Source organism: Schistocerca cancellata, chromosome 4 (genome assembly GCF_023864275.1).
Source record: "Schistocerca cancellata isolate TAMUIC-IGC-003103 chromosome 4, iqSchCanc2.1, whole genome shotgun sequence".
In the NCBI taxonomy this organism is placed as follows: Eukaryota; Metazoa; Arthropoda; class Insecta; order Orthoptera; family Acrididae; genus Schistocerca; species Schistocerca cancellata.
This window is the reverse complement of record NC_064629.1, coordinates 310,889,821-311,033,999: the sequence shown is the minus strand read 5'-3', so window position 1 is coordinate 311,033,999 and position 144,179 is coordinate 310,889,821. Positions and strand designations below refer to the sequence as shown.

At 42.0% G+C, this 144,179-nt stretch overlaps 1 protein-coding gene across 1 annotated transcript; it reads left to right on the top strand.

Moving 5' to 3' along the window:
* The first annotated feature begins 26,671 nt into the window (after positions 1-26,671).
* Positions 26,672-136,280, top strand: LOC126184183 (leucine-rich repeat neuronal protein 1-like). Its single transcript, XM_049926551.1, has 3 exons — positions 26,672-27,367; positions 130,981-131,559; positions 135,903-136,280. The coding sequence occupies exons 1-3, from the start codon at positions 26,672-26,674 to the stop codon at positions 136,278-136,280; spliced, it is 1,653 nt and encodes a 550-aa protein (XP_049782508.1).
* Positions 136,281-144,179: the final 7,899 nt, after the last annotated feature.

Genomic DNA, 144,179 nt, shown 5'->3' with positions numbered 1-144,179 from the left:
TAGTGATACATGCTTCTACATCCTTACAATAGTCCTCTAGCCATTCCTGCTTAGCCATTTTGCACATTTTTCGATCTCATTTTTTAGACGTTTGTGCTTCCTTTCGCCTACTTCATTTACTGCATTTATATATTTTCCCCTTTCGTCAGTTAAATTAAGCATCTCTCGTGTTAACCCTTCGTCTTTTTACCAACTTGATCCTTTGCTGCCTTCACTATTTCATCTCTCAAAGCTACCCTTTCTTCTCCTAGTGTATTCCTTTCTCCTGTGCTTGTCCATCCTCTCCCTAATGCTCCATCTGAAATTCTCTGCAACCTCTGGTTCTTTCATCTTATCCGGGTCCAACCTCCTTAAACTACTACCTTTTTTCGGTGTCTTCAGTTTTAATCTATATTTCATAACCAATAAATTGTGGTCAGAGTCCACATTTGCCCATGGAAATGTCTTACAATTTAGACCCTTGTTCCGAAATCTCTGTCTTACCATTATATAATCAGCCTGAAACCTTCCCGTGACTCCATGTCTCCTCCACGTATACAACCTTCTTTCATGATTCTTAAACCAAGTGTTAGCCATGATTAAATTATGCTCTGTGCAGAATTCTACCAGGCAGCTTCCACTTTCATTCCCTTTCCCCAGTCCATATGTATTTACTACTTTTCCTTCTCCTACTGCCGGCCGCTGTGGACAAGCGGTTCTAGGCGCTTCAGTCGGGAACCGCGCTGCTGCTGCGGTCGCAGGTTCGAATCCTGCGTCGGGCATGGATGTTTGTGATGTCTTTAGGTTAGTTACGTTTATGACGATCTAAATCTAAGGGACTGATGACCTCAGACGTTAAGCTCCATAGTGCTTAGAGCCATTTGAACTTCTCTTACTTTTCCTACTGTCGAATTAAAATCCCCAATGACTATTATACACTCCTGGAAATGGAAAAAAGAACACATTGACACCGGTGTGTCAGACCCACCATACTTGCTCCGGACACTGCGAGAGGGCTGTACAAGCAATGATCACACGCACGGCATAGCGGACACACCAGGAACCGCGGTGTTGGCCGTCGAATGGCGCTAGCTGCGCAGCATTTGTGCACCGCCGCCGTCAGTGTCAGCCAGTTTGCCGTGGCATACGGAGCTCCATCGCAGTCTTTAACACTGGTAGCATGCCGCGACAGCGTGGACGTGAACCGTATGTGCAGTTGACGGACTTTGAGCGAGGGCGTATAGTGGGCATGCGGGAGGCCGGGTGGACGTACCACCGAATTGCTCAATACGTGGGGCGTGAGGTCTCCACAGTACATCGATGTTGTCGCCAGTGGTCGGCGGAAGGTGCACGTGCCCGTCGACCTGGGACCGGACCGCAGCGACGCACGGATGCACGCCAAGACCGTAGGATCCTACGCAGTGCCGTAGGGGACCGCACCGCCACTTCCCAGCAAATTAGGGACACTGTTGCTCCTGGGGTATCGGCGAGGACCATTCGCAACCGTCTCCATGAAGCTGTGCTACGGTCCCGCACACCGTTAGGCCGTCTTCCGCTCACGCCCCAACATCGTGCAGCCCGCCTCCAGTGGTGTCGCGACAGGCGTGAATGGAGGGACGAATGGAGACGTGTCGTCTTCAGCGATGAGAGTCGCTTCTGCCTTGGTGCCAATGATGGTCGTATGCGTGTTTGGCGCCGTGCAGGTGAGCGCCACAATCAGTACTGCATACGACCAAGGCACACAGGGCCAACACCCGGCATCATGGTGTGGGGAGCGATCTCCTACACTGGCCGTACACCACTGGTGATCGTCGAGGGGACACTGACTAGTGCACGGTACATCCAAACCGTCATCGAACCCATCGTTCTACCATTCCTAGACCGGCAAGGGAACTTGCTGTTCCAACAGGATAATGCACGTCCGCATGTATCCCGTGCCACCCAACGTGCTCTAGAAGGTGTAAGTCAACTACCCTGGCCAGCAAGATCTCCGGATCTGTCGCCCATTGAGCATGTTTGGGACTGGATGAAGCGTCGTCTCACGCGGTCTGCACGTCCAGCACGAACGCTGGTCCAACTGAGGCGCCAGGTGGAAATGGCATGGCAAGCCGTTCCACAGGACTACATCCAGCATCTCTACGATCGTCTCCATGGGAGAATAGCAGCCTGCATTGCTGCGAAAGGTGGATATACACTGTACTAGTGCCGACATTGTGCATGCTCTGTTGCCTGTGTCTATGTGCCTGTGGTTCTGTCAGTGTGATCATGTGATGTATCTGACCCCAGGAATGTGTCAATAAAGTTTCCCCTTCCTGGGACAATGAATTCACGGTGTTCTTATTTCAATTTCCAGGAGTGTATATTCGTCTCCCTTAACTATCTGAATAACTTCTTTTATCTCATCATAAATTTCTTCAACCATTTCCTCATCTGCGGAGCCAGGTGGCATATAAACCTGTACTACTGGGTGGCTGAAGACTTCGTTTCTATCTTGGCAACAATAGAGTGTTCACTATGCTGTTCGTAGTAGCTTATTTGCGTTCCAACTTTTTTATTCATTCTTAAACCTACTCCTGCATTACCCCTATTTGATCTGTGTTTATAACCCTGTATTCATCTGACCAGAAGTCCTGTTTCTCGGGCCACCGAAATTCGCTAATTCCCACTATATCTAACTTTAACCTATCCATTTCTCTTTTTAAATTTTCTATCCTCCCTGCCCAATTAAGGGACCTGATATTCCACGCTCCGATCCATAGAACGCCAGTTTTGTTTCTCGTGATAACGATGTCCTCCTGAGTAGTCCACGCCGGGAGATCCGAATGAGAGTAAAATTTACGTTCGGAATCTTCTACCCAAGATGATGCTACCACCATTCAACAGTACTGTATAGCTGCATGCCATCGGGAAAAATTACGGCTATAGTATCCCCTTGCTATCACCTGTTCGCAGTGCCAGCACAGCAAGATCGTTTTGGTTGATATTACAAGGTCAGATCAGTCATTCATCCAGACTGTTCAGACCTCAAGCCTCCCCACCAACGTAAAGGTCCAGGGTTTATTGTGACGAGGGGGGGGGGGGAGAGATGTAAGTTATATAAAAAAGTAGGTACATACAAATTTACGAGCGATCTCAGCCTTTGGATTCAGCGTGGTGGTCATATTATTTAGAGTTATGTGTTTTCGATTTGTACGCCACTGGGTATTCAGTTCGAGTATGCTCTGTGTTAATTAAGTTGATATCTAAGGCATGTAGGAATGCGTATTTAGCAAATGCTAACGGTTATCTGGATAGCATGTGGCTAGGTATAGCTACGGAATGAGGTTTTTTAAAGCCGAGTCTGCTGGTTTTCTGTCGACTTTTAAACAGTACGAGGGTTGTTCGAAAAGTAAGGCCCGATCGACCGCGAAATGGAAACAATAGTAAAAATCCGATGAAGCTTTGCACAGATTTGTCTCTAGCACTCCCTTCGATCGAATCACTTCACTTTTTTTCAGTTCTGAGCCCATAGTGAGCATGTAAAAGTGCCTAGAAAATAGCAACTCCTGCTAAGTATGGATGCCTTCTGACAGATTTCGCCTTATTTCATGCCATCCCTCATAAACTAACTGCCATGTGTTTGCGTCATGACAATTCTCGGCCGCACACTGCAGATGCAATGAAGACGCTCCTGTAGTGTTTTCTATGGGAAGTGTTTAATCCCCAACCACACACCACAGACTTGGCTCCCTTTGATTTTCAACTCTGTTCACATGAACTGCTGCCGATGAACATAACATTTTGGCACAGACAATGAGCTGCAGACCTCCGCAAAGAATTGAAAAGCACAGGCGGCTGCCTTCTTAGAAGACGATATTGGAAAGTTGGTACAACGCTACGTCACATGTCTAAGCCGGAGCGGTGACTATGAGAGAAGTAGCTGGACGGTGTAGCTAACTGTTGCAAATAAAACATTCTTGATTTTCACTGTGGTTTCCATTTCGCGACCGACCGTACTTTACTTTCCGAATAACTCTTGAATATTCCTAGCTTGCGGGATTCTGGACATGAGCAGAAAAGTTAAAAAATATTCCAGTTTAAATTTTCATTTTACAGGTGGAAATGGCGTCGATATAAGCTACCAAAATAGCAGTTTTCACCACTACAGGAAGCCGCAGAATAATTTTGACCTCTTAGGGGATAATCCAGATGATATAGTAGTCGGTAGTTGGGCGAGAAAGATTCTGGGTTACGTAATGGTGACTTTGTCTATGAATTAAATTCACATTTAGGTAATCGATTTTACAGTGGCTGTAATGCGCCGCTAGTGAGTAATACGCACATTACCTTAAAGTGATAGGACCTAGTACCTAACAATTCATGCCTGATGTTAAGAGTTCGCTTCAGATCACGTAGATAGATATGCATTTCAGAAATTGTTAGGAGTGGGTATGCGATAAAACCTGTAGGGCAGCGGCTGTCTGGAAGTATGAGTTACTCGCAAACGACATCAGTTTTTCGAGGCATTATCAGCTTAGATATCCGGTCCTTGCATAAAGTAAGTCTGATGCCACTAAAGAAACTGCAGATGCCCAAAGCGAGATCCAATACCATATGAAATGACCAAAGAGTAATGCGAAAAAAATTAAATGACAGTATCGTCATAATTTTACTCTCCGTAGACAATTCTCATATTAAGTAGTTTGGCACTACCCTTCGTATTTGGAGGATTGCTGTTTATGTTTACGAATGTTGAATACTGTTTCGCTTGCATTTCAAACATATATACTGTTCCTGTCATACAAAGAGCTGTTCTGTTTGCAGAATGACATGGACGTCATGCATGCAGAATCAGAAACACTGAATTGTAAATTTGCATACATATGCGCTGGTCGTTTATGCACATTTACCACAACAGATACGAAGGAATGTAAGCAATGTATACGTCCCCTGTATCGCAATATTGGCATCCCCGGCCTGTACACGTTACGTGGTTTAATGAGTCGTCCACAGCTCGTGGTCGTGCCGTAGCGTTCTCGCTTCCCGCGCCCGGATTTCCGGGTTCGATTCCCGGCGGGGTCAGGCATTTTCTCTGCCTCGTAATGATTGGGTGTTGTGTGATGTCCTTAGTTTAGTTAGGTTTAAGTAGTTCTAAGTTCTAGGGGACTGATGACCATAGATGTTAAGTCCCATAGTGCTCAGAGCCATTTGAACCATTTTTTTTAATGAGTCGAGCAAAGGTTTTTCGTTATTTCATTTCATATTTCCAACGTTTCCGTCATCTAGTTGGGATCCATCAAAGGCAGGAAATTGGCCGTATATGATTTTTCCAATTATTTAATTTTTTTCTATGGTCTTGGTACCGCAACCATCAATTAACAGTCGTTAAATACTCCTCACATAATTCTCGGAAGACCTCTGTTTCCATTGCTCAATAGACCACTCTGAAGTAACGATACTTCAGATGAAATCCTGGGAAAATTAATTCCTGCATTCCGACTGTGATGCTAACTCACAAATTTTCTTCGACGTGATTCACTTGACAGTGATAACGTGTCACAGTTTCCAGAGCGTCCCTCCCTCATTTTAGAGATCAATAATAATTTGTTACCCGGCTTCCATCATTTGATAATTAAGTTCAATTTAGTCCTGTGACGGGTGGCCCTTTCTGTATCAATAATTGTTACTTACTCTAGGTTAAGAAAGCAATTTTCACCGTCAACCAATGACTCATGTGCACTGCTCTGTAAGTACTTATAATTTAAGTGATTTCGTACAGGGTCTACTGAACTGCCTATATGAAACCAGTTAAAATCACTCAGAGATTGAACACTGTATCAAACAAAGCCTCGTTAAACAAATGCGCTGATTTGAAACTAATGTAGCTCAAATTCTGTCTTCTAAAGTAGCACTTCGCATGCCGTTCTATAGGAATATGTCGACCTGATATCTTCTCGTGCGAGATGTAATTCGAGGTATGACTTAACAAGGTGAGATTTTTCCATCGTTCCATTAGCCATCCAGGGTCCCCTTCTGCCTTCTAGATTTGTAATTTTCGATGCCGTTCGGTAAACAGTGACACCTATACACTCAACTCCTGCGGAACTCTATCTATACTAAACAGTCTCAACCCATTCTAAATACGAAAACTATAGTAATTAGCATCACGAATTTTGAACATTGTAAACGTTGTTTGTGTAATTAAACGTTCATAAATATATGTCCTTGTACAGCTGAAGACTGATTCCTATTGTGATAGTTAATCTACAGATTATTTATTTCAGTGATAAGTTTGTAATTTGAATACATAACATGCCAAACACAGCATAACATACTCGAAGTCTTCACTTTTAACATTCAGTCATGTTAAGACATATGATCAGTGGTTGACACACAATCAACAATTTCAAATTTTCTCAGTATAATACATATGCTGTCATTTAAATACAATTCAGCAAATCGTAAAAGTGTATTCACAATAAACAGTTGCAGCATAACGTAAAGTTTAACTTTCGGTGTGAGAGTAGCGGCTCATCAGAATCACGATACCCTTTGAAAAGTGTCAGTTAACTGTACAAACTGGTCTACACATTTAATATGTGTGTACTACAAAGATTTTCCGCAGAAAGAAAACACCATGCAATAACAGCAGCTGTGTCAGAAGAGACGGCACACTGGATGGGAAACGTTGTAACGGCATAAATATTTACAGACTAATTTCACAGTGGTCAGTAATTTGTCACTCGTCATTAATGTATGGATATTTAGATGATGTTTACTAAAGTAAAAAACGTGTATAATGTAATTGGTATGACAGCAGCTTTAATTTTTACTAAACAGTCTCATACTTTCTATTGCCTAATAAAGGGCCAAATTTTTGTGACTTTCATACACTCTCTGATTTTCCAATATGTCGATTAACTATGCATGTCAATCCGTTATTTAACAGAGTCTTAAAGCATTCTAGAGAGCTTCAGAACTACTCTTGAGCATCCTTTCAGAACATTTATGTAGTTCTTAACTGTTTTCTTATCTTACAGTTGTTCTGTAATTAAAATCAGTGTCAGAGCCGTAGCTCGACACCAGCCTATCTTATTTATTTAAAATTTTCTTCCATTTTCATTTGTAGATATAAAATATGAAAGAGATTGTGCGACGTACCTTACAAGTACCCATTCGTCTTCTGCTGAGAAATTTGCCTCTAAAACTAACTTGAAAATTTAATTCTAAATCTGAATGACTGATTTGAATTGTGATTCGTCGATATTGTAGACGAAGTGTACCACTTCTTTGCGTCTTTTAAGTGCAAAATTTTCATGCGTAAATAATTAAAGCAAATTAACAATCTTTGCACCACTTTGTAAATCCTGTCGATATCTAACTGAACATTTATGTAGCTTTTTTTTATGTACCTCATTATAAGTAATTGCATCACCTGCAAAAGTCTTTGGCTAGTATTAACGTTGCCTAACAGGTCATTAACATATAACATGAACAGCAAGGGTCCAAAATCCCTTCCCTGAGGCACACCTGAAGTTAATTCTACATCTGCAGATGACTCTCCGCAAATGCTGCGTCCTCCCTACCAAGATATCTTCAGTCCAGTCACAAGTTTCGTTTGAGGCCCATACGACCGTATTTTCAGAAGTCAATTTTGCCTTAATTGATTAGTTTTAAGAGCGCAGTTTAACCATTGTGGTTGGCACAGAACGGAGATTCTGCACTACCTACGTCATTATGTTGCTCAGAGTATATTCTAAGATTTTACAACAGGAAGATCTTAGCCGTAGTTTAGTGCATCATTCTTCTGCTTCTTGTAGACGAGTAGTACGTTTTCTTTCACCAACCACTGGAACAGGTTTTTCTTCTAGCAGTCTACAATGTACTATGGTTAAAAGAGGATCTAACGCAGCCACAATTTCTATTCAGAATCTGATAGGGTTTCTGTCGGCACGTGGAACTTGGTTCATTATTTCAGCTGTTTCTCAATGCTGCTGGCATTAAAACAATATCAGTCATCCTCACAGTGGTGAAAGAATTAAAATATGCTAGAACTGGATTTACGCTGCCACTATTTGGTAAATCTACTTCCAAACTTCAGGTACAGTTCTTCTGCATGCTCCTGCCCAAATCCAAACGTTTCAAGTTTCTCCTTGATATATGACACTACTATCTCATTATCTAGTTCACTGAATAAGTAAACTTGTTTTTGTTTCCCTTAAACTTGTATAATAATTGTTGCTGCAACTTCCTCGTCTTCACGGACAACAATTTCAATGGAGACATCCTCGAAGAAGTTAGGTCTCTTTGTTCCATTGCATTTAATACACTACTCTCCAAGCTTAAGGACTGAACACATAAAGTAACACAACATAATAAGTACTTGTTTGAAATTAGTGAAAGCGTGGCAGCATGTTCCCAGAGACCTCCCAGTCGTCCACAGAAAGCTGACGTCACACGGCATGATGCTAAGTTGACTAAGGCGACAAATGGGCCTGACCCCACAGCACGAGGCAGTAGAAGGAATGGAAAAGGACAGTGTGTGTTAATCAACGAGCAGTTACAGTGCACAGTGGTCTACATCTACAACTATATAGATCTTCCGCAAGCCACCGCAAGGTGCGTGGTGGAGGGTACCCTCTAGCACTATTTGTCATTTCTCCTCCTGTTCCAAACGAGGAAAAAGCAGCTGTCCGTACGCCTCCGCATGAGCTCTAATTTCTCGTATATTATCTTCGTGATCTTTACGCGCGATGTATGTTGGCGGGAGCAGAATCGTTCGGCAGTCAGCTTCAAATGCTGGTTCTCTAAATTTTCTTAATATTATTTCCCGAAAGGAACTCCGCCTTCCTTCTAGGGATTGCCATTTGTCCGCAGCTCGTGGTAGTGCGGTAGCGTTCTCGCTTCCCGCGCCCGGATTCCTGGGTTCGATTCCCGGCGGGGTCAGGGATTTTCTCTGCCTCGTGATGTCCTTAGGTCAGTTAGGTTTAAGTAGTTCTAAGTTCTAGGGTACTGATGACCATAGATGTTAAGTCCCATAGTGCTCAGAGCCATTTGAACCATTTTGATTGCCATTTTATTTCCCGATGCATCTCTGTAGCACTTACGTTTTGTTCGAACCTCCCAGTAACAAATGTAGCAGCCCTCCTCTGAAATGTTGCGATGTCTTCCTTCGATCCGACCTGGTATGGATCCCAAACACTCGAGCAGTACTCAGGAATAGGTCGCACCAGAGTCCTATATGCGGTCTCCATTACAGGTGAACCACTTTTTTCTAAAATTCTCCCAATAAACCGAAATCGACCATTTGCCTTCCTGCCACAATTCTCACATGCTTGTTCCAACTCATATCGCTTTCCAACGTTACGCCCAGATATTTCAACGACTTGACTGTGTCGAGCTGGACACTAGTAATACTTTATCCGAAAATTACAGGTTTGTTCTTCTTACTAATCCTCATTAACCTACATTTTTCCATATTTAGGGCTAGCTGCCATTCATCACACCAACCGGAAATTTTGTCTAAGTCATCTTGTATCTCCCTACGGTCATTCAACTTCGACACCTTACCGTGCTCTTCATTTCAAAATGGCCCCGATAAGCATTTGTATGACTACACATGGGGAAGAATCATAGGGAATCTGCAAGAAGAACGAAGTGTGACGTCGCAAATTGGGTGACTTCAGTGTAATTGTTGTTTTTGAATAACCGGTCATTTCTAGTCGTCTCATTGTATTTACCTTTCATTTACCTTCTGTAATATTCATTCTGTGTGTGGTCCAAGTCCCATCGACATATGTTACTTGGCAGTGGCAAATCATGTGAAAGTTACTTTCGTCCTTGCGTTCTGCACACCAGTGTATATTCCAGTTGGTTTCCGTACTTTATGTTGTAAGCGCTTTACAGAGGAGACATCTGGTGTTGATTCGCAGGTTGTTTTGTTACAATCACATTTTAAAAATCTGTAATCACCCTTGTCGAATTCTGCGTGGATTTCTTCTCCTTCAGTGATTGCACAATTAGGGGGGGGGGGGGGGAGGAGGGAACATACAATTATGAACCAAAAATATTATGACTGCTTCCAACTGCTTGGTGGTATTGAGGGAACATGACACAATAAGGAAAGTACACTGTGTGATCAAACGTATCCGGACACCTGGCTGAGAATGATTTACAACTTCGTGGCACCCTCAATCGGTAATGCTCGAATTCAGTATTGTGTTGGCCCACCCGTAGCCTTGATGACAGCTTCCACTCTCACAGGCATACGTTCAATAACGTGCTGGAAGGTTTCTTGGGCAATGGCAGCCCATTCTTCACGGAGTGCTGCACTGAGGAGAGGTATCGATGTCGGCCGGTGAGCCCTGGCAGGAAGTCGGCCTTCAAAAACATCCCTAAGGTGTTCTGTATGATTCAGATCATGACTCTGTGCACGTCAGTCCATTACAGGGAAGTTACTGTCGTATAACCACTCGGCCAGAGACCGTGCATTATGAACAGGTGCTCGATCGTGTCGAAAGACGCAGTCGCCATCCCCGAATTGCTCTTCAACAGTTCGAAGCAAGAAGCTGCTTAAAACATCAATGTAGGCCTGTGCTGTGATAGTACCACGCAAAACAACGAGGGGTGCAAGTCCCCTCCATGAAATACACGACCACACCATAACACCACCGTCTCCAAATTTTACTTTTGGCACTACAAACGCTGGCAGATGACGTTCACCAGGCACTCGGCCTTCCTACACCCGGCCATCGGATCGCCACATTGTGTACCGTGATTCGTCACTCCACACAACGTTTCTCCACTGTTCAATCGTGCAATGCTTACGCTCCTTACAGGAAGCGAGGCGTTGTTTGGCATTTACAGGCGTGATGTGTGGCTTATGAGCAGCCACTCGACCATGAAATCCAAGTTTTCTCATCTGCCGCCTAACTGTCATAGTACTTGCAGTGGATCCTGATGCAGTCTGGAATTCCTGTGTGATGGTATGGATAGATGTCTGCCTATTACACATTACGACCCTCTTCAACTGTCGGCGGTGTCTGTCATTTGGCATTTGGCATTTGGCATTTGGCATTTGGCATTTACCAGCGTGATGTGTGGCTTATGAGCAGCCGCTCGATCATGAAATCTAAGTTTTCTCACCTCCCGCCTAACTGTCATAGTACTTGCAGTGGATCCTGATGCAGTTTGGAATTCCTGTGTGATGGTCTGAATAGATGTGCCTATTACACATTACGACCCTCTTCAACTGTCGGCGGTCTCTGTCAGTCAACAGACGTGGTCTGCCTGTACGCTTTTGTGCTGCACGTGTCCCTCTACGTTTCGACTTCACTATCACATCAGAAACAGTGGACCTATGGATATTTATGCGTGTGGAAATCTCGCGTACAGATGTATGACACAAGTGACATCCAATCACCTGACCACGTTCGAAGTCCGTGAGTTTGGCGCAGCGCCCCGTTCTGTACTCTCATGATGTCCAATGACTACTGAGGTCGCTGATATCGAGTACCTGGCAGCAGGTGGCAGTACAATGCACATAATATGAAAACGTATGTTTTTGTGGGTGTCCTGATACTTTTGATCACGTAGTGTATTTAATCGCAGGAAAGGCAAAGAGGGAACCAATCTAGTGGGAATACAGTCTTCAAATGTGGTAATCCCCTGACATAGGCGACTTTGACAAAGTGAAGAATGGTTGTGACGCATGAAAACGAGCATGTCAAAAACAACGAATCCGTTCGGCTAATCACGCACAACTCTGGTGAAGATCTATGGAAAGCCGTTAAAGGACGGTGAAGCCAAGAGCACGCGACGGGTGTTAGACGTCCACGCTTCATTACTGAAGATCGAGATCGCATGCATACCTGCTCAGTAGAGGAGTATACGTCGCGATTTGTTTGAGTTCAGACGACGGAATACAATACTGGTTCCGACAGAAGTGCTTCGTAGTACACTGTTCAAGCACGTTGTTGAACATGGGTGTGAGCAGCGGATGACCCCACCACTTTCCCATGTTCACCCAGTGACATCGTCAATTACAATTGCTCTGAGCAGTCAATTATCAAGACTGCACGAGAGGTGAACAGATATGTGTCGTCTCACCGGATGAAACACATTTCGTATCACACCACGGCGACTGTAGTGTCCGGAAACGCCGTCATTCAGGCGAACGGCTGATGGAGACATCCAACACATTACCGACGATGGTCGGTTGGAGCAGCATTATGCTATGAAGGACGTTCGCCAGTGCTTTCATGTTATTAGTAATCGAAGGCATCACTTCAGCTGTCAGCTGTGGACTACGAGAACACTAATGTAGGCCATCAGCATCGTTTCATGCTTGATGTCTTCCCGAACGGCGATGACATCTTCCAGCAGGATAACTGTCCATGACACAAGGCCAGAAACGTACTACAGTGGTTTGAGAAGTATGATAGCGGTATCACTTGATGTCTTGGCCATCACATTCGGCTGATCTAAACCAGGTGGAACACGTCTGCGACGCTATCGGGCGCCAACTTCGCGCCACTCACCACCAGCCAATAGTTTACGGCACCTACGGGACCTGTGCGTAGATATCTATCTGATGCCACATACCTCGTACTAAACAAGTACTTACTGATTATATGTCACGCAGAATCCCTGCTGTATCGCTCTCTAAAGGTGGATCAAAATGCTATTAACATGAAATTGCAATGAAATGAACACCCTTAGCTGCTTACAGGCATTTACATACGTCAACGGGGACAGATGAAAATGCGTGTCCCGGCCGGGACTCGAACCTGGGATCTCCTACTTACATGGCAGACGCTCTATCCATCTGAGCCACCGAGGACACAGAGGACAGCGCGACTGCAGGGATTTATCTCTGGCACGCCTCCCGCGAAACCCACATTCTCAACGTATTGTCCCGCACTACATTCGTAGTGCCCCCGCCCATTACCGCCCATTATACTCATTACTCGGGGCGCGTTGCCGATTCCCGTAAGAGTTCGGGCTCTGTTTGTGCATTCGCACAGAAGAAGAAGATGGTCATGTGGCCGGTGAGCCTTAGCTATATATATATATATATATATATATATATATATATATATATATATATATATATATATATATAAGATGGTATCTGTTCTTTCTGACATGTCCGAAAGAACAGATGCCATCTTAGAATGCTATTATCAGTTGGCCATAAAGTTTTGGCTCATTAGTGTTTTCATTAGTGGATTTTTTTCCTCCAAACTTTTCACCTACATCTGGGGTAAATCGGGTGGTTGATAGACGCACCCTACTATACGTTTACGCCCATTCTTGACTCTGATTCTTGTCCAAACAATGTAGTTCTGCAGCTTCAGTTTCTACCTCAGTAGATTTGAGTTTCTTGTCTACTATGACGAATACCACACCTCCATTTCGCATTAGCCTATTCTTTCGACGAATGCTTAGATTGACACCCAAAACGTCACTGCTGTTAATTTAGGTTTATATCCAGCTTTGTGTTCATAGTATTACGTCAGCTCCCCTGCTTTTGTGAGTGCTACAAACTTTCTTGCAAATGCTTCGGCGTAGGGTCACTAAGATTGTAGAAGCTTCATATATAAGAGGCACCTCTAAGAATCTTTCGCTAATCCTTCGGTGGTTGCTACAGCTTTCAATATCTGGTGGACTGGATAAAGAGTTGCCTAATCTAATAAAAGCTTCTGTGCAGTCTAAACTCAGTTAACTACCTGGGTAGCAGCCTGTGATGTGTAGTGTACACATGACCCATTTGAGAAGAGTTTATAGTTCTCAACCAATGTCGCTAGTCTAAAAATCAGAGCCTAGTTTGTTACAGAACCTTCTAAGTCTCTTGTTCCAACTTTCCATCCATTCAAACCCAGGAGCCACGATAATTTCTGGGGACAGATTCTGAGATTCAATGATATTCTGGCAGCAAGGCCGGTCTTCATCCTCTTCTCTACCACTCGCTGGAATGATCAAGTATGACCTCGGAGCCCAGATGACGGGAAACGTTCGTTCCAACGTGGACCAAAAGCTGCGGTTATTTCCGATCTGTTCCGTTAATGATTGCCGGGAAAGCCTTTCCTGCATCTCGATGAGACCTCTAGCCATACACACAGAGTGTACTAATTAAGTCTTCTTGTCTTTTGTAGCCATTTCCCTATGAGGTAGTACGTCTTAACTACCTAACAGTAACACTGAGTTTGATGGCATTTGCATTTGATTCCCATTGACACATTAAACAGCGGGACTCTCAACATGTGAAGCATATTGCATTGTATCAATTTCAGTGTCAGTAGGGTTTAGTACCTCAGACTAGTTCGTCAGACGGATCTTTGTGGTGCCCCAAATCCTCCCTGGTCCCTGCCTCCGCTGTAAAGAACGCCTAGACTTATCATTGATCTTTTAGGTTACTTTATTCTGTGTTAAATATTTAATGTTTATTTATTATTCTCCGTATAAATGATTCATTTTTAAAACTAGAAGCAGAATTTAAGTCAACGTAGTTCTTCAAATAACACGTGTAGTTTTCTTGATACCATATCCTGGTGATGTTAATGAAATTCTGATCATTCTACAAGTATTCAGTACATCACTGATATGAAATAGTGTTTACATTTAGCTTGTTTTTTAGGCGAGAAATTGATTTATAAAATATACCATGTATTTATCTCATGTTTTTTTGATAATTAGAATGACATTTTTACCTTTTCTACGAATAACTAGTGACAAGATTTTCCTCTGTTACTAGTTGAAATACGGCCTAAAAATGTCATGATGGTGACCACGTTAAGTGTAATTGGATATTCTGACGAAATTTTCTTTTAATACACGTATTAGTGCACATTATTGGTGAATGAACTAATAATTAGATATTTTTCGGTAAATTCTGAGTTGGAGATCCAACACTGCATGTAATCAAGTCCTAATTTTAACAAATTTTATTCCCTGAAAACTTAAAATGATTTATAAGTGTAAATCCACGATTCAAGGTAATTAATTTTTTTTCATTTGAGAGGGGAGCAGAAATAATATACCCTCTTGCAGTCGGATTTTGAAATTCATTTGACAAAGTGAAGAGCAATTAACACAGTCGGACCTCACCACAAAAATCATTTCAAGCTAACAATGCAAATGTATATGTAACTAACTGCCTATTTTTAATAGAGAATTTACAACAATGATTGCGACTTGATCTAAAACAGCGCTGCCTGGTGAGTACTGTGTGTACTGTATGGTTAAAATATGACAAATATCTGGTTTGACAGCCCCAGGTGCAGGCTAGGAAGTTTGTATTTAAAATTATTTCTGCAATAAATATTCCAATATACACTCTGTCACCGATAATATGTGTCCTACGTATACACATCTCTTAATTTTTAACAGTGAATATAACAATTGTTGGTCAGACATGTTGGAAATAGTCATGAAGGGTAATATTAAACTCAACAATTATTTAACATGATAATGAATGGCATACTGTCACAAGAGATGCCGCTACTGTTTAAATTTTTAAAAATTTTGTTTTAACAATCTCATTGTTTTTATCACCATTGTAACTAATGGTTAAAAGGTTGAAGAAGTCACTAAAATGTTTATAAAAATTGAAACAGAGAACACATGGAGAACAGATACTGTTTCGTTAAAACAGGAACATGTAACGCCAAAATCTGTTTACGTGCCAATAGAATACACAGGAAGAGTGTCAGATACGAAAGAGTTTATAGTTTAAAACAGGATTAATAATAGAGTTTCCCAAAAATGAAACTCTTTGGTTTAAACTAAAACATCATACAAGTAAACCAAGTTTTAAATTTAGCGCATCAGATTTATAAAATTAAAAGCAATGACTGACATAAACAGTGTACTGGACAAATTGGTAAAACTTTTGGGGGGTGATTTGAAGAACCCATTTGACCACCAAATAACAAGAGCATTTGGAGATCATCTACGAGGGCGTTCTGAAAATTAATGCTTCCGAATTTTTTATGTGAAAACTCTTAACGTCTTTTAAATGAAACAAACGTTATGAAGTTATACATCTTTGTTCTTTATGTTAATATATACATTTCTCAGCATAGTCATCCTGCCAACGAACACATTTCGCCCAACGAGAGACCAAATTGTTGATATCGTTACTGTAGAATATTTGACTTTGTTGACGGAGCCACAGCCTTACCTATGCTAAGTCGAGACTGTTTGGAGGATGATGGATGACAGGGAACTCAAGGCGTTGGATTGTTACAGATGTCGCAGTACCCATGTGTACTCTGGCACTGGCATACAGGAGGAGAGGATTTTCCATGCGTGGAACAACTCTTGGAATTCGAAACTCGAATACTGCACGCTGTTTCTCACCCACCGAAATAGTTACGTCCCACACCATCATGTTACAGGCTACAGTTCGGAGCCGTGTAGCAGCAATGGGCTGCAAATATGAAGAATTGAAGGGTAAAGATGTAAAACGTTTATAACGTTTGTTTCATTTAAAAAGCTTTAAGAGTTTTCACATAAAAATTCGGAGTCATTACTTTTCAGCTCGTATTTTCAATCTACTGAGGTAGCTGTTTATTACGATATTATTTTTAGATCTGAAGATGGTCATCAAATGTGATCGAAACTAATTATTAATTCATGGAGGTGTGTTAACATCATTGCAACTAAATGAAAGACAATTTATTTTTGCCATACGCGTTTCGCTTCTTTTATTTGTGAAGTATCTTCAGTGGCGGTTTCCATTGTTGCTAGACCTTCCACACATTTATTATAACACATCACTCGCACTGTTTTCACACACATGTTCACCACAACATGGAAAGTGTGAGTGATATGTTATAATAAATGTGAGTGAAAAAACGCTGGAAATCGGCCAGCTGAATCATGAGGACCGAGTGAACGCATCTCCAGGACCACACACATGAAATAACAATTCTGTAAATCCCCACTAAAGATGCTTAACAAATAAATGAAGCGAAACGCGTATGGCAAAAACAAAACGCCTTTCATTTAATTGCATAGACGGAACACACTTCCATGAATTTTGAAGCAACAGACAGAAATGACAGAAAAATGACCAATAGTTATCAAATTTGACTAAATAAAACTGATTTTGTTTCAATAAGTATTTTAGAAATATTTACCTTGGCGTTCTGGATATGTTTATATTTGAACAATTCGAAACATATTAAACTTCTGGCTATTAAAATTGCAGCACCATGACCAAAGCATGCAACAAATGACAAATTGGTTCAAAATGGCTCTGAGTACTATGGGACTTAACATCCGTGGCCATCAGTTCCCTAGAACTTAGAACTACTTAAACCTAACTAACCTAAGGACATCACACACATCCATGCCCGAGGCAGGATTCGAACCTGCGACCGTAGTAGTCGCGCGGGACAAATTGGCTTGAAGTGGGTTTGCATATGTAATTGTGCAGCGTTTCAGCACAGCAGCATAATGGCATATAGGATCTAATTGGCCCCGTGTGACTGACGCCTGAGAGGACTCGCATATTGGTTACTCGGCGATGCAGTATTACTTGACACAACAGTGGTACCATGTCTTTTCAGACAAGCCCCGATCTTGCGTACAGAATCACAACAGGCTTATCCGTACGTCGAGACTCCATGGAAAACAAATGCCCTATTGAACTGGCCATCGTTATACAAGCCCAGTACCTGGCATTATCGTATGGGATACCACTGCGTGCAGAACACGATTATTTCTTGATCGCATAGTCGGTTACCTGAACAGTAGTTGTTACATTTCAGATGTGTGACGGTAGATGACTGTTCCCTATATTCGAAAAAAAGGAGGAAGAACAGGTCTCTGTATGTAGATCTTTTCAGGTATGGTAGCGGGACTCTGCTGTTCAGTACAGAATGTCAAGTAAAACACCGTTCAAGTGTCTCATTTCCAAGTTGTTATTTTATGTGGCTACCAGTTTCGGCGACTTATTACGCCATCTGCAGGACCCCTTACCTACGTTAGGAAGACTTCAACCTCGCTTTCGGTGAAAATAGGGGCCAGTATGATGGTTGAAGTGATCTATGTATCAAGCAGAAATCTACACATACCCGTTTTCGATTGTTGACCCCATTTTGACCGGAACCGAGGTTCCTCCTACACGTCGGTCGGGGGGATTGAAGATGGCGTAGTAAATCGCCCAAACTGGAAGCCAAATAAATTAACAGTTTGGATATTAGACAGCTGAAAGGTGTTTCATTTTACATTCTATTACAGTTTAACGCCTCTTCGCCTGTCTTAGAGGTTTCCTTGACGTTATCGTTCAACATGATCGATAATAAAAGACCATAAGATGGCCGTGCTTTTGTGATCCATCTTCATCAGAAGATGTTCGGCTGTTGGCCTGGCCAGCAAGCTCACCAGACATCTCACCAACTGAAAACATGTAGCAACGGGTGGCCGAAAGGCTTTCTTACATTGTACAACCTCTTAGCTACGACGACTGCTGAACTCTGGCGCAGGGTTGAAACAGCATGGAATAACGTACCCTTATCTGTCACATAAGCTCAGTTAGACACAGCTGCAATAACTACTCATTCTAAAATGTTCTGTTACAGTATAACATGCATTACAGCCAACATGACCTCTGTCTTCCAATGTAAACTTTAAAGTTTAATGCTTTTTTCTTAATGTTTACATAACACGACAAAGGACATATTGATGACAAGATCCCGGGTTCGATTCCCGGCGGGGTCAGGGATTTTCTCTGTCTCGTGATGGCTGGGTGTTGTGTGCTGTCCTTAGGTTAGTTAGGTTTAAGTAGTTCTAAGTTCTAGGGGACTTATGACCACAGCAGTTGAGTCCCATAGTGCTCAGAGCCATTTGAACAATTTTGGATGACAGGATATGTTACACTATAATAGAACATTTCATATTGATTAGTCATTTTTGATCCGTGGATAGTCTGAAACTGAGCGAAATCTACAGTCAAAAATAAAATAAGTGGTATAGCTGTGTATTGTATAAAGCAGTGCCAAACAAATTCAAATCTACAAGTCATACAAATTACACTCAGTAAGATGGCCGAGATGTAGCTACAGTATCACAGATACCAGCACGTCTTTCACCAAACGAATGTTACTATCAGGGCTGACGTTCAAAGCAACTTTGCTTGAACTCTAAACATATGAGACCACTAAAATTGTTACGCGTCAAGAGCCAACGAAAACCATTTCGACGTATTCAGAATTTGTGTATGCCTTATGACTGCCACCCTGCTTCATGGAAAATACATGTTCATGTTATGTGGATTACTGTATAGTGTGTTGTTATGAATGTGACAGACAAGCCACCGAGCCGGTCCCATGCACGGAGAAAGACAAGAAACGGGGAATTATTGAATGAGGCAGACAAGATGTCTTTTGCCTCAGGGTGCAGTGGACCATAACAGTTGGGATGTTCAAACTAGATTTCGACCATGAAATCTGCTATAGAGGGCTATCAGGTGCTATTGTCTGACAGTACGGGAAGCAGATGCACTCATATCGTGTTTGGCCCGTCTGTAGGGATGATGATAACTTTCATATTGAAGATGCTTTTCGAAAGCGCAGCTCAAAAATTGAGGCGTCTACCAGCCACAGAGCTTGTAGGTACCGCAGAGCACATTTCCATAAGAAACAAATGCTCTCAGAGTAAAACTTCCTTGGTGTCGGAAAACACGGAATCATGCTACAGCTATTAAAGTTACTGTTAAATACTTTCATTGGAGAGAATAATTTTTATGAGCTGACCAACCACGTATATGCGTACAACTATAGGAAACTTTTCAGAACGTTACGGGAGACGTCTACCTTGTGTGGAATTTTATGTCAACATTTCGATGCAAGTCCTAACGAGTGACACTGTAATACATGTCGGAGCCTATTTAGTACTTCGATGTTGAGCGCAGTGATCGTCTGTGAGTCGTAGTCAGTAGAAACCCGCTATGGCAACAGCCAACCGAAATGAAAAAGTACTCGTTTAATAAGAAAATTTCCTGATTATTTCTCGATGGGTTCTCTGTAATCTTCAGATCCACACATTATGACTTGCCCTCTACTCTCCTGTGTGAAGTCCTTTTGTAACCCTGAATCACTCCTAACTCTTCTTAGCTCCGTATATCTTGAACAACAAGCTCGTCATTCACCAACTATAACACCTACAAACAGAGAGGTAGTCACGGGAAAACAGTTCACAACAGTTTTCTAAATTGCTCCACGTCTAAAATCACTTTGCCTCATGTACTTCAGCAGTATATTTTGTGTCATTGCATCATATACAAGGCCTGATGCTTTTCTAGCATTACAGCTCTCAACCCCCAAGCACCCACTCTTAGAACTGACTAACCAACAGCAGTCATTTAACGTAAAACTGCACGTATCCACTATGTATATGCATAAATCCAACAAGTGGCTTCGAAACATACCAGCCTTAATCCCAAATTAATATTTCGAAAGAGCCCCGCTCACCATATTCATCTGCCGGCCGCGGTGGTCGTGCGGTTCTAGGCGCTCCAGTCCGGAGCCGCGCTGCTGCTACGGTCGCAGGTTCGAATCCTGCCTCGGGCGTGGATGTGTGCGATGTCCTTAGGTTAGTTAGGTTTAATTAGTTCTAAGTTCTAGGGGACTGATGACCACAGCAGTTGAGTCCCATAGTGCTCAGAGCCATTTGAACCATTTGAACCATATTCATCAAAACCTGAGATTATTGTAACCATCAGTCACATTGACGAACTTATCTGTGCCAACAGCTCCTTACCTTCTTCTCTGACTAGGCAAAATATACACTTTGTTACTACAATACTGCAAAACGTTCAGCCATCTGAACGACCCAAAATCTCCGTGTATTCACATAATCATACGATCTATACTGTGTTGCCAAATCCAAACACATAACTTATTCGACTGCCTTGACGCTCCTATTTAACTCCTCCATTAACAAACACACGTGCATAAATAACTCCACGATGGTAACAGAAAATCAAATATTATTTTTCAAACAAGCCATCACCCATATCCTTTCTTAATACCAAACTCACGTACCATAACTACAGTTCAAATCTGCTACATTTTCTTCATACTATCCACACTCTGTTACACAAATCAAATCCCTCCTAATCATATATCACTTTCTCCCCTCACTGCATCCACAAACAACAGCTGCTCCTGTACTTGTATCAAAAACGCCTCTGTGTCAAACTGTGCCATGCAACTGGAGCAAACGACTACAAAAGAATGAGGGTGTACTTCAAGTAGTTACTTTAGTCAGCATTATTCTTGAGCTTTTTACGGAATGAACGGTTCTAGGCGCTACAGTCTGGAGCCGCGCGACCGCTACGGTCGCAGGTTAGAATCCTCTCTCGGGCATGGATGTGTGTGATGTCCTTAGGTTAGTTAGGTTTAAGTAGTTCTAAGGTCTAAGGGACTGATGACCTCAGAAGTTAAGTCCCATAGTGCTCAGAGCCATTTGAACCAGATAGTTGTGCTAACATCAGTAATAGATATGTTGCTGGAATTGTTGCTGTTGTTAGAGACCATGTTTTATGTCGCTGCGGTCCTTGTTCCAATTGAGTTTTGTTGCTGATATGATATATGACACTCTTATAGGACACATTGATCAAGACATTTATGGACGCCTATTAAGAGCCCACAAACCTTGGTATGGCAATACCGACGGAGGACAGTAACGGTTATATGACAGTGATAGTAGGAGGATTCATAATCGCGGTGATGACACAGGCTTAATGGACGACATAGGCTGCAGCCAACGAAACGGCTGAGGATTGATGATAGACAGTGATGGACGACACTGGCAGCGACTGACGAGAGACGGCAGCAATTGATGACACAGCGATACTGATGTAACACATGACGCAGGATATGATACTGTCGGAGCAAAACCTTTGTCGGTCCATCATAATATCTGTCGGTGTAGCCCAGACAAGTTACGTGAGCTAAAATGAATGGTTTTAACTTTTGCGGGCACATAAGTACCCTGTCAATACCATTATAGAACTGTTTCGGCAGTGTGAATAACGAGAAATACGTCATGAGCTAATCGTTGTAGACGTACAGTGGGTAGAAAGTCGTCATAATAATATGACTAGACTATGTAATTATCAGATTCCGACTCTTCTAGAGACGGAGCTATGAACTTTGGTTTCTCGATTCCGCGCATACATTGCTTCAGCTAAGCGCTCCTCCTTTACTTCCGTACATTGCTTCATTTGTCATGAAAATTTCAGTGTTTCCCTCTATTAACTGCAGTACTAGGTATTTCATATGTGGTATGTTTCTCTTTCTGTTTCTTGTTATGCGTAACTAATGAATACGTCTTTGTACAAATGTATTTGAGTTGCTGTTCGAAAGTTCTTGGTTTGTAAGTGCTTAAAAGCGGACTGTATTCCGAAATCGATTTTGGAATAAAATTAGACAATATATCCCTACTATTCTCTGGCAAACATCTAGTCATTTCACAGTTACTTAGTGATTTCATTGCTGACGAAAAATTTTTTCTTGGTTTTTTAACCTAAAACCGATGATGTGAACAATTTGTGAGTAATAGTGTTGATCTCAAATCGTGATTCTCGGCAGTTTTTGTACTGCACATAGTGGGCTTTATTGGGATTAGCTTAGACCTTCTGCAGAAAGTAATGAATCAGCTGCTTTCATGTGTCTGTATTCCCTCTTAAAAACTGAATGCTCTATTTCATTGAATGATAGGCTCTTTCGTCTACGAGTGTGTAGTATGAATTCCAGTGAATGAAAGTATTGTATCGGTCGCAAGCTCAAACGGTTGTGACATAAACAGTGCATAATAATGTGACAAGTGGGTAGGTATAAGTGCTAAGCATAATAAGAACTGTAAAATGTTGGGATGCCAACTAATTTGCTTTACCATTAATCACAAAATTAATAAAACTATTTCTAGAGCGAGTCTATCGTTAATATTCATAACAAGAGTCCTGCTCATGAGTCATTAGTTCCCGAGAACCGTAAAAATCACAAAACTACTTCACACGATCTTAGAATCAGCATGAAATCGCACAAATACGTTTTCCGAGGCAACTTTAACAATTACTTCCGTCTTCATGCGGAGATACACTTCACACACCAGTTCGTCTGTTGTCACCTTGAAAACCGGACATAGACTGCCTTTGATTAAAACAACATCGTCAAGTACATCAGCCGAAACAATTTGTCAGCAAACTTTTCCGTCTTTACATTAGATCAGATTTTATACACGTATTCATGTATTACCTCCTCGGTAACCGATCGTAGGCTAGCAGTGAGCTATCTTTAGTAGTTTGACGTCTGCCCTCTCAGGTCCATCCTTTCCACCAGCAAGCACTGGCAGTACCTAAAATTGGTAATTATCATTTCCTGATGAACTGAGTGATATTAAAATTATTGTTAACAAGCTCTCAGTGCAAGTAACGTTTTCAGCAAGGTTGGTGCTGTATATTCATATCCAAACAGTTAACAGAGCGTATTCGGTGATTCCCCTCTGTCTCTCTCTCTCTCTCTCTCTCTCTCTCTCTCTCTCTCTATCCCTCTGCTCTAGTACGATACAGCTCTTGCTCGCCCCGGCCGTTCTCACGCTATGCGACCAAATGGCGTAGTTCGGTGAGTCTGTCTTTTGAGCCTACCTACTCGCTGGCTTCCCATAACAATATCTACCTATACGGTGAATTAAAAGTAGCAATAGAATATAATAAACTGATGCATTGATATGATATAAACACCATAATTTGCATACGACTTGTAAAAGTCACTTCTGGCGGTCACTACGCATTTGAGGGAGCTGTTGTTAAACAATAAGATTTTACTGACTTCCAGCCTTGAGTGAAATTTCGACCTAACGTAATGGCAATTGTTTATTGTGCCCTTAATTATCAGAAGTTTATGATCTTATAGATCAAATTAAAAAGAGTATACATTTATTCTGCGCTAGGTGAACGTTATTGTTGCTTACCGCTCTTATAATTTCAGAGGGATCTCAAGCAACTAGAACAAGAAACGCAACAGGTTCTCATATTACTCAGTGATGCATACTTGCTCTGATGGAACTGTTATTCAAATTTTATTTTGTGTAAGTACAGGGTATGGTATTATGTGTGAATTTGTGTTATAAAACGAAATAAAAGTTTTGATCCTAACTGACACGTCCAGTAATTTCGTACATAACACTGCCATTTACTCAAAACATTTTTAGGGTGAAAAGCATGAAAATTACTTTTGATTCGATTATTCTTCCTTTATTACTAACCAATTTTTAATTATTACGCTATCATCAAGAAATTGACTAGCGTCACCACAAGTGTGTTTCTAGACACAAGTCAAATATTACCTGACGATGACGCAGTTATCCTAAGAACGGTTAGTAATCAGAAAAAATTATTGAACAAATTTAATTTGTTCCCTTTTCACTTTTAAATATGGAGCAGTCCTATCAAGATACGACTCTATAATTCGTTAAATGAAAATATTTCATGTGTGTATTTACTTTTACACTACTGGCCATTCAAATTGCTACACCAAGAAGAATTGCAGATGATAAACGGGTATTGACTGGACAAATATATTATACTAGAACTGACATGTGATTACATTTTCACGCAATTTGGGTGCATAGATCCTGAGAAATCAGTACCCAGAACAACCACCTCTGGCCGTAATAACGGCCTTGATACGCCTGGGCATTGAGGCAAACAGAGCTTGGATGGCGTGTACAGGTACAGCTACCCATGCAGCTTCAACACGATATCATAGTTCATCAAGAGTAGTGGCTGGCGTATTGTGACGAGCCAGTTGCTTGGCCACCATTCACCAGACGTTATCAATTGGTGAGAGATCTGGAAAATGCGCTGACCAGGGCTGCAGGCGAACATTTTCTTTATCCACAAAGGCCTCTACATGACCTGCAACATGCGGCCGTGCATTATCCTGCTGAAATGTAGGGTTTCGCACGGATCGAATGAAGGGTAGAGCCACGGGTCGTAACACATCTGAAATGTAACGTCCACTGTTCAAAGTGCCGTCAATGCGAACAAGAGGTGACCGAGACGTGTAACCAATGGCACCCTATACCATCACGCCGGGTATACGCCAGTATGGCGATGACGAATACCGGCTTCCAATGTGCGTTCACCGCGATGTCGCCAAATACGGATGCGACCATCATGATGCTGTAAACAGAACCTGGATTCATCCGAAAAAATGGTGTTTTGCCATTCGAGCACCCAGGTTCGTCGTTGAGTACACCATCGCAGGCGTTCCTGTCTGTGATGCAGCGTCAAGGGTAACCGCAGCCATGGTCTCCGAGCTGATAGACCATGCTGCTGCAAACGTCGTCGAACTGTTCGTGCAGATGGTTGTTGTCTTGCAAACGTCCCCATCTGTTGACTCAGGGATCGAGACGTGGCTGAACGATCCGTTACAGCCATGTGGACAAGATGCCTGTCTTCTCGACTGCTACTGATACGAGGCCGTTGGGATCCAGCACGGCGTTCCGTATTACCCTCCAGAACCCACCGATTCCATATTCTGCTATCAGTCATTGGATCTCGACCAACGCGAGTAGCAATGTCACCATACGATAAATCGCTATCGCGATTGGCTACAATCCGACCTTTATCAAAGTCGAAAACATGATGGTACGCGTTTCTACTCCTTACACGAGGCATCACAACAACGTTTCACCAGGCAACGCCGATCAACTGCTGTTTGTGTATGAGAAATCGGTTGGAAACTTTCCTCATGTCAGCACGTTGTAGGTGTCGCCACCGGCGCCAACCTTGCGCGAATGCTCTGTAAAGTTAATCATTTGCATATCACAGCATCTTCTTCCTGTCGGTTAAATTTCGCGTCTGTAGCACGTCATCATCGTGGTGTAGCAATTTTAACCGTCAGTACTGTATACACCCTTGACCATTTCTAATATACTGCAGATACTCTTATGCCAATATGAAACTATTCTGAAGAGACTGACGAAATATCCAGCTCCGCAAAAAGCATAGCTACGAAAATACGTAAAAAACCCAGAGGATACAATGAAGAAGTAATGGTGAAAATATAAAATTAGAGCAAATACCAGGGAAGAGTTTTGATGTATGGAAGCTCGGGCAAAAAGAACTTCCGAAAGAGATGACATCACATACATCTGAAAAAAATTGCCATTTGTAGTCTTTAAAAGGCGATATGGATACTGTACAGACTCAGTACTGCATCTTCTATCTTTACTGCATATTGAATTCAGTTAAGATCTGTGATTTGTTGTGATGTCATTCGTACGTGTACCGAGTAGCTTCTGGAGATTTAAACAACAGTTGCTCTCAACAATGTGCTGAGTACCCGAGCAGGCGCCATCCCTTCATCCAGTTACTAACTCAGATTCGTTTTGACCTTTTCCCTTTGTTGCTATTGGAAGCAGATGACCATGAAATCCATCACTACTAGTTTAACTACCCAAGTTCAATGCTACAGACGACAGTGGGTTCTGGCACTCAAAAAACTTCGATACTGAAATGTACACTGATGTCGCCAAGTAGTAGGCAATTTATGAAACTAGTTTCGCACCGCTGGTTTCAGGAAAAGAGTTTCGCAACTTAGTCTATCCATGTAAACCAGGCTTAAGTCGAATGTATACTGAGAGCGTTTATTATGCTGTTTTTCAGATTCGCGGTTCCGGTCGCACTTCTGCTATGTGCCTGCGCTCCATGGACCTGTCACACAACACACTGCGCTCCTTCTTCCTGGACCTACCGGCGCTCAGGTTCCTCAACCTCTCCAGCAACGGCATTCGCGTCATTTCGCCTACTTCGTTCCTGCTGCCCGAGGTGATCGACATCGACTTGAGCTACAACCAGATCGCAGTGTTGGATCAGCACACGTTCAAGGACTCCCCCAAGCTGCAGGTGCTGCGCCTGGCAGGCAACCAGCTCAGCCGCTACGACAACCTGTTGCTGCCACTGGTGATGCGCATGCTCGACCTGTCCTACAACAAGATCGTCACCATGGAGGAGACCTCGCTGGACGGGCTCAACATCTCTCGGCTGATGCTGGGACACAACGGTTTCCGTTCGCTTCCGCAGGCTGCACTGTCGCGCGTCGGCTACGTGGGATACTTGAACATGGACGGCACACAGATCACCACGCTGCGCCCACGGTCGCTCAACCGAGTCCGTGTGGGAAGCATCAGCCTGTCCAGGTCCAGCACACTAGCGGAGATCGACTCACATGCCCTCACCAGGCTGCCGTTCCTCCGCCATGTTCGCATCAGCGAGAACCCCAGCCTCGTCTACATAAGCCCATCTGCCGTTTCCAAGTCTCCCAATGTCACATACGTCGACTACTCTAAGAACAACCTCCTGGCCGTAGAAGAGGAGATGCGCAACGTGGTAAGTACTGCTCATATTCGCGGCTTAATATTTTTCCTTATCTCATTTCTTCAGTTAAATTATCACCTAACTCATTAACAAGAAGTATTATTGGTATCACATTGTGATACTAAAAAAAATGGCTCTGAGCACTATGGAACTCAACTGCTGTGGTCATAAGTCCCCTAGAACTTAGAACTACTTAAACCTAACTAACCTAAGGACATCACACACATCCATGCCCGAGGCAGGATTCGAACCTGCGACCGTAGCGGTCGTGCGGTTCCAGACTGTAGCGCCTTTAACCGCTCGGCCACTTCGGCCGGCATTGTGATACTACTTTTAGTCTTTTAGGGAATTAAGATATACATTAAAATTAAGGACAGCTTAAACCACACATCATCCGTAGAGGAGTAATTATGGACCTGAATAATTACAGTGCAACTCTTTTCAGACTGTCATTATTGATGGTCGCCATGAAGCAGTGACCTTTAGATAGGCTCCTCGGCTTGAGGAAATAACCTAGTAGCGCAGGGATATCATCGTGGGGGGTAGTAAGGCTAGGACCAGCAAGGATATGGCCTCCTAACAGATCTGGGGAGTTCCCACAGACTTTGCTTGTAATATGGACATAGCTCTTTGCTGGAACAGCCATTTAGAGCGTCAATACAAAATAGTGCTTACGCTGACAGTCTGCTGTTTTCTTGCTGGGACTGTGTTTTTAAATACAACCGAACAATGTCGTTAAGTGTCTTTAGTCGGTGTCCTGGAGCAGTGAACGCGTAGCGTCCATGTATCAGTAGCTAAAACAGAGGACTTCGTGGTAGGCGCCATGTTGAGGAAAGTCTGGCTCAGTAGGCACCATGTTGACGAAAGTCTGGCTCTAAGACCTTACGCACTAATTGGAGTAGAAATAGTCTCTGAAAATCAAGTATGTGTACGTGATTCACGACATAGGGGGACAACCGGCGATCGCATCTGCATAACACTGCGAGGTACTACGGCATACAGGAAAAGTAATACACCTCCATGCCCCACTGTTGCTCTTCATTTCTATAATTTCTCACTCTAAATCGTGTTAACAACATAGAATTTTCCTGGTGCCATTTTGTATCTGTTATTTTTAGTTTATGCTTGATTCCATGTAAAACTTGATACTGAATAGTGATTCATTCTTGCCTCCAGATAATCATTTTCCTGTTTGTTTGTAAATATTAAATGCCGAATACATTTGAACTGATGAGTCAAAATTGGGCTCTTCCAGTTGTTACGATTCTGGTACGGACATTTTTTCTCGTCTACATACCTATCATTAACTTTTGATTAATCGATATTCCAACTGACTGCTTGAGTCACAGCTGTAAGTAGCTTTGATGCAGATGCTTCCAAGCCCACGCAGTACAGCAACACCCTGTTTTCTGGGGTGTGGAAGGGGCCTGGGGAGGGTGTGAGGGGGGGTGAGGGGAGTCGGGAAGGTAAGCTCCACCAACAGGGGGACAAGGGAAGGGAGAAAGCGTGCTCTACCACTACAACGCGCTTTGCTCTACCAACAAAGACCAGTTTGGTGTCTGAATTTTTTCGGCCAGGGACTACGATACGAGTGCAAAATACAGTTTTAGTCCCGTCTCACGGGACAATATTGGTTGAAGGTAAATACTTTGGTATATCTAAGAAGAGAGGTTATAGCGCCGAAGCTACGCAGCACATCTCTAAACCGCATAATTACAAATTCATTCAACCGTTTTATAATCTCCTGAGTGAAATGATGGATGTCCGCCTCCGAACAGTTAATATACCTGACTTCCATGAAAAGAATCTTGGTTCAGTTCCCATTTCTGTCAAGTAATTTTCATTGTTGAGATAGTGGGAGGACTTAAATAGGGTGTACTCAGTGTCACGCAGGTAAACAAATTCCTGGTGCCGTCACATAGCATAGTCGTATCAAACAGCGCCAAGCGAACCGCCGAACTAATGAACCGTTTCCGATAGACAGCAGAGCTTCAACCGTGTAAAATATCAAGCTTGGCGCAATGTTTTGATTTGTTGGCAAAATGGTTCAAATGGCTCTGAGCACTATGGGACTTAACATGCGAGGTCACCAGTCCCCTAGAACTTAGAACTACTTAAACCTAACTAACCTAAGGACATCACACACATCCATGCCCGAGGCAGGATTCGAACCTGCGACCGTAACGGTCACGCGGTTCCAGACTCAAGCGTCTAGAACCGCACGCCCACACCGGCCGGCTGTAATTGTGTTGTTGTGGTCTTCTGTCCGAAGAGTGATTTAATGCAGCTTTCGTTGCTACTGTATCCTGTGCAAGCCTCTTTATTTCCGAATAGAGTCTGCAACTTACATCCTTCTGAATCTGCTTACTGTATTCATCTCTCGGTCTCCTTCTACGGTTCTTAGTCCCCCCTCCCCCGAAATGGCCCTCTAATACTGAACTGGCGATCCGTTGATGTCTCTGAATGTGTCCTATCAATTGATGCCTTCTTCTATTCAGGTTGTGTAACAAATTTCTTTTCTATCCAATTCTGTTCGACACCACCTCATTAGCAATGTTATCTGCTCATGCAATCTTCTGCATTCTTCTGTAGCAGCACATCTCAAAAGATACTACTCTCTTCTTATCTAAACTGTTTATCGTCCATGTTTCACTACCATACATGCCTATAATCCATACAAACACTTCAGGAAAGGCTTCCCAAAACTTGAATCTGTATTCGACGTTAACAAATTTCTCCTCTTCAGAAACGCTTTTCTTGACATTTCCAGTCTATATTTTATATCCTGTCTGTTTCGACTACCATCATTTATTTACTGCCCAAATAGCAAAACTCGTCCACTAATTAAAGTGTCTCGTTTCATAATCTAATTTCTTCAGCATCGCCTGATTTAATTCGGTATCTTTTTTATCAACCGTTCAAAACACTGTCCAATCTGTTCAGCTGCCCTTCCAAATCCACTGCTGTCTCTGACAGAATTACAATGTTATCAGCAAACCGCGAAGTTTTTATTCCTTCTCCCTGAACTTTAATTCGTTCTCGATAGTTTACTTTGGTTTCCTTTACCACTTGCTCAATTTACGTATCGAATAACATTGGAGATAGGCTATAGCCCTGTCTCACTCCCTTCGCAATCACTGCTTTTTGTCATGCCCTCTACTGTTATAACTGCTGTCTGGTTACTGTATGAGTTGTGAATAGCCTTTGGCCCCCTGTTTTTTGCTCCTGCTACCTTCAGAATTTCGAGAAGAGTATGGCAGTTAACATTGTCAAAAGCTTTCTCTAAGTCTATAAATGTTATAAAAGTAGGTTAGTCTCTCCTTAATCTGTCTTCAGATTGCCTCGCGAATGCACACATTTCTCCAGAATCCATACTGAGATTCCCCGATGTCGGCTTCTGCCAGTTTTTTCATTTTTCTGTAAAGAATTCGTGTAACTATTTTGCAATAATGACTTATTAAATGATAGTTCGGTAATATTCACACCTGTGCTTTCTTTGGAATTGGAATTACTACATGCCTCTTGAAGTCAAAGGGCATTTCGAATGTTTTATACATCTTGCACACAAGATGGAAGATATTTGTCATGTCTGGCTCTCCCAACGCTCACTAGTCCACCGCTGTAAGTCGCTCGTATCCATCTACTCCCAGTTTCCGTTCTCACTCACTCATTCAGCTCAACTCGTTGTCTGCATACATGAAATTTATTCGAAGTTGTGAATACGAACGGCCATCAGCTGCATAACAGAATGATACAATTAAAATTTACTCCGGACCACGACTCGAACCCGGATTTCCGACTGTACGTGAGTGGCCGCCTTAATTGCTTTGGCTATCCGTGCACGCCTCAAGGTCACATCCAAATTTCCACATGTCTTCGTTCCTGCGTCAGGACCTGTTCTTCGTTCCTGCGTCAGGACCTGTACTCGTACACTTTATGTAATTTCCGTATAGAGTAACTGAAAGTCACTGCCTGCTATTGAGGATAAATGCAATACTGCAGTGGCTGTGTTGTTAACAATAACGATGCAATGTTCTTTCGTACATGCAACCATATCCAAAGCAACACAGCGTAGTTCTTCTTAATGGCAGGCACTGCAATATCGCATTATCATTATCTCTTTGTGTCTCCCAACTTCCACTGTATCTGTCTCACACTCACGGTCCCCATCGTTCTGTTCAGTACTAGTGCCTTCCCCTTGCTCTCTCTTACTGCTAATATCTCATTCTTCCTTCCTACTGATGGTGTCTCTTCTCACTGTCAATATTTATCTCTTCCTCGTTGTCATTGTCATATACTCTCATTATCACTGCTTCTCACCCACTTCCACTTTCTCCTTCTCTTTATTCCTCTCCCACTGGCACTGTATTTTTCACTCTTGTCATAGGACTTTTCTGTCACTCTCACAAATGTTCCACTGCCACTGTGTCCCTCTCTTCCTCTCACACTAGCACTGACTCCTTCACTCTTTATATAACACAGCCTCTGTCTACTATCTTCCAGTATTTACCACTTTTTCGCCGCTTTCGAACTGCCACAGTCACCTTCTCTCTCAGCATAAAAAGGCGTGAATATGTTCGCAAGCCAAAAATTTTAAGAAAGTTTTTAAAGGTTCTGAGGAAGGTGGAAATGAGTTAGCTGATACTCGACTTTTGAGTCACAGTCTTTGTGCTCCAATAAGAGCATTCTTCCGCACTTTCCCTCCTTTTACCTGCTGCAGCAAGGCATGTCACTCATATGAAAAGAACTTTACGGGTCAGTAAAATTATTATCGTTTACTTATGTGAAATTCAAATAACGCAAAACTAATTCTACATGCACAAAAAATTTGCCTACGCTTCAGTACTATATCATGGGATTCCCATAACCCTTCTGATGATAACGGAAATTATTTATAGCGTATTTCTCTATGCTAACTCACTATATAAATTACGTTTATGTCTCACACCTGATTTTATGTGCATACTTTACGTCTACAAGTAGGGTATCTTTGAACACCTGTATCTTGAAACGGATAAACATATCGAGGAAATTTTCAATTTCGTTCGATATGGTGTTTTAGAAACAAATCGATGTGTAGCCGATTTGAAATCCGCGGCTCGTATTTGGTACCCAAAATCCACGTTTTGGGAGTGTTTCCCGACAACGGATACATATTTTTGAAAACGGGAAGTTGTGACTTCAAGATAATACCTAGAGAAAATACCGTCAAAGCCTGAGAAATTTATTGAGATAGCTTTTTTATATATCCCCCGCTGACGGCGAAAATATGTGAAAAACGCACTTTACCGGTTTTCTGAGGAACCATCCATGAACTAGATGGTGCCTCTGCATAGTCCCCTTGAGGCGCGCCTTAGACCACATCTAATGCAAAAAGAACCTACCGATTTACTCCATTTGCCTAAGCGGAACTAAGCGTGTAATATTCGGACTTTGACCCTGTAACGTACGACAATTGCAGTAAGATTATCCTACTGTTGGATATACAAATTGTCCCTAGCCGAAAACACTTGAACCTGCCTTTCTGTCACCGACAGAACCCGAGGTAGGAGGCCCGGAAAAATTGCTTATGTACGCGCGGCGTTTTTGGTAGCGCATTCATGGGGACCGATTATTCACTTATAAATAACTAAAAGATTACAACTGTTTCATACAGAGGAGTTCGATTCCTTAAAGAATGTGTACGGCGCGAGCGAATAAGTTTTTCAGCGTGTTTTGGGGCCTAATATCAAGCCACAAATAATTATAATATCTTCTCTTCAGTCGTGTGTGGTTAACAGCAGAAAACCGCACCTACATATATGCAATATACAGGGTGAAAAGTATTTAAACCGACAAACTCTGGGAGGTTGTAGGGGACATCAAAACAAATATTTGTCCCTAATGTCATTTTTTCCTATGAGGATTATTTAAACCTGTGGAGGCCGTATTACGCTCATCATTTGTTATGGAGCGTATCACACTCTTAAGTTGTAGACAACTGCTGTCCACCAGTGTAGTAGTGCATTGTCTCTGTTTACTAATGGAGCGATACACCTGGAGTGAGTACACTGATATGGTTGGTGCGTACTACGTAGCGCACCACAACGGACGAGCTGCACAGCGGGTTTATCAACAACAATACCCTAATCGTCGTATCCCGCATCATACGACCTTTCTTGCTGTGTACCAAAGTCTGCGTGAGACCGGGTCATTTAGCAGATTACCTGGACAGGGACGCCGTCGGACAGTAAGAATGCTGAAGTTTGAGGAAGCTGGAGCGGGATCCTCCAATCAGTGCGGTTCTTCGTTAATGTGTAGGTCGGTGTTGTTGGGGACTGTTTAATTGGGCCGTATCTGCTACCTAGGCCATTAAATGGCAGGCACTAATACAACTTTCGCACCAGAGCATTGCCAGAATTGCTGGAAGACGTCCCGCTCCCTACAAGACAACGGATGTGGTTCCAACATGACGGGGCTCCCGCACATTTCGGTCGTCGTGTGCGTCGATTCCTGGACCGGCTGTTCCCAGAAACGTGGATTGGCAGAGGTGGTCCTGTACCATGGCCTGCTCGATCCCCAAATATGTCCCCTCTGGACTTTTTGTGTGGGGCTAGCTGCGCAATCCTATTTACGCAACTCCTGTTGCATCAGAAGAGGATCTGGTTCCCCGGATGGTAGCAGCAGCAGAAACAATCCCGGATACTCCTGGGGTTTTTGCGCGTGTCAGACAGAACATGATCCAACGGTGTAACCTTTCTTTACGTGTCAATGGAGGCATTTTTGAAAATCTAATATAATTGAAATTGGGTTGTGTGAATGTGTTGTCTCTTGGTCATAAAAAAAATTGAAAACTGTTTGTTGGTTTAATTAATTTCCGACCAGAGAAATCTTCCTCTACCGGTTTAAATACTCCTCATAGGAAAAAATGACATTAGGGAAAAATATTTGTTTCGATGTCCCCTACAACCTCCCAGAGTTTGTCGGTTTAAATACTTTTCACCCTGTACACATGTTAAACATCTTGTCCTACGCCCCTAATTCAATTTCAGCTTACTATTTGGTAAGACGAACTGTGGGAGTAAAAACGACCAACCTTCCATTGGGATGCTGGTGGGGGTGATAACGGAATGACGGATAGAGAAGGGGAGGGAGAGGAGGTCGGCAGAGAGAGTGGGCATGAGGAGATGGGCAGGTAGAGAGGGGGAGTTGGTGGACAGAGAGAAAGCGGAGAAGGAGATGGACAGGTAGACGGGGAAGGAGGAGAGGGGAAGTGATGGGCAGAAAGTGCAGGGAAAAGGAGATGGACTAACAAAAGATTGGAATAACCAAATACCTGGGCAACTCAAGTTTCAGCTAGTAATGAATATGAAAATATAAACGCAGGTAAGCTATTATGAACAGCATAGTGACTCATTATCGTAGCCAAGATAGACACAATTACAACACGCACCACAGTAGTAAAAGTTTGTATGCCAACTAGCACAGCTGATGATGCAGAGATAGAAATGTATAACGAGATAAAATAAATTATTTAGATAGTCAAGGGAAAAATTAATTATGATGGAGGACTAGAATATTGTAGCAGGAAAAGGAAGAGAAGATAAAATAGTAGGAGAACATGAGCTAGGGGAAAGGAATGAAAGAGGAAGCCAACAGGTAGAATTTTGCACAGAACATAATTTAACCATCGCTAACACTTGGATTGAGAATCATAAATAAAAGTTGTATACGTGAAACAGTCCTGGAGACACACGAATGTTACAGATAGATTATATTATGGTGAGACAGAGATTTCGGAGTAAGACTATTGAACCCTAAAACATTTCTAGTTGCAGATGTGGTCTCCGACCACAATTTATTGATTGCAAACTGTAGATTACAACTGAAGATATTGTAAAAATGTAAAAAAGTAAGAAGACGGGACCTGTGTATGTTACAAGGACCAGAAGTTGTTGAGTGTTTCAAAGGGAATATTAGGCAACGATTGACTGAAAGAGAAGGCAGTATAGTAGTAAACGAAAGGGTATCTTTGAGGGATGAAACAGTAAAACCATCAAAGGAGTACATAGGTAAAAAGACAAGCCCTAGAACACTGGTGTGCAAAACTTAAAGACGAAAGTAACTTCCGTATGATGTGTGATTGCCAAGTATGAGGGTTGCCCGCCTTTTTTTTTTTTTTTTCTCAGCCGAATACAATGCTACGAATGCGAAACGTTACATATGTATTATTTGAAGTCTCCTGAGTGAGCGCGCCAAGTTTTCGTCAGTTCCGACCGATATCGTAGCTGCAGGACAGTTTCAAAATGACGTCTGTGGGTGATGTACGTTACAATCAACGTGCCGTCATCGAAATTCGCATTGCAGACATAAAAACTGTTGGGAATATTAACAAATACTTGTGCAAAGTCTATGGAGCATCTGCTGTGGACAGAAGTACAGTGTGCCAAACGTAACGTAGAAGTAAATGCCCTGGGAGTAGTGAAGCAGCTTAAATCACTTAATAAAATCAAGTCTTCTGGTCCAGACTGTATACCAATTAGGTTCCTTTCGGAGTATGCTGATGCATTAGCTCCATACTTAACAATCATATACAACCGTCAGATCGACGAAAGATCCGTACCCAAAAACTGGAATGTTGCACAGTTCACACCAATATTCAAGAAAGTTAGTAGGAGGAATCCACTAAATTACAAGCCTATATCATTAACGTCGATATGCAGCAGGATTTTAGAACGTATAATGCGTTCGAAAATTGCGAATTACTTCAAAGAAAACGGTCTATTGACACACAGTCAACATGGGCTTAGAAAACATAGTTCCTGTGAAACACAAGTAGCTCTTTATTCACATGAAGTGCTGAGGGCTATTGTCAAGGGATTTCAGATCGATTCCGTATTTCTGGATTTCCGGAAGGCTTTTGACACTGCACCACACAAGCGGCTCGTAGTGAAATTGCCTTCCTACTGGAATATTGTCTCAGTTATGTGACTGGATTTGTGATTTCCTGTCAGTGAGGTCACAGTTCGTAGTAAATGACGGAAAGTCATCGAGTAAAACAGAAGTGATTTCTGGCGTTCCCTAAGGTAGTGTTATAGGCCATTTGCTGTTCCTTATCTATATTAACGATTTTAGAGACAATCTGAGCAGCTGTCTTCGGTTGTTTGCAGATGATGCTGTCGTTTATCGTCTAATAAAGTCATCAGAAGACCAAAAGAAACTGCAAAACGTTTTAGAAAATATATCTGAATGGTGCGAAAAGTGTTAGTTGACCCTAAATAACGAAAAGTGTGAGGTCAGCCACATGAGTGCTGAAAGGAACTCGTTAAAATTCGGTTACACGATAAATCAGTCTAATGTAAAAGCCGTAAATTCAGCTAAATACCTAAGTATTACAATTACGAACAACTTAAATTGGAAGGAACGCATAGAAAATGTTGTGGGGAAGGCTAACCAAAGACTGCGTTTTATTGGCAGTACACTTAGAAAATGTAGCAGATCTACTAGGGAGACTGCCTACAGGAAGCTTGTCCGTCCTCTTTTAGAATACTGCTGCGAGGTCTGGGATCCTTACCAGATAGGACTGCCGGAATACATCGAAAAAGTTCAAAGAAAGGCAGAACGTTTTGTTCAAATGGTTCAAAATGGCTCTGAGCACTATGGGACTCAACATCTTAGGTCATAAGTCCCCTAGAACTTAGAACTACTTAAACCTAACTAACCTAAGGACATCACACACACCCATGCCCGAGGCAGGATTCGAACCTGCGACCGTAGCAGCCTCGCGGTTCCAGACTGCAGCGCCAGAACCGCACGGCCACCGCGGCCGGCAGCACGTTTTGTATTATCGCTAAATATGGGAGAGAGTGTCACAGAAATGATACAGGATTTGGGCTGGAAATCATTAAAAGAAAGGCGTTTTTCGTTGCGACGGAATCTTCTCACGAAATTCCAATCACCAACTTTCTCCTCCGAATGCGAAAATATTTTGTTGACACCGACCTACATATGGAGGAACGATCACCAAGATAAAATAAGGGAAATCAGAGCTCATACGGAAAGATATAGGTGTTCATTCTTTCCGCGCTCTATACGAGATTGGAATAATATAGAATTGTTAAGGTAGTTCGATAAACCCTCTGCCAGGCACTTAAATCTGATTTGCAGAGTATCCATATAGACGTAGATGTAGTCGCTGAGCAATAAGAGGGAGGCCACCAGAAGGCGGTTCGGCGGAGCTCCACGATTTGCAGAGTTAACGAGACTTTTCGAGAAAAGAGGTGCAGCTGTATGAAAATCAAAGGCTGAGATGGAAAACTATTACTATTCAAAGCTGGAACAGCTGAAAGGCGGATGGCGTATATTGTGGGTTTATACGAAGGAAATTAACTCGAAGACAGTATTGTAGAAAGGGAGGACGAAAAGATGAAGATGAGATGAGAGATATACAGCGAGAAGAATTTGGCAGGGCTCTGAAAATCGTAAGTCGAAACAAGACAAATGGCGTAACGACGTACTCACAGAACGACTAATATCCTTGGGACAGGCAGTGATTGCAGAATTGTTACACCTGTCGTGCATGATATATGAGACGGGAGAAATACCCTCCGACATCAAGATGAATGTAATTAAAAAGAAAGCAAGTTTTTGACATGTGGGAATATTACCGAACTATCAGTTTAATAAGTCGTGGTTGCAAAATATTTACACTAATTATTTACAGAAGACTGGAAGAATTGGGAGATGCTGACCTCGCGGAAGATCAGTGTGGATTCCGGAGAAATGTGAGAGCACGCGATGCAATACAAAACCTGCGACTTACAGAAGAAGACAGATTAAGGAAATACCATCCTACTTTTATGGTATGTGTAGACTTAGAGACAGCTTTTTACAATATTGATTACAATACACTATTTGAAATTCTGAAGGTAGTATGGGTAAAACAGAGGTAGCGAAAGTTTATTTACAACTTGTACAGATATCAGACGGCAATTATAGATGTCAAAGGACATGAAAGAGAAACAGTGGTTGAGACGGGAGTGCGACATTGTCAGGAAGGAGACGGCGCTCTTAATTTAGTTTACTAAATAAAATATTTAAAGTAAAAAAACTTTTAACACCTAATTCGCAATTTCCTATTACAGTTAAAGTACGATAACTGGTTCCTTTTGCATTCTACAACCATCTTCAGATCGTTCGAAATGTAAAAAAGCGGCCAATTTACGCTGGAAAAACCTTTAGCCGTGCTCATGCAATGACATCCATTCATAAATACTAAGACAATGGCACTATATAGCTTCTAAATGCCACCTTCACCAATCCAGGTTGTCGATAGTAATCTCACAGGATGACGGTAATAATGAGCTTTTGGTGCAACTTTTGCTCATGCAACTGGCCATTTTCCTTCATTAATGCCGTCATCCTGCCAGATTACGGGTACAACCTGGCTTGCTTAATTTGATGCTCATAAACTACGCACTGCCACTGTCTTGAATGAACTGTGACAGGAGTCCGGGCCGGCCGCGGTGGTCTCGCGGTTCTAGGCGCGCAGCCCGGAACCGCGCGACTACTACGGTCGCTGGTTCGAATCCTGTAGTTCTAAGTTCTAGGGGACTGATGACCACAGCTGTTAAGTCCCATAGTGCTCAGAGCCATTTGAACCATTTTTGAGCCAGGAGTCCGAACAACAGCGGACTGAAGCACTAGGACATGTATTAATTCTCTGAAATACTACATTGATAATGGCCAGTTACTAGCCGAAATCTATATTTGGTTTAATAAAGCCTGAAAGGAAAAGACGACTGACTGCTGTGCTCCATAATTCTGAATTGTGTCAGAGATAGCAAAGGACTTGGAAGAGCAGTCGACTCGAGTTGATAGTGTCTTCAAAGGAAGATATGACATGAACATCAACTAAATCTAAACAAGATTAGTGGAATGTAGTCGAATTAAATCTAACGATGCTGATTAGGAAATGAGTCACTAAAAGTAGTAAATGAGTTCCGCTAATGGGAAGTAAAATGTTTGATGATGATCGAAATAGAGAAGATGTAAAATGTAGAGTGGCAATGTCAGAAAAAGCGTTTCGTAAGAAGAAAAATTTGCTAACTTAGAATTTAAATTTCAGTTTTAAGAAGTATTTTCCGAGAGTATTTGTCTGGAGTGCAGTGTTGTATGGTACTGAAACGTGTGCGACAAGCAATGCAGACAACAAGAGAATAGAACCTTTGGAATGTGGTGCTACAGAAGAATTCTGTAGATTAGATGGGTAGATCGTGTAACTAATGAGGAGATATTGAACAGGATGGGACAGAAAAGAAATCTGTCGCACATCTTGACTAAATGAGTGGTCGGTTGATAGGTCACATTTGAGATGTCAAGGAACCATGAATTTAGTATTGGATGATGTGTTGGCGGATGAGGGGAGGATGGTGTAAAAATTGTAGAGTGATTCCTGCAGATGAAGAATGCAGAAAACAGGTTCTAATGGTTGCAGTAGTCATTCCGAGATGAGAAACTTGTACAGGATACAGTAGCATCGAGTGCTACATCTTTAGACTGAAGAGACTCACTATCACTTTCACTGGTGCTCTCGGATTACTAGATCAGCGAAATTCATCTTGGGATCTTTCCGATGTTTGAATATCTCTGTGCCCATGCAGTGTACAGTCATAAATTTCTTTGTTAACTACGAGCTATGTGAAAAACTGTTAAATATAGTTAAGTAACTAAATCGCCTGAGATTTTGAGACGGCATTCTTGAGTTTCCAGATCAAGAAAGGAAGTGAAAGAATGTTCTGTATAAAAAGAAGGAAGACATATAGCGTTTGACGTTCCTTCGATAGTGAAGTTTTTAGCGACGGGGCAAATCTCAGATAAGAATGTAAGAAGAATGACTATGCAATCTTTCCTTGCGAAACATCATGGTGTCTTCCTTAAATAATTTAGGAAAACAACAAGTTACTTAAATCTGTATGGGGGGGGGTATCTGAACCTAGTTCTTCCCAAATTCGAGTCCAAGATCTTACGCTTAGGCACTTGATTTGAAGTATTCTGGTTAACAGATTATCGAAAAACAGAACTCATAAAAATGAGTTGAAATACCAAGTTAAAAAATATGTCCTACTTATATATATATTATAGGTTACTTATCTTTATCGTTTATTGGTAGCCAGCAAATGAAACTTGACTCCCGAATAAAGAATTTTAGAATTTTATGTCAAAAGTGCCATTCTTGCCGTCACATACCGCCCGGACACATCACATTTTGTACATCAGGAACACCACGTCGTACTGACGCAGCTGTTTACTGATTCTGGATTTGAAGAACATTAGAAGTAAAGTATATAAACTAAAACAGACTCTGGTTCAAGCTACAACACTGCCTCAGCTAGTCAGTACATGTTATTGGAAGAACAGACACTCCTAGCCGAATATAAGGTTATTAATCAGCCCCCAAACATATCACTCCCATACACTGAAATTTAATAAGAATTCTAACAAAACGTGTGACCATGGTTGCACAGCGTCGCCTCAACGTACAGCTGCAGTTTATAAGGTCTAACCACGACGTGTAAATATATACTTACGTGTTTATGTCACAACTATCGTTATACATCTAAATGTTTATTCAGTTTTCCTAACCTACTACACTAACTGTGCTAGGAAGCGGTAACTCTGCTATTTCGATTCTAGCGACACAAATAACGTCATTTATGAAGTATATATCTAGAAGTAGAAAAGGAAATGATTTTGGAAGTTACTATGAAGCTTTCGCGACATTTGAGGATAATGCTTTCCTGCATTTTCTTACTCCTGAACATAAGAACAGTACGTGTGTTAATAAAGTATTCATAAAACGGATATTTATTTGTTTTAACTTTACTGCTCTTGACACGCTTCTCAGTAGTAATGTTCTCTAAGAATTGAGCGCGGGAAAGTCTTCCCGACTATTTACATCTCAGAAGGTGTTAATTTTGCAGCAAAAAAAAACCGCTGTAATCCGAGGAAGTAAATGACCGCAGGGCGGAGAGCGCTGGCACGGAGCAGCTGTTGCAGGACTCTTCATTTGGCGGTGTGCCCGTTACTTCTGTGCCAGCTGCAACTGCAGGCTCTCCCTTTCGCGTTCGCCGTATTACGCTATTGTTATACACAGGGCCTATATTAACATGGTTGCATTTCCATGAATTGCCATTAATGATGACGAAATAATCCAAAGGTCAGTTTTGAAATGTTACGCGCCAACGATCTAGTAGAACTTACAGATATTAAAGAGCAATTTAGGCCTGTGGCGCAGTTTTGTTTCATATAGATAAGGGATATCAAGATACTCTAGACATTACTGTTACAGAATAGAGAAATAACTTACCAACACATATTCAAAAGCTACGGAATTATAGATGGCTGTTGTGTTGCACACAGAGCACTCTTACCCACAGAGGCTGAAGCTTCTCGCTGTCCTCTCAATTGTGGCGTAGCTTACGCAGGAGATGGGGAGATATGGTAGCATCCCTGCTTTTCTTTTTTTCAATTTTTATACGATATTACTAAACTACTTAATCATAGGTCGTACTGGTAACTTCTGTTTTACGTTTATTGTACTTTCACACCAGTAGAAAACATGGACATTATTCGAAACATGTGATGCATCTACTAGTGAACTATTATTACACTGTTGCAATCTACATCAAATTTAAACACTTTCTTAGTGACATAATCACGACCCAACTGCACGCACCTCACCACGCCATGGTCCCGGCGGAGGTTCGAGTCCTCCCTCGGGCATGGGTGTGTGTTTGTCCTTAGGATAATTTAGGTTAAGTAGTGTGTAAGCTTAGCGACTGATGACCTTGGCAGTTAAGTCCCATAAGATTTCACACACATTTGAACATTTTGAGCCACGCCATGGCCACTCGCGCATTAAAATTACACTCGCTCACGATACTCAAGGTTTCATGTTTACATTATTAAGAAAAGCTATGGTGTTGTAACTGTTGGTTTCAACTATTCCAACTTTAATCTGGAAGCGTCACTGTATTAATTAAATGTGGAAATTACTACGACATCCTCACAAGACGAATGCAGTAGTTCAGTGTTTCACGAGATTAGTATGTCGTCAGATCTTTCCAACATGCACAAAACGGACTTAACACAAACTATGATTGCAGTCAGATCGTAGGTGCGAGACCTTAAAATATCGCCTCATCGCATTCATGGGAACACGTAGCAAGCAATGGTTTCTTCGACTAAGGAAAGGGGGAGAAGTCACAGGTCATTCCCGTAACATCGTTAGGCGTTTAGGTAGTATGCACTCGTGACGGTTTGCTGCTTTCCGACTGATGGTTTGGTCTTCACTATCTTCGGCGGTCGTGAATTCAGATGTTTCCGCTGCTTGCTTCTCTGCTTTGTCTCAAAGTCATAGTGCTAAAGACGGCATCCGTCCATGGTGATTAGACGAGTAAGGAAATCACCTGCACTGATTTGGTGTAGGTGCTAAATTTCCGCTGCCGCCTTGTTTCGGCGGGTTTTATCAATGACTGTTAACAATCGCGGAATCGAAAGGTAGGCAGCCTTTGTCTCGTTCAAAACGCTCTTCTAGATGTTGAAAACAACGGACTCGATTATTGCTTCTCACTTTTTCCACTATAGCCTCAATTGTGACACACCGGTCGTCGAACATTTGGGCCTCCACATCTCTTTCTATTACCGATTCTTCACTGAGACGGTCTGTCACTTCATTCTTCGCCGTTCAGACTTGTTTGGCCACACTGTGAGTATCGGCGCAACCTAACCATTATCCACATGATGATCTATTGTTGTCGCTCACTTCCGCCACTTCAGCACGAACTGTTGCAGCGTTTCTCCCCTTCAAATGCAGTGAATAAGTCCCAAGCAACACATCACTTTATCAATGGGCTGTGCGAATGTGCTTTGGTTCCTCTAGCGGCGTACTGTGGTAGTATGACACATTCTTTTCCACGTGTACCACTACTACGGTAACATGAACCTGCAAAGAGCCGTTAATTCGTAAGCTCTATGCTGTTATCGCTGTTATTTGCAGTTCCTTTTTTTCTTTTTCTACATTCTGCAAATATTGCTTTTTCTTTTATTTTGTTCCCTGCTTTGCCGGCTGATTTCCTTTCCGCTGTGAAAAATCCTTAAAAGGAACAACGCGCTTATATGTTTTCAACGATTAACGTTTATTTAAAATAGGAATGAAATGACGAAAGTAGAATAAAATTAAAGTAGAAAGTTCGTGAAGACAAAACAAAATTTCAGTTTCTCCGGTCTCTTTGTAGCATTTTTGTTCATCATGGCTTCGTACTCTGAATGATGCAGATGTGTCTCTTCTGTCACACAAAAAAAAATATCCAGAATGAACATCCCCTCTGGAAGTAATGTGTGTCAAGAAGCAATGCCATCTTGATGTCTAGCATCTTTTGTATGCTTAAATTTCCAGAGACAAAATAAACTCTTCTAAGAAACTAAGACTATTTTTCCATTACGATGAAACTAAATTATCCTTGTATCTGAAATCTTTGAAAATTAAAATTCTTTTCTGAAGGACAAGTGCTACGTTCAAACTGAAATCTGATCGGAACTGTAGTGAAGGAAAATAAACAAACCCAAGTCCTTTTTGGTAAACGCCTGATCTCTTCTTTAAGACACAAAGTCTTGTTAAAGACAAAACTTTCCTGAACTGGACATTCAGTGCCATACCCGTTGGTCCACAGACGAGTACTTTGTTCTAAATGTGCGATCCCTTTCCTAGGGCGTCGATAGAATTACTTGAAGGAGATTTTGAATTTTTTCTTGTACTGGACGTAAAATCTGTTTTCATTCCTCCAACGTTGATTGAGTAGATACGACATCAGGAACAATTATGGTCAGCGTTTAGTTCATAAAATAACCCGAAAGCCAGATGTAGCTGTTGTGCTTGACTTCTGGGAAAAGTCGGATGTCTGGTCGCAGGATATCTGTGACAGCAATAGTGTGCGGCGCTGTCCTGTGAGCACGGCCAATTTTTGCGCTTCCAATTCCAGACATGCACTTGGTCTTTGCACAGAAATATGTGAGCAACCGTCGCGATCACGGGGAACAATTCACAGTATGGACTCGGTGCAACTTCGATTCCATGCCGCTTTTCTTGTGTGGGTATAGTTTTAGTTACCACGTCATACCATTTCGATCGGTAGCGCTTTTTTATGGATATTAGCCCGAACCAGCGTCCAGTAGCAAGCCGGGTATTTTTCTCTAAGTGGCAAGGTAATTACATCCGAAATAGACTGCTGTAAAACTGACCAGTCGCCTTCTTGAAAATAGTATCTTCAATATAACAGCTTTCTACATAATACTGAGCTACATGCTTAAGGTGTCGGCTGATGTTGGCAATATCTACTGGTGGAGACATGTTGCTTGGGCTTGATAGCTGACAGAGCCTATTCATGGCGGTGTCCTCATTGGCGGTGAACACTTTCCACGTTCGCTTCAGATATACAGGGTGAAGAAATATTCCCGCATTCTGACTTCCAACGCGATTCCTCACATAATACGAATACAAAAGTGTCTCTCACAAAATTTTGTCCTGAGCATATTTTCCGGCAGTAAATGGTTCAAATGGCTCTGAGCACTATGGGACATAACTTCTAACGTCATCAGTCCCCTAGAACTTAGAACTAGTTAAACCTAACTAACCTAAGGACATCACACGCATCTATGCTCGAGGCAGGACTTGAACCTGCGACCTTAGCGGTCGCGCGGTTCCAGGCTGCAGCGCCTAGAACCGCTTCAGGCAGTAAATGGACGTTAAAGATTGACAGTCTGGCAACACTGTAATCATATGTACGGTCAGGATATTGCAGTCAGGATATTGCAGTTATAAATACAATGTACAGAGGCCACAATTGTAGAATTAGAACACCATTGGGGAACTCTGAATACTTCGAAATAAGACAAGGACTTAAGCAAGGAAGTATTCTATCTCCTGCGCTTTTTAATGTTGTGATGGAGGAAATGAATAGGGCAGTAAAAGATATAGTAAAAGAAAAAGACAAAAAGATGATTTTTGCAGATGATATGGTAATATAGGGTGATAAAGAGGTAGATGCGTGGAAGGAAATAATGAAAAGGTATGGATTAAAAATAAATAAAGATAAGAGTGAAGTAATGGTATTTGGAAGGGAGAAAGGAATCAACGGAAATATTACCTTGAATGGAGAACCCCTCAAGGTGGTAGAAAGTTTCACTTATTTAGGGAGTGAAATATCTAGGGATGGAAGAATAACTAACGAAATTAATAGGAGGTTACAGAAGGGAGGCAATTTCTACCAAACAATAAAACATCTGATTTGGAACAATGAAGTTTCAGAAAGAGCAAAACTCCTTAGGTATAAGAATTATTACATCCCTATTGTCACCTATGGTGGAGACACATGGACAATGACAGAAAGGGACTGGAGCAGACTGCAAGCAGGGGAAATGAAATTTCTCAGAGCAGTTAAGGGAAAAAACAAGAATGGACAGAGTAAGGAATGTAGAGATTAGAAAGGACCTCAAACAAAAAAGTATGAGAGAAGAAATTGAAAGAAAGAGATTAAGATGGTATGGGCATGTTAAGAGGATGCATGGGCAGAGACTCCCCAAAATTATGGAAGAACTAAAGATGGATGGGAAAAGACCTAGAGGGCGCCCAAGAACACGGTGGAAAATGGGAGTGAGAATATCTGTTGAAAGGAGAGGTGTGACCTGGCAGCAAGTGGAGGAAGAAAAGTGGTGGGAGGACCGAGCCAAATGGAGAGGACTCATCAGCACCCAGACCCGGCAGTAGCTGGAGCGGGATTCGGATATAGATAGATATTGCAGTGGTGCTGTGCAGTTGGTGATGTGGATAGGCTTTTGGGTTAACATGCAGAAGTTCGAGGGTACGAGCGTCGATAACAACAGCGTGGTCAGACAAGTCATCTCCCTCCACGTTCAAACAATTCGTGACTTGCTGGATCATACATCACTGATCTTCGCAACATGGCTGCATCCACAGATAGAGGAGCAGCATGAACTGGCGCTATCAGTTCTTCGACAAGTGTCGGCGGAGTAGAATATACGCCCTCAAAAAATGGTTCAAATGGCTCTGAGCACAATGGGACTTAACATCTGAGGCCATCAGTCCCCTAGAACTTAGAACTACTTAAACCTAACTAACCTAAAGACATCACACACATCCATGCACGAGGCAGGATTCGAACCTGCGACCGTAGCTGTTGCGCGGTTCCAGACTGAAGCGCCTAGAACCTCTCGGACACTCCGGCCGGCTTATACGCCCTCCTTCAAGGGTTCCCACAGGAAGAAATCCATGGGATTTATGTCAAATGATGATAGTGATGATGTTTGGTTTGTGCGGCGCTCAAGTGCGCGGTCATCAGCGCCCATACAAAGTCCCGATTTTTACACAGTCCACTTTTTTACACAATCCAATCTAGCCAATGTAACGAATGATGATGATGATGATGATGATGATGATGATGATGATGATGAAATTATGAGGACAGCACGAACACCCAGTCCCAGGGCAGAGAGAACCCCAACCCGGCCGGGAATCGAACCCGGGACCCGGGACCCAGAGGCAGCAACGCTAGCCGGTAGACCACGAGCTGCGGACGATTTACGTCAGGTGAGTGCAGAAGCTGCACTCGAGCCATTTCGCTGTAAAATGCTATTTGTGAAATGTTCGTTTTCGAATTACACTGTTTTCCTAGCGGTAATGGAAGTGATGTTAACACACTTCCACCGATAAAAATAATAATAATAATAATAATAGTAATACCTGGAGATACTTACTAAACAGCATGTGCATATCAGGCTCAATGCTGAAAGTCATAATTAGTGGTTCCATGGTGATAATACATACAAATGGTAACCGAGCCAGGAAATTATTTGCAAAGAACTTTGCTAGCCCTACAGGTGACGTAAACCCCTAAAGAAATGTAATGGACCTGAAAGTGGCAGAAATAATAGTTAGTACTAATCGATGGGACCATTGGGGCAGGGGACACAAAAAACGGGTTTGGAATCTAGTGGATGCAGTGGTGCGAAACAATTCGCCTCCACGACTTGCAAAAGACTTCTTCAAAAGCTGACCGATGAAAACCATTGTACTTTAATTTCTGTGTTCATAGAAAGTAAGCGCAAATGTTTTGTAGAATGTAATCGCTGTATGGCGATTAAGACGCCAGATACCGCACCACGTGGGCTACAGTTACTAAATAAAAGCAAATACGCCTCGACCCAGAATCGAGCCGTCGAGCTCCTGAGTGCTAATCCAAAATGCTATTCACTTCACCAACTACACATCACTACTGCTATCTTCTGACAGAGGTAGTTACTGTACATATAATTACAGTGTTGCCAGATTACCAATATTTAACGTCCATTTACTGCCGGTAATATGCACAATACGAAATTTTCTGAGCGGTATTTTGGAATTGCTAGTATGTGAATAATCGCGTTGCCAAGTCCGAGTGCGCCAATTTGTCTTCCCCCTTTATATAGCCACATTATGGATTCCAAGGCCTCTCATGTCACACGGCAGCACTGCAGTTTTTAAAGGGACCTTAGAAATATTTAGCTTCAAAACGTACCACACAGCCGCTGCTGTAAGTGATCATGTCACTGTGGTTACCATCGGCAGGACGGCGGCGACATGCTGCAATTTGGATACAGCTTGAGAGATGGCCGGTAAGGTCCTCTGCAGCCGACCGATCTAGTCTCTCACATTCTGTTCACAAAATGCTGCTTTTAATGCCTAAATTTTAAATTGCCAATTTAGTTTGCACATATTCTGACGTCGTGCCATGACGTACATACCAAGTGGTATCTTTATAAGTAGACAGGGCAGATTCTTTTCGACCAATTCTTAAGATGGCAGATTTATTTACTTTTAAAAGTGCTTCACTGTCCTTTGTAAAATTTTCTAGGATACGCTTCGCCCCATCGATATCTCGATCATTATTGAGGAGCATGCTGAAGTCATCAGCATATGTTTCGATCATGGTTTTTACACCATAAAATTGAAATCCAGGTTGGTTGTGATTTAGTTTACGCAACAACGTCTCTGCGAGTATCGCGCAGAGTGTCGTTGTGACAGGATGAACTTGTTTTTTTCCTCCTGAGAATGACACGCATCCCGACAGTGTGCCGTTCATGACGAATCGGGTCCGCGTTCCCCGTAGTCAGTTGACAACAAGACGCACCGAGTCTTGACTGAAGCCGATCGTTTCCATCACTTTGTTAAGATAGCCGTAATCAGATCCATCACTGGCCTTATCAAAGTCGAGAAAAATTGTGGCCATATTTGTGTTTGTCGTCCATCTGAGTGTGACGAGATCCCTGTACAGCGCCAAAATATATGACTCTGAGCGGCCTCGGATCGTACTCTTTTGATACGGTCTTAAGATTTCGGTTTCAGTAGCAGTAGTCTTGCGTTGAGAAAGCCTGTGAGAAGTTTAAAGTCTGCATTGAGCAAAGTAATGGGCCGGTGATCTTTGCTTGTTTTCGTCCTCGATTTTTGTAGATATGATCACAGTTGTCACCTCGGTGAAAGCAAGGGGTAGAAAAATCCGAAGCAGTACTTCATTGTACATCACCGTAATCCCATCGCCTACTATATGCCAGTATTAGACACAAAACTCATCAGGTAGCCCGTCCATGCCCGGTAATTTATTACGCGGCGCGGCCTTGATTGCATCGCTAACTTGTTCATTGGTGAAAGGAGCGAGCAAGTCTTGACTTTGATCTGCTGTGATTTTGAACGGCGAGGGAGCAATACGATACCACTCAACAACGTTCTCGTGCGGCAAACTTGCGCTATTGCAAAGTGCAGCAAAGTAGTTGGTAACATCGCTTTTAATATCCCGTAGTTGGGTGTAAGAGGCGCGGTCGTCGTCTTGTAAACTGTCTTTAAGTTTCCTATGAGCCATATGCAGCTCTGTCACTATGTGAAAATCATACGTCATTTATTGGGTCAAGTTGGTGAAGTTACGTGAACAGGTCTGGTGGCTGGCAGCGAATTGCCCCATTAGGGTTGTTATTTTTCCTTGTATACGCCGTATCTGCGTTATGTTATTCGGAAGCTGATTTTGGTCTATATATAGGCCTCGTAAAGCGTGGAGGTAGAATTCCTTGATTAATTTCTGCCCACAGGCTCGGATTGTAAGTTTGACGCGTTTAATGAGTTTCCTTCTGACAGAAAGCGTTCACCATTCAACGCCCGTGGAGTTGTTGTGTCCGTGCGAAGCAACATTTCGCCATACTGAGACAATCTCACGTTCTAAAATTTCATCCTGTAAGAGACTACAGTTGAGCTGCTATCGAATAGAGCTCTGTAAACTTTCTGAGGAGAGTGATTAATGACGATGTGGTAAGCGATGCAATCGCTAAAGTTGACAAGAAATATCCGCAGCTCCTCACATTTACTAGGAGGTCATGCTGCACATATATTCGATCAATCCTACTTCTGACGTCGATGTAAAATGGATATAAGCGACCTCATCTGGGTTCCAGTGGAACCACGTGTCTACTAACTGCAGCTCTGTTGCTGATGTTTTCAACTCTTGTCTCAAATTAAAATTCGGAATTTAGTAGGTGTGACACAAAACGTAGTTGACGTGGCCTCCAAAAAAAATATGCAAGCACAAGTCGGTAATTAACCTCGCTGTATCTCTGTGTAGAGCTCTCTCTTCTCTTCTCGCGATCTGGATCCAGGAGCTGCGTAGACATAGAAGAGAGGTATGTCTTGGACCATGGCTGCAATGTCTCTTCTTTTAAGATGGTCAGAGGGCAGCAATAAATACTTACTTCGTACAGGGTTATGGTGCCAGCCTTGGTTACTATATTTACTATAGTTTCTCCATAAGAGAGCATTTCTGCTATTAATGGTGACATAGGATACAGCTTCCTGTAACAAGATAATATCAATGTCAGCTGCCTTTGAATACCGCTAAGGCTATATATTGGGAGACGATTCTGTAAATATTCAACGTACAAATTTTATAATATTGCATAGAATAGAAGCACGTTATTCGGTCATTCATCTGCAGACCGAACCATTAGCGGTTCACCTCCCAGCGCCAGATTCCGCTGCAGATACTTGATGTGTCCGTGCGTGGTCTTCCTTGGATACTGCATCTTATCGAGGCACCAGTGGCGTTTGTGCTCTTGCCCTTTTTTCTGCCTTCATCTCCTTGTCGACAGTAATATCTTTAGTGTCGTCCGCCTAGCTGGCTGCTGAGACGGCTGTTGATATGTCTTCTGTGGCTTGCTCAGGGTCAGGTGGTTTTCTGTTTCTATGCTCACTGAGCATGAGGGTCGTCCATGCCTTTCCACAAGTCTCTTGTCTTTCTGTCTCAGAGTTGGACCGAGGGATGTGGCGCAGTGGGTAGCACACTGGGAGGACAATGGTCCAAACACACGTACGGCCATCCAGATTTAGCTTTTCCGCGATTTCCCTAAATCGCTCCAGGCAAATGCCGAGATGGTTCCTTTGAAAGGGCACGACCGATTTCTGTCCCCATCCTTCACACAATCCGAACTTGTGCTCCGTCTCTTACGACCTCGATGTCGACGTGACGCTAAACTCAATCTTCCTTTTCCTTTAGCAGAGTTGGAGGCATTGTCCTCGATGTGCACTTTGGTGATAGCTGGGTACAGCTGACATTCCCTGACGTTTCGTCGGCAATACTGCGGCCTGTTTATTTAGCCTTGTCACACAAGATGGACGCTCATTGTTCAACATCAGGGCAAGCCATCTTAGTTTCTTGTGCTTCTTCGGGGACGATCTACCTACTTTAGGGAGCTTCCTCATTCGCTGAAAGCAGATTAAGATTATGTGCCATGTTCAGCATATCATCTTCTCTGGTAGCCAGTCCTTCTCCGATGACATTAGTTTTCTCATGTTGGGCGTCTTTGGTCACCTCTGTTACTGGCCGTTGTGCAGCGAGGTTCCTCGCTGCTACTAGTCTCCACGGGCACAACTTCATCTTTGGTAGTACGTCTGATTTGAATTCTACTTCCGAATTCGACGTCGTGGCTATATTGTCACTGACTGCCGATAAAGATGTTGCCTGTAACGTCGTCATTTTCGAGAGGCTTTCTAGCTCCTCTAGGTTAGTACTTTTTGAATGCATTGGACACGGATATTTCGTGTGGAAATACAACTTCAGCATGTTCGAGGTTACCCCTCATGTATGACAATCGCCCTGTATCCACAGATGCCAAGATGAGATGGAGTTATGTCTTGGCAGTTCAATTTTAATTTACCGAACACCATTCAGAACTGGCTACATGTACAATGATGCCCACTGTTCGGCAGTGTTGCTGATCATTTTAGCGCAGCATGTAATAGAGACCTTAATTTGTTCCGTAATTATTTCAAATGGCAATTCGAAAATTTTTACAGTTCTAAAACCAAGCCCAGCATTACCGACAGACACTTCATCCACATTACCGTCACTGTGTCGAATTTTGATGTGCTGCTACATGAGTCTATGCTTTTCACACAATTCACGTTTTGCCACATGATATAAATCGTACTACTGACGATCGACAAGTGGATTCCAATGATATCGTTCGGATATACTTCAACCACTTCTTCTGTAAATCATTCTACTTCATTAAATTCTTGTCCTGTGAAGTTAGCATCAAAAGTGAATTTCAACGTATCTTTCAATCATTATCAATTGTTGTTACGTTCGCAGCACTTGACTAACCACTAGTAGTAACGCCGCACCGGCCACAGCTGTGCACACAACACCCACTTCTGCAATTCTTGCACGATCACCAAACCAATCCATAGGTACAAATGACACACTGTTCGCTTCCGCTAACGCCCTCATAGTATGTGATTCCCACAGAGGGAGAGACAATGTTGTTATTGTCGTTTTTAGCCCATCGAGACACGTAATACACAGTTTTACTTGTAAAGTCTGTGTTTTACTCGTACCGTGTCAGCATGTTATTATATTATGTTCTGAAGAACATTATAAACTAAAATATGTATTACGTCCCTCGATGGGCTGAAGACGGCGATAACAATATTACCTCTCCCTGTTACGAGAACCGCATACTGTGCGAGCATTAGGGGATGTGGATAGTCTGCTATGTGGAGGTTTGGATCGGTCCGGGGAGCATGCACGGATTACCGAAATAATTAAGACAACCGATCTAGTAAGTGGGAAATCCGGGTTCGAGTCCCAATACGCCACAAATTTTCTTGTGTCCCAATTAAATAATACAGCTGAAGTCAAACTGATTTCAAAATTTGCGCATCACTTTCGTAATATTTAGATCGTCAGCAGTGTCTATTTCCTCAGACGTGTATGCATTGTATAATAACATACAGTCCCAAAACACATTTGCAAAGTAAAATGTGGAAGTACGTAAGCAAACTAGAGACGGATGTTAAATCTTTCTAGCACCGATAAGGATCTCAAATTTGAAAATCCACTGTCATAAGCGACATTGACAAAGGGCAGATTGATGTGGCCCGGCACCTTGGAACGAGAATCTCGCAAACGGTGAAGCTAGTCAACTGTTGGCGGACTATAGTTGTGAGCATCTATGGAAAGTGCTTGTCGGACGTTGAAACTGCGATTACGAGACAATATGTCGAAACAGATCTCACCTTTCAGCGCACAGCGTCGAACGTCGGGCTCCACAACATATGACCTCTACGTGTTCCCGCGTTAACTCGACGAAATCGTCAGCTACGATTTCAGTGGTCACTAGATCATCAAGATAAGACCGTGGATCGGTGGAAGCACGTCACCAGGTCGTGTGACCCACGTTACTTGTTACACGAGGGTGATGATCATGTACAGATATGCCGCGGTTCAGGCAAACCGCTGCGCGAAACCAGATCCGCGCCACGGACGCAGGCCACAAAGCTTAGTATTATGATACTGGATACTATTCCATGTTACTAGCGATATGCTCCAAGTCCGCGACATTCTAGTGGAGTTTTACCATATATTCCCTCAATATCGTTTTCTACTTCGTTAGTGCCTGTAGCCCGTCTGTGCTTAACACAAGAGGCTAGTTAAGTGTACAGTATAAGCATCGATATAGTGACAATGAGTATTAAAACTCATGAACATTAGAAATCATCAATTTGTTCTCCCCTTGCTGGGTACCCCCGGAACCAAACAGAAAGAAGTGAAGCGATCTGATACTAGAAGCTTGCCATGACCTTGAACGCTATCGAAAGTGTTGTTTCAGCCTTCCACGTCCATAGAACTTTTAGAAACAAATAATGAAAAGGTGTCTATATACGAGGTGCATTCAAGTTCTAAGGCCTCCGACTTTTTTCTCCGGACTGGAAAGAGATAGAAACATGCGCATTGTTTTAAAATGAGGCAGCATTCACTGTCAATACGTCCCAGAGATGGCAGCACCGTACGGCAGATGGAATTTTACCGCCAGCGGCGAGAATGAGAACTGTTTTAAATACTTAAAATGGCGACGTTTTCCTTACTTGAACAGCGTGCAATCATTCGTTTTCTGAATTTGCGTGGTGTGAAAGCAATTGAAATTCATCGACAGTCGAAGGAGACATGTGGTGATGGAGTTATGGATGTGTCGAAAGTGCATTCGTGGGTGCGACAGTTTAATGAAGGCAGAACATCGTGTGACAACAAATTGAAACAACCTCGGGCTCGCACAAGCCGGTCTGACGACATGATCGTGAAAGTGGAGAGAATTGTTTTGGGGGATCGCCGAATCACTGTTGAACAGATCGCCTCCAGAGTTGGCATTTCTGTGGGTTCTGTGCACACAGTCCTGCATGACGACCTGAAAATGCGAAAAGTGTCATCCAGGTGGGTGCCACGAATGCTGACGGACGACCACACGGTTGCCCGTGTGGCATGTTGCCGAGCAATGTTGACGCACAACGACAGCATGAATGGGACTTTCTTTTCGTCGGTTGTGACAATGGATGAGACGTGGATGCCATTTTTCAATCCAGAAACAAAGCGCCAGTCAGCTCAATGGAAGCACACAGATTCACCGCCACCAAAAAAATTTCGGGTAACCGCCAGTGCTGAAAAAATGATGGTGTCCATGTTCTGGGACAGCGATGGCGTAAACCTTACCCATTGCGTTCCAAAGGGCACTACGGTAACAGGTGCATCCTACGAAAATGTTTTCTAGAACAAATTTCTTCCTGAACTGCAACAAAAACGTCCGGGAAGGGCTGCGCGTGTGCTGTTTCACCGAGACAACGCACCCGCACATCGAGCTAACGTTACGCAACAGTTTCTTCGTAATAACAACTTTGAAGTGATTCCTCATGCTCCCTACTCACCTGACCTGGCTCCTAGTGACTTTTGGCTTTTTCCAACAATGAAAGGCACTCTCCGTGGCCGCACATTCACCAGCCGTGCTGCTATTGCCTCAGCGATTTTCCAGTGGTCAAAACAGACTCCTAAAGAAGCCTTCGCCGCTGCCATAGAATCATGGCGTCAGCGTTGTGAAAAATGTGTACGTCTGCAGGGCAATTACGTCGAGAAGTAACGCCAGTTTCATCGATTTCGGGTGAGTAGTTAATTAGAAAAAAATCGGAGGCCTTAGAATTTGAATACACCTCGTATAATGTTCCTCCTTCTGATGTTAAATTGAAAAAGGTAGCACATAGCAACTAACTCGACAAATTAGTGTATTACAGAAAGCACTCAGTTCATTGTGAAAACTGTCAGCGAACTGACGCATTATGAAGTTTAGCATTTTCTATGGAAGGAAAAAAAACAAGAGATCACGAGAACAAATGTTAGGAAAGAAACAAAATAGAACAAACGAAGTATGATAACGTTTTGTGTTAACTAGTGATTTCAAAGAAGTATGCCTGGGAAAGGCTTACCAGAATCTATATTTTGAAATAGGTTTGTGAATTTCTAGACTGATTTTCTTAACATTGTAGCTCACGTACGATAAAATCATAAAATGAAGCATTTGCTTTTTTGTGTAATGTTCAAAAATGGTTCAAATGGTTCTGAGCACTATGGGACTTAACTTCTGAGGTCATCAGTCCCCTAGAACTTAGAACTACTTAAACCTAACTAACCTAAGTACATCACACACATCCATGCCCGAGGCAGGATTCGAACCTGCGGCTGTAGCGGTCGCGTGGTTCCAGACTGTAGCGCCTAGAACCGCACGGCCAACCAGGCCAGCTTGTGTAATGTGATTGCCGATTAACCAGCATCAATAATACGACAAGGAAATTCCTAGAATGATATGAAGTCAACAAGGTGAGTCTACTGATAAGTATTAATTACTGAACGTTACTTAATGATATATTCTAGGGACGTCTGCTCGCCAGTTTGGTAAACAAAATCAATACTCTTTCTTCCATCAGTGTTTCTATTAGACATTCAATAGAATCCTCATACTCAACGATATGTTTATGACATAGAGTACGTTCTGATCATGGCTGAATTTGGAGGACTGATTTTACTACTTAGAATAATTATGTTTCCACTGAAAGCAGATCCATATTGTGACCAATTAGCATTGCCAGAAAGATAGTTGTTTTTGTAGACTGTGTAATAGGGTGCGGCGGGAGTAACTCCCACGTTTGTAGCGTAATAAATATCGAACTAATAAGAAATATCAACATTTCTTTTGTTTAGAAAATCGGAAAGTGTAGCTATGCTATTTGTTATTCACGTTACACTGAGACAGAAATATTACCCAGTCAATGATAACTTTAAGTGTAAGTATTTCTTGCTGACTTGATTTGTTTGTGTACACAAAAAGAGCAAAGTCGATGCGTTCGTCATGGATATGTAGCATTTGTAAAAAACAATAAAAAAGAATTCTTTGCTACGGCTCCTCCAAAGACCACAAATGACAGGAACAATTTTAACCACCACCACTTGAGGATGTTATTTTTAAAAGTTAGCAACAAAAAAAGGAACTGTGATATAATTACTTCCTGTAAATAAACCGGTTGTTGTGCCTTAAGTTGCGTTTGATTCCTAATGTTTCTCAAAGCGTTGACGTAACACAGTATACTGTCATTTGGAAGCATTTTCTGCCGAGCCCTTTAAACAGTGTAAATGAAAATTTCTCTCAAACAGTCGGAATATTGCAGATCTATTGCTTCAGTAAATGTTTCTCAAAGCGTTGACGTAACACAGTATACTGTCATTTGGAAGCATTTTCTGCCGCGCCCTTTAAACAGTGTAAATGAAAATTTCTCTCAAACAGTCGGAATATTGAAGATCTGTTGCTTCAGTAAATGTGGCACTGCCATGGAGCACAGAACATTTCACATTACGTGGAAAAAGGTTCCTACACGACATGTCACCTTTAACATTTGTAAGCTGAGGTAGGAGACCTTCGACACTTCGCCGAGAATGACGTCGTCCTTGGTCTCGCGCGGGACAGGCAGTCGCTCCGGAGAGTAACGAGAAGGGTTTTAGACGACATTGTGAAGCGGCCATATAGCAGGGCTGGCTCGAACCTTTGGGCGCCTTCTGTGTCCTGCGAGCCCGCCTAACGACCCGACCCCCTTGCCTCCGGCCCGGAAAATATTTATGGCCGTAGAGCAGTCTGCAGCAAGCCGTCCAACATCCTATCGGCAGGGTGCAGCCATGCTTCCAGCGTGGGCGAGGACGCCGTAATAGGGGCAGAAAACACAGCCGAGCTCCACCCTTTCCACATTTTATCAATACAGGAAAAGGGGCACGGGGAATGAGGGACTGGAGGGGAAAAAAGATGTTTTGGTGCTGTCAACATTAATTCCGATATAACGTTATGATTAAATGATAGTGTCAGCAAAGCTAAGTAAATCTTATCATCCTAGTGTAGCTCACAGATTTTCTGTGCCGTTCTGCCAGGATAGTACTGAAGAAGCATTCCTCCTGCATTTTCTTAAATATTATAGTTTTTTTCTCTTAAATACTCTAATTTTCTTAACTTACAGTTGCTGCAGAATGCACATCACAATTCAACTCTAATCTCACTTATGCCTCGCAAACTTCCCGCAACTCGCTGTGAACCTTGTAATGGACTGCCGTTTACTATCTATTTCTCGTTCACGTTACACAAACATCTGGCTGAGTTATAGACTGAACTAAACATCCTGAACTATGCAGGGTGGTCAGAAACTGTCTCAAAAGCTCGTAAGGGGGTTGCATGATAAGTTTTATTGAGAAATAATTGTTAAGAAAATATATTCGATACGTAGCGCCGTTTCCTAATTAATTAATACCGAAGTTAGTCGTTCAGGCCATTTCGGGCGCATATTCAAGGGGCAAGCCGGAGGTGGTGCCACCAAACGTTTACTTCTTTTGGTGTCCTAAAACCAATCTAGAGCTATCATCTGTGGTATGAGGACAACTGACACAAATTATACCTGCCGGCGCGCTTGAATTTGCGCACGTAACGGCCTGCTTGGGTAACTTCAATCGAATATTTTTCTTAACAATTATTTCTCTAGATAAACTGCCCTGAAGCTCCCTTAAGAGCTTTTGAGACAGTTTCTGAAAAGCCTACATAGTGCAGTAGTTCAGTCTATAACTCAACCAGGTATTTGTGCAACGTGAACAAGAAACTGTTTCTGACCACACTGTATTCGAAATTTTTAAATTTACATGTTATTGGGATATCAGATAATATGAGCTCGTGTCTTGTTACGTACTCGTTTATTCCGTTTTTCTACAAAATTTCGTGAAATTTTAAGCTTAGTACAAAATTTAAATGAATAAATACAGGAAAAATTGTATTGTGTCTCAAAAACGTCAATCCAGTTTCACAAGACTGCGTCTTCTACGTCGATACATACATCTTAGGAACGCAATACAGCATCGATTATTCCACATGCTCTTCGTAGGTTTCTGGAGGATTATGGCGCCAGATGCCCACGCACAGATCACACGGTTCTCGTAAATTAATGGTCGCAGATATGTGGCGTGGAGCTAGGACCAGATAGGGTCCCAGGTCAGTTCCATTGGGTTCATATCAGGTGAATTTCGTGGCCAAGACATCAATTAGAACACACCATCTCTGCGTACTACTTCAGCACGACTCTGGCCTTGTGGCACGGACGGTCAACAAAACATCAACCACGAGTGGGTCCACGTGATCGGCAATAGTGTTCACATAGTCCACAGCTCTCACAGTGCCTCCCGATTATTAGTAATAGACGAAGCTGTTGGGTCAACATAGGAACACGTAGGGATTGTCTGCTGCGGATTCCAATGTTCAACAAACGTGAACTAAACGATGTGCTCAGAAACACTTCTGCATGAACGAGCATTGCACTCTCTCGTCAAATCTTCCATAAGTAGCCAGCTACCTTACATTACAGAGCGGGCAACCCTCTGACCTCCACTTTCTGTGATGAGGCGTGGTCGTCATCACTTTTTTGCCTAGCACCACCCTTCACCCACTTACCAGAGATGCACACGACAATAGCACGTGAACAACCAACCAGTTTCGCCATTTCCAAGAGGCTCATTCCTAAGTGCCATGTCATAACAATATGCCATTTGTCAAAGTCGCTTATGGAAGTGGCTTTCCCCAATTGTGGCCCATATGGTCGCTACAATGATTTCTCATTTAGCTCTCTTCTGCTTATATAAGTTCGATACCACTTCATTTCTTTACTGCTCCGCTAAATGTAAATAATGTGTATAGAGCTTGTAGTTACTGCGGGACTCCGTAGAAATCGAGTCGCCAAGCCGTACAGAGGGCCGGCCGCTGTGGCCGAGCGGTTCTAGGCGCTTCAGTCCAGAACCGCGCTGCTGCTACAGTCGCAGGTTCGAATCCTGTCTCGGGCATGGATGTGAGTGATGTCCTTAGGTTAATTAGGTGTAACTAGTTCTAAGTCTAGGGGACTGATGACCTCAGATGTTAAGTCCCATAGTGCTTAGAGCCATTTGAACCATTTGAACCGCATAGTGGTTCCCACATGTTCGTTATTTGCATACGTGTTACTTAAGTAATATTATTCAAAAGAGGACTAACATAGTGATCTTCACCTTGATAAACGTTTTACGGGGGTTAACTAAGATTTTTCTGACGCCTTATATATTTTTTCTTATTCTTCACAATCCGCTGTACTTAAATTGAGAACTTTGAATGGAAGTGTTATTTACAGCTGCCTAAGAATACGGATATTTTTGCTTTAGAATCTACCATCATGGTGTCCCTACTGTTATTTCAACTCGAAACACGTTTTTTCATCAGAAGATTTCGAACACAGTGGATGTGTAGTAGGCTTAAAGTGTTAGGAGTACGATACTTGGCAACACAACAGGAGTGAATGTGTTTGCGTGTGGAACAGCTTACGGTACTGCCTGAAGATGAAAAAGAAATATCTCACGGATATCTCGTTCTTGTCTTTCGACCGTAGTGTATTATGAGGCGCGATCTACGTGCATAAATCGCGTGTTCGTTGCCGATGCGGGGCGCCGGGGACTACGGGGATACTTTGATTCTTCTATTCTTCTATACGCGGGTGCGGAGATGTCATAAATGTCCATCTTCTTCAAAGACAAGTACCGTTTTCGATCATTTTTTTTCTTTCATCACGAATGTGTTGTATTTCTTTTTGGTCACCTTTTGTGTCTGTTAAGAGTAATGTATCGCAATACTCCTTCGCATTCTTTCTCAGCCAGACGTTCGCTGATGTAATTTAATTTGTTGTTTCACCCAACTTTTACGCTAATATGTTAGTTTTGTTAGTCAGAAAGAAGAATGAAGATTAAAGCTTAATGTCCCTTTGATAACTTTGTAACTTTATACAGAGAAGAAGGCTGCACTGGGAAACGATGGTCTAGGAAATCTACCTGGGCTTTTAGTTCAAAATGGTTCAAATGGCTCTGAGCACTATGGGACTCAACATCTTAGGTCATAAGTCCCCTAGAACTTAGAACTACTTAAACCTAACTAACCTAAGGACATCACACACACCCATGCCCGAGGCAGGATTCGAACCTGCGACCGTAGCAGTCCCGCGGTTCCGGACAGCAGCGCCAGAACCGCTGGTCTTTTAGTAATCCCGCCGCGGAACTCTCGGGAAGTATTTTCGGGAAGCCACTGAACAGGCAAATCTGGGTGACAGAGCGGCCAATTGAACATCGTCCCTCCCTGATGTGCGACGCGTGCCTAAACCACTTGGCTTTATGAATCGATAAAGTGGGTCATGTACTCAACCAATAGTTCTGAAAGCGACGTTACCTTAATTTCATTAAAGCAGTTTATCAACCGTTAGTTTATTTTCATATTCCTTGGAGAGACAGTTATGATAAAAATATGCTGATATCATCAATCATCGCATCCGGTAGGATGATATACGTTGTTAAGAGTTGGTGCATTCTTTTCTAGACGCATGTGATGATGATCTAACAGTTCCATCAGTTCATAAAACATTTAAAAAAATTGTGAGACAATTCTGTGATTGAAGACTATTTTGAACTCCAGAAGTTCTTAAACATTAGGTGGCTGTATACAGGGTGATTCAAAGTCATGTCTCATAGTACCAACAAAATCGTAACGGTCAGTGTCCAACAGTGTCAGTTGCCGTGTTCATACATGCCGTGCGCAGAATGGCTGTAAGTTTGTACACCCTCTACATTAGAGGTAGACTACGAACTATTGACCAGGGACGACGGTTGCATTGTACTGTTAAGTTTCAGGTCATAATTGACCGATGATGTAACATTTTGTTTGTTCGATTAAAGAAATTCTCTGGCATGCTTTCTTCACTTTGTATTATCGTTGTCTTCACTACTTACAACTTTGTCCTATGGACCAAGACTATTGAATCATTAATATAGGGCCGGCCGCGGTGGTCTCGCGGTTCTAGGCGCTCAGTCCGGAACCGCAAGACTGCTACGGTCGCAGGTTCGAATCCTGCCTAGGGCATGGATGTGTGTGATGTCCTTAGGTTAGTTAGGTTTAAATAGTTCTAAGTTCTAGGGGACTGATGACCACAGCGGTTAAGTCCCATAGTGCTCAGAGCCATTTGAACCATTAATATAGGCTTTGTCCTATAGGGCATGACTTTCCAATCACCCTGTATTTCAATATAATAGTGTAACACGTCAAAAGGATAGCAATTACAAAAAACGTACAAAAAAGAAAGGAGAACAGCAAACTGCTCTTTTTTAATATTATAGTTGAATCAGAATACAGATCAGTAGCGTGAAACTAATTACTACAATAATTTATTAATCAATAATACATTTAAGGATTTTTCCATAACGCCTGGAAAAAACATGAGGAACGAATTAACATTTTAATCTATCATTTATTCAGTAATGCGGCTTTAAATTAGTCAATGCGTGATCCGTATAGACTTTAATGTTTGTTTTCGGCCGCATCCTTACTCATTTTTCTCTCTTTCATTGCAGCTTAATATTTTAGGAACACTTCCTGAAATTTACTTTATCATGCATCAATCATCATGGCATCCTGTTTGTGTGACCGTGGGAAATGTCAAATGTGGCCGTTCAATGACTGCACAAAGCCTTTGGCCTAAATACTGTTCTGCTGTGCGACGGTGCACACGTTTATCTGATATATTAGTGGCAGTAAATTCGCTGTACCATTTAACAATTCCATTTCGTGGTTAGTGGTTTGCTGTATTCGATTACACCGAGTGATCCCAGGTGGCCTGTAATTTAGAAGCGAACACGCTGCTGGCCCTCGCACAGTGTTAATCAACACCTCACGGACCCGTTTCCCGAGTGGCATTAAATATTTGATAGCTCTGCTTCTCAATGACTGCAATGTTCTTACGCAGTTATGCAGTTTTTGTTCTATGCTTGAAGTCAATGGTACATTATGGACGTTATAACGTATAACGATAGAAGCCACGAACAGGTAATGCGATCGGTTCGTGAGTAATATCGAAGAAGACATTCATGGAAGGCAAACACAGGCCTTCAAAATAATCAAATATCTCAGTAAAGCAGGAATGGAAACAGATAATATAAAACTTTATCAATAAAACAGTGGATAACACATTACAAAAATCTGTGGTATGATGAAAGTGTATAGAAATGACATGAGCTCGGGGATTCCGAGGTAAGAGAAGAAGCTTATACAGGGGATATACTTACAGCTCAAGAACTCGATCAGCTACTTTTCAAAACAAAAGACCGAGAAGCTATTGGTGAAGACGGAATTAATTCAGAGCTTATTAAATATGCTACCACCTTTCTTTAGTTCAAGTTCTGTAACTTGTACTGGTTGAAATGGAAATCCCCAGACGAATGGAGGAATATGCCATTGTAGTATCTCATTTCAAGAAAAGAAATGAAAAGAAATTCAGCAATTACTGGTGTTACCATACATAAGATATACACCAGAGTTTTAATCTCTGACAGACTATAAATAAAAAATGAAACACATCTTTCAGAGGAGAAGGACGGCTTTAGACAGACATATTTATGCAGGGTGTAAACGATAACTGTTCTCAACGTACCACAGTGGTGTTGAGGAAATCGGGACGAATTAATTGTGTCACTTGTGGTCTGACAAGCCAGGAAACAACCTCAAATACCAACAATAGCCACCTCAACTGCAGCCTGTGTAAGCCACGCGAGATTTTCAGTGTCCTCTCGTCCTCGTACGCCACCGTCTTGGTCGACTATTTCATTAATACTATTCATTTAAACTTTTCTATCCTTGTAGTGAAAGAAAGAAGCTTTTGTAAGCGTTATGTAAAACTAATTACAATTGCATTTAGATCTAAACTTAACACTTGCAAACACAGTCCTTTCGTAGTAAGAAGGTCAGTCAAACAAATTTATTTCATTGTTAATTTTATGCCGTTATAAGTCACAATATATTGACTTGAAATCCACTTAAGGATTTCTTACATTTTGCAAGAGCAAAGCGAAGGTATATTTAATATTCAAGGGCGGTTTTAGCCAAAAACTCGCGCGGTGCGCATGCCCTGTAGCTTAGGTAGCTTCTGTAGGGCAATTCGAGGTTGTTACCCAGCTTGTTAGATCACAATTGATACGAATCAAAGTTTTTGTCTCGACTTCATCTTCACCACTGTGGTACGTTGTAAACAGTTGTCGTTTACACCCTCTATACAAGGTGAACCAGGAATCGCCCGACAAACTTTCACAGACGGTTCGGGGATACCTTCTGAGTAATTTGGTGTAAGAGATCTAAAAGGTGTCCGGCGGTTAGTTACAGAGTTACCGCGTTTCCTTCGGTTTCTTGCCGTAGTGAGTTTTGTATCTATATGGCGTTGAAAACAGTGTACGACATTACAAATGTCGACTGTATATATGTGAGTGTCTTTCGTTTTTGAAACGAACTGATTTTAGTGATACACACTACTTGCTGTTGTCAGCAGTAATGTCGACTTTACTCTTCACCCTGATGTGTTAGTTGTACGTTAATACTGACACGCAGCAACACGGATAGTTTTTTTGGCGAAGAGTGGGTCAATATGCATCTCACGTGTGGTGAATACAATGGGAGGGCGGGACAATGACGCTGCGTTAGACTGTTCCCACAGCGACGGCAACCGCGTCACCGTACTTCTGCATCCTACATAGTTGTTTTGGTATTTCACGCATTGGTGATTCCATATTACAAAGTTATTAATTGCTGTGAAGGTGCTTTCAAATAAGCTAAGGTAATTGGGAAAACAAACTGAATAAATCATAGTTACATAATTACGCTGTAACGGGGTGTCTGAGATCACTCATACCTTACTCCAAAACACTCACAAATCACCTCTCAACAACTTCTTTAATTTTTTCGTAGAGTTCTGGTTCATCTTGATTAAAAATATAATAATAAAGATGAAAACTGGTTCAAAAATATTTCGTAAAATTGAAGTAAATCAGGAGGCTCGGACATGGTTGCCGTCAGTCACCTATACTTTTTAATATGCAGTATATATCGACGACCTCTAGAGACAGAGGAAAAATTTAGTTTATCCCATTTAAAAATATTATCAGGAACAGAAAAAGTTGTTTATTTGCTGATAACTAGTTAACAGCTAACCGCTGTTCACAAACTGAGCTTGCACTGGCAAGAACATAATATCAAGGTCTCTTCTGGTAAGCTGAAAGTGATGGCATTTAGACAAGTCAAATATATGAGATCAGAAAGATCATTTACGATAAGATCATACAACAAGTATTGTCAAAAGCTTTCTGTAAGTCTAAAAATGCTATAAACGTAAGTTTGCTTTTCTTTAACCTACCTTCTAAAAGAAGTCGTAGGGTCAGTGTTGCCTCGCGTGTTCCCACATTTTTCCGGAATCCAAACTGATTTTCTTCTTTGTCTCCTTCTGGCAGTTTCTCCATTACTCTGTAAAGAAATCGTATTAGAATTTTGCAGATATGAACTATTAAACTGATAATTCGGTAATATTCCCACCTGTCAACACTTGATTTCTTTGCACTTGGAAGTATTACATTCTTCTTGAAGTCTGTGGGTATTTCACCTATATCATACATCTTGCTCACCAGGTCGAATAATTCTGTCGTGGCTGTCTCTCCTAAGGCTATCAGTAGTTCTGATGGAATGTCGTCTACCCCAGGGACATTTTCTCACTTAAGTCTTTCAGTGCTCTGTCAAATTATTCTCGTAGTATCATGTCTCCTGTCCCATCTTCATCAAAATCATCTTCTCTATCTATAAAATAGCCTTCAAGTTCATCTCCATTACACAGCCCCTCTATATAGTCCTTCAAACTCGCAGCCTTCCTTTCTTTGCTTAGTGGTGGCTTTCGATCTGAGTTCTTAATTTTCATACAACCGCTTCTCTTTCCTCCAAACACCTCTTTTACTTTCCTCTGAAGGTAGTAGGGCTGAAATACAGGAACCGAAAAGACATTTATAAGTTGTACAGAAACCGGATGGCAGTTATAAGGTTCGAGGGGCAGTGGTTCAGAAGGGAGAGCTACCTATTCCCGACGTCATTCAACCTGTGCATGGAGTCAGACAGGGTTGTAGCCTATCTCCGATGTTATTCAGTCTGTACATTGAGCAAGCAGTAAATGAAACCAAAGAAGAAATTGGAGTAGGAATTAAAGTTCAGGGAGAAGAAATAAAAACTTCGAGGTTTGCCGATGACATTGTAAATCTGTCAGAGACAGAAAAGGACGAGGAAGAGCAGCTGAGTGAAATGAACAGCGTTCTGAAACGGGTATATAAGATGAACATCAACGAAAGCAAAACAAATATAACGGAATGTAGTCGAATTATATCAGATGATTCTGAGGTAATTAGAGTTTTGCTATTTGGACAGCAAAATAACTGATGATTACCGACGTATAGAGGATACAAAATGTAGACTGGCAATGGCCAGAAAAGTGTTTCTGAAGAAGAGAAATTTGTTAACATTGAATACAGATTTAAGTGTTAGGATCTTTTTAGGAAGGTATTTATCTGGAGTGTAGCCTTGTATGGAATTGAAAGTTGGACGATAAGCAGTTCGAAGAACAAGAGAATAGAATATTTTTAAATGTGATGATGCAGAAGAATTCTGAAGATCAGGTCGGTATATAGTGTTTGACAGTGATGAAGATGAATAAAAAGAAAATGTAAGTTAAACATTATGGTAATAGACACACACACGCATATAGAATTAAATAATCTCAGGCTTCGACATAACAAGTTTTCAAATCGTAATTTTGGCTTAAACAATTTATCTACTTTAAGGTATAAGCGATCGCAGATGACAAACTGTGAAACAAAGCGGTCACTGTAGAAACAGAATACATCAGAAAAACCACACCATGTGGTAAAAATGTATGAACTCATAATTCATGTGTTTTTTTTCAAATATCTGTAATTACGATTTAAAAGCTAATAGCTACATGTACACAAACAGCAAAGAACACTCTTTATCTTTAACAGATGAAAAATAAAAGCCCATTGAAGATGCTGCAACTGCAGTGAAACATGTTTGGGTTAAAAATCAAGAGTGTGTTTTGCTAAAGATGGACCCTATCCAAAAATATACATAGTGCCCAAATAACAAAAATAAAAATCTGGGGAAAGCAGATACCACCTGAGATTCATAGGAAGAGTCATAAATAAACTTAATTCATCCACGAATGGAAATGCTTACAAAACACTTGTTCTGTCGATTCTTGAGTGTTCCTCGTAAGTCTGGAACCCTTACCAGGTTGGAAAAGTACAAGAGGTAGAGAAGATCTATCGAAGAATTGACCGTTTTGTCGCGGAATCGTTTATTCAGGGCCAGAGCGTTACGGTATTGTTTAACAGTGGCAGACACTACGAGAGAGGAGCTGGTCATCACGGAGAGGTTTGCAATTCAAATTCCCAGAGTATGTCCCGAAGAGAGTCAGGCACTAAAATATGGCGCTTCAGTCTTCGATCGCTATTCTTTATTTTCAATTACCGGTTTCGGGCTAGCTGACCATCTTCAGATCATATATTGTAGTTACAGAGTAACTCGTCCGTACAGAACACTCGGTTCGCTGTCATAACTCAACCGGTAATTGAAAATAAAGAATAGCGATCGAAGACTGAAACGCCATATTTTATTTAATGAACGATCGCGGAATTCCCATTGAGACAATCATGTCTAGTTTTGATAAAAGAGAGTCAGGCAACGTATTACTTCCTCTCGCGTACGTCTAGCGAAATGACCACAATGAGAAAATCCAAAATATTAAAGCTAATACTGAGGTCTGCCGGCAATAATTCGTCCCACGCACCATTTTCGTACTGATCGGTGACAGGTAATGAAACCGGAAGTGCCCTTCGGACACGCCGAAGGTAAATTGCGAAATATAAATGTAGATGGTGCATTTGAAGAACCACTTTGCTGCAGTATAGAAATCGAACGCAAAAATCGCGATTACTATTTGGAAAGGAATACTGTGTATCAAAGAGTCTCACTTGGCTTCACATGTCCTCAGGCAGCGCCATCATGGAGATCTAATATGGACGTCTGTACTTCTCTTACAACTCTACACAACAGACTTTTCTTTCTTAACACTGTGCTGACGACCGATGCAAAGCGTGCTCCACACGGCTGTTGACATTTTTAGAGGGATTTAAGCCCTCCATTGACCAACTGCAATGTTGAACATCAGAAAAGTTTTATGATATGACACCGTTAGAATGATTGCTACATGGGGCGTAGCGGACCGCGGCATCCAGTAAAAATGAAAAATTTGCATGAAAAATTTAAACTTGAATTGCGATTGACATTTTTGTTTCATTGCGTGCAAGATATTGAGAATAATCATGTAGTTTGAAAGGCAAAGGTCCAGAGTTTGAGTCTTGGTCTGGCACACAGTTTTAATCTGCCAAGAAGGTTCACATCAGCGAACACTACGCTGCAGAGTGAAAATTTCATGAGAGTTGTTATCGTAAGTTTGACGTTACGTAGGGTTACTTCTGGCTACACTGGAAACAGTTCATATACTATCTTTGAAAGTCAGTCACTGAGCAAAACTACTCAAAGAAGTTCAGACACCATTATGATTCTGAGAAGTACCTACGATCGTAATGAGTTTTTCTCCCCAGCCCTCTGCTGCAGTTAATGTGATCTATAGACGCGAGTATGACACAGCTTCAGTTTAAATAGCAGTAGTTGCCTAGACACCACAGAAAACATTGAAATTTCGTTGAAGCGCTGGCTTTACATTGCCGCAGTTGGCTTTCTACTGTGGAGACACGTTGGTGATGCGGCAAGCTAACGTGTTGCACTCTGTCTGGTAGGAGAAAGTGCAGAGGTCAGGCTGAGTTCACTTCCACACTCTTACTTCCCCCGTGTCTGCCGATCTTCTCCTTTATCCGCTCTCCTTTTATTCTTCTGTAAAATCTCATCAGTATCTGCTGATGTAGGAAACGATAGCCCCTCAATTGTGTTCCCAGCGTCAGTCATCGTACGAAGTGTAGCAAACAGTACAACAAAAAATTAAAAAAAGGGATAATCTGCGACAAGGGCGTAACGTACTAGGATTTTCAAAGGACGGGGAAGGAAATCTATCATGATATTTCAGTTTAAACACACCGGCAATTGCAGTAAACGACTTAGGGAAACCACAGGAGACCTGAATTTGGATACCCGAATTTGGATTTCAAACTTCATAATCCTGAATGTGACATCAGTGTGTTACAGCTTTGCCACTTCACTCGCTTTCAGGATAAAAAAAAAAAAACAACAGAATAGCATCTTTTATAACAAAAGATAAAACTATATAAAGAAAAAAGATGTTTCATTGTAATACATTTCAGTTGATATTCACTTCAAATACTACCTTATACATTTTGCAAGTACAGCGAATTATGTATGCTCAGTGTCAAAAACTTTTTCTAGAAGTAAGAAACTGGGGAAATAAAGTAAAAGCGGAAATGTGACGTATGCAGAGTTATGCTTTCGGTTTTCTTCAAACTATTAGTTTATCAAAAACACTGCATGGCAAACATGTAGTAATGAAATGGAACATGTTAATAATAACAAAAAAATACTGCCGCCCAAAAAAGTGAAGCACCCAGAAGACATGGGTGTTTGTTAATGTAACTTCGTACACGTACACACCATTGGCCGGTATGTACATCATTAGAATTGCAATTCTCTGTCATAGGTAGAGAGGCCACCAAAGAACATAAGCGCTTTTCAGTGTTGTTACTAGACTCGGTAGGGTACATACAAACTACGTGATCAAAAGTATCGGGACACCCCGAAATGTGGCCGAGCGGTTCTAGGCTCTACAGTCTGGAACCGCGCGAGCGCTACGGTTGCAGGTTCGAAATCCTGCCTCTGGCATGGACGTGTGTGATGTCCTTAGGTTACTTAGGTTTAAGAAGTTCTAAGTTTTAGGGGACTGATGATCTCCGATGTTAGGTCCCATAGTTCTCAGAGCCATTTGAACCATTTGAACACCCCCAAAAACATACGTTTTTCATATTAGGTGCATTTCATTGCCACCTACTGCCAAAAACTCCATATCAGTGACCTCAGTATTCATTACACATCGTGAGCCAGCAGAGTGGGGCGCTCCGCGTAACTCACGGACGCCGAACGTGGTCAGGTGATTGGGTGTCACTTGTGTCATACGTCTGTACGCGAGATTTCCACACTCCTAAAGATCCCTATATCCACTATTTCCGATGTGATAGTGAAGTGGAAACGTGAAGGGACACGTACAGCACAAAAGCGTACAGGCCGACCTCGTCTGTTGACTGACAGAGACCGCCGACAGTTGAAGAGGGTCGTAATGTGTAATAGGCATACATCTATCCAGACCATCACATAGGCATTCCAAACTGCATTATGATCCACTGCAAGTATTATAACAATTACGCGGGAGGTGTGAAAACTTGGATTTCATGGTCGAGCGGCTACTCATAAGCCACACATCACACCGGTGAATGCCAGACGACGCCTAGCTTGGTGTCAGGAGTATAATCATTGGACGATCGAACAGTGTAAAAACGTTGTGTAGAGGGACGAATCACGGTACACAATGTGGCCATCCGATGCTAGGGTGTGGATATGGCGAATGCCCGATGAACGTCATCTGCCAGCGTGTGTAGTGCCAACAGTAAAATTCGGAGGCGGTCGAGTTATGGTGTGGTCGTGTTTTGCATGGAGGGGGCTTGCACCCTTTGTGTTTTTGCGTGGCACTATTACAGCACAGGCCTACACTGATGTTTTAAGCACCTTCTTGCTTCGCACTGTTGAAGAGCAATTCGGGGATGGCAATTGCATCTTTCAACAGGATCGAGAGCCTGTTCATAATGCACGGCCTGTGGTGGAGAGGTTACAAGACAATAACATCCCTGTAATGGACTGGCCTGCACACAGTCCTGATCTGAAACTTATGAGACATCTTTCGGATGTTTTGGAACGATGACTTCATGCCAGGCCTCACCGACTGACATCGATGCCTCTCCTCAGTGCAGCATCCGTGAAGAATGGACTGCCATTCCCCAAGAAACCTTGCAGAGCCTGACTGAACACATGCCTGCGGGAGTGGAAGCTGTCATCAAGGCTAAGGGTGGGCCAGCACCATATTGAATTCCAGCATTACCGATGGGGGGCGCCACGAACTTGTAAGTCATTTTCAGCCAGGTGTCCGGGTACTTTTGATCACATAGTGTATATAACGGGCGTGAAAAGCGTCAGATCGTATGCAATCACTATCAAGGACACGAAGATGCCCCATACCTGTATGAGACACATTATCCGCATCTGACAGATTTTCAAACGGATCCCATTCTTGGTCTTTATTTGGTCGGCTGGTTGAATCGTGCAACGTTCAGATGGTGGGATATTCGGATGTGGCAGTGGCCCAATGATGGACTGCATTTGAACGTGAGGGTAGGGATACCCGTTGTCGAGGTTCCGGTCGAACACGTCTAACCACCACAAGGCGCATAGCCGTATTGTGCACCAAGTACATCGTAACCTCTTCTCATCTGCCCTTGCCATCGGAGAACAAGTAATGGACTAATTGCAACTTCTGCGTCATGCTGCACCATTGGTCGGTTGGTAGGGGTACCATGCCTTTAACACACAGCAAAAGCGGCTGCGCGTTTGGAGCGGTTCCGTGAGCGGGAAGCCGGGACGGTTTACGAATGGAGTCACATAGTTTTTAGCCATGAATCATGGTTCTCCACTACCGCGTATGCCCGTCGTCGGCGAGTGTGGCGGAGACGTGGGAAAAGGTCCCGTTCTTTCGATGTTTCGGACAGGCACAGCGATATGGCTCTTGGTATCAAGGTGTGGGGAGCGGTCAGGAATAATTTCAGGTCACAGCTGGTAGTGACTGAGGGAATCTGCACAATTTCATTTTGTTTCCTCCTCGCCTCCAGGATGCTTCACGTTATTTTCCAGGTATTATTTGCGGTTAATAATCTAATATTCCACCTCTCCAGTGATACGGAGCCGGACACAGAGAGCGGTAACGAAATTATTTACACGGTTCACTGTTGCAGCTTCGGCAGGCACGTGTTGTGGAAAGCACGTCATTGGGTGTTACCCGCTAGTCCTACAAGGAAACAAATAACTGGCGTGACAGGAGCATCAGGTAGTTCCTATTTCGTTACTGAAGCGAATAGAGGTATTATCTCGCTGTCATTACCGATTTTAGCTCGCGTTACTTCCAGCCGAAACATTTTACCTGTATTGTGTTTTCGGCCATCGGATTAGTGTCGACTGTGCTTCTCTTACGCTTCGTGATTTACAGCAGTTATCTATTTGGTTTACTGTTTGGTTTCGACGATAAGCAAAAATTCGGATTTAGAATAGCAATGTCATTTTCAGATGCGACAACGTCCACCGTTGAATTAGCTTATCATTGCTGGTTTTAACAAATGTACGGAGGAGAGTAATTCATGATAGTATCATTTCTCACTAATGTTGCCGATGCAGCTGCATGTTGAGCACCAAAATTATTGATGGAGAATAGCACTACGTGACAATACTGCCAAAATATTCACGAAAACGGCGAAACTGGCCTATAGCTGTCATTTTTACTCTTCGAATGAAACGCAACGAGGGTAATGGGTTTTACAACAACCTTTGAAGATTGTTAGCGCAACAAGTTTTGTAACTAGTAATGTACACATTGGAAAGGTAACTAATTTTCCCAGAGAACGGAATGACTAAAAGCACAGTTTCAGCATATGGGGAAGATACTTGAACCACATCGCCGGAACAGCATTGCAGAAACTTTTAGTGATGGACAAAAGTGCTTCAGGCAAAAATCGTTGCAGCTGATAAGGTATATAATTTGGTGTTTTAGTCAATGTGTATGTGGACTTTGGACGAAAGATGATAGTCGTCTTTGTTATTTTAAATGGAACAATGCTATGTTCTGGAAAAGAAAGGAAAGAAATAGTCGTCCGTGATGCGAACAGTTGAGCGATATAACTGTTCCGTATGTATATTTTAACAGGTTTGAAGACTTATTTTTACTGTTAGAATATAGTACGTTACACGGGGCAACCAATGTTCTACTTAAAACGGAAGTAACATAACTCGTGTCAACGGTAATTCTTGCCGCGTCTGTGGCCTTTAATAGGCCACACATGTCCTCTGGGTTGTTCCAAATGGCGAAAAACGTCTGGGGACTGAGATTTCACTGGCTGTGTACAGGTGCAGCGAGCCAGGAGTTCCTCACCTGGACGCTGCTGAACACCGCCAGGCCTCTATATCCGTAAGTGGACGGCGCAACTATACAACTCTGTGTGCCTCAGGGAGCAGGGATCTCGGTTTAACCGCCAGGATCGCAAGCATCATACAAGGTGTGCTGTGCGTCGATAGGGGTTGCAACGTTAGTCGAAGTTGGTAACTGATAAAATGTTATGAAATTAATCGATACTTGGGAACTATTCGTCGCTACCTAGGCAGTACATTACATTAAATTTGCATATGACTCATCTATAAATTAGGAGTTCGGGAATCTCTGTTGCTTTAACACTAGCCATACCAATGAATTTTCTATAACCAACGGGACAGGGGGACGTACTTTATGCTTACTACCAGAAACGCCTAAGAAAACAAATTTAGTTAATTGTGTTTAACTTTAAATAAAAACATATTTTTTAAATAGATACTGATATATCGGTAGGGAACAGCACCTGAAAACATCTTTTAGCACAACCTTCGCAACACCTAAGCAGTTTTCGTAATGTTTATCCCAAGTGGAGAGACACTTATGACCTCAACAAAAAATTTAAAAAATATAAATTTCGTTAATTGTCGTTGATTTTCATTCACAACATACCTTTTAAAGTAATAAAAATGTGCAAGAAGCTTCCTGAACTTGAGAATATGAATATGACATCTGCTGCGGAAAGTCACATCCACTAACAAGATTTAAATTTTTGGGTGAAGTTTAACTGAAAAATTTAAAATAGTTATAGAATATGATACAAGAAATCATTAAAAACAATATTTTTCCAAAATTTTGAAACATAAAGCACCTTACTAGATTGCGGTATATTCAAAAGGTGTACACAAAGTACCCCTCCCCCTTGGTATTGCGAGCCCCTATAGAAGCACTGATCTTTCATAAGGCACATTAATTTAGCAGAGACAATCAGTGAACATTTTGTATAACAGTATAATGTAATGAATGGATTAATAAAATAAAGGAGATATGAAAGGAATGATCCCTCACGATAATATAGCCAAACACAGAAGTAAAGTCCACTATTAGTTTATTCAGGTCAGTCGTAAAGTTACTACGAATGGTGCCCTTACACAGGTTGATATTCAAACACCGTAAATCAATACGAGATTAGCTGAACGGCCTAGAAGAGTGTTCGTGGGCAGTGACGAGTGTAAAACAAAGGCATTGTGCACTGTACCAAGTCATCCACACTGAATTAAATTCCCGAAGTTCAATAACGTCATTCAAGTCTATGTATCAATTGACCGTAGCAAAGTGCCAGTCACTTATAACCACACTATCCACCGAACTGTTACACTAAAATATTCCTAAGTCCCGAACAGGTGCACAACGAAATAATCCTATATCCCAAACGAAAATAATTTGGTTCCCCTGCCAAGTAAACCTTACCAGACAACCACGATTCCTACGGTTACATTCTTTACAATTCTATATTTCAAACATACATTATACACACTTCTAGATAACTTTCAGAATGAGATAACATTATTATATTCCAAACATTGCAGAATAATCAACTCTGATTTAGACTTTATACACGATGTGATCAAAAGTATCCGGACACCCACAAAAACATACGTTTTTCATATTAGGTGCATTTTACTGCCACTTACTGCCAGGAACTCCATATCAGTGACCGCAGTAGTCATTAGACATTAAAGAGAGAGCAGAATGGGGCGCTCCGCGGAACTCACAGACTTCGAACGTTGTCAGGTGATTGGGTGTCATCTGTGTCATACGTCTGTACGCGAGATTTCCAGAGTCCTAAAGATCCCTAGGTCCACTATTGCCGATGTGATAGCGAAGTGTAAACGAGAAGGGACACATACAGCACGAAAGCGTACAGATCGTCCTCGTCTGTTGACTGACAGAGATCGCCGACAGTTGAAGAGGATCGTAATGTGTAATAGGGAGACATATATCCAGACCATCACACAGGAATTCCAAACTGCATCAGGATCCACTGCAAGAACTATGACAGTTAACCCGGAAGGTGAGAAAACTTGGATTTCATGGTCGAGCTGCTGCCCATAAGCACACATTACGCCGGTGAATGCCAAACGACTCCTCGCTTGGTGTAAGGAGCATAAACATTGGAAAAACGTTGTGTGGAGTGACGAATCACAGTACACAATGTGGCGACCCGATGGCAGAGTGTGGGTATGGCGAATGCCCAGTGAACGTTATCTGCCAGTGTGTAGTGTCAACAGCAAAATTCGAAGGCGGTGGTGTAAAAATGGAAATGTCGTGTGGCTAGGGCCTCCCATCGGGTAGACCGTTCGCCTGGTGCAGGTCTTTCGATTTGACGCCACTTCGGCGACTTGCGCGTCGATGGGGATGAAATGATGATGATTAGGACAACACAACACCCAGTCCCTGAGCGGAGAAAATTTCCGACCCAGCCGGGAATCGAACCCGGGCCCTTAGGATTGACAGTCTGTCACGCTGACCACTCAGCTACCGGGGCGGATGGCGGTGGTGTTATGGTATGGTAGTGTTTTTCATGGAGGGGGCTTGCACCCCTTCTTGTTTTGCGTGGCACTGTCACAGCACAGGCCTACATTGATGTTTTAAGCACCTTCTTGCTTCGCACTGTTGAAGAGCAATTCGGGGATGGGGAATGCATCTTTCACCACGATCGAGCACCTTTTCATAATGCACGGCCTGTGGTGGAGTGGTTACACGACAATAACACCCCTGTAATGTACTTGCCTGCACAGAGTCCTGACCTGAATACTATAGAACACCTTTGGGATGTTTTGGAACGCCGACTTCGTGCCAGGGCTCACCGACCGACATCGATACGTCTCCTCAATGCACCATTCCGTGAAGAAAGGGCTGCATTCCCCAAGAAACCTTCCAGCACCTGACTGAACGCATGACTGCGAGAGTGGAAGCTATCATCAAGGTTTAGGGTGAGCAAATACCATATTAAATTCCATCATTACCGGTGGAGGGAGCCACGAACTTGTAAGTCATTTTCAGCCAGGTTTCCGGATACTTTTGATCACATAGTGTAAATCATAAAAACAACGTCAAAGAGCCATTCCAACAGATGTCTTTATTGTGCTTGCCGCTGCGGTATTATGTTGCTCAAATAGTAATGTTACAAATATTAACTTACTAGAAGTTGATTAAAGAAACGTAAGCAAATCGGGGTAACGTTACATATTATTCATACTGATGCAAATCTGTAGTATATCTGTGGGAAACTCTTTGTCTTGGCACTATTTTCTGAAACATGAATTAATTCATTTATAATAAACTATCGGAGTACCCAGTATTGTTCAGGTACGTATTTATTCCAGTCTCATATTAGTCCACCTCCTACTTCCTCCTCTGTCCATGTTCTCCTCCCTCCACGTTTTGTCCATCTCATCCTGGCCTTCTCCCGGCCCATTTGCTCCTTCTCGCTCTCTGTATCCATCTGCTCCGCCCCCTACTCTCTGTCCATTGGCCCTCCCTCCTGCATCTGTCCATAACTTCCTTCCCCTCCCCCCCCCTCTCTCTCTCTCTCTCTAATTCCATATCTTATTCGCCCCTCTAAGTTCATCTCCACACACTAAGTCAATCTCTTTCCTCCTTCCTCTCTCTGTCTAACTCATCCCCCTCCTCTCTCTATCAAACTCCTATCCTCCCTCTCTCTGTCTATTGTCTTATCCCCCTCTCTCTGTCCATACCCTCCCTACTATCTCTGTCCAACTCCTCTTCCCCGCTGTCCGCATTCGTATTATCCTGTTCCCTTTCTCTGTTCATTTTCTCCTCCCCCACCTGTTCCATCTTCTCTGCCCCCCTCTCTGTCCATCACCTCCTCCCCACCTTCTCTCTCCATCACCAAGTTATCTCCCCCACCTCAACAGTATTTATTTAATTATAGTACGTTACATGTGCAGTAAGTTTGGTTCAATTAGACCCTGGGCCTTAGGAGGAGCTTCTTACCCACGGCTTTGCCAGAGTACTCACATGTCACATGCATTTAACGTATTTCACACTCATTTGTACACATATTTCACCTATATCTCTAGCGAATTTCTTCCTGCAGTTTCGTTTTCACGAAGCTAAGTCCTTACGACGACATATCTCCTGAACATTGTGTCTTACAGTGATACATTTCTGCAGGTACTTTCAGTGTCATATTGAGATAGTGTGTGCGAAATGTGTCTGCGAATAGAGGTAGTAGCAAAGAAGTAATAAATTTAAACGTCATGCATGATGTGGTAGTTTTACTGCATCGAAAGAGAAAATGTAGTAGTAAGCGATAAACTTTTGTTTTTCATCATTTTGTGATGTTGGTCAGCGAGAAAAAGTTTCTTAAGGGTTTGAAATTATGTATAAGGTTGGTTTCAAGTCAGTTAAGTGGTATCATTCTGAAATACTGGATGAATTAAGTCTGGGCATTCGCGCATCGTGGCCTATGCTTCCTTTTCACCCCTACTCCACCGCTCTGGTAGGCAGGTGGTTCTTGCCTCCACAGCAATGATCACCAGACAATAAATGACATGTGTACCGAATTTAGCTAATATCGATTAAGTTGTTTAGGAAGAGACGTGTAACATAAATGCATACAAACATTTTTATAGTCTAGGCATTTGTGCATCAGTTCAACAATAACATAAATATGGTCATTTTTATAGCTGGCATCAAGACCCATCCAGTTGTGTGTCCCACACGTATGTAGCATGTATGTAGCTTTTATTATTGAATTTACAAAGAGTTTCGTATACTCTGTTTCATAGCTCTGATAACATTTAATATATAAGGATGGTAATAATTTCAGTGAAGTCAACTCTTTATTGCCATTTAAATACGGTCATTAGATATTCTGTAGCTTTTTTGGAAGTGGTTTTCATGTTTTAGTGAATAATCGAGGCTTTTACCTTTAGCACAATCAGGGCCTGGCAATATTTCTAAGTATTTATAAACATCTGGCGGCAAGGGTCTCTGAATCGTCACGAGAATTCTCAGTTGCAACTGCACATCGCTCCACTAGATAGCATCCCAGCTTGTTTCACGGCTTCCCGCAGTGACTCGGAATGCTCCACGCTGCCTGCTTGCTACCTGACCCATCCACTTCACGTCAGCTTGCCAGCCACTTGACGCCCGACCAAATCCACAGTGTTAGAATACCTCGCACATTGAACGTACCGTTCATGGCGTTACAGGTGCAAGGCTGTTGATATTAAACTGTCGTTAATGCAGAACTTTTGGGTCACTTGCCTCCTGGATGGACTAGTGCCTTTCTAGCAGTTTGTGGAACGCAAATGGACCCTACAACCACCATGAATATCCCCGTGGTTTTTGCCGACCGCAGCGAGTATCAAAAACCCATCACAACCACAGGTTGAGTGAAGTTATTTCTCCTAATTTGTAAATAGGCTCAGTTCATGAGCCAGATTGTCTTTCTTCGCATAAAAGCTAAGGAAGGGACGATTGGAGAAAAGCCGCTCTTTCAGACGGACTTCCTGGTATCCTCACATTTGTAAAACGACTCTGTTAAAACTGAGCCGGCCGGAGTGGCCGAGCGGTTAAAGGCGCTACAGTCTGGAACCGCACGACCGCTACGGTCGCAGGTTCGAATCCTGCCTCGGGCATGGATGTGTGTGATGTCCTTAGGTTAGTTAGGTTTAAGAAGTTCTAAGTTCTAGGGGACTTATGACCACAGCAGTTGAGTCCCATAGTGCTCAGAGCCATTTGAACCTATTTGTTAAAACTGATAGATTAAATCAAACGAAACTAATAAGGGACTTAGAAAAATTGGGAGAGTATGACATATTGAGGTGCACTACTGTGTCAACTTACGGAAAGTTATAGACACGAGATATAATGGAAAAAGACATCTCAGAATTAAACATGTGTAGTCCGCATCTCGTGGTCGTGCGGTAGCGTTCTCGCTTCCCACGCCCGGGTTCCCGGGTTCGATTCCCGGCGGGGTCAGGGATTTTCTCTGCCTCGTGATGGCTGGGTGTTGTGTGCTGTCCTTAGGTTAGTTAGGTTTAAGTAGTTCTAAGTTCTAGGGGACTGATGACCATAGATGTTAAGTCCCATAGTGCTCAGAGCCATTTGAACCCTTTTGAATTAAACATGTGTCATAGAAAATATTCAGTGTAAGACAAATAACAAGATGATATAATGGAGAGCTAGAGAAGATATCCATGTGCATCACGACGACAAACGTCTTTCGCCTTAAAAAAAGTTTGCCCTTACATTTGGTACTGCATGCGGTACTTCAAGCGCCAACGTTCCTGCCATTCGACAATGAATTTTAGCGGAAAAGCAATGTGTGAAAAATGCGGATAGGTACTGACTGCACATCTCCATCAGTATGTATAAATTAATCTGACGGGGACATCCATTGAGGAGAGAAATGTCAATAGATAAAATTAACAAAACGGATCCCTTACTCAGAAGCCTAAAACGATTGAGTCCGCCGCTCGTGGTCTCGCGGTAGCGTTCTCGCTTCCCGAGCACGGGGTCCCGGGTTCGATTCCCGGCGGGGTCAGGGATTTTCACCTGCCTCGAGATGACTGGGTGTTTGTGTTGTCCTCATCATTTCATCATCATCCAGAAAAGTGGCGAAATTGGACTGAGCAAAGATTGGGTAATTGTACGGGCGCTGATAACCACGCAGTTGAGCGCCCCACAAACCAAACATCATCATCATCATCATCATAAAACGATTGAAACTGACTAAACCTCCTCTTTGTCAACAGTTATTCTTTCTTTGTGTAGAAACCAATATCTAAAGTATACGTTTCGACGTGAACAACTTCTATTGATGCAGGAATCAACATGTACGTGCAATTTTAGTTGCAAATGCAAGAAGCATCAAAGCAGGCAGCCACAAAACAAGTACAAAAGAAGCCTTATTTAAAAGTAAGTATGGAGATGGCAGTCCAAAACAAAGTGACTCACTACCCGTCAGATGTGCTTCTGCCAGAAGGATCAAAAGAACATCTTGGACCTAGATGCCTCTAAGACAGAATAGGCAATCGCCTACACTGCTCCCGATCAGTCGGTGGCTCACCATACTGGCACAAAGTTAGAGGAAAAGAAAGATACAGCCTTGTAACGGCTTAGATTCTTCAGAGGAATATTAAGAAGTTTAGGAGTTTAGGACAGAAGTGGAGAAATTGAGACTCCTTGTAAAGAAAAAAAAAACCCTCTGTGCCAGTGTATTCAAGAAATCATGATGCTTCTGTGCTAGGAGGCTATAGACTCCACAGGAAAGGCCACCTTCTTGGTGACAGAGCGAATGGTGGGGTGGTCATGATCGTCAATGACAGTATCACTTCTCACTTGTACTCATAACAACACCACTGCAAGTTGTAGCTGACACGGTTTGTGTCCACGTTAATGTCACGATGTGCTCTGTGTACCTCTAATTACATGAGCCTGTAGACGGTTGGACCCTTAAAGAAATTATTGTTGAACGTCCCTGTCCCATTCTTCTTTTAGGATACTTCAGTGCATATAGTGCTCTTTGAGGATGTACCACTATCAGCAACATGGCTCGAATAATTCAGGGTCTTGCAGAAACAGAGGATATCATATTGGTGAATGCGGGTCATGCAACACATCTCAGTACTACAGGGTAGTCTACAGCAATAGACCTCTTTTTCACCTCACATACTCTTGCAGACACTGATCAATAGGATGTGGATCATGCCTTGCGTGGCAGCGACCATATTCCCATCTGGATTCAACTGAAAGACAGAGTATATCCCGAAACGATGTCTTCGAGACAGTTGCTCAGAAATTCCGAATGGATGTTTCACAACCGGTTGCCTGTTTCCTGCCTGAAAACTGGTTCAAATGGCTCTGAGCACTATGGGACTTAACTTCTGAGGTCATCAGTCGCCTAGAACTTAGAACTACTTAAACCTAACTAACCTAAGGACATCACACACATCCATGCCCGAGGTAGGATTCGAACCTGCGACCGTAGCGGTCGCGCGGTTCCTGCCTGAAAGCTTCAGGGAATTGATAGATTACATTATGCCACTTATCCAACAGGCCACTGACACATCCATCTCAAAATCATCAGGAAAACATAGTAAGTGTCCTGTCCCTTGATGTAATGAGCGTTATTCTGCAGGTAATGCGAGGTTGAACTGTTTCTCCATAGCCGAAAATCTTGCAGTCTTTCGTGTAGAGTGGACAAAGGCTAGGAGAATAATTAAAAAAAGAAAGAAGAAACCAAGGAAAGAGTTTCTGAACGCCACAATAGCACCACCCCCTCAAGTAATGCATGGGAAGCCATTACGAAGATTTACAAGCGGCATTCACAGTCGCCAGTGGTAGCAGTCTAACAGAAGAGACGTCTTCTAACAACTCTGAGGGGCATCGCCCGCATAGTGGCTCAGTTTCATAATAATATTATGGCCGACTACAGACAGAACCTAACTTTCTCTCGCCATCACGAAATGGAGGTCCAAATGGTTTAAATGGTTCTGAGCGCTATGGGACTTAACAGCTGAGGTCATCAGTCCCCTAGAACTTAGAACTGCTTAAACCAAACTAACCTATGGACATCACACACATCCATGCCCGAGGTAGCATTCGAACCTGAGACCGTAGTAGTCGCGCGGTTCCGGGCTGAAGGGCGTAGAACCGCTCGGCCACCGCGGCCGGCGGAAATGGAGGAAAGCAGTAGCTGTGATCATCGTTCCACAAACATAGAGAAACACCATCAGCACTACTCCCTGAGGTATGTGAAATGCTTCCAGTCATCATTTGATAGCGTACAAAATGTTTAAAATAGTTGAATCAATGAGCAAAGGATATCCTCCAACTTTTTAACTAAATTTGGCTCACAGGAATATTTCACCAATGTTGGGCAGGAACCGATTTAATCTCCCTTTTAAAACCGGAAAACGACCAAAATTGCTCTGGTAGTTATCGTAGTTTCAGTCTCACTTGACGCGCAGGAATGGACATGGTCAACTAATGCCTAGAGACGATTCTCGAAACCTGGTCACTACTAAGTCACTTCCGGTGGGGGTTCGAATGTATCGATCTGCAGATAGTAAAATGATTCAGCTGCAAGTGGCAGCTAAATAATCTTTCCTTTGTAAGAAACACTTTGTAGATGTATTATTCAATCTACGAAGAATCTACGATTCCACTTGGAGACCTAACACTTCGCTTCAGCGTCATACTTTAGGTTTTCATGGACGTCATCCCTTTGGATATGTCAAGTTGAAATACACTGTCCGAACGTCTGAAGTATTATGTATAACGACGTTCGCCGCAGCGATAAACGGTAGTATCTTCACGATGTATGAATATTGTACATTTGTACATTGTATTGCTGACTATACCTCAACGATTTCTCCGTTTTATTACGCCTTCCAGTGTCACAAAACCAATTGTCCACTGCAGATGTTGATCAGGAAGCCCAACATCTAGCTTGTGTGTGAAGGCTGAAGAGCCCTCATTGTACACACGATGACTCCTGTCCTTATATGCCAGCATCCATCTCCGTTTAGTCTCGAATTCACGTTTTATACCAAGGCTGGTAGAAAGTAATTAGAATTTGAACGCACTCTCAATACTGGCTGTACAAAATGGACATACTTCAAGTTGCAAGATGATGACATAACAGATATCTGATTCTATATACTTCTTACCTAAGGATTGCTGATAACGCACAACAATGCAGAGTGAATTCTGTAACCGTGCATCTTTGCCTTCAAGCAATAGCTCCACAACACTATGTACAAACAGAATAACACCTTCCCCACGGTGTAACGTGCGTCTGTTCTGACACCTTCCATACGTTTACATGCTAGGCCGACCAAGAACATCCCAACATTTTCACGATTCGACTATGCATAGAAAAAAATTGAAAGCGAAATTCAGCCACTAAGTTATGAGCGGAGGAAATACTGATTGGGCATTGCATTACGTAGTGTTGATATCCGCCACCAGTTAATCCGTGATTTTTCTAAATAACTTTACATAAATAGCGAGATGATTAATTTGAAAGATATTTGGCTCATTTCCATACCTATCCTCGTGCGATTCCAGCTTGTACTCCAGCAACTTACAGTTTGTAGGCAATCCTATAAACAGGTAAGATAATTTAAGTTTGTGGGAGTAATTTTCACAGTGGGAGCTTGATACCAAACAGATCTGAACGTGAGGATCCAATCAAGCTTGGAAGGTACTGTCAGAAGTAAAGCTGTGAGTACCGGGCGTGAGTCGTGCTTCGGTAGCTCAGATGGTAGAGCACTTGCCCGCGAAAGGCAAAGGTCCCGAGTTCGAGTCTCGGTCGGGCACACAGTTTTAATCTGCCAGGAAGTTTCATATCAGCGCACACTCCCCTGCAGAGTGAAAATCTCATTCTTCAAGCTTGAAATACTCCCTAAAGTTGCACTTCGGGCACACAGTCAGCCTCCACAAAAACATAACGTTAATCAAACAAGTCATAGTCTGTTGATACAGGATCTCGAGCGGCAGCAGAAAATACTTGAATGATCTCATCATTTGTCAGTGAGAAATCTTGTGGGAAATTTTGGGTTCGCTAATATGGTTCAAATGGCTCTGAGCACTATGGGACTTAACTTCTGAGGTCATCAGTACCCTAGAACTTAGAACTACTTAAACCTAACTAACCTAAGCGGTTCCAGACTGTAGCGCCGAACCGCTCGGCCCCCATGGACGGCGGTTCGCTAATAGATGCAATCACTGGACAAAGACGGATCCAAGAGAGTCTCAAGTTTGATGAATTCATACAGTCTAAATATCTCAGTCCTCATGAGAAGCAGACATTTTGTGTATGCGGGTCGCATTGCTCAGGTAGACGATCCAATGTTGATTTGTAGAGCTTACCTATTTTGTTCCAGGAAGAAGCAACAATGGCGTAGTCCACGAAACATACGAATGGAGAAACTCCTTCAAAACATGTTACACATCTGCACACAAGTCCATTGGAAATATACAGCAAATACTAGAACCGAAAACCTGCTTGACGTCCTGAGCCTCGAGCGTTGCCTTGGTGATAATGGTGACCGTTATTATGGCGACGTATATTTCGTTTGGATTGAATCATAATACCAAAATATGTTATTCAAGGTATTTTTTTCTGTCTAAAAGAAGTTTAATGCTGATGCGTAATTTTGTTTTCGAAGTGAGTGTACCATATGTCATGCGTTTAAACGACTGTGAAACCACTTTGTGTAGCGATGTGTTATGCTGCAATGAGGCAATTAAATTCCAAATTACTGTGATCGCCAGCCACAGAGCGAGGGATCACTTTACTTTAATGAGGGTATTGATTACTGCATTACGTGCGGAGAACGGTTCACAGCTGCCGCTTTCCGGAACATGTCCTCTCTCTCTCATCCTCTATGTGTGTCTGTGTGTGTGTGTGTGTGTGTGTGTGTGTGTCTTTTTATTGTTGAAAGGGAGTGGCTACATAAATCATGTTCAGTATTTTACATACAAATTACATCGAATATTCTGTTAAAAAAAGCACACACACACACACACATGATGTTTCCAAGCCGGCCGGGGTGGCCGAGCGGTTCTAGGAGCTACAGTCTGGAACCGCGCTACCATTACAGTCGCAGGTTCGAATCCTGCCTCGGGCATGGATGTGTGTGATGTCCTTAGGTTAGTTAGGTTTAAGTAGTTCTAAGTTCTAGAGGAGTGAAGTTAAGTCCCATAGAGCTCAGAGCCATTTGAACCATTTTTGATGTTTCCAAAACACAAGGACCAGAGGCCATATAACGCCTGTGGTTTCCTACTATGTCTGTGCCATCGTGTAATAAAGTTGAGGAAAGAAAAGGAATAGAAAAAATACGAGAAAAAACTATTAAATACTGAGGTAAAGTATCAAATGGGAAATATGAATGCAGAGTACTTTGGAAAAGTTATAAGACTCAGTGTCTGGAGAATGTACGGGTGACTACAGAGTAGCTGCTGGACACTGACTGTTCTGCCTCGACTCATTTCCGTAGCACAGGACATAGTCACCTGGTATACAAGAGAAGAAAGAGAGCCAGACCGTAATATCATCAGCAAGTAAACCTACATATATCCTCCAAAAGCCGTTGTACACTGTATAACGGAGGGTACTTGGTACAAATGTTATCGATATTCTGTTCTACTTCATTCGCAAGTAAATCAAGGAAAAATTACTACCTATACGGCTCTGTATGCTTCCTAATCGCTGTAATTGTTTTTCACTATCAGTACGCGAGACATGTGATGGTGGCAGCATAACTGTCCCACAGTCTTCCTCGAATATAGTCTCCCTAAATTTATCAAAGAGGGCTTCTCAAGAACTACATTGTCTTTCTTCCGAGGGTTCACACACAACTTCCCCAAATCTCGTATAAGTTCCCCAAAAGCCGTGTCGACCATCCTGGCAGCGCTTCTCAGAACTCGTTTGTTGTCTGTTATCATGCCAACTTGATACGTAGTCGAAATACTGGAATAATACTCTAGAACTGGTAGCACTAGCGTCTCATATGCGATTTCGTTACAGATGATTGCGCCTTCCCAGCACCCTTCCAAAAAATATTTTATTTTTCCTGCCCTTTGTCCGTATCTTTACTGGACCGGCATATTAATTTCCTGATATGGTAATTTTATTGTAGAGGGTGGCCGGATGTCCTTACTGTCGCCACCCCTTTACGCCGTGGGACGGGATTTGTGCACCCAAACTGTCTGCGCTTAGTGTTGCTCCGAGTCAAAGAGTTCTAATGATTTCTAAATTCTCGGTGTTTAACTACTCGCGGCAATACTACGGAGCAATATTTAATAGAACTACCGAGTGAAATTAGTGCAAGTAATGGTGAATCTAAGTGTTCGATTTGTTGATATACGTTGGGAAAGCGCCTTGCGCATATAAAGGAAAGCACATACAACGTGTTAGAGCTCCGGTCTATGAACTATTTGATAAAGGAAGCGTAACAGTACACATTGAACAAATTCACAGACAGTATGCCGAGGATAGATAGAACAGTACAGTCCGTACCAAAACATAATGAAGATGTTCAAGAAACTTGAATGAGATTATTTTTAAATAGGCATCGTTGCTCTCATGAGACTCAGTTGTGTACATTGAGGGACCCAATATTCCAAGAGGAGCTTGCAACTGTTGTTCTCCTTCCATCGCAGACTTCACTTAGGCAGCATGAAAATAAGGTTAGAGCGATTAGGGCATATGACAGAACACATACGACAGTGGAAAAAGGCAGAATATGACTGATGTTGGTACAAAGCATCCCCTTCCGTGCACCGTGCAGTGGCTCAGGAATATGTAGGGTGTTCCCGGAGGAATGGTAAATATTCAGGGGTATTACAGGAACTCTTATTTGAAGCAAAACGCTTCATATGGTAATATTTCCTACGCCGAATGGCTTACGATATTCTACCAGTGTGAGGGAACATATCAGTTGCACTTATCCTACTCGCTGAATTGGCCGTTGTAGTATAGTTAACTGTACTTTAAGTTCGCCTGGTCTTACGCAGTTAGAGTTTTGTTTATAGGACTGGATGGAGTCTGAGGTGTACAGTCGAAAGGTGAATACGCGAGATGAACTGCTTGGTCGCATTATGGAAGCTATTGCCCTCCTTAAAGAACGTGCAGAAACACTCAGACAAGCAACACAACATATTCTCACAAGAGTGCACAAATGCAGTGAAGTTGATTGTGAAACATTCGAACATTTGTTGTGGACTGTACAACCTGTGTGATGTGACGTGTACGATAATGCTTAGTGGTGAATGTGTCAAAAATACATATTTTTAATCTATACTTTGTAAAACGCATGTTGTACTGTTCACTAACTGCTATATATGTCTACTTGAATAATACAGAAAAGAAAATATAGCCGGTCGGAGTGGCCGTGCGGTTCTGGGCGCTACAGTCTGGAGTCGAGCGACCGCTACGGTCGCAGGTTCGAATCCTGCCTCGGGCATGGATGTGTGTGATGTCCTTAGGTTAGTTGGGTTTAATTAATTCTAAGTTCTAGGCGACTAATGACCTCATAAGTTGAGTCGCATAGTGCTTAGAGCCATTTGCACCATTTTTTGAAAACAAAATAGCAATGTACATTAAATGTTTTCTATTTCGGAAACCATTCGGAAATATGAATATATCCATATTAAATTTTTTGCTTCAAATGGTCGTTAACGTCATATCCTGAATAATGACCATTCCTCCTGGAACACCCTGTATGTGTTTATCTAGGTATGTCATACTTGCCGTAGAGTTTAGTCTGTTATCTCTTTCTCATTGAAAGTCTTCTACACAGGCATACACACGAAGTTTTAACATACGGTATCTATAATCCGTAAGTTTTAAATGTTCACAAAGTTATTTGTGCCCTGTTTGGCATTTCGGATATTATTACCTAACGTAATGACACGTAGCTTTTGACATCGAACGAGGAATATTCCGCTTTATATTAGATTTAGCTATAACTCAGGCTGCGCACCAATACACATTGCTGCTTTGTAGCTTAATGTGGCGGTCATAAGAGTTAATGTATATGGCAGAAATGGCCTACATCGTTGGAATAAACTAACACCCACCCATTAGTCCGCTCGGTGATCGTAGTTTAACGTTATCCCCGTGTGTTTAGAGGGACGCAGAGCTATCGTTAGACTTTTTCACTTTTTTCCTTCGAAACCCAAGCTTTTCTGCTTTTGTAAATGGTGATGGTGGAGCAATATAAGATGCTCTTAATCTTGGTCCTTAACACCCATTCTAAAATCAGGAAGGCTCTCGGAATTCGCTTTATTGTACTTTCATTAATACCAAGACATTCAGGAGTTCTCTGTACTGGCTGTGATACAGAACTGTTCCGTTTTCGGCCTCAAAGTAGGCGCACGTAGTGATCACCATGGTTTTTTCACACTTCGGTAAATAATGCATGGTTTCGTAAAAGTACAAGGCAACTAATTTTATCACGAGGACTGTATCACTCGAGCACACAACAACGAATGGCAGCACGGCTATTTCCTATCTGACTGGAAGCCCCGGTGTAAGCACTGCAACAATGAACAAGAAAATGGAAATACTGTTCAGAGCCCCGGCAATAGAGCAACCGCGAGCACGCGGAGCATTAACGCAAATAAATTAAACACGTCGTGTTAGAGCTTTGTGTCTATTTCTGCCTTAAAATTATAAAAGCGACGAATTTAATTAATGGAGATAGTGACTTCAGCTTGGACAAATCATGCGATCCGGCAGTTTCTGTAATTAAATCACAAAGACGTCACGACGGTGCAGCTCTCCGTGACAGATCGATATCAACGTGTGGACTGACTGCGCAGCCATAGATTTAATTTCCATGCATATATTACACCTCTTTGCTACCTATCAACGTCTCTGGCGCCTTGTCTATCTTTGGCCGCATACGCAGTGGTACCGTCCTCGGGTGAAACAGGACGGAGCAAGTGCTGGAGCGTTAGTCACCTCCGCTCACTCTGAAGATGGCTGGATGGTATTCAGTCTAAATACTAGCATAAGAAGCTGAATTTGTGCAGCTGCACGCCCGAAATTTTATTGAACAGCTATTAAATACATCAATTTACATTTTTCGTCTTGTTCATGCGCCCACCATTAGGCGATTTGTGATAATCTTCGTCCGACGCTATTAAGAGACAATGATTGATCATAAAGTAACCAAACTCCGCCTGTAAGTATAGAATGGTTGTATCTCCAAACTGTAAAAAGGAAGTTGTTAACATAGTTTCGGTATGGCTTCTGTGATTTTTCAAAGTTGAGACTCGCCAAAGAAAAAGTTTGAAAAAGCACGTTTTCAGTTAAATATTAGGTCTCACGTCGCCCCCTTTTCAACCAAAATGTAATGTTCATACACAAAAAGAAATTAGACATTTCTGAGATTCCGGAAAGGTATAACAAATTCACATTTTTCCTGCGATGTAAACAGAATATGAGCTGAAAATCATGGGGAAATCAGTATTAAATGGATAATAGTCACTCATAGTTTTACGGCCTTGCCTAATTCTCCTCCAGTCATTCCTATTTAGCCACTGCGCTCTTCCTGTTAGACTCAGTTTTTAGACGCCTCTATCCCCATTCACCTGTTTCATTTGCTACATTTTATATTTTCTACTTTGGTCAATTAGATCCATTATCTCATATATAGGCCCTGTCCAGAGTTATCCACGGATTTTACTAGCCCTCTTCTTTTTACCTTTGTGGCCCTCTGCAGTCTTCACTGTTTCATCTCTGAAAGCTACCCCTTCGAATTCTATTGCATTCTCTCTCCCCTGTTTCCCTTGATTGTCTGAAATTCTCATATACTTCTGCTTCCTTCAATTTATGGAGGTCCCATTTCCTTGATTTCCTACCTTTTTGAATTTTTTGCAGTTTTATTCCGTAGTTCATAACCAACAAATTATGGTCTGCACCTATTAAAATTTAAAATCTTCTTTAGAAATATCTGTCTTATGATTAAACAGTCAATCTGAAAACTTCTAGTGTCCCCTGACCTCTTCCAAGTATGAAACCTTCTTCATGATTCTTAACCCAAGTGTTAGCAATGATTAAATCATGTTCAAGAGCAAAATTGTATCAAATCGCTATCTCCTTCATTGCTTTCCTCCAGTCCATGTACGTCTACTCTTTTCCCTTCCGTTGCCTTTCCTACTACGAGATTTGAGCCACTCACCACAATTAAGTTTTTTTCTCCTTTGTCTATCTGAATGATTTCTTTCGTCTCCTCACACATTCTTTCAATCTCTTCAACAATTTTATGCTTTTATAGTGAGTATTGTGCGTCTGCTCTATCTTGGCTCTCATAATGCGTTCTCTATGCTGTACATAGTGGCTTACCCGCATTCCTATTTTCTTATTCACTATTATGACTATTTCTGCATTACCCCATTTGCATTCGGTGTCGATAACCCCTTACTGACCTGCCGCAGTCTTGTCCTTTCTGCTACCGTACTTCAGTAATTCTCACTGTATTTAAATTCAAGCTATCCATTTACCTTTTTAAATTTTCTAACCTATCTACCTGATTAATGCACGTAACATGCTCCACTCCGGCCCCTAGAACATCACCTTTATTTTCCCCAATGACAGCATCCTCCTGAGTAGTTCATAATGGGAGATCCGAATGGGTGACCATTTTATCCCTACAAGCCATACTGTGGAGCTACAGGTGCTCGCAGGAAAAAATAACGGGTCTAGGTTGCATTTATTTTCAGCCGTTCGCAGTACTAGTACAGAAAGGGCATGTCGGTTAATTTTACAAATCCATATCAGTCAGTTATCCAGGCTGTTGCTCCTTCTGCTAGAGATGCTTCTACTGTAGCCATTTATACTGGGTGAGTCACCTAACATTACCGCTGGATATATTTCGTAAACCACATCAAATACTGACGAATCGATTCCACAGACCGAACGTGAGGAGAGGGGCTAGTGTAATTGGTTAATACAAACCATAAAAAAAATTCACGGAAGTATGTTTTTTAACACAAACCTACGTTTTTTTTAAATGGAACCCCGTTAATTTTGTTAGCGTATTGTTTGTATTAAACAGTTACACTAGCCCCTCTCCTCACGTTCGGTCTGTGGAATCGGTTCGTCAGTATTGATGTGGTTTACGAAATATATCTAACGGTAACGTTAGGTGACTCACCCTGTATATGGCGTACAAAAATTTCTCGTAAGAGAGCGTGCCAATGTGGTGATAGTGTTACGCTAACTTATAAGAAATTTTGTACGCCATATATATGCAAATTGTGCGAAGATAATGTTTCCCTATTTTTAAAACTGATATGTCCTGGAAACAAGAAACCAGTGCGAAGAATCGTTTCAAATTCACAACTGGTTAATAATACAGCCTGCGGAATTTTCCTGATCTGGCTCCTATTCGTATAACCTAAATACAATGAAAACAAGTGCATCTGTATCACTTAAATGGACATTTATAAAGCTGATAACATGCTCGCTTTGTGTAGTCGACACGTGCGGCAGCGGCAGGGTTGTGTCGCTGGGGCAGGGTTGCAGCCCCTCTTAACCACAAGCGCGCCGACCGGAAAATGCGGCGTTATTATTCCACGAGCAGCGCCACAGCCTCTGCACGCAGCCTGCTCCCTAAAAATTTATGCTCCTCTTGTTCACACGATCACTTCTTCTCATCCACTGATCGCCCTTGCTTAATGCTACGATGTATCTAATCATTAAAACTTTCATTTTTCGCTAGCTGACACACGATATCCAGTGAAGGAGTAATGATTTCAAAATTAAAAACCACGAAAACTAAGATCGGTGGACGAGTCCAACAAAAGACATGTTTAGCATGAAATCTGTAAAAATGTTGCACAGAAGTCATACAGAAGTTTCAAAATAATTCGAAAAGAGATGGCGCTGTATGCTGTGTAGCTCGTACAGTATCAGCGTGCATAATAAACCCGGCCTCAACACAATAATTTGGAAATGTCCACGTACCAGACGCAAACGATCGGGGAAATTTTCCATCATATACTGTAATCTCTGAACGGAAATGGATTCACATAACATATAAATCGCCGGTTATAGCTCGCCCAGCGTGGTGGAATGGACCCGGAAGCCAATGTCTTTCAACGTGCCTCGCAAGAATTGGTCACAAGGACTCATGTCGGACGAATATGGAGGCCAAGCCTTCCCTGCGTCAGTAAATTTACAGTAATGCAGTGCAATAAGTTTGTTTCCGAAGTATTCATCAAGAAAGTGAATCACCTGGTCGTTGCGAGGTGATCTAGCCCAGTTTTGCAGCTGGCCGTAATGACCGAGCGGTTCTAGGAGCTTCAGTCCGGAACAGCGCTGCTGCTATGGACGCAGGTTCGAATCCTGCCTCGGGCATGGATGTGTATGATGTCCTTAGGTTAGTTAGGCTTAAGTAGTTCTACATCTAGGGGACTGATGACCTCAGATGTTTAGTCCCATAGTGCTCAGAGCCATTTGAACCAGTTTTGCATGAAACATTCGGTGCCTAAACGATCTTCCAACGCTAGGTCTGTGGCGACACAATGTTCCAGCATTGAAATGTAACGTTCATTACCGGTCGTTTCTCTTGTGAGAAAAGTGCCAATAATGCCTCTGCTGCATACTGCTGCCCTAACTGTAACGTTGGGAGAATACAGTGGTTGCGCTTCACACAAACGGGGTTTTACGGAACCCCAAAATCACCAATTTTATTTATTCGTGTCTTCCTTCATCTGTGAACCAGATTCAGCCAACATCAGATCCTTCGTTAACAATCGGTGTGGGAATATGGCTCACACAGTCAGCCCTCCGTCGCATAGCTCGTACAGGTATGGCCTGGGGACTATGCATCTTGAGTAGAGATATGTATGGTATTTTTCTCAGTAATTTCTGCGTGCAGGAACGCTTCAAACCAGTTTCTGCTGCAGTTCATCCGACGCATCTCCTTGAATTATGCTGAATAATTCCAGAAACTGTGGCGACGTTTTCAGGAGTAGTTACAGTTTGCCTGGGGCCCATATTCTCTGCCACATCATCAGCCACACTGCATGTCCGTTGGAATTTGGCGAGGAGCTTGTGTATGGTTTTTCGCATCGGGTAATTTTGAAACATTTAATCGTGTTGGAAAACTGCGCCTTGGTGCCGTAGGACTATGTTCTAGCTTGTGGTAACGGAAAAACACGTTGTTCAACGGAATACGTGATTTCATCCTCTTGTATCGCAATTGCAGTGGCAACGGTAAGCAGCTTTTCGAACTATTTTGAAACTTCTGTATAAAATCCTTACGGCTTTCATAATAAAGATACCGTTTGTTGCACTCGTATATCGATCTTTGTTTCCATGACATTTAATTTTTAAATTAGGGAAACCTTCACTTGACACCCTGTAAATCTAACCACAGATCCTAAATATCTTTATTAAATTCATTACTATGAGTATGTCCGCCCCAGGTAGCTGAGTGGTCAGAGCGACGGACTGTAATATCTAACGGCCCGGGTTCGATTCCCGGCTGGGTCGGAGAATTTCTAGTCTCAGGGACTGGGTGTTGTGTGGTCCTCCCCATCATTATTTCATCCCCATCGACACGCAAGTCGCCGAAGTGGTGTCAACTCGAAAGACTTGCACCAGGCGAACGTTCTTCCCAGCGGGAGGCCCTAGCCACACGGCATTTCCATTTTACTATGAGTATGATACAAATTCCGATTAAATTCTCTCAAGCTTACAATTGCGATTTAATATGAGCAGTGCACTTACAGCAGAGATCACCACGGAAGAAGCAACGTAAATAACAAACCAATTCCAAAAGAAAGCCAATACGCCTGACATATGTACACAGCAATATAACTCTACGAAACTAGGCAGCATCGAAAACGGATGCACAAGACTTATAATTAACTGATAATTTTACGGCGTCACAATTCAGTTTAAGAAAAAATTGCTCAGTGTCAGAAATAGTGAAGAGTAATAAACAGAGATCATCTCATCAAACACGTGAAAACGTAGAAGACGGATAGTATTAAACGATAAAAGAAGCTATTAAATTTCAGAGAAGAACACTTTACCCCAATGATGGAAATAAGACACACTTACGGAGAGAGCAATAGATATGAACACCAAAAGTAAACAGAATCTTTTCTTCAACATATAACTGTGCAGCAAAATCTAACTGTAGAATAGTACTGGCAGAATAAAGAAAAATGAGACACTGATTTTTCAGGGGTATAACGTTTGAGTAATGTAATATGAAATAAAAACATATTCGTAGTTGCTGAGGAAGGGAAGACCTCCAAATATGTTCGTTGTAGGCCGTTACAATTTGAAAGGAGCCCTAAAGTTGAACGTTCCTCCGCCGCCGGGGTCAATAAAGACGTAGCCTGCTATATTTTCGACCAAGTGTTCCCACTGTACAACATACGCAACTTGCTGTGCTAAAGGCACGTCAAATATCTGCAGAGATTACAAGTGCCTGAGTTGTTAAAGTTCTGTTGCAAACTTCGTGTAGGAAGATCGAGGCAATTGTTCTGTATGCTGAACGTGCGTCAGTGTGTGCCTCACATGACAGTTTCGCGACTGACCCAATGATTAGATAATCTTCAAAATAATAAATGAATTATGAAAAGGTCGTAGATGAATTGTGCTTCATTTAGATTAATGATTCTCGTAACTAATTCATTTGGAGGGAAAATGGTAGGAATAAACGTGAAATATACCAATGTAGTGGCAGTACCATTCCGGTTGGGAAGAGGTATAATGTTGAATATACGTACAGAGCTTCACATCTTCATTGTGATCAGAGGAGCATAAGGTACAAAAGTGAGGCATTTAAGCCATTTGTGCAGATTTTTCAACAGTTTAGTTCTTCCGCCTTCCTTTTCATGGATGATAACGCTAAGCTACTCGAGATACTCTGGTACTTCAGTTGATACGTACGGCCTAGACGGAAAAGCTCGAATATCATGATTATGTTGGCATTTGGACATTTTATTTATGTATTTATTTGTTAGATTGTAGTCTGACACCTATAACTTAGACACGGACTATATTCGTTATTACGCAAATTATTGCTATCAACAGCCAGAAAATTATTGCTATCAACAGCCAGCTAATGTTACAATATGTATTGTTACAGTCAGTACAATATAACCTACCATCACCACAACTATTTCTGCTGTTATTGATGACCCCACGTACTACCAAATCTAAATATATCTACCACTATTATCGTACCGCAACTTGTTTCCCTTCTATCTGTCACTGGTTTACACTTTACCTTAATGAAACAGATTATAAACAGTAATAACATCAGTTTTTGTATGCCACATTCCACAACGCAACTTATTGCCCTCCAGTCCGTAGGCGCGCCATGCCGGTTCCTTGGGCAGTGCAGAGGGTAGTGTGGTAGAAAGGCATTGTCCGTTGTCTGTCGTCTCCTTCATTGGGCACGACGATTCCCAATTTCTGAGAGAGCATCGTTGCTGCCGGTGACGAGCGCAACCACATACCGACTCAAATCACTCCGTTTTGGCCGGCCGCGGTGGTCTAGCGGTTCTGGCGCTGCAGTCCGGAACCGCGGGACTGCTCCGGTCGCAGGTTCGAATCCTGCCTCGGGCATGGATGTGTGTGATGTCCTTAGGTTAGTTAGGTTTAAGTAGTTCTAAGTTCTAGGGGACTTATGACCTCAGATGTTGAGTCCCATAGTGCTCAGAGCCATTTTCACTCCGTTTTCTAATTCCTTGGGTGGTGAGTCATGGCCCACGGCTGCGCTTGCACTCTGGTTTTGTTACGATCGCCGTATACGAGTTGGTTGCTGCTCGACTGCAACAGCTGTTGACCTCAACTGTTTTCTCTGTGCTTCTTCTCGGTCTACTCTCGGAACCTCCCGTTGTGCAGTAGACGGGGCTAACGTGCTACCCAAGCCTTCCTCGAAAAACCGTCATTGAAGTTCTGCAAGACTTCATGTAGGTACAAGAATTTCTGCATGTTAATAGCCCAGGGGATCCCAGGCACCTGCATCTCGTGTCCATTGTCCCCTCCACGGTGGCTTGGGCCTTCCTGTGCCAGTCACTCGCCAAGCAAATTCCGTACGTGTTTGTTGAGTCAAAAAAATGGTTCAAATGGCTCAGACCACTATGGGACTTAACTTCTGACGTCATCAGTCCCCTAGAACTTAGAACTATTCCAATCTAACTAACCTAAGAACGTCACACACATCCATGCCCGAGGCAGAATTCGGGCCTGTGACCGGAACGGTCGCGCTGTTCCAGACTGTAGCGGCAAGAACCGCTCGGCCACTCCGGCCGGCTTTGTTGAGTCATGCAACATAAGCAGGCAGAAAGAAGAAGAAAATACAAGTATTCATGCTGTGACCCTTGATTAGTCAGAGTGATATGGATCCACTTATTGTCCTATTCAAATGTTAAGCCAGTCCATCCGTGCAGGAAGGCCACTAATTCTGTCAGTGTAACATCCTAAACGACCTGTTTCTTGGTGACAGATCCATGGTGTGAAACAGAGAGATTTTGATTATTTCATATAAACTCAAACCATGTCACACAGTTCCGTATATATAAAACAACAGATTGTCTGCGTGTAGCGTTCAATCGATGTTAAAGAGCAACATTTTTTCATATGAAACTTTCAGTGGTATAGGTATCTTAATTCAATTCAGTGGAATGTTTGTTTCACACGTACTATATTATTACTGATATGCCTTCTTGGGGTGTTACCGTCTACACCACTACTAATCAATTTTACCTATGTTCCCGATATTTACAGTATGCCGAGATTGATGCCGTTTCTTTGCTTACTGTACCTTTTATGCTCAAGAGGTACACCACGGTAAACGACTTAACAGAGTACGCCGTCTTCAATAATCACATTACTGTCATATTTTTCTTTTGCCTTTATTCCCTATCTACATTGGGTCGGCATGTTACTTATTGGAATTGGCTTTGTTAATGACAGAGGGTGAGTAGATGTTCTTCCTGTCACCCTTTACCCTCCCCCCCTCCCTCCCACCTCTGGGAGGGGGTTTGTGTACCCTAATTATCAGCATCTAGTATTATTTATGTAAAAGTGTGCTAACGTTTTCTAAACGTTGGTGAATCGTGTAACTGAGTCGCTACCTTAGTATCAGCTCGGTATTCACATAGTCGGATCTGAGAACCCGCCTAAAAACCACATTGAGGCTCGTCGTCACACCGGCCCTCTCCGTTAATTCACCAGACGGTTTCGATCCGGGCCGGTGCGCCTACATGAATCCCGGAAGTGGCGTGCTAACACGCTCAGCTATCTGGCCGGGTAATCGCATTACTCTCATGAACTGCCGAACTAACTGGCGATTCCGTCCTGCGACAGCCGCGTACAGTACTAGTCAACCTGTATACAGTCGCGTGTAGCCACAGAAACCGAATATCCACATACAATCAGCCCCAACTTTGCGCTGTATTCCATAGATAAAAATAGTGTGTATGGTTCGTTGTTAGTGTGCTCACCGACAGAGTACACCACACTCCTATTTTGTGGTACGAAATTTAATGTTACAGAATATGCGAATATCTTTACAGTCAGTCTCAATAGTTAAAGCAGAAGTATGTTTCCATTCCCAAAAATCGTACTATTACAGTATTACAAAACCCATCGTGGATTATAATTTTGAGTCCAAGTGGGTGTGTAATATTCACTGAATTCTAGGAGCAGCCATATCTTAATAATAAAATGTAAAGAAGGAAAGCAGTCAGTCGCAAAAATTCCTGCTTTATTGCAAATCGGAATTTTCACTATAACATGATCATCACCGGTGCTAAAGTAGAAAAATAGGTAAGGCAGTTATACGAATCCATATAAGTGAGAAGATAGCAATAACATACTATTACTAGTAGAGTCATACAGACGAAAACATGTCAGAGCATAAATGTGAGACAAACAACACTAGCTTTTAGACGGCAAAAATAAAACTTAGGTCGTTGATTAAATCTAGTGCAGACAGCATGAATATGCGTCATCGAGGACATCTAGCGCTCTCTATTGGAGTATACATCCACGAAGCTATATTTTAATTTTATTGAAGACTAACCGATAAATGAATCTTAAAATACGGTATATCTGGGATATGGAAATTACACAATGAGTATACAGAAGCATAAAACAAGCAACAGAATTAACATGCAAATAAAGTCATAAAGGACATTTGGCGTCTCCTGTGAGGCACATTGCAACAAAAGCATTTTGAATTTAATAACACTAATAGATTGAAATCCATTTACAAGAGTTTTGTACAAAATATTTCATTAATGTATGTCAAAGTTATAAAGAGATACTGTGAATAAACCTGGATTCGTATAACTGCTGTATATGCATATTTTGTACCTTTTCTCACGCTATCTGTTTTTGTATTTTAGCGCAGATAATTACAATATTGCAGTCGAAATCTAGATCTGCAATAAACTACGGATTTTTGCAACTGAGTGCCGTCCTTCTTCATTTCTGAATATTCAAAGGTCGCTGTGCGTACAAGCATCCAATGCATTAAAATTTAATTAAAATATCTTCGTAATATTACTTATTCCAATTATCAATAAATGGGATCTTACATGCATTTCAGTCGTAATGAGTCAGATTTCTCCTCTCTTTTTAACACTCTTTAGTCAAATTCTGTCTTAATTTGAAACATTTTTTTAATAAAATGGTCATTTCTGGCAGAATTCGTATTAGGCGGGAACCTGTTTCATTAGAAGAAGCAACAGATCTCTCTACCGCTGCAACAACGCAATAGAAAATAGTATAAACCGCAGAAATATTCTGTGTATTATTGATTGATATAAATATCACCTTGTCCACAGCTCACTTCATCAGAAGATTACAGGACACTGGATTTTAGAATCGTTTAGAGAAATTTAAATGCGTCCTTCCTCATGTTGTTTACTAGAAAATGTACTGTAAATTAATTTTAGCTTACTATCTTACTCATATTTCATTTTAAAATAGGAGTGTGATGTGCCATTCACATTTCATTCACCAAGAACTGCTATTTTGTAATCACATTACAGTATAGCTCCTCTTGCGTAGCTGTGTAATTGCTTTATATCGTAAAATAATATCGTTTCAAAACTACGTTATTCATAATATCATAAACCTGTTCTGACCATTCCTCTACATGGAAATAGATCGCCAGTATGTACGAGGATCATTCAATAAAGAATAATGACCTACAATATTTTTCTCAGAAAAAAATTTATTATTTGGTGACAGTATCAGGCAACATTTCATTTACGGTTACTGTTCTTCTACAAAGCCTCCATCACGTTCTATGGTCATACGCTGTTGATTAACGCACTTGACCTGTCTCATAACCATGTTTTCGCTGCATGAATTACGCTCTCGTCATCTTCCAAGTATATCGCACGTAGAGCACACTTAAGTCACCCAAAGAGGTGGAAGTCCGAGAGCGCCAGGTCTGAGCTGTAGGGTGGATGAGGCAATGATGTCCAACAAAATTTGTCAATGTGTTTCCAGCTTCTGAGACTTGTGTGGGGGCCTATATTGTCTTGTTGGAGCAATATTTCTTTTGAATTATTGTCAGATCGAACAGGTCTGAAGCGGTTCTTGAGTTTAGTCAGCGTCTTCACATACGCCTCTTAAGATTTGGTTTACCCTTTTGGAAAAAGCACACCCACTATTCTAGTGACCATGACACCATCAATATCCAAAAGGCTATCATCATGACTGTGTCTGCAGAAGGGGCTGCTTTGAATTTCTCCTTTTTCGTGACTGCAGATAGTGTCACTTCAGTGACCGACTTTTAGTTTCGCGCTAAAAGTGATGCACCCATGTTTCGTCACCTGAAACAATCCGTGAAGAAAAACCTATCCATTGCCTCACACTCCTCCAACAGTTCAGATTAATTGGCTTTTATTTTAATCTTGTCATCTGTTGTAAGCATTCGAAAGTGGTCGATCATGAAGCTCAGATTCTTCACTTCCTGCCATTTTAACTATCTTTACCCACAACCGCAAACAAGAATTAAATTACAGCACGTTGCTTGTAACGAGTGTCTTGTATAGTTGCTATTTTTATGGTACAATACCGCTCTGTTATTGTCACGAGTTTTTCGCACACATCAAAAAGAAACAACAAACCTGAAATATCTCAAAGGACGTTCTCCTTTCCACAGCAAAGGCTACAAAAATTGGGAGCTTACTTATTGAACGACTCTCATATGATGAGTCAAACGGTGTTTTAAGTGAATGGATTATGTGCTTCACCCTGTATGCACGTGAATCAGTAATCGATAAAGGAGGGTTCCGTACAAAATTAGTTGTTGGTGTAGATAATAATAATAATAATTTCGGGTGACACAGTGGCCTGGTGAAAGTCTCTATTGCATGCCACTTCGGCGACTCGCATGTCCCTAACGTACTCCAGCTATCCAAACGGGGAGAAGGGACCCCAGTTTAAAGTGAAATGCGAACGACGTATTGTTTCCGACGACGGCGCGCAACGTTGAGTGGTGAAGGCAAGGTTAAAGCGAAGACAGGAAAAGCGGTGGCCCGCCGGAGATTCAACAACGCGACCTCTTGCTTTCCAGACAGGCCCTTTACTCCCATACCACCAAGCCCGACATACATATAACCAGATCATTTGTACGTTTTGATGAGCGAGTATCAAAATATATGACTATATGGTCGTATCTTCTGACTCCATTGACATAGAAGGTTAAATTTTGTACACCGCTAAGGGAGCGCAGACCTTAGTATCTGACATAAATTTCAATTTGATATCCTCACCCGTTCCTGTGAAAAGAAGGTCTTAACAAACGGACAGACAGGCAACAAATAGCAAAAAAGTTATGGTCTTGAGTCCAAAGTTTCGTTTGATGCATCTCTCTAAGCTACTCTATCCCGAGCTAGCCTTTTCATCTCCGAATAACTACTGCAACCTACATACTTCTGAATCTGCTTACTATACTCATATCTTCGTCTCCCTCAATGATTTTTACCCCTCACAGTTTCCTAAAATACTAAATTGGTGATCCCTTGACGTCTCAGACTGTGTCATATCAACTGATCCCTTCTTTTTGTTAAGTTGTGCGAGAAATTTCTTGTCTCTCCAATTCTATACAGTACCTTCTCATTGGCAGCGCCAGATACCTATCTAATCTTCAACATTTTTCTGTAGCACCACACTTTAAAGGCTTATATTCTCTTCTTGTATAAACTGTTTATCGTCCATGTTTCACTTCCAATTGTGGATACAGGTCATACAGATATCTTCAGACAAGACTACCTAACATTTAAATCAATATCCGATGTTAAAAATTTCTGTTCATCAAAAATACTTTCCTTGCCATTTCCAGACTACATTTTATATCCTCTCTACTTTGGCCATAATCAGTTATTTTGCTGCTAAAATAGCAAAGCTCGTCTACTGTTTCAAGTGTCTCGTTTCCTAATCTAATTCTGTCAGCATCACCTGACTTAATTCGACCATATTCTTTCTCTTTATTTTGGTTTAATTAATTTTCGTCTCACATTGTCCTTGCAAGATATTGCCCATTCCGTTCTAATGGTGTTCCAAGTCCTTTATTCGTTCTGACAGAACTACAATGTTATCGTCAAATCTCGAAGTTCCTGTTTCTTCTCTCTGAACTTCGATTCCTACGCCAAATTCTTCTTTGGTTTCTTTTACTGCTTTCTCAGTACACAGACTGAATAACATCGGGGATATGTTACAAACCTGTCCCATTCCGTTTTCAACCACTACTTCTCTTTCGTGCCCCTGGACTGTTATAACCGTTGTCTGGTTTCTGTACGAATTGTAAATAGCCTTTCTCTCCCCGTATTCTACCCTTACTCCATTCAGGATTTTGAAGAGTATTCCAGTCAATATTGTCAAACGTTTTCTCTTAGTCTACAAACTTTATAAACGAATGTTTGCCTTTCCTTAACCCATCTTCTGAGAGAAGTCGTAGAGTTAGTATTGCCTTGCGTGTTCCCACGAGTACAGTTCTCCGGAATACAAACTGATCTTCCCCGAGGTCAGCTTCTAGAAGTTTTTCCACTATTCGGTAAGGAATTCCTGTTAGTATTTTTCAACCACGATTTATTAAACTGATAGATAATATTGCACATGTCATCACCTGCTTCCTTAGGAATTGGAATTATTACATTCTTCTTGAAGTTTGAGGGTATTTCGCCTCTCTCATACATCTTGCACACCAGACAGAAAAGTTTTGTCATGGATGGCTCTCCCAAGGCTACCAGGTGTATCATATATCCCATCTCATCGTCATCTACGTCGTCATGCCTTTCTATTGTAATTGCCTTCAAGTTTATCTCCCTTGTATAGACACTCTACATACTCCTTCAACCTTCCGGACTTTTCTTTCTTTGCTTAGTACTGTTTTTCCTTCTGAGCTCTTGACATCCATACAATTGCTTCTCTTTTCTCCAAAGACATATTTCTCACTTCCCAACAGTCTCATTTTTTTAGATATTTCTATTGTTTTTCGTCTGTTTAATTTGTTGCATTGTTACATTTTTCTAATTTCATCAGTTATATTCAACATCTCTTGCGATATTCAATGATTTCTATTAGGCCTTGTCTTTTTACCAGTTAGATCTTTCTGTACCTTCACTATATAATGTCTGAATGCTACACATTCGTCTGCTACCGCATTCCTTTTCCCCCTTCTAGTCAATCGTTGCCTAATGCCCGCCTTAGTGCTCTCAACAACTTCTCGTTCTTTCAACTTATCCTGGTATCACTCCTCAATTCCCTACGTTTTTTTTTGCCATTTTTTCAGTTCTGTTCTACAGTTCACAACGAATAAATTGTGGTCAGAGTCCACAACTGACCTGGAAATGTCTTACAATCTCAAATGTCGTTCTGAAGTCTCTGTCTTGCTATTACATAATCAATCTGAAACTTTCTCTTTTCTCCAGAGCTCTTACTCGTGTATAACATTCTTTCATGATTCTTGAGGCATGTGTTAGCAATGATTAAATTATGCTGTGTGCAAAATTCTACGAGGTGGTTTACTCTTTCATTCCTTTCCTCCACTCCATATTCATCTTGTACGTTTTCCTCCTCTTCCTTTTTCTACCGTTGAATTCCAATCCCCCACCACAATTAATATTTCGTCTCCCTTGACTATGTAAAACATTCCTTTTATCTCATCACACATTTCTTCATGCTCTTCGTCATATATGGAGATAGTTGGCATATAAACTGTACTGCTGTGATGGGTGTGGGCTTAGTATTCATCTTAGCTACGAAAGTGCGTACACTAAGCTGTTCATAGTAGATTACGTGCATTTGTATTTCCTTATTCATTATTAAACCTACTATTGCGTTACCCTCATTTGATTTTATATTTATAAACCTGTAATTAACCGACCAGAAGTCCTTCTCCTATTGCCACTAAGCTTCACTAATTCTCACTATATCTAACTTTAACCTACCCATTTCCCTTCTTAAATTTTCTAGCCCACCTGCCCTTAGAATGCCAGGTTTGTTTCTCCTGATGACGACGTCCTCCTGAGCAGTCCCCGCCAGGAGATCTAATTGAGGGACTATTTTACGCCCCGAATATTTTACGCAAGACGATTCCATCATCATTTAACCACACACCTGCATGCCCCCAGGAAAAATTACGGCTGTAGTTTCCCATTACTTTCAGCCGTTCGCAGTACCAGCACGGTAGGGCCATTTTGGTTGAAGTTACAAGGGTAGATCAGTTAGTCACTCCGACAGTTGCCCCTGCACCTACTGAAAGGCTGGTGCCCTTCTTCAGGAACCACACGTTTGTCTGGCCTCTCAACAGATACCTTTCCGTTGTGGTTGCACCTGAGGTACGGCTTTCCATATTGCTGAGGCACGCAATTCAAAATGGTTCAAATGGCTCTGAGCACTATGCGACTTAACTTCTAAGGTCATCAGTCGCCTAGAACTTAGAACTAATTAAACCTAACTAACCTAAGGACATCACACACAGCCATGCCCGAGGCAGGATTCGAACCTGCGATCGTAGCGGTCGCGCGGTTCCAGACTGTAGCGCCTTTAACCGCTTGGCCACCACGGCCGGCGGCACACAATTCATCCCACCAACGGGTAGGTCCATGGTTAAGTAAGCAATAGGTTTTGGTAAGTCAGTTTGCGAGTGGCAAAGTATGTGACTTAAATGGCCGTATATTTTGATTTAATTGACTTAGCAGCTTTATTTTTTTTCACATCGGTGTGGGACCGTAGACCTTACTACCTGATATAAAGTTCTACTTGATACTACACCGGTTCCTGAGACAAGGGAGTCTTAACAGATCGACAGACAGACAGACGGATAATAAATCGCAAATAAATATTTCAAAAAATGACATAATTACAAAATAAACGGTTTTGGATTTTTTTCCGTTTACTTGTACTGTGAAACCTTGTTTCTTGTCAAATTTTACGACTCTAGGTCAACGGGAAGTATACTATAGGTTTTGATAAGTCAGTCTGCGAGTATCGAAATATGTGACATAAATGGCCGTATCTTGTGGTTACAATGGCTTAGAATCTTAACTTTTTCACACTACCGACAGAACGTGGATCGTTGTATGTGACATAGATTTCATTTCCATACCTCTGCCCATTCGCGATAAAAAGGCTTGTTAACAAACAGATGGACAGAACAACGGAGGTATGGACGTACAACAAAGTGATCCTATAAGGGTTCCGTTTTTACCGATCGAGGTACGGAACCATGAAAAGTGATAAACTGCTACTCATTTTTACTTCTTCATTAAATGTGATACTTCGAGCGAGAAATATGAATGAATAATGTGTCAGTATACCGTTGAACGACGATCTCGAGGAATAGCGAATACCAGCAACCACTAGCTTGTTATAGGTATGCGAAAAGATCTTTCTGACCTGCTTTTTTCAGCCTCCACAGAGGTAAACCAGTGACAAGAGAACGATAAACTTAACTGAATATCGACTTTCAGATAGCCGCTTCATTGTTCTCATAGCATGCAGGAGTGGGCAGCGGAGAGCTGAATCCGCCTATTGTTCGGCCAGCCAGCGCTCTGTAGTCTGTAAGCGCAGGGCAGCGATCTTCCGGCACAATGCCAGCGTCCGGGCGCCAGCATTGCCCAGCATTTCGGCTCTAAATCAACAAAATTATTTAGTCACGAAAGGGATGTGCACACTTCCCTCGCTCGCCTCGACATCACGAGGCTAAATCCTCACATGTTCATAAGTCATACTCACGACGCTTCTTCTCTCTAACATAGCTATGATTTCTATATTTTGTTAACTTAGAGGAGTTACAGTTTCTGCAGAACACGGAGCACTGATTCAATATCAACAATATCAATATCAACAATATTTGTTCTTATTAAACCGAATTTTTTTTGTGACTGCCTACTTGTATAAAAAATTCTCGGTTATCTTGCCACATCAGATCCTGGTAAAACCTAAAGCTTCAGACCATCATCTCCTCTGTCTTCGTCAGATGCTTTCCGCGAAGGCAATGGTGGTCATCGTCAAAACTTTCAGCTTTTATCCAGCTTTCACCTGACAAGGAAACCGGGAGGATCTGATGCACTTCTTTTTAGTCTTTATATGATGTGCTGTAAAGTTTCTAATTTTTAAGCCTCTTTGTTACTTGGTCCATCATCGAAGGGCTGCCTGCATTCCGTACAGTCAGTACAAAGAAAGTGGGATTAAAACAGATACCTTGCTCTGTAAACACCACTTATGATTTTTTGACGTGTTGCAGCAACTCATTCGTTTAATATGCTTATGTAGGTATCTTCCGTCTTCATTTCTGTATTGACGTCCTTATCATTGACCTAGTCTGGTTCATATAGCTCTCAGCACTATGGGACTTAACATCTGAGGTCATCAGTCCCCTAGAACTCAGAACTACTTAAACCTAACTAACCTAAGGACATCACACACATCCATGCCCGAAGCAGGATTCGAACCTGCGACCGTAGCGGTCGCGCGGTTCCAGACTGAAGCGCCTAGAACCACTCGGCCACACCGGATGGCTGACCTAGTTTGCTCGCACCAAAGAATTATGCTGTGTTAAGTGAGGTCGAACTTGGTCTGTACCCAGAAGACACGCTTTTGGGGCGAATAATTAATCAGTCGCTTATCCACGCTGGTCAGCGTCCAGGTCATCCCAGGCGCCTATCCTCTGCTGCTGCATTCCTTGCACTGTCCCTGCCTCAGTTCTAGTTAGTACATCTGAAATTTCGCTCATAGTCTAATAAGTGGACAGTAGTCTTTGAAAAAAAGTCCAGGGTGCCACTTTAAATCACTATTTCCTCACAACTCAATTTGCTGCACGGAAACAATCAAATGTAATTAACTTCAAACCACTAAGTGCAGCCAGCATATGCTGAACAACAAGTAATAAGCAAAGCTTACTGTCGGCTGACAGATGATCTACTGGCTGAATTTAACAATTAGCGGCCCCAGTAAACAGTACACACGAAATGCACGCCTCTAGTGTGGGCTGCCTGGCCCCCAGGCAATACGTATTCACATTCCGTCTCTAAGGGGCAGTCAAAATAAATCGAGACACATGGAAAAAAAGTAAGTAAACTGTTTATTATTTCAAAAGTAATCACCATAACTGTTAATACATTTATCCATTTTGAGACAAGATGGGCAAAGCCTTCATGGAAAAATGTCTGCCGTTGCCTACGAAACTACGGTTATACTCAGGCGTGCACCCCGTCGTCCGAGGCAAATCGAAGGCCACGATATCTTTCTTCAGGGCTCCAAAATATAGAAATCGGCTGGGGAGAGGTCTGAGCTGTACGGAGGACGTGTAAGTACTTCCCAGAAAAGGCATAGCCGAATCAACCTTGTAGACGTGTGGGCCCGCCCACATGAAAGCACTGACTGCCTTGTCTCACAGTGGGATAAATGCATTATCAGTTATAGTGATTAAGTTTGAAATAATAAACAGTTTAATTACTTATTTTGACATCTTTCTCGTTTTCATTTGACTGTTCCTTACCGTAAACGGTAAGGTTTTCCGCAAACTATGAATACTGTCTTTTATTACCTTTATCATGCTGCTTCCAAATATATCATCTGAACTTGCTTCAAGGCCACGGTTACAAAGATATAAATAACACGAGGACGAAAACGAATATTAGGGCTTGCATCATTGCAGTCACCGAACACCATAATGTCGTAACGTCCGCACCTAATGTTCCTACTTCGAAGCCTCTTGCAAGCGAGACCATCCACAAACCACTTCAGATGGGTTGCGATGTTACAAGACACAGAGTTACAACAGCTCGTTTAACTTATCCAAGAAGGAGGGTGGCGAATCATTCCACTTATACCTTAAAGCTCTTCTAGCTGAAATAACAACAGGTGTTACAATTGATTATATGTTTAATCGGTCATAATTGAGAGCCATCTGAAAATTGTATAACACTTATATGAATGTGATCATGTACGATGAGTGATGGTCGCGAACACAAACATATGGATAAACTTACAGGCAGCTGTACATTCCCTCGCAGAAATAAAACCGATGAATGGTGGCCTCGGAGTGCTTCACACAGCGGATACATATGGAATGCTATCACAACGTATGTTATTTGAAAAGCGTAGTTAAGTTTGTGTATATGCGAACAAGAGCTATTTATTTAAATGGTTGATATATGTTAAGACCCGTGCTTCATTAATCTCAAACAACAAATATTTAAACTGAAAATACTGCTCCAGGCTGTGGCGTCACTTTACAGATAGCATATTACCATGACTCAAACAGTATTTAGCTAACAGTAAGACCTTGGGTTTCAAATTAATGAGATATCTAGCTACACACTAAACATGACCAGTACCCACAGCGAGACTGAAAACCACCTTGTGGCGAAGTGCGAGAAAGTGCTTCAGCTGAGTTGTTCACCTCAAATTTTTGTCATACCTTTTAAGCTATTATAATCCTGCTTTCCATCCAGATGAATTGTAAGAAAGTCCTCACTAAATGATGTATAGTCTTTTCATAGGTACATTAATGACAGATATATTGGTATCAACTTCGCATTTTCAAACGGAACTATGGTAATTTCTGATATTAGTACCGTAGTTCTAAAAAGAGGTAAATCCGACAACGGCCCACACTTCAAAATTCGCTTTTGGTACAAGGTTCGGATTAATTAAAATATTTACAACTTGGGATTTTTCTGTTTTCAACATGAAACCGATTGCGATTTCATATTCAAATAAGGAAATACGTCTTGTCGGATAATGAGAAAACAGAGTGTTGCACCGCCGCGATACCGTTGTAGCTACAAGGGAAATGTAGGTTTCATTCTGTCTCTGTCTTTCACATGTGTCCAGTGCTGGTTGGTTTGGAAAAATAAATATCTTTTACAAAGCAAGGTAAACTACAGTAGATGAGCTGCATCTTTATGGTGAAAGCAAAAGCAACATGAACAGAACAGTTGAGCTGTACATACAAAGGTAGTCCAACAGACATTGCCTAACAACGACGATAAAGCAGTGATAGCATAAAAACGGTTATTGGAAACACACTGGAATTCTGCGCAAAGGGTAAGGAGCAAGCCTGTAACGCGCAGAGCGAGTGAAATAGATATCCAGGCAGCCGTAGATCTTAAGCCACATGTTAGCTCCAGAGAAACTGCGAGTATCTCTGGAATAAGTCAGCCCAGTGTTGTTCACATTTTGTCTGCAAACAGCTTCCATCTGTATCATGTGTCACTTCAACAAGAAATTAACCATGGGATTGCCGAAGACAAATGGAATTCTGTCGCTTTGTTTATATCCAACGTCAGGGCAGTAGATTCTTATTCTTCCAAAGAATTCTCTTAACGAATGGAACTACAAGTACAAATCACGGCGAGCTGAATGTGAGATATATGCATTATTGCGCTGCTGAAAGCCTGCACTGACTGACGCAGGTTGAATATCAGAGACAGTGAAGAGTAAGTGATTGGTGCGAGATTTTTTAGGTCTATGCGACCTATCCTTGCTTCATTTAAAGAAATCTTAAAGAATTGATGATACGCACCGTTTCTTACCAAAGTGCTGCGGGCTCTCCTAGAGCAAGTGCCACTTTAAATACGTAGATGCCTGTAGTATTAGCACGATGGGTGCCTGGCTCAGTATTCATCTGTAGCCACGAAAGCACTCAGTCTTCTCCATTCTGGTTGCTGGATAGAACGTGAAGACGTTATGAGTGGGTTTACACGTTTGTCCGATTCGACGCCGGTGGATTTCAGACAAATTAGTGTAGTTATTCTTAACATGGATCTCTTCACCACTGTAGCTGTTATCGTGCTGTAGTTTGGAAGCTTTAGTTAGTTCTCACTTTCTACTAAATAATAGAAATCACTTCTTCCGACAACAGTTACATCGTCTTTTGTTGCAATTTATGTTATAAGAGATAACTACATCTGCAATGGATGTTAGGGTAAACATGAAGGATACGCACAAGTTCCGACGACCCAAGAAGATTTGAAACATGCCTTTGTTGCAGCATATACAATTATATCGGAGGAATCTCTTCAGTCTGCCCAGAAGTCCTTGCACCTGCAACTGAAATCGCGTATTTCAGTATAAGTTGGGTATTTCGAGCACTTCATGATATAAATGGTATTTAATGCGGTGTTTATGACCACATTCGCTTATGATTTCCTTTTGACTGCTGTTATTGACGTAATAATGCAATGAAAATTTATATCTGGACATTAACTCATGATGCGAACCTAATATTTAACGATATTTACAATTCTATTCCGTTTTTAACATTTATCTATCTTCCATGGCTTCGGCAGACAATCAGCATGACCCGACAGTTGCGTGTAACAACAGGAACTTCCGGTTAAGCCAGCAATCGACTCCATGTTAGAAACACTGATAAATATTGTAACTTCTCTGGAACAAATAATCGAATTTGAAGGGTGAACTAGTGTTGAATTCATCTCCTTTATGACTACAATACTGACAGCAGAAATTACTATAGTTCTTTAATATTCATTGGTGGGTGACGCACGCTACAAGAAGAAAATTATGACCAAGTAGAAAAGAACAGCGGAACTTCATTATTAATACAGAGCATACACAATAACGTTTGACTCTGGATAGCAATATGAACAATTTCGGAATGAAAACAATTGACAGATCATCCTGATCTGACGAAAGTTCGTCATTAGCACAATAACAGTTCTTAAAGTTAGAGGTTGAGTACACAGTCTGTCACAGTAAAGAATACACTGCTATGGGCAGGGTTCGTGTATGTAGGATTGTCGATGGTCTAGATTGATGAATAACTCTCAGAACATCCGATGTCGATTGTTGATGTCGAGACATCGAGGTCGTGACTAGAACTCACACTGACTGGCAAGCTGCAAAGCGGCGTCCTATAAGGCCGTCCGGCGGAAAAATACCAGCAAGCTGTTAGTATCGGGTGGCGCGTGGAAGTTAGTTAGTACCGGCAACAGCAGCGCTATATCCGGCAGAAATGGCGACCCCAGAAACTGCAGCGGCTGCTGCAGGCAGGATGGACTGCGTGGAGGTGTAGGCGCGTTGACAGGGCCATTAACCCACAGCACTCTATTGTGTGGCGTCTAGCTGGATCATAAGGCGCCAGCTTGCTGCCATATTCCTCTTCCCTTACGGAGGAAATGGTGTAACCATCACGCTGCGTAAACGGCGGCTGTGCCGTAGACGACAATCGAGAATATGGCAAATTCAGTTTGAAAAAATGAAGTTGATGACTTTATTTCCTTAATTAATCTAGTTATGAGTAAATGACATATGTCATTTAATGAGAACTGATTCACAATTAATTTGGGAGAAAATAGAATTCAGGAAGTACCTGAGGTGAACAACTTAGCTGAGTCACTCTGCATAAGTGATAGAGATGAAAGGAGGATCACTCTGGCTTCAATGAGGGCATCAGATGGAAATATTTACTGATACAAATGACTTTTACAAAAGATAGATTCCTATTTTATGGTGTGGTGCCTGGGAACGAGCATCTCTGAAACGGCAATACTGGTCTGTTGTTTGCTTGGCTATGGCCTGTCATTGAAGGACAGTGAAACCACGAGTAGACGACAATTTTTTGGCTGTTCTAGTCTCATTATACACTCCTGGAAATTGAAATAAGAACACCGTGAATTCATTGTCCCAGGAAGGGGAAACTTTATTGACACATTCCTGGGGTCAGATACATCACATGATCACACTGACAGAACCACAGGCACATAGACACAGGCAACAGAGCATGCACAATGCCGGCACTAGTACAGTGTATATCCACCTTTCGCAGCAATGCAGGCTGCTATTCTCCCATGGAGACGATCGTAGAGATGCTGGATGTAGTCCTGTGGAACGGCTTGCCACGCCATTTCCACCTGGCGCCTCAGTTGGACCAGCGTTCGTGCTGGACGTGCAGACCACGTGAGACGACGCTTCATCCAGTCCCAAACATGCTCAATGGGGGACAGATCCGGAGATCTTGCTGGCCAGGGTAGTTGACTTACACCTTCTAGAGCACGTTGGGTGGCACGGGATACATGCGGACGTGCATTGTCCTGTTGGAACGGCAAGTTTCCTTGCCGGTCTAGGAATGGTAGAACGATGGGTTCGATGACGGTTTGGATGTACCGTGCACTATTCAGTGTCCCCTCGACGATCACCAGTGGTGTACGGCCAGTGTAGGAGATCGCTCCCCACACCATGATGCCGGGTGTTGGCCCTGTGTGCCTCGGTCGTATGCAGTCCTGATTGTGGCGCTCACCTGCACGGCGCCAAACACGCATACGACCATCATTGGCACCAAGGCAGAAGCGACTCTCATCGCTGAAGACGACACGTCTCCATTCGTCCCTCGATTCACGCCTGTCGCGACACCACTGGAGGCGGGCTGCACGATGTTGGGGCGTGAGCGGAAGACGGCCTAACGGTGTGCGGGACCGTAGCCCAGCTTCATGGAGACGGTTGCGAATGGTCCTCGTCGATACCACAGGAGCAACAGTGTCCCTAATTTGCTGGGAAGTGGCGGTGCGGTCCCCTACGGCACTGCGTCGGATCCTACGGTCTTGGCGTGCATCCGTGCGTCGCTGCGGTCCGGTCCCAGGTCGACGGGCACGTGCACCTTCCGCCGACCACTGGCGACAACATCGATGTACTGTGGAGACCTCACGCCCCACGTGTTGAGCAATTTGGCGGTACGTCCACCCGGCCTCCCGCATGCCCACTATACGCCCTCGCTCAAAGTCCGTCAACTGCACATACGGTTCACGTCCACGCTGTCGCGGCATGCTACCAGTGTTAAAGACTGCGATGGAGCTCCGTATGCCACGGCAAACTGGCTGACACTGACGGCGGCGGTGCACAAATGCTGCGCAGCTAGCGCCATTCGACGGCCAACACCGCGGTTCCTGGTGTGTCCGCTGTGCCGTGCGTGTGATCATTGCTTGTACAGCCCTCTCGCAGTGTCCGGAGCAAGTATGGTGGGTCTGACACACCGGTGTCAATGTGTTCTTTTTTCCATTTCCAGGAGTGTAGAAGATGGAGGACGGATGCTTTCCTCCTCTTTAAATCAGGACATGCGGCATCTGATGACAGAGTATCATGGAGGTGAAGGCACACGCGAAGCACACCGTTCAGTACACGTTGTTGCACATGTGTCTCTGAAGTAGACGACCTGAGCTGCATCAAACCAATCACTACAATAGTAAGCATACGAATTACAGTCGTATGGAATATTTACAAAGGTTCCATTGCTAGTTCGTCTACTTTTCCTTGTTCCTGTCTGCTCCTTAGCTGTTTTCTGATTCCATATTTGGCGCCGAGATGTGGCGTATCTTATTTTTTCGAGTTCCTGTTTTAGTTTTGAGTAACCAATTCGCCGATTTGGTGATCTTCTCGATTTTCTCTCAGTCCTTCCTTTGGATTTGAAAATTATGATGCTGAAACTATTATTTTCATATTTTTTTCATTCTTGTTATTATCTCAGTTATGAACGTTGCCGTGATAACTGCTCTGGTGAAAATTCCATTTCCTATGCTGGGGGTTCTGTGGCATATCTTCTCGCCAGTCCTGCACCTGACCTGCACTATTATTGTCCCACCAGCTTCTACCTTTATTATTCCGTACGTACTCACTTTGGTAAATGCTTTTAGTCTTCGTGATATAATTCATTTTTGTAACCATTCAGAAATTCATTTTGTGGCCGCATTCTCAAAAAAATTATTGAAGAAACATATTATAGGTCTGAAACCTAGTGCATAAATCACTCATTCATTGAGCCTGGGGTTGCGCGGTTCCTTTTAACTGTCGCTCCATGAACTTCATTTTAACTCTTTTCGACACGCCAGGGCCAATGGACAAACCCATCTCTGCATGCTTCGAGGGAATTCTGTGGATGGTACCTCTCGACTTCCCATCACCCACGAAACACTTAACATTGACAGGAGCGCGCAGTGGTACTTCTATTGGATTGATAGCCTGTCTTGACGTTACATTCACCTTTGTAGATTGCAGTGTGCCATCACGCCACTAATTCCAGCGCGAAATGTGAGATTTCGACAAGGCATCCATTCGCTTTTAACGCCACCGTATCAATAGTCGAATCCCATTCCTTCTCGAGGATAATATACCACCGCTTATACTGTTTCACTCTGTCACCAAACTTGTGCTAAATGTCATTCACTTTACCTCTTAAAGGTTTCTCTACTTTGCTGACTCTTTTGTTAACACGGTCGATCTCTACATCTAATGTTCCAATAACTCTTTTCTAACCGTCCAGCATTTGCTCCATCACTTTCCTAATTTCTGATTATAATTCCCGAATGTCTTCACTCATTTTCCATAATTTATTTTTAAATCCGTAACTTCCTACTTTAGTTTTCAATTTTTTTATTTTAATCTGATAACAAATTCGAAATTACCAGCAAAACCAACACCATCTGGTCTCTGCACCATCTCTTAGTTCCTGTTTTGGTGTACTTGGCCCGCTAGATGAAAAAAAAATACATTCACACTATCGGCTGCTGGACTTAACTGATCAGTAATATTGGCTGCCTCGGATAAAGTTGCAGAATGTCCTGATCTCCCTCGTCTGGATTTGATGTGGCCACTATTTCTGTGCAGATTGCTTCTTCGGCGTTGTCTTATCCTGTGTACACGTTCCTCCCCCTGCCGTGACTTACGGTCCTCGACGACGGGCACCTGCAAAAAGCTTCTGATTACTTTAACGTCCCCATATGAGTTTTGCTACATAGATATATCGTGTAATCGAGAGTAACCACAAATTACTTACTGTTGTTTGGACAAATGTACGGCCCAGAATTGCAGCAGCTCGTCTGCGTCGTATTAAGGGGTGAGTCCCACACCGTTAGACTTGTACCCTACAGATGTCCTAGCTACAACAGTAACACACTACACAAATGACCATGTAGTCGTATCAGCCGGCACGTTTGCAAACTGAAGAGTAATTCTGTGAATGCGTTCGAGGATAATCAATGACGATGGCAAATATAAATAGACTTATTGATGAAAAGTATCCGGACGTATACTGGTGTGTCCATCTTTCGCAGTATGACGGCTTGAACTCGGCTGGGGACACTTTCAGTGAGGTTTCTGAACGCCAGTTAAGGAATGGCAGCCCATTATTTCTCAAGAATCGAAACCAGAGAAGAGAGTCATGTTGACGTTGTGGCCTGGAAAGAAGTCAACGTTGTGTCTCATCCCAAAGGTGCTCCATTGGGTTCTGGTCTGGACTCTGGGCAGGTCAGACCGTTTCGGAAATGTTATTGGCCAGAAATCATGGCCTCACAAACGTTGCCTTATGACAGTGTGCATTGTGATGCTGATACAAACAATCATCGTCTCTAAAGTGTTCTTCTACTGTACGCAGTGCATATTGCTGCTATGTTCATAACCTTGCCTATTTAGCGCTTCTTTAAGTGCAATAAGGAGACCACATCCTAACGACGAAAAAGACTCCCATACCGTAACACTACCACCTCACCGTTTGCAGCACACGTGATCTAGGTAACGTTCTACGGGAATTCACCAAACCGAAACCCTTCCATCGGATATACACAGGGTGTAGCGTGATTTATTACCTGAATACACTCGTACCTAGTCACTCACTGTCCAGTGGTGTCGCTCTTTACGCCACTGACACTAGAAATGTGTTGCTTATAAGTTGCTGTTAGACCGTTGTACCCCATTATCGTTAACTCCCTGCGCACAGTCATTGCGTAAGATGAACTCCTGGTAGCACACTGGAACTGACGAGTGGTTCATTCCGCTGATTTCGTGCGGTCTTTACAACCATCCTCAGCAACGCTCGATGGTACCTGTCCGTCAGTGCAGTAGTCTTGGTTTAGCTGTTGTTGTTCCCTTGCGTTTCCACTTCATAATCCCAACAGTAAACTTGATCTTAAGAAGCGTTGAAATGTTCCTGATGGATTTGTTAGTCAGGTAACATCCAATAACTGGTTCACTTTCGAAGTCACTGAGCTCTCCCGACCTACCCATTCTCTTGTTACTGTTCCTCTACTGAAAACACAATACTCCATGACTCCTTTTACACTGGCCGGTCCGCCTTTCGTGACAACTAGTGGTCATTTCAGCATTACATAGTAGTTTTCCCATACTTTTAATAAGATAGTTTGTACGGATAAAATTAAAAGCAGTTATACATTTATTCATTGAAATAAAACGATGAATTTTTCTGAATGATTTCTTGAAGCCTTCAGCTGCCATTTTCTCTTTTTCTGTAGGATTGTACAATTTCGGCCTTAGACCATTTTCAAGTATCTAAAACGGAAGTTTCATACATTGGATGCATTAGTGACACTTGTGATTTTGATGCAGGAACAAGTCATATCTGTAGATATACTGGGCGCAATATAACTTACTTCATGGATGATTTTTTGGTAACAGATTATGTCATATACGTCGTTGCTTCTATGACATCATGTCATGCACATAAATTACTTCGAGGTGATCACGCTATTTTAGGATCACGTTACTTTCGAGCAGTTATTGCAAAGCTCTTATATATACCGTACTTAAGACTAGAATGATTAATTATTTTACAGAATTTTGCTACTTGACCTGCATATGCTTTTGTTCTCAGTTACATTTAATTATCGTTCATCATTGTTGTAAATATGACTGTATGTAATTTTTTTATAATAACTTGTAAATATTTGTTCTGTTATTGCAGGAGAACGTCATTTTTGAATAGTTGTTACAAATATCTTATATATCACATTTATCACAGTATTCTAATGAGATACTACTGAGAACCACGAGAGTCTAGTAGAAGTTGCTTTATGGTTACCTGATGTCTCGCATTACAGTCATATTTATTAAGGAGTGTAGCGATAATTTTACATTCTATGCTTCTGTAACCATTCGCCCTAGACCTGGTACAAAGTTGTCTAGGAATTTCCTATTTCACCGGTCTTTTTGCTCATTTAAAACCTTGTCTGACTGATCTTTTAGATGTATGTAGATTTCAATTTCTTCCATTACATCCATGACTTTTCCTTTCTGTAGCTTATGTAATATTTGAAGTGATCCATCTATATTAGATATCTTGTGGTTGGTGTCTTTTAAGCGTGCAGCAAATGTGGATGCGTTATTTTCGCTTATTGTCGTGTGTTCTTCAAATCGTGTACTAAATTTTCTACCTGTTTGTCCAATACAATATATTGGGCACTCTTCACAGTTAATTTTGTAGATTCCTGATGACGAAAACAGCTCTGATTTACGTGGTATGTGTCTCAACAATCGGTTTAGATTGTTAGCGGTTCTGTAACTGGTGTATAGTTTCGTATCCTTGAAACATCGAGTAATTTTGTCTTAAATAAGATGTGGCCATACAAGAGCTTTTTTTTGTGGTTCGTTTTTGTCTGTAGTTAAAGTTATTTCGTCTATGGGACTGGCATGTGTTTGGTTGGTTTTCTGTTTGAATATTGTGTCTACTAACTCTTTAGGATAACCATTGTTTATAGCTACATTCCGGAGAACATCTAATTACAGGACTGGAATTTCTGTACCGCACAAATCAGAGTTAATGCCTCTTTATCAACGTGTAACTACGCTGCGCAGGGTTTAGTGCTATAGGTTTACACACTGACGTATGCATTGTTCCATCTGGTTTCCTATAAGCGGAACTGTCCCGTTGCCGTTAAATGAATGGACAGTTGTTACTACAAGGTTCTTGCCAGGGCTGTACAGAGAAGGCAGGTAGTTGCATTCAGTATTCGTTTTAGCGTTTGGGAGCAACAGTCAACGTTCGTTTGAGTGTATGGAAGACCCGTTTACAAACAGCAGATCACTCCAAATTGACGCCTTTGCGTCACAACGCGTTTAATGTAATTCAGATGTGTGGAGTCTTCTATATGAAAGGGAATAATAACTGACTTTTCTCATAAATTACAGGAATTCTCTTAAGGACGCTGAAGCTGTTCTTTTTCTATGACTTTGACGTGAAATTCAGTAAATAAGGTACCTTATTTAATTATGATAAAACTTAAATAGTCCATTTTTTGTTGAAAAAGTAGACACTTACGTAAACTGTAGTTTAACCCTTCTTACAAAGAGTATCAAACAATATTTCTAGGTGTACCAATTGTTATTGGGTATAAGCATCCCTTACTGAGTTGTTGTTGTTGGTGTGGTCTTCAGTTCGAAGAATAGCTAATCCAATTTACATCCTTCTGAATATTCTTAGTGTATTCATCTTCTGGTTTCCCTCTACTATTGAAACCCCCCATACTTCTCTCCAGTGCTAAATTGGAGATCCCATGATGTGTCAGGGTGTGTCCGATCAATCAATTCGTTCTTCTAGTCACATTGTGCCACAAATTTATTTTATCGCTAAATCAATTCTACACCTCTTCATTAGTCATGTGATCTACCCATTTAACCATCAGCATTCTTCTGTAGCACAACATTCCAAAAACTTCTATTCTCTTCTTGTCTGAACTGTTTATCGTCCATGTTTTACTTCCATACATGGCTACACTCCATACAAACACTCCCTAAAAGACCTCTTAACACATTCATCTGTATTCAACCTTAACAAATATATTTTCTATATTTTATATCCCTTCTACTTCGGCAGTCAACGGTGAATTTTCTGCCCAAATAGCAAAACTCATCTAATTGTCTCGTTTCCTAATCTAATTCTCTCAGCATCATCTTATTTAATTCGAGTACATTCCATTACCTTTGTTTTGTTTTTGTTGATGTTCTTAAATTCTCCTTTCAAGACACTGTCCATTCCATTCAACTGCTCTTCCAAGTCCTTTGCTGTCTCTGGCAGATTTACAGTGTTATCGGCAAACCTCAAACTTTTTATTTGTTCTTCATGAACTTTAATTTCCTCTCCAAATTTTTCTTTTGTTTCCGTTACTGCTTGCTCAGTCAACAGATTGAATAACATCGGCGATAGGCTACAACCCTGTCTCACTCCCTTTTGAGTCACTACTTCCCTTTAATGCTCCAAGACTCTTATAACTGCAGTCTGGTTTCTGTACAAGTTGTGAGCAGCATTTCACTCCCTGTATTCTACCCCAGCTACCATCAGAATTTCAAAGAGAGTATTACAATCAACATTGTCAATAGCCTGTGTAAGTCTACAGTCGCTGTAAACGTATGTTTGCGTTTATTTAACATATCTTCTATTTCCAAGGTCGTCTTCTACCAGTTTTTCCTTTCTTCTAGAAAGAATTATTACTATAATGTTGTCTAAATAGTCGATACAGGCTGGGATTATCTGTATAAGTTTCTTTAATTAGGGTTCAGAGAAGCCAGGAGTAGTGGGCACGCCAAAAGAAAGCCGCTGATAAAGGAACAGGCCAAAAGATCCATTAATTACAAGAAAGCGTTGTGAGTCAACATCTAGCGGCGTTTGTTGTTGCGTGTCTGACAAATCTATTTTCATAGAACATTTTTGCCCTTTGATCTGAGAGAATAAATATTACGTAGATGTAAATGGGTATGCGTCAATGATACACTGAGCATTAATTGCCGTGAAATCCTCGAATAATATGTGTAATATGAGAACCATTCGGTCAGCGAATCACTTGTAGGGATGCTTCCCACCTCCTAGCTTAAACTGGACAGGCAAGCTGATGTTCTTGTAGATGGCTTCATACTTCAGCGCCATCTACGAGGCTTAGGAATAGGAAAAACTCGAACAAACTGTGAGTGCTGGGAAATCTATAACGGTGCTGAAGATTCTTCTGATTCACTTTGTCTGATAACGATTATCGCAACGCTGTGGATGCAGCCACTTCTTGCAGTTTTCTAAAACATCGTCGCCAGTGTTGTAGTGGTTACATTGTAAGACAGTTTATTGAACACAAGGTAAATGACACTTGGAACTGTGATGGAAATATACTTACACTTATAACTATAGAATTAGTTATTGACTAAATGCATGAAAACGTCCAGTCAGCTGTATTAGGAATGACATCTAAACAACATGTTTCTGAAGTCACACACGGGCTCTACAACCTGGGGCAGTGCAGTTTGGATGGTGGTGCTGTCTGACCCAAGGGTTCTACGTTTGGCAGAGAGCAGTATGACGACTTCACTTCATAGTGGTGATAGGGTTTAGGGCATTTCTGACACTTCCACTTTACGAAAAACTGGAAACAGAGAACCTAGGAACAAGGTGCTTCTGCAAATGATCTCGATCTCGCGAACCTCTGCAATCATGGGCCGTTCGTACACTTGAAAATATCTCAGATGAGACACGTGGCGGCGAAAACCTCGAGCTACATGGAGCGTGTTTGGTGGCTTGCCGCTAACTTTGTGTAGTTTATAGTGCAGACCAATTTTAAATATCAGCTGATTTAACATTATTTTCTAAAGCTTCTACTCATCTCAAATATCCTTTTACTGTAAGTTCGACACGACCCGCATGCGTGCAACATCAGTAATGTCACTGTGTACAAGCTCCAGGGATGTGATCTCGCCAAACACCGATTTACCACAACGTGACGCGTAGAAACAATGTAGCATGGAGCAACGGTGAGGGTAGAAGTCTAATATTGCCCGATGAGTCATCTGTCAACTTTTTTGTTCAAAAACAAGCCAGATTTATGAGTACGTAAAAGCTCGAACAGCAGTTTGGTCTGAAGTATAATATAATATTGTAGTATCCAGTGTGACCTTTAAGGATGAATTATCGCTGAAGATTATTTTGACATTTTATTTAAACAAATGCATCCAGTGATACAGACGCGATTTAAACAAAGTTCCTCCAAGATGAAAGTGGCTGGTGTGAGAAGCAAGTAGAAGAATTTAAAAACTCATACACTCCTTTGAACTTCCTCTAAAACATTATTTTACTTTTTTATTTCTATATTTTCATTCCGTTCGACCTCACGATAGAACATTGTAGTACATTGTAGTACCATAACCAAAATTTTTCAAATGAAAAGTAACAGAGGAATAAAACGTTTAATTACGAAATAACAAAATTAAAATAAAATAGTGAAATACCAACAATGCTAAAAATAATAACAGTAATAAAAAACAAACACTTCAATAAACTGTTTCATACAGTGGTCAGGGACAATGAACATTTCAAATCAGTTGTAATAAGTATGGACTCACCCACTCAAATTAGCATGTCTGGATAAAATAGCCAAGTCTGAATTCTCTTCTTACTGAGCAGATTTCCTTCTCGTTTCAATTTATTTTAATGAGTTACATCTATCATAACAAAATCAATTGGACTTAAAAGCACTTATATACGAACACCATTTGTACTTATCCTTACTTCAGTTAATTACACCCCAGTCAGCTGTTAATTCGACGTAAAATATGTCTGAAGTTAATAGAAAGAGTTAAAGCCACGAAATAAGCATCCGTGCATACAGCACATTTAAGATACTTACTCAGTTTAGTATAGGGTTCTCTGCAACTATTCGTACAGATTCGCTGGCATTAATACTTAGTAGTTGTTTGAGTAGATTGTAGTGCGTCTTAAACAAAATATATAATCAGAGTAAGTCGTGAAAATAACAGAAATGTTACTCAGAAGAATAGCATCTAATCGTAATTACACTATATTTTCAAGCAAAATTTTTAGTAACTCATAGTATGTTTCTGACGTTCATTTTTCTAGGAAATTTCTTTAACCTTTACAGTTTACGTATGCTTTTACATTGTTGATAAATTTTATTTACTCAAGTAATTCTCTTCATTTCACTTTTCAGTAGTTACAGACAAGAAACAAAAAGCAACCATTGGATGTTGGAGAGTTTCAAAAGATTTTTATGCAGTGCTTCGTCTGAATTATGAAGAAAATTATACAATGCTTAAATTTAGTTTACATTTTATGGGATAGTAAATTCATTGTCATTGTTGTTTATGTTATAAATAAACAAAATACTAAAGAGCAAATTTAATGTATTGTTGAGGAACAATACATTAAATTTGTTTTTTTTGTATCTGCACAGAGGCTGCAATGAAACAGAAGTACAAATGCGAGAGAAAAAGTTGTTTGCGACACAGTCCTTCCACCACGAATGCAATTTTCTGGGCAATTGTTCTGGTAATACCTCCTCTTAATGTCTTCTCATATTCCGCATTCTGTCAACAGTTCTTCCAGTTCGCCGTAGTCAGTGCAAAGCGGGTCTAAACTCCGTGCCTGCACGGGTGTATACGCGTCTCAGAGAAAAGCAAGGAGTGGAGCCCCCAGCAAGCGCAGGGAGTCATTTCCTTCATTAATTCTGCCGGTAGCAGTGGTGCTGCTTCAAGGGCGAGCCCGCAGTGCGCAGGAGGTTTTTGAGCCACGCACAGCATTGTTCCTTCTCGCGAGGCGACGGTTGGACACATAAAGGGAGCGAAAAGGTCCGGTGTTAACGGAGAAGAGGAGAAAGCGAGCGGTGCGGGGGCTGGTTTATTGAACCCTCCATCGACCTTCAGTCTGCGTCGCGTCCCCCCGCGCGCTACGCACCCGAACGGAAACACCGATATCAGGGAACGCCAAATCGTTGCCAATGACACTTTCGACAGTTACTCTCGGAAGCGTGACTGCTTGGTGTGGGGGCACTATATGGAAGCAGTGGTAGTAGTAGTAGAAGTAGTAGTAGTAGTAATGATCGTTGATGTCCGGCCACTCGAAATTTATTTAATTTTCGGATCGAGTGAGTATGTACAACGATAGTTATACGTGGCGTCGAGAATGTACTGTCTAATGGTCTATTGGCTGAACATTTCTCCAGAACATAATTTCGCAGGGTTCCATGTTTAATTTTCGCTGAATAATTCACTGTCTGATATGTTCTTGTTGTGGTCTTCAATCCAGAGACCGGTTTGAGTTAGCTCTCCGCGCTACTCTATCCTGTACAAACTTCTTCATCTCCGAGTAACTACTGCAACCTACATCCTTCGGAATCTGCTTAGTATATTCATTTCCTGGTCTCCCTCTACGATATTACCCTCCACGCTTTCCTCTAATGCAATTTTGATGATCCCTTGATGCCTCAGAACATGTCCTACCAAACGATCCCTTCTTCTAGTCAAGTTGTTCCATAAACTCATCTTCTCCCCATTTCTGTTCAACACGTCCTCACTAGTTAGTGATCTACCCATCTAATCTTCAGCATTCTTATGTAGCACCACATTTCGAAAGCTTCTATTCTCTTCTTGTCTAAACTATTTATCATCTATGTTTCGCTTCCATACATGACTACACTCCATTAAATCTGTGCCTGATGTTAACAAATGTCTCTTCTTCAAAAACGCTTTCCTTGCCATAGCCAGTCTACATCTTATATCCTCTCTACTTCGACCATCATCAGTTATTTTTCTCCCCAAGTAGCAAAACTCATCTACTACTTTAAGGTCTCATTTCCTAATCTAATTCCCTTGATATCATTTGATTTAATTCGACTACATTCCATTATCCTCGTTTTGCTTTTGTTGATGTTCATCTTATATCCTCCTTTCAAGACACTTTCCATTCCGTTCGGCTGCTCTTCCAGGTCCTTTGCTATCTCTGACAGAATGAAAATGTCATCGGCAAATCTCAGTTTTTATTTCTTGTCCATGGATTTTAATTCCTAGTCCATATTTTTCTTTTGTTTCCTTTACTTATTCCTCAATATACAGACTCAATAACATCATGGATAGGCTACAGCCCTGTCTCACTCCCTTCTCAATCACTGCTTCCCTTTCATGCCCTTCGACTCTTATAACTGCGATCTGTACAAATTGTAAATAGCCTTTCGCTCCCTGTATTTTACCCCTGCCATCGTCAGAATTTGAAAGAGAGTATTCCAGTCAATATCGTCAAAAGATTTATCTAAGTCTACAAATGCTAGAGACGTTTTTGCCTTTCCTTAATCTATCTCCTAAGATAAGTCGTAGGGTCAGTATTTCCTCCTGTATTCCAACATTTCTACGGAACTGGAACTGATTTTCCCCGGGGTCGGCTTCTACCAGTTTTTCCATTCGTCTGTAAACAATTCGTGTTAGTATTTTGCAGCCGTGACTAATCAGATTTTTCGGTAATTTTCACACCTGCCAACACCTGCTTTTTGGGATTGGAATTATTATATTCTTCTTGAAGTCCGATGGTATTTCGCCTGTCTCATGCATCTTGATCACCACATGGTAGAGTTTTGTCGTGGATGGCTCTTCCAAGGCTATCATCAGTGGTTCTACTGGAATGTTGTCAACTCCCAGGGCCTAGTTTCGACTTCGATCTTTCAGCACTCTGTCAAATTTTTCACGCAGTATCATATTTCCCATTTCCTCTACATCTACGTCTTTTTCCATTTCCATAATATTGCCCGAAATTATATCGCCATTGCATAGACCCTCTATATACTCCTTCCACCTTTCTGCTTCCCCTTCTTTGCTTAGAACTGGTGTTCCATCTGAGCTATTGATATTCACACAAGTGGTTCGCTTTACTCCAGAGTTCTCTTTAACTTTCCTATAGGCAGTATCTGTCTTACCCCTAGTGATATTTGCCTCTAAATCCTTGCATTTGTCCTCTAGTCATCCCTGCTTACCCAGTTTCGACTTCCTGTCGATCTCATTTTTGAGACGTTTGTATTCTCTTTCGCTTGCTTCATTTACTGCATCTTTATAGTTTCTCCTTTCATCAATTAAATTCAACATCTCTTCTGTTACCCAAGGATTTCTACTAGCCCTCGTCATTTTACCTGATCGATCCTCTACTGCCGTCGCTATTTCATCTCTCAAAGCTACCCACTCATCTTCTACTGTATTTCTTTCCCCTGTATTTGTCAATCGTTCCCTAATGCCCTCTCTGAAACTCTGTACAACCTCTGGTTTTTGCAGTTTACCCAGGCCCCATCTCCTTAAATTACCACCTTTTTGCATTTTTTTCAGTTTTACTCTACGGTTAATAACCAATAAATTGTGGATAGAGTTCACATCTTACCCCGGAAATGTCTTACAATTTAAAACCTGGCTCCTAAATCTCTGTCTTAGCACTATATAATCTATCTGAAGTCTTCCAGTATCTCCAGGCCTCTTCCACGTGTACAACCTCCTTCCATGATTCTTAAATCAAGTGTTAGCTTTGATTAAATTATGCTCTGTGCAAAATTCTATCAGGTGGTTTCCTCTTCCATTCCTTACCCTCATTCCACATTCACCTACTACTTTTCTTTCTCTTCCTTTTCCTGCTACCGAAATCCAGTCCCCCATTACTATTAAATTTTCGTTTCACTTAACTATGTGAATAATTTCTTTTATCGCATTTTACATTTCTTCAATCTCTTCATCGTCTGCGGAACTAGTTGGCATATGAAATGGTACGACTGTGGTAGGCATGGGATTCGTTTCTATCTTGGTTACAATAATGCCTTCACTATGCTGTTCGTAGTAGCTTATCCGCGCTCCTATTTTTTTATTCATTATTTAACCTATTTATAGCTCTGTATTCACCTGACCAGAAGTCTTGTTCCTCCAGCACGGAACTTCACTAATTCCCACTATATCTAACTTTAACCTATCCATTTCCCTTTTTAAATTTTCTAACCCACCAGTCCGATTGAGGGATCTGTCATTCCATGCTCCGATCCGTAGACTGCCAGTTTTCTTTCTCCTGATGACGGCGTCCCGAGTAGTCCCCGCCTGGAGATCCGCGTGGGGGACTATTTTACCTGTGGAATATTTTACCCAAGAGGACGCCATTATCATGAACCACACAGTAAAGCTGTATGCCCTCGAGAAAAATTATGGCTATAGCTTCACCTTGTTTTCAGCCGTTCGGAGTACCAGCACAGCAAGGCCGTTTTGGTTCATGTTACAAAGCCAGATCAGCAAATCATCCAGACTGTTGCCCCTGCAACTACTGAAACGGCTGCTGCCCCTCTTCAGGACCACACATTTGTCTGGTCTCTCATCAGATTGTCCTCCGTTGTGCTTGCACCTACGGTACGGCAACCTGTATCGCCGAGGCAAAAGAAAATTTCTTATTCATTTCATCCTGCATTTCTTATTCATTTCATCCTGCATGTTTCGACTAGCCCTCATCTCTCCGTATCTTGGGCTAAGCCATTCATAGCTGTGCATAAAATATACCAAAAACAACTGATATTCTGTTTATTTTATTGTTTTATTCGTCTACTCTTAGTGTTTTCCCTCTACAATTCCTTTCATAGACAAATATTCCGGAACACCTTAGAAAATGTCCGTCTACTACGTCCTTTCTTTCGTAAAGGCTTTCCACAAATATTTTTCACACCTATATTTTTTAAACCGTTTTAATTGTATATTTCATTTATATGACTAATTTTTATCCCCCTTCTGCAGCAGCATATTTAAAATGCTTTCAGCTTCACTAAATCATGTTAGGATTGTACTTGCTATTATTTCGTGGTCCAATGGGTTTCCTTGAAACACCCAACTTTTTTACATTGGGCTCACACTTTAACTCCATACGATGATGTGCTTCAGCCTCACGGTCTTAAACAATTGATGTGTTTGTTCATCCAGTGTAACTCTAAGACATTTAACTATCGTGTGACTAGCTTTCCGTCAAACTGAGGTTTTTCATACACCTCTTGCTTTTTTTTTTCTTTTCTTTCCTGCGTATCCTTTCTCTTTCAGAGTCTCGATGCAGGCTACAGCTCACCGTCGCTATCTTCAGTAGCCTGTTATGGTACATATCTACTTCGGGTCTCCCTACCGGTAGATCTATATCCAAACTTTCTCGGAGTATCGACTAATTGGTGTATGGATTCCTTAATCATATTAACAGTTTCTGCGTTAACTTTATATGCTACACTGTATATATGAGGGGCAATCAAAAAGTTCCCGTTCGAAGACCGTCCAGTCCAGAAACGATATGCCTATCAGGCAAAATCGCGTTGAGCATTGAGAAAATCATCCCACCGACGCAGCAGATTGAAGATACCCGTTTGGTAAAGCGCCATGTCCTGTTGGGTGAAGGAGTCCGTAACTGCCTGTTGCACATCCTCGTCCGGCAGGAATCACCGACCCTTCAAGGGCATTTTTAAGGGACCGAAGGCGTGATAATCGCATGAGGAGAGAACAGGAATACAGAATTGGTGCTCGACAGTCTCCCACTCGAGTTGACGAAACTGACGTGCATGCTTCACGACATTTAGGATTTGATGACGTGTGTTATCATGAAGCAGCAGCACCCTTAGGCGCACCTTTCGACAGTGGTGGGTTCGGACAAACGTGCTACCTCATACACGTTCTTCATTTTCCGATAGATTTCTACCGGAGTTTATCATTCGGCATCCAAGAAAAGGGTAAGAGCACGTTGGTGATGTTTGTACGCATTTGATAATAATGTCGCCATAGTTCAAGTTTTTGTATTTACGGCACGCACATCGGAAAGACACGAATGCCACACTGATCAGTTTCCTACACCTTAGTGCTTATACACAGGCATCGGAGTCGCTCTACGTTGCGTGTATGCTGCAGTAACGCCTTCAAACGGACAAATTGTAGCCGCCATAACATTTAACGATCTTCTGATGTCTTGGTTTTTCACAAAATGTTATGTTTCTTAGAACATCTATGAAGGAAGCAGATTGCACTCCCGAAACTTCTAACCGGCCTTTGTGACCGAACGGTTCTAGGCGCTTCAGTCCGAAACCGTGTTGCTGTTGCGGTCGCAGGTTCGAATCCTGCCTCGGGCATGGATGTGTGTGATGTCCTTAGGTTAGTTAGGTTTAAGTAGTTCTCAGTCTAGGGGACTGATGACCTCAGATGTTAAGTCCCACAGTGCTTAGAGCGATTTGAATCATTTTTTTCGAAACTTCTATTTTCGTAAGTGTACCTGTGTAACAATATTGGGACGTCCCTTCTTTAAAAAAAAATTAATGTACTTTTCTTAATTTGTATGGTTGCTGAACCTATGAGAAAATATGCAGACGATAAAGAAGCCAGGAATTGATGATGATGATGATGTTTGGTTTGTGTGGCGCTCAATTGAGTTGTCATCAGCGCCCTTACAAAGTCCCAGTTTGTACACATTCCAATTTTTACACAGTCCAATCTAGCCACTGTCACAAATGGTGATGATGATGAAATGATGAGGACAACACAAACACCCAGTCCCTAGGCAGAGAAAATCCCCAACCCGGCCGGGAATCGATCAAGGGACCCCGTGAGCTAGAGGCAGCTACACGAGTCATTAGACTATGAGCTGCAGACAGCCAGGCATTATGCAGAATTTGTAGGCTAAGAAGACTACATGTTTGATAAAATTCGAGAATTGCGCTAACCTCGCCATATTTAGAAGCGGATTGTGGGTCCTTGCAGAAGAAAGAAAGCAATTTCACCGAGATCCGGAGGCGAAGAGTTGACGACAATACCGAGTTTAGTAGGCGAATTGCATTATTTTAGCACAGCGGTGCGTGATTTTACAACAGCACCTTTTCTGTAGCAATAGCTGATCGTCAATTACGGATTGAAAAATCGATTGTAGGGTAATTTTTTCGATGTGATGTGAAAAATGTCGATACGGGCGTGTGACGTGTATTTGTCATAACGATAGCAGCATGCCGTGGAAATATGTTTACTGGGTTGGCTACCAGCAAGAGCTAACTAATTCGATGCAACAACACGGTGTCCTGGGCGAATTACTTTTCTGTACGCCTTATAGTTTTTGCGCAATTGTCTTCTGGAACTCCTGAGGGACTGTACAATAGATCACCTTAAACAACATTTTGGCTGTACTCAGATAAATATACATTGTGTGCAAACACATACTTCTGCCAATTTGCCACTTTCCATGCAATCTCAACTGGTTCTCCATATCGTTCAAATTAATCTCAGCAAAGTTATATTTATGGGACACTGTTTCAAAGAAGTAGACGTCTAAAAGCCACACCAAAATCAAACAGTCCAGGATCCCATTTAATGAACTTAGTAAGTACGTCACATGTTACTTTTTAACGTTGTCTTGCTGGCTAGGACGACGCTGGCTGCCTTAAGCAGAAAATGTTTCCTTAATGAAGCAATGCACAGGGTTGATACAGGGCCACAAAACAGCAGTCTCTACAAATGTGCTGGCGTAGCAGGACCGCCTATGTCGCAATAACCTTATGTTCGTGAACGTGTTTACACGACATCTTGGCGTGACTGTATTGTAACTACCCGCTTCTCCTGTTGTCAGTACATGGTGTTTCATGTCCAGGTAAGCGCTGTGTCGTCGCGCTGCTCGGGATCCAGTACCCGTGGGAGGCTCCGGCAGCAATTAACCTCCGGCCCGTTGCTGGGACAGACTGTCACATGGCGTATCGAGTTTAGTCGATTAAGTAGACCAGTTAGTAACGGCCTTGAAAATAATCCTAGAAATGAGTTGCATCATTTAGATCCTCAAGCAGGTGTTTCAGCAGCATCTTCGCACAGAGCTGTGTGCAAACTCAAACTGATACCTAAAAATCTGAAGCTTTGACTGTCTAGGTCAGACACTCTTGCTCAATGTTAGCACTTCAGCTGGCTATTTCAGTATTCTTATCGTTTACAAGTTGATGTTCAAATGTTCTTTTTTCTGATGAAGCATCACTGCGTTTGTGAACTCACAGACCAATCGAGTTTGGTGTTCTGTAAACGTTCATCGCTTACATCAGTAGCATCTGCATGATATGAACAAAGGAGTGTGGTGTGCAGTTAATGTAACGTGATTTATTGGACCGATCATCTTCAACCAAAGCATTGCCTGTGATTGGACTGTTGAAAATACTCTAACTGTTGTTGGAGAACAACTAACGAAGAGTCCTACAGTTATGCGGGATGATGCAAGAGCACACACCGCTCTTGCGTCTATGACAGCATTACGAGGTATTTTTGATGATAAGAGCCACCGTACCTGGCGTCGAGCAAGAGAATTCCTCTAATTAATTCTCGGTTAATATCAATACATTACGTACCACACTGTCCGAGCAACGTCCCGTAGAGTACGAGTATGTAGTGATGGGAGCCTTCCCCTGCCTACGATAGTTACTGATTCCGGCCAACGCTGCAAATCCTACACTTAGTGGAGAATTTGATCTTCGAGCACTGTTCTGGAGCATCACAGCTCTCAACTTCGAAAAGACATTACTTTCGGTATATTTCTAGATATTACCAGTCCATAAACGTGTCATATCAGACGTCATTTTGTAATTGCATTTCAGTTAGTTGCCAATAACCATGTCTCTGAGATATAAAATACTATTTTCGAAGTGTCAGAGACGAAATAAAATCTGCTCGTTATATAGTCCGTCCACTCCCTGAAAATAGTGAAAAGTGTGGGGGATAGTTAGAAACCTAGTCTCACAATTGTATGTTCTTTCGATTGGCGACGATCCAAATGTAATAATATAAATGCACTATGATACAGAAGTTGAAGTAATGCTGTTAGGCATCTGTATATCTTCTCATATCTATTACTGTATAGACTCTAGAGTTTACCAGTTTTTGATAGACTAGAAAAGTCATACGTTAATCCTTCTGTGTTATCTGATACAATGTAATGCCTGTGTCTCCAAACAATCTTTCCGGTCCGCATATTACAATGGTGGAAATGGACAGTGTTACACAGCGAAAAATTAGTCCGATGTTCATCAAACTTTGTGAACATCTGCTTCATACAACATGTATTAAAGGATAAAACTCTCATTTGATTCGGAACTACTGTCCATTATCAACATCAGCGTGAAATGCGAAGCCACGTTCACGAATAGCCTTTGGCGTCCACTGTGGCATGGAATCGAATAGCCTCCGAATGTCATCTTGAGGAAATTTTTGTTTTGCCCGTAACACATGCTACCAACTTAAGGAGCTGGCAAGATACGATTTCCATTGCATCCCAGAAATGTTCCATGGATGACATGTCAGCGAACTAGGCAGGCCAGTCAAGGACATATTTATGGCTCAAGGCGTTTTTAGTGTGAACTGCAGTGTGGAGTCTCGCTACATTAAGTTCTAATACGTCACACCCAAGTCATGAAAGGTAAGACAGCAGGGTTCACCATTCGTACGACATAATGACGAGCATGCAGACTCCAATCAACAATTAGAAAATCAGTCCTGCTTTCACATCCAATAGCTCGTCACATCATGAGATATATGGCTCTAGAGGATCTTTGCTCCCTGCAATCTTTCACCAGATCATCCGAGAGGACGTTGGTGTCAATCTGACCGTCACAAACAGAAGCCAGACTCATCACTGAAAACCACGGAATGTCACTGAATATCGAAATTCTGGTTCTGCAACATCGAAGTCTCTGTTCTCTGTGGTATGGTGTTAGTGGTAAACGGCACATGACAGCTCGAGATCTGGCCGGCCGGAGTGGCTGTGCTGTTCTAGGCGCTTCAGTCTGGAGCCGAGCGACTGTTACGGTCGCAGGTTCGAATCCTGCCTCGGGCATTGATGTGTGTGATGTCCTTAGGTTAGTTAGGTTTAATTAGTTCTAAGTTCTAGGCGACTGATGACCTTAGAAGTTAAGTCGCATAGTGCTCAGAGCCATTTTTGAAGCTCGAGATCTCAACCCAGCTACTAGTAAACTGATCCGACAACTCGTGGTGACTGATTGTAACCACTGCCCGGCTTTCAGCTATTGTCATTCTTCTGTTGTTCAGAGCCAGTCTAAACATCCTATGATCTCCTTGTGGTGTAGTCGTTCTGGAAGGACCCGTGACATTTCTTCGTTCCCCGCTGTTGTTATGACTCCACCACCACTCACCCTGCCGTCAGTGCACGACACAAAACTGACTCTACGATCTGCCGCTATGATACTCTCATGACCCATGTCCCTCACAACAGCAATTCGACCTTTTTCGACGTCCTCTCGGCATGCTGTTTGTGATCCCCACCTCAAAGGTTACAGTTATATTAGACACACCCAACAGCTATCACGTACTCACGCAATTCTGCAGCTGAAGGAATGCTTTTATCCCTCAGTAACGCAAATCAGTATCAGTTTGGCATTACTCGATAAAGTTCATAGATTTATACAACATTGTCTGTGGAGCAGAATGATCTGGTGCTATACTTTGCTTAAAAACAACAGTCGAGATCGCAATAACATTTGTTTGTTTATGGCTGGTTCGACTTATATTAAAGCCAGCCTCAGATTTTTTTGGGGGGTTGGGTGGGGGGCCTATGGTTGGTGTCGGCGCCTCCTCGGTTTTTCTCGTCATACCACGGTCGTACACTGTAGACTTCACAGTGTACGATCGTGATATCACGTGAAAAATCGAGGAGACGCCAGCACCAGCCATAAGGGCTAAAAAAATCTCAGGCTGGTTTTAATATAAACCGAAACCGGTCATAAATAAACAAATGTTATTACGATCTCGACTGTTGTTTTTAACCAAGATTGGATCAAGGTGTTCGGGCAGTAACATTTTCCATTTCCATCTGTTTTTCAACACTCGTTTTTCAACAATTAAGACCTCTATAGTAGCTCACAGTCCAGTGTTTAGAATTGTGAAATACAGTTTCCAGACTGAACGATGGAATCTTCACCTTGGTGTACTGTGTTTCAGCTGCCGAACCTGACCGAGATCCACGTGGCGGGCAACAACCTAGTGTGCCACTGCGGCATGGCTTGGCTGCACACGGTGAGCCCGGAGCCGGTGATGTGTCGCGAGGAGAACGGCACGGAGCAGGCGATGCCGGAGGCGGCCGAGGAGTGCCCGCCAGTCATAATGCCTACGTTCCCGCCTACAATACTGAAACAGCTGTCGCACAACCTGACGCTGCGCTGCCGTGCCGTGGCGTCTCCGCCCGCTAAGACTTCGTGGCGCCTCGGCTCCAAGCTGCCCGTGGGCCGGCCTCTGCTGCGCGTGCGCGAGTGCGTGCGCGGCGGCCGCGCCTGTGTCGACGAGGACTCCACGCTCAACATGCGCTACCTGCACATTGACGACTCCGGCACCTACTACTGCATCGCAGAGAACGCGGCTGGCTCCACACGCCGACCAATGCACCTCGCCGTCAGTGATGTCCTGGTACGCCTCTACCCGATCGCCGTCACCTCGAACTTCGTCACGCTCTCCTGGAACATGACTGGCGGCGGCACTGGACACTACCTTCTGCGCTACAACAACCAAGTTATCCGCTTCCAGGTACACACACACAATTTTTAACCTAGTCATCCATTTTACATACTAAAAACTGTTTCAAAAAGTTTAATCAAATTTCAGAAGACAATACAAAGATGAGCCAAAACATTGTGATTACATCTTTAACAGCGTTTTGGTCCACCTTTTAAATGCAAAACAGCAGCGTTTTGTGTGGGGTGAGTTCGATATGACCTTGGCATGTTTCTATATGTATGTCGCACCAGATGCCTTCGCACAGCTCATGTGCATTAAGGGCCAGTGGTTTGCGTGAGCGGAGCTGGCACCACATGCTTCCGAGATGTCCTTCGGGCTCAGATCAGGCCAACTTAGTGGCCATGACATCAATGAGAGTTCACTACCATACTCTTAAAACAACTGTAGCACCATTATGAACTTGTGACAAAGATAGTTATCCTGCTGGAAGATGCCATCGCCAACGAATGAGAAATCAAGCTTGAAGGGATGCAGGTGGTTCGCAATAACGTTCACATAGTCCACCGCTGTCATGGTACCTGCGATAACTGGCACCGGTTCCATGGAAGCGAAGATGATTGTCCCCCATAGCATAATTTCCCCCATTGGTGTGATTCATCCGACCAGGTGTCTCATTTACACTCATCCACAGTCCCGTTGCCATTATCACCTGCCCGCTGCGATCATAATTGAGAACATTTTCGGGCAAACTGCTGCAGAGCCTCACGTACAACAATGTGCACTGTACGTTGTGCTCCAAAGAATTTGTGCCTGCACTCTGTCTTCAGATCTGCGCAGATGGCTGCCGCCTATCCTGCTTTACAGAGTAGACAAACCTCCATCCTCCACGTTCTGTGGTGAGACGAGAACGTTCTACACATTGTAGCCTACTCGTGGTTTCGCCATACTTCAACCACTTCCCATAGATGCTCACGACAATAGCACATGAACAGCCGAGCCTACCAACCTATCTGGGATGCTCGTTTCCAGACATCGAGCTCTAAGAACCAGCACTCTGTCGAAGTTACTACTGTCAGTAGTTTCCCACATTTTCGGCCCCAATCGTCGTTTCGTCTCTGCCCTGCTTATAAACTTACCCTACCATGTCACGTGCCCATAGTCGCACCAGAAGGGATTCTGTTTCGTAGTGGACTATGGTAGCTGTGTTTTGGCTCGTTTGTGTATCTACTGCATGAATAAAGATAAAAATTTGGGGTAAATTTATACCTACGCATGTATACTAAACGTTTACGTTGGCACCACCTGCCGTATCTCGTGGTTACCGGTAGTGGTTGGTCCCCCTGGTACAGATGGCTCGCTCACTCGTTCATAATGTACTGTGCGTGAAGATGGTGTTAACATAGTAACAAAAGAGCGTTTTGCGTGCTCCTTTTCGACACATCCTTTGCAATTAAAATTGTCACTTTGAGAGTACAGCCATGATTCTTCTACAGCGTAAGGGTCGTATTTGCATCATAGGCCTCCAAAGTCGCTTGATCTCACAGTACGCAGTTTTCTTTTTGTGGGAATTTGTGGAAGACTATCTGTGTGCCTCATCTTCCAAACTATTAGGGTCAGCTGTGAAGCAGCATAACAACAGCAATCAATAGAGTAACTCCACACATTCTCTCAAATGTATGGAACGAGTTGGACCGTCGTCTGAAAGTTTGTGGCGTGGTATACAAACCCAGAAATAGAATTCATTTGCAGAATTCATCTTGCTACCCGACAGTGCAAGTCCAAGGGCTTTGAATCATAGTCCTCCAGGTTAAGAGTAAAATGTAAGTATTACGTTCTGCGTACCCTGTCAATCTACGAGTTTTACTGAATGATGGTCATATACAAGACGAAGTCCCTGTAAATTTCACACCAGTGGAAGAATGCTCCTATCGGGGCACAGGAAATGAGAATATGTTCCTGCTTATTTAAAAGAACCTGACTAGCAAGTGGGTTACCAGCAGCCTCATTCAACCTTCCTTAGCACCTCTAAAAATTTTCCCAAAGAGTTTGGCATGCGAACATATCCGCGTTTTTCAGTATGATACTCAGTCGAAACACCCACAAGCCTCATTGACTGTAACTCACTCACACCCCCTAGTTCACTGCGGCGCGGCGCTCATGCCCACCAAGTCCTAGTTGCCCTTTCTCACTCCCTCACCCAGCCCCACTTACTGTCACTATCTCTTTGTGTCTCTCTCTGTCATTGTGTACCGTGTCACAGCCACAGTCTCCTTCGATCTGTCCTACTACTACTGTCTCCCTCTCGCTCTCTCTTACTGCTACTATCTCATTCCTTCCTTCCCACTGCTGTTGTCATTATCACGTTCTTTCTCTTCCTCGTTGTCATCGCCATAGATTATATCTCTTATTCTAACTAGCTCTTACCCACTTCCACTTTCTCTTTCTCTTTATTCCTCCCCCCCCCCCTCCCACCGGCGCTGTCTTCTTCACTATTTTCGTTGCACTGTTCTGTCACTGTCAACTAGGTTCCACTGCCGCTGCATCCCTCTCTTTCACTACCACTGCCATTGTCTCCTTCGCTGTTTCTATAACACAACCACTGTCTACAGTCTTACAGTATTTATTACTTTAGCGTCTCTTTGCCACTGTCACTGTTTTCTCTCTCAGCATAAAAAAGCGCGAATATGCTCACAGGCCAAAACCTTGGGGAAATTTTTAAACGTGCTGAGTAAGGTAGCCTGAGGCAGTTGGTAGCCCAATTTTCAGCCAGAGTCCGTTAATTAAACAGGAAAATCTTGGCATTTTTTGTGCTTCGTGAAGAACACCTTGGATCACTGCTGCACGCTGCAGCTTTTATGTTACTGCACCCATTACAATATTTACACCTTATTTTGAAAGTGGGAAGGCAAAGGTCCCGAGTTCGAGTCTCGGTCGGGCACACAGTTTTAATCTGCCAGGAAGTTTCATATCAGCGCACACTCCGCTGCAGAGTGAAAATCTCATTCTGATTTACACCTTATTTTGTTTGCGTAATAAAGGTTTTTGGCCGATATACAGCACATTAAACCTTGTTCTCGAAGACGGCGTTGCACAATTAAGACAGAGACTGGAGTTGCTCATACGCTATTTACTTCCTCGCGAATTTTAGTAAGAGTCTTCTGACGCTTGCTTTGTCGCATATGAACTGAACTTCCCTGTATGGTGTGACTGGGGGTTTTCCAGATCGCGAAACAATTGCATAAGCGCCAGTTTGCTTGATCCCCTGTAATGGACACAACACAGTAGATGGAGCTATGCCAACTTTTGTTGCTATTGTCCTACTCGAATAGCCTTCCTGATGCAAAACTATAATTACTGACCGTTTCTCAGTTCCAATCTCCTGCTTCCGTCCCATTTAGACGTAATACGGTATGAACCTGCTCACGTATACGAACATACTCTTATATGCACCCAGTGTATTGCAAACGTTTGCCTAGGTCAGTGCGGCGGATTGCTATCTGAAAGGGCCCGGGTTCGATTCCCGGTAGGGTCGGAGATTTTCTTCGCTCGGGGAGTGGGTGTGGTGTTGTCCCCACGTTTGAATCGTCATAACTAACATTCTACTGTTGAGATGGCTGTATGAGCACGATTTTCATCAAACACCGAAGGTCTTCCTGAACGTGGAGAGTCACTACTGTCAAAACAATCCTCCTTAAAGCGAAAAAATCATTTACTTATCGTGTTTTGTCCAATGGCATTGTACCCAGTGGCGCAGCAAATGTTTCTGGCTGCCTACGGTGCTGTCACCCCACTATTGAACTCAAAGAGAAGAATACGTCGACAATGTTCTGACTTCTCCACTTGGCACTCCATTTTCTAGCATCCACAGATCCACACACTATCTTTAAACGACGTAATGACAATATTTAAACACAAATAGCAAGAGTGAATTACAAATAAAAAATGAAAATCGATGAATGAACCCATAGCAACCGGAATACCAACATGTAAAACAAAAACGCTACAAGCTTATGCACCAATGTAACACATTATCAAATACGTCATCTTGGGCTCTTATTGAGTCTTTAAAACTGAGAAGGCCTTTCCTTAGTCACAAATATGGTGGTTTAGAAATGTGACAGCCACGGTTATAATTTTCCCACGCAGATTTTTTCATGCAAGACCTTAAAACCTGTTAATTCTCCCCATTCCTCTTGCCCTCATAACGTCAGTTCTAGATGACGAACAGTTGTCAGGATGCTATTAGGAGTTTACTGAATGACAGGATTGTAGGTGTTGGGTCGCTAGTAGGCCGAGTGCAGTCCAAATGTCCAACACATCACTGAGTTCGATATGAGAACCTAGTCTGTCCTGCAGAAAATGAATAAACGCGTGTAAAAATTCTGATGATTGACAATGTGTGTTGTCGACAGGTGGGCGTGCGCATCCACTCCTACACTGTGCACGGGTTGAAGCCGGGCACTCACTACCACTTTTCGCTGTGCATCGAGCGCGACGGCTACGTGTTCGAGATTGGCAGCACAGAGCTGACAACTCGCGAGGACGGCTTCATGCGCACACTGGGCATCAATCGCAACTACTCAACGGCCATCTCCCTGAGCGTGATGGCCGGCGCCGTGGCTGCGACTTGCGCCAGCGCCTGCCTGCTACGCATCTACCGCCAGCGCTCACAGCTGCGTTGCCCGCCACCCACCAACCTTGCCAGTGTCTCCTTCATCGACATGCCGGTCGAGTGCTCCATGGCTTCACCCCCCAGCACCGAAAGCTCCTTCATAACCAACTACCCGTAACACACCGCTCTCCCTCGCTTTATGTGTTTACCCCTACACAGCATGTGAATTAATGTATTCCTATGTGTCTTTTCCCTCTTCCCTAAGTGTCGACAGAATGTCTCCACAAAGCAACACCTAAACAGACTACGAAATTCATTACAAATAGAAAGATATTTTTCAAACTTACTATGACGATTAACGAATGTTATCCACATAGCTGTGGGCCACAGTACTGAGACTTTACTTCGAGATTTACAGGTAACGGAAAAAAATGGAAAATGTCAATTTCTCACTCACTACAAGTCCACAGAAAACCTTTAATTATCTTTTAGGGGGTCTTTTCCTTGACCGAACCACGACTCATTATTGGCGTTTACACTATCTACCGAGTGTAGGAAATGAAACAGGAAACTAAAAAATACATGAACGTTGGGATTTATTTCCTATAGCACAAAAATATTCAATTCCAACTACGACAAAGTAAATTTTTACGCACAGAACGTTTTCCCTGTATATCACTTACTTGTGACATTTTCATCTCTAGCATATGGCGGAATGACTACTTACTACCAGGACTAATCAACGAGCCAAAGAAACAGAGATATAGGCGCTATAAGAGCCGAGGGTTTTGTGTAACAACACGATCTACGTAGTCCAAAATAAATAATAGTTTAGCCAGTCATTTTGAGAATGTAGTGTATCTGAGTTTCTATGTTGAAAGATGTTCCTTATTTTCGGTAGAAAATTTGTTGTTTATAATCAATATGCGACTGCCGTAGCGTTGTCCATGAATGTTACAACCTTTTAAAAATTGTTTTCTCTCTGCTTTAAGCTAAACCGACCAAATAATAAACTCTTGTGTGTAAGAGGCTGCGTTATATACTAATATTTTGCAGATCTATCTCTGTATATATATATAAATATAAACTATATTTTTGTCTAGAACACATTCGAAAAGTATCCCTTCCCGGGAAGTGTAATATCCAATGAACTTGAATTGTTGCTTTATTTCAGGGCAGTATAGATGTGTGAAATTTGCACGGTTGTAAGTATGTTTTCTTCATAGTTCTCGGAATTAAAGGAATTTTAACTATTACAGACACAGTTAAAAAATGGAGAAGAAAAATTGCCCAATGCTCTGACCAGTCCCTGATATTTAGATCTCAAACTTAATCGTATGTCTATGTTAACCAGAACTTTTAAGTTAATGTATTCTTCAATTCTGACTGATAGTATTTAAAAATAAGTATTCTGACACTTACCTTTTCTGCAAATATTCCACCGTCACTCCGCTTAATATCTGTTCCAGAAGCCGCTGGTAAACCGAAGTAATGCATAAGCTGTACACACTAGCCTCTAGATGACCGAACACGTCGCCTTTGTGAAAAATATCAACATACCCTTAAAATGTAAACGTACATTTCGAAGAAATTCAAGATATAATTTCATTATTCTTTATTCGTACAGCAAAATTAAAAGATGGAAAATTATACCGTGCTACTTCTGTTTGCGATGGGATACAGGTTTTCTCTTCAGATTTAGTGGACAGTTTGTTGATTTTGGTCAAGTTCAGTGCAATAACATTATTTCTCGCGGTTCAAAATTTTCGTTATAGAAAGCAACATCTAGCTATGAAGCAAATAAATTATCTTTAATTGTCTTGTCGCTATGGAATATCAATCTTCGAAGAACGCTATTCGACTTGTCCGTTAGCAGTTCCTACTATACTTCGCTGGAGTAGAAAAAAGGTCATTAATTTTACTACTAGCTTTTGTTAAGTTAGTTTTCTATGAGAGGAAAACGTGTTCCCTAACTCGCTATAAAGAAATTAAGATGAAACATTCACGTCTAATTTTTATAATGGTCTCAACATTTCGATTATAATTCTTTATTTCGTTATAAATGCAGAATTCTCGAACGCATACACTACCAGGTGGACACGCTGCACTACCAATCCCTTGGAAATAACTTTCATTCTTCCTGACTAACAGACACTATGCATTGTAATGAATTACATGCATTAGGTACTTATATTTCGCAATAGCTAACATTAAAAAAAATTGCATATGATTCTAAAGAACCGACGCAGGAATATTGCTGTAGACAATGGTGACGCTATCGAAATTAGTCATGCCTATGAGCGACCTCTTTGAAAATGATGAACATTATACTGAAGTATTCCCCCTCTCCTAAAACGATATTTGAACGACCGTCGACTGAAAGTTGATAATAATTGTGCAGCGTAAGACTATTTTTCGATGCAACTACTTAGAAAGTACAATAAATTACATCAGGCATTTTATGTACTCACATAACCGTCCCTCCGGCCTAAAATTCAGAAACGTCAAGAATTCGGAGTACTTTATCTGGCATTTAGGAAAAGGCTTCTTCCATAAAATTGTATTTAAGAAGTAACTAGTACGTTTCCTGGAAGACTTCGGGCAATAGTCTCCAGATTACGGATTTGTAGACTTTAACGAATAAAATAATTTTTAAGAGAAAATAAACTATTTTCCTCAGTAGCTTCCTTTTGTAATGTCGCATAGCATGTCAAACATGCTCTCTACTGTATTTATAAACTCATGTTATTGGCACAAGCCATATCTACTGAGAAATTTAACTTTCAGACTAATAACTGCATTTATATTGAGATAATTATCCTAATGCATTCCTATCAAAATATAACTCTTTATATTTCGGAAGACCCTATAATTCCTCACTACGATATCAATAACGAGAGCGTTTTTTCTATTTTCCTTACGTATAAAAAAAGTGAAATAGATGTAACTACACAGCACCATCCCCACCTCCTTTCACGCATGACCCACTATTCCCACAGCACTCACTTTCTTCTCCACCCAAATAGTCGATCAAGGTACTGCCTGCCTTTCTATCTACTACATGGCGAGAACAACAGAGTACTGTTAAAAATTAATTAAATTATCTCTTGTCGATTCATCTAGGAACAAATAATTTACGCGTTTTTTTGGTACACGTTCCATTTTAGTCAGAAACCACAGATCACTAAAACATGTCCACACGAACATCAAAGAAATTTTAATTTTTAACAGTATTTTTGAACTACCACTGTTTGAGATCATTTTATTGCATCGTATATTTAACCTGCAAATGTAATTACTCATAATCTGAATTAATGTAACACGAAACTGCTGAATGGACAACTTCATACAGTCTGCTGTACATCTCCGAAAATATACGAGAGTTGTCCAGAAAGTAAGTTCCGATCGATTGCGAAGTGGACACCACAGTGAAAACCCGATGTAGCTTTGAGCGGCGAGTATGTAGAGAAGTATATGGAAAGTGTAGCTAACTGTTGCAAATGAAATGTTTCTGATTGTGGTTTCCATTTAGCGATCCTTCGGAACTTACTTTCTGGACCACCCTCGTATTTCCCCGTGGGTTCCACTCAAACATATCATCAATTCCCGGAGTTTTAAATTAATACATTCCTATACCAAATGATATTTATTTACACTAATAAACGAAGGGAAATTTTTCTCACTACGTACTCTAAGCAAGTCCTCTTCCGTTAAGTCATTCCGTGTCGTAGTTATAACACGAGTAAATTTTTAAATAAATCTTGACATTCTTTTGTCACGAGATGTATGCAATATGATTCGAACGACTTACAAGTTTTAACTCCATCGCTCAAACATTTTAGTGGTGACGCAATGCACCTGCATACTGAAAAACTTGAAGAAAGAGAAAAACAGAGCTACACTAACAGGCGAAAAGTTAGACCAACTTTTTAGTTAGGAATCTGTTCTGGATCTGAAAATGTCCTTGCGAAATCGTAAGTAAATTAGATTCTGAAATGATTACTACTTTCCTCTAGCACGTGAAAAAGCTAAGCACCTTGCGTACTTTTCTGGGCCCTTCGTCCCATAATCAAATGCGAACTGTCAGCGAACTGTCGTAATTTTCAGTATCCGTTGTCAACTAAGTACAGGAGTTCACGCGCCATTCGAGTAGCATGAGGATTCCATTCTCTACGAAGAAACAAAATAATTAAAATTATAGAAATAAACATAGTTAATTAAAATGAGTGCAATTTGGGGATGTGTGTTTACTGTCTAGTGGTCACGAAGCCTTCATTTATCTTAATATATTTTGAGAGAGATCCCGTTGGTCCTGTGAACTGGAACCACCGGCAGACCTCAGTTTACCCGCATTTATGGACGTTCTTTGTGAATGTTTCTAACTCAATTTGCAGCCTGAAACAGTTACTAATGATCAGGAGTTCAAAACACTGAATTAGTTTAATGAATCCTGTCCACACAGAAAAGTAGTGTTTAATAGCAACTGATAATGGCAGATGAAACCTTCGAAGAGGAAATGTTCCTAGAAAAATAAATGAGACTGTCCCTCTGACACATTTATTATTTTCTTGCGATTTAAGGAAGCGTAGGTAATGAAGCATAGAGAGAGTCAAAATATGGTTCTGGAAGTAAATATAAATATTTCAGTTGCTGATATCGTTCTAATTATCAACATTGTCAGATATACAAAATCTAGACGTATTATACCGCCTGTGAAATGACATGTTTCTATCTGACAATTCGTCGATTTTTTGAATCCTAGTGTTCTGAGATCAAACTCTATTTCCTTTTGAGTACAAGCTTTCAGTTATTTTCTGCCTCGGTATTACGTCTGTCCTGTCACTGGACTTTAGTACTCACTTCTATGTTCGTCGTCCCAGTTACACTACTGTTAGGTTATCGTTCTTCGTGTTTGCGGTGGGTGTATATGACTGGCTGGCTTACATTGGTTACAAAAATCATCCCGAACAAATTCTGCTTGCAACCACAGACAGTAAACAAGAAATGGTATGTGAATCACCGTCTTCAGCCATTGAGGCACTTGAACATAGAAATGCTGTATTCAATTTGAGTACCCATCTCGGCTGCACCAGCAATATATTCACTTTCAGTCTATAATGTAGTTTTACCTATTGTTAGCATCATTGTACTAGAGCTTGAAGCACATGAATGTCTATTTGCAATAGTGTCCTGCTTATCTTGACAGTATTCACCCAATAATCGAGAGGAATATTCCTAAAAATCGTTGTTAGTAGTAAATACGTGATCACTGAAACTCAAGTATATTAGCAAATTATTTATCATAGGTCAGGACCAAATTATTTGTGCTTGATCGAGTGTGAAAAAATGATAGTTCTTTCTCCTTCTACATTTTGTTTAGCTAATGCTTCTTCTTGTCCACCTCCTCATCTCCGTCTTCCAATTTCTTCATGTTCTTCACCTGTTTTCCTTTAGTTTTATATCTCCAGATTATTAGAATATAGGATTTGTTATTTAAATAAATTACCTTTAGAGAGAGCACAATGCGGATATACGCAATATCGTAGAGCTTTTAGTGGATGAAAATAACTATGTTCGATGTACTTAACAGATGTAAAGTGAGCTGGTTCAGTCGACATTAAAACTCCTTAAATGTCTCACGTTTTTAACCTAAAGAAGCGACACAATTTTATGCTCTTGTGGAGATATAGATAATTTGATGTTTGTTCAGTATTCCATAGCACAAGGTGTTTCTATTACTCTTTAAATATATATATTCATGTATGAGTATTTAACAAACTTATTTAAAGGCCAATATGCTTTGAGAGACTCTGTACTTACAAAGAAGTATTAATAAAGAGTTTCTCACACACTTCCCTTCTATGTCTCAAAGGTAGGGTCCAATACTCAAGATGCACTGAAGATATGCATATAAATATTACAATCAACATGAAGTATATAAATGATATCCTGAATATTATATTTGTGTATGTATTTCGATGTAAACTTCTAACATGTTTCAAGAAAATGGATGTTTACAATTTTCCTAATGATGCTGAACAGGTGATTGTGATATGACTTGTTTTTTTTTTTTAATATGATGGTTTTGATATGGTCTTTCTAGCATTCTGCAGCAAGACGAAATAGTTAAGTGTCGATCAAGGCATATAACTGACTTGCTGCTGAACTTCTAAAAGACACAAAGTTGAGATTGCTGCATCTGTATTCCATATTATTGTATAAATGTCTATGTATTCTATCAATAAAGATGTCAGGCAACTATATTCTGTGTCTTTAACTAGATATATTCTTCAAATGACAGTTATGCACGAATGTAGTACACAGTCTCAAAGATATACATGCATTCAGGTAAGTGCTTACAATTACGTATCACACACCATTCACTAAATATTTGGCTTAGGAAGTTTCTTATAGGAAAATGAATTAGTAACAATGAAGTATACAGGTTTACGAAACACACAATACGGAAGTATGTTTTTCTTCACCGATCACACTCCTTAAAGCAGTCCTTAAAGCAGGAAGCAGCAGAGACTCTAGTGGCATGAACACCATAAACACTTATTTTGTTTAACTGAAAACTAAACAAATTGAAAGCCAGGACAGTTACACATACGATGAAGTCCTGACCTAACGTCCTTAGCTCGGCTTTCACCCTGCAACTGTGTTTCAATGTTTCCACGATATCTTGCGGTGATATCTACTACGATATTAATTGTCACATAGACGAAGGTGTAATTAGATGAATGACGAACACTAACTTCACTTAACGAAGGTTTTTTCAGCACTTGCACATACAAGAGCGCGGAGCGAACTGCCTTCTGCCAGAACACATACGGTATATATACAGTTACAGAACATTCCAGTACAGTGATTCTTGGCACTTGAGGATACTTCTAGAATATACTAGAGCCGAATATAGAAATTAAAACTTTACAGTTAAAGTCTAGTATCATAACCACTACACCAAGATGACTGTGCTACTCACCTTCTTCTGCGACAATATTAAATGCACAAACTACTTTGCAGCGGAACGGAAGAGAATTTTCACGTACTGGGTCATAGTGTTACTTTTATACAACAGAAAATTTCAAGATGAATTACGTTCCGTGTTGCTTAATGCAAATATTCGCACCAAAGAGGTGCTATCAATATTACAGTGCGTCCAAATATAGACTGTCCGATTTACTTTATCTTGTCATGGACAAATATGTAGGTTGAACGTTCGTCTTAGCTTTCCGACTCGATCAAGAAACTGTTTAGATACTGATACCAGTTTCGGCTATGTACCATCGCCGGCCAAAGTGACCGTGCGGTTCTAGGCGCTGCAGTCTGGAACCGCGAGACCGGTACGGTCGCAGATTCGAATCCTGCCTCGGGCATGGATGTGTGTGATGTCCTTAGGTTAGTTAGGTTTGACTTGTTCTAAGTTCTAGGGGACTAATGACCTCAGAAGTTGAGTCCCATAGTGCTCAGAGCCATTTGAACCATATGTACCATCATTCTTAGAGGTGATAACTATGCGGCGATTGCTCCGTCTAGGTGGAAACTTTGCCGCATATGTCATTTGATACAACTGTAAACTGCGATCAAAAAGGAGGAATGAAGCAAAAGTTGCACTACAGAGATGACTGCATTTCCCATTGACCATGTTGTCATTTGCAAATATCAAGCTCACTTAATAGTTTTCTTCAACTAGTGTTGGTAACAGTTAAGCTAGCTCAAATGTTTTACACATTTTACCAAGGGATGGCTTGTATTGATCACGTTTTATAAGTTGCATCTGCTTCCTATCCAAAACCTCAATGAAAAGGAAAAAAGAGTTTCAACTTGCTTGGATATAAAACTACCATTTTATTCAGTCCATTCAGGTTCCATTAACCTAACACACAAAGTGACGACAGTCAATGGGTCAAAGCCACCACAGTTTCGTGTATCGCAGATTTGCCTTTTGTAGAAGGTAGTTCATCGTTCTGCTTAAGTCTACTAGGTTTTCTTATGGATGGACGACCTGGCGAATGACATGGCAGCCCTGGGTACTGAAGACACCAGCAGGAACCGAGCATAAAACAAAAAGTAA

Excerpts from the sequence above, each read along its gene's own strand:
- LOC126184183 (XM_049926551.1), top strand. The coding sequence starts at position 26,672 with ATGTGCCTGCGCTCCATGGACCTGTCACACAACACACTGCGCTCCTTC. Across the intron at positions 27,368-130,980 it reads AAGAGGAGATGCGCAACGTG|CTGCCGAACCTGACCGAGAT; the intron begins GTAAGTACTGCT and ends ACTGTGTTTCAG. Across the intron at positions 131,560-135,902 it reads ACCAAGTTATCCGCTTCCAG|GTGGGCGTGCGCATCCACTC; the intron begins GTACACACACAC and ends TGTTGTCGACAG.